Genomic DNA, 144,179 nt, shown 5'->3' with positions numbered 1-144,179 from the left:
AGAAGCATCAAACTCAAGCAGAAGCCTCATTTAATCTCATGACAGGCTACAACTAGCATTATAGATATTAAAGAGATATCAATCACAATTCTTCTTTCCTACAAGGCTGTTCTATTCCAGATATTCTCTAAATCGAAGCGCTGAGAGATTATCTGACAAGGCCATTGCTCCAGACTCACAAAAGAATACTCCAACTTAACATTGAGTGAAAGGCAACACAAAGCAAACAAACCACTGCCCGGCAGGCCTCCACTGCTATTCAAGGGAAATGTGTATTTCCCACACTGGAGCTGTCCAGCAGGGTCTGCCCGGCAGGGGTTTTGCCTCGGGGTGAACGGGGAGACAAGCTAGAGGTTACATCAACACACACACACACCGCTGTGGCATGTCACATCCTCACCGCCGGTTGCCTTGGCACTGTTAGCCTGCAGCTCGGGGCCAGGAGAGCAAAAAGAAAAACCCAGCCGTTCTCCTTCTGCACATCATGAACATCAGGGTCTTTCGTTTTTTTCTCACCAAGTCATTCATTACACATGGGTTTTTAAAAGCCTCTTTATCCCATTTACTTGGAATTATGATTATTATAATGAATAATGATCATTCCATGGTGCTGTTAACCTGTAATTATGGTGACGTTGATGAAGGACAAAGACGCTCATGGCGAACATCTGCGTTTAATAAATACTGACCTGATGAACGGCACCCTTTATTCACTCACTGTCTGTTTTATATGCTACTGATGCGTTTGACAGACAAAACGCTCCCATCCAGACAGAAAAATCAACTTAAGTAATTAAGATGGAAAGAAAACAAAGAAACACTGAATGAAAGAGAAATAAAGATTCATAAATACTGCAACAAATGTAATGCATTAACTAATGCTAACTTATTATGCAAATAATGAACGACGACAGAAGCATCATGTGAATGAAAGTGTGACAGAGCATCAGAAAGATGAGTAAGGAAAAGACTGCAAACGAATGAAAAAGAATGAAAGAGCAATAGCAAGCGAACAATTTAAGAAAGAACGAACAAAGAGAACCAACAAATAAAAATGAGACAAGAATGACTGTGCAACAATAAAAAGAATTTTAAACAAAATGAGAGAACCGAAGAATAAAAAGGACAGTGAAACTGAAAGAAAGAGCAGAGAACATAAGGAAAGAAAGAGCATAAGAAAGAAAGACAGAAAGCAAAAGAAATTGAGAACGAGCAAAAGAAAAAGAAAAAATGCAAGAGTAAAAAAAAAGAAAGAGCAAAAGAAAGTGAAAGCAAGCAAGCAAGAAAGAATGAACAACAGTTACAGAACAAGACAAAAAGCAAAAGAAATAGCAAACTTAGAAAGAAAAAAAGTACCAAAAAGAAAGAAACCAATGAAGAAAAAAAAAGAAATTAAAAATAAATAAAGGTGACAGAGCACAAAATAGGAAATGAAAAAAAGGAGGGCAAAAAAAAAAAGATAGCCAAAGAAAGTACTTGGAAACTTCTGTAATTTTCAGTGCATCACCACAAACTCAACAACTCTGCCATCAAATTTGGAGCACAAGACTCAAAAAGCAGAACAACTTTCATAAACCACCCCAAACCCGCATCACAATTCTGTCCACAACACACGTGCACAACCAGCGCTGACCGTCCCGTCCCGTCGCGTCCCGCAGTGATGAACAGGTGCAGGTCATTAGGCCCGACGCTGCCACCTTCCCCTGTAAGATGTGCACAAATCCTTGTTGTGGAAAAGGAAAGCATGAAAGTAGTTCTAATTACAAAATGTAAATATTGAGTTTTCCCACAATGGGAAACAGACCACCCAAGATGCAAAACAACCCCCGACCCCTTCCGTCCTGCTCTCCTTCTCTGTCTCTTTCTCTCGGCCGTCCTGTCAGCGAAACAGGAAAAGGAAACCTTTTGAGCATCACCAAACGTAAATGCACACATACCAGATGTACACAAGTGACCGCTGACATCACTACATTATTCATACGTAACAACCCACTAGACGTGACCTCCAAATGAAACCAAACGTAACATCTACTCCTCCCAATCTCATGCAAAAGCTTGCTAAATACCCAGAGGTTCAGTGAACGCTTTCAGAGTCACAGGTGAATGTCAAATACTTCGCTTTACAGTACTAAATACCTTTAAATGACCTCCATGAGACTGGTTTCCAGCTCTCTGTCATATGGAGCTGAGCAACATGTGGTCAGCATGGACCGAACCCTGAGAGTTGCCATTTTTTGACGTTTGTTTGTATGGAGAGTATGTCAGTGAGTGATGGGGAATGGAGGTGAATGAAGGCTCAGCTGGGAGCTCGATATGTCTTCATTCTGAAGACCCCGAAGACACTAAAGACACTTTGTTTCAGGGCATGCCTTCAGCCTCTTCCACCCAATAGATGCTGGGCTTGGTTCTACACTCTCAAAAATAAAGGGAGTTTGCAAAGCGATGCCATAGAAGAACCATTTTGCTTAAAAGTATTTTTTTAATATATTATTTTTCCATTAAATTAACCTATAGTGCAATGGAAGGATTCCATCGCTTTAAACAATAAAATTTCCAATAGGGTTTGTACAGCGATGCCATAGAATTCTCCTAAAAATAAAGGTTCTTTATTGGCGTTGAGGGTTCCGTGAAGAAGCTTTATCATCCATGGAAGCTTTCCATTCCACAACAGCTTCTTTATAGTTCTTTTCATAACTGTTCATTGAAAGGTTCTTTGGGGAACCAAAAATGGTTCTTCTATGGCATCACTTTAAAAGCCCCTTTTGGAACCTTTATGAAGAACCATTTTTGGTTCCCAAAAGAACCTTTCAATGAACAGTTATGAAAAAAACCATCTTAAAAATAAAGTTTGTTCTTTGGCATCTATGGTTCCATAAAGTCAAGTCAAGTCACCTTTATTTATACAGCGCTTTAAACAAAAAAGTTTGCGACAAAGCAACTGAACAACATTCATTAGGAAAACAGTGTCAATAATGCAAAATGAGAGTTAAAGGCAGTTAATCATTGAATTCAGTTATGTCATCTCTGTTCAGTTAAATAGTGTCTGTGCATTTATTTGCAATCAAGTCAACGATATCGCTGTAGATGAAGTGACCCCAACTAAGCAAGCCAGAGGAGACAGCGGCAAGGAACCGAAACTCCATCTGTGACAGAATGGAGAAAAATACAAGCTCAGTCGGGGTCAGTTCTCATCTGACCAGACAAAACTATAAAGAACCAATAACATCCATGAAATGCACAAAAGGTTATTTTTAGTAGAAAAAGGTTCTTTAAATTATCAAAATGTTCTTCTTGCTTAAAAAATTGTTCTTTTGTTCACTAAAGGTTCTTTGAAGAACCAAAAATGGTTATTGTATGGCATCACGATTTTGGAACATATATATATATATATATATTAATCTTAAGAACCCTTTTCCAATAGGAAAATTCAATGGATGTTAAAGATTCTACACGGAACTGATGTCATCTAAAATAAATAAATAAATATTTTTTTAAGGATGTATTCAGTTCTGTCAGCCAGTTGTTGATGTGACTGACTACTTTACTTTATTAACCTGCCCCAAAACAAGCATATCACATTGCTGTCTGTTTTTTGAAAACACATTTAATACACAGTAATGTAATTCCTATGTAAGTTACAATTAAGTAAATCTATATAAAACTATTTATTTATTTTTAGATGGGCAGGGGACAGTGCCTGGAATTTGAGTTGTAGGAGTTTTGGAACAAATTTGGACATCCTAAGTAATTTGGTTCAGCATTTTATGCCATCATGAAATGATTTCAATGCAACAGTCAGAAATTATGTAATGTAATAATTCCAGAGATGCATCAGTTGGATACTAGATCACACCAGTGGTGCACGACCCTGCGAACTCTAAACATCTTTATTCTACAGGTGCTTGAGAGGGATCTGCAGACGATTCCTACAAACCCCTCAGGTTAAGAAAACCCTTAGTGGTCATTTGTTTATAATTATAACTAAGAGTTATCTTAGATTTAGAAGGTTGTTGCAGCCATGCCCTGCCCTCTTGACTCAAGAATAATCTATTCTACACACATTTATTAAAAATAATTATCCTTTACTGGCATCTGTGATTCCATAAAGAACCTTTAACATCCATGGAACCTTTACATTGCACAAAATGTTCTTAACAATGGAAATAGATTCTTTGGAATATTAAAACGTTCTTAATACTAAGAAAAAAAAGGTTTTATAAGAACTGTTCATTAAAAGTTTTTTTGGGAACAAAAAAATGGTTCTAATACGGCATTTCAGTCGAATTTGGTCCCAAAATGAGACTGAACTCTAAATCATTTCATTTTAGAGCCACTTATTTGCATGCTAAACATCTGCATTCTTCCCCTCAAACATTTGACACCATGCATGTGCAATAAGCAAAAACGTACTGCCTTTAATGTAACAGAAAGACTGTGTAACGTTAACTGGGCTGGTTTCGTCAACATCTACCAAAAGTAGTGCGGTATATTTTACAGTTTGGTGCATTTTTATTGCAGTCAATGCGAAAATAAACCCATCACGAAATTCTCTAAACTTTATGATAAACATCTGCACAGTATAAACAGTTCAAAGATGCTAAAAAATCCTGTTTAAGTCTACTTCAGCGCAGTTTGGGGAAACTGCATAGCCTACCTTAAGTTTTTCTTACTGAGCACGAATCATCAAATACTTATTTTTTTCCCCCAAATCATTCCTCAGCCAAAAGGCATCATGGTTAAAGGGAAACTTACCTTGCGGGTTTCTGCTGGCAGATGCGCTGATGGCTGACTGCTGGACAAAGAGCATCAGAGCGACGCTGAATAATCCAAAACCAGACATGAACATCATATTACACACCTTGAACCTTCACAGAGAGGGGCAAACAAATCAAAGCAAGACAAAAGAGTCCAAACGTGTATGAAGCTTTATTCCTGGAGCTGGAAACGGAGCGTCTGTTGAATGAGAAAGGGAGAGAGAGAGAGAAAGAGAGAGTGCGTGTGTTTTATTTCTAGGTTTAGCGGAGATCAGGAGGAGAAACACGCTCGAGCTCATGGTCTTCAGTCCTGCTGGAGACTCACAGAGAGAGAGAGAGAGAGAGGGAGGAAGGGGGAGGAGAGACCTTGGTCAATTAATCTTTATTGGTAAATTTATAATTGATAAAGTTCTACAAATAATCAACGCAAATACATTAATTACGCGCGGTTATTGCTTTTGCTAATTATTTAAATGGAAGAACACTAGAAAGTATAAAACTAAACTTCTTATACTAAAAACGGCTAAAAGGCTTTTGGCTGCATTGTTAAATGTGTTAATAAACGCATATTACACTATAAACTGTCTAAAGTTGTTACTGTACAAGCACAGTAAACTATTTCTATAAAAAATATCATTGCACTACTGTTATTTTGAATAGAATATTTTTGCACACTCATCCAATTGTATTTATTACCACTGTTCTCACGTTCCTGCTGTTCATAATGTATACTCCTTCATTGCTCTGTTCATAATGTACATACAATCTCTACATTGCATTCATATTTATATTCTGTATATACTCTGCTCAATATTGTATATAGCAACTCCACTGTACATTCTTTATATCATAGCTTTACTTTCTCTGCACTTTTATGTATATAAAACACTATATTCTTGCACTTCTGGTTAGATGCTAACTGCATTTCATTAGCTCTGTACTTGTACTCTGTATAATGACAATAAAGTTGAATCTAATCTAAATCTAATATGTTTATTTCTAAAGAGCTGTTATTCATCCAGTGGTAATCATGCTGAGAGTCTGCTCAATCAATTTATTCAGTTTTAATGGTTCAATAACCAATTGAGAAGAAATTTAATTTTAATGGAATAGTTTTAAAGTTGCTGATAGTTTACTCATCCTTGTGCCATCCAAACTGTAGATGAGTTCATATCTTCATCAGTTTGGATAAATGTAGCATTACATCACTTGTTCACTAATTAATCATCTGCAGTGAATGGGTGCCGTCAGAATGAGAGTCCAAACATCTGATAAAAACATCCCAATATACCACACCACTCCAGTCCATCAGTTCACATCGAAGCAAGTTACATGAAAATATGATTCCATGATATATAATAACGCTTCCTCCAGTGAAAAAGTCTTATTTATTCAGTAAATGGCGTTTAATCTGTGCATACATTTCTCTCCTGATTCAGACGAGAGGTAATGGTTTGAAAATAAATATGTCTTAATGATGGATTTGTTTCTTATAAACACTGATGGACTGATGGAGTGGCTGTGGATTATTGTGATGTTTTTATCAGCTGTTTGGACTCTCATTCTGACGGCACCCATTCACTGCAGAGCATCCATTGATGAGACACTGATGCAATGCTATATTTCTCCAAATCTGAAGAAGCAAACTCATCTACATCTTAGATGGCCTGAGGGGGAGTAAACTATTCGTTTAAATCACTGCACAAAACAGCAGTTTCTCACAAGAATAGCAACACATTTTGCTTCACCAAGTGCACAGACGAGTCTCTCTCTTTCTGACCTTGCAGGAATTCACAATCAGCAGCGGGACGGGCGGCGGGAGAGCGGGGGGTTGCCATGGAAACAGCTTCCGTCGGGCACCAGAGGTCAGACGCTCCGGGAGCCACGTGCAATTCACCGATTCCCTCTCATTCAACTCCTGAAAGTATGTGCAGCCGAGACACGTTGAGCAACTCATAATTGATCCTCGGTTACATATTTGGGCTGCATCTCGCAGATTCGCATCCCGAAGGCATTTGCTTTCCAGCTCCTCGTGCACAGCATCCCACGTACTGAAAGATCGTGTCAGAACAGGCCTGTTCAAGCACAACATAATGATTCAGGGTTTCCTACAGACGACAATTAACCCCTGGAACAATTAAAACAACAACAAAAAATGCCAGAAGTGTGATATCATGCATGCTTTAACCTCCAAGAAAAACCCTGGAAAATTACACTTCTGGATGTAATTTTCTTGGAAACTTTAGTCACCCTTGTCTGTAGGCTCCTTCACGACTTCAGACACCTGGTGCGATTTCCGCTCGCGTTTACCTCTGGCCTTTCCTCCGCTTTCATAACAGGGAACCACAGCTTTTGTCCTGGAGAAAGTCAGTCTCATTACTCACACATCCAAAGAAAGAGAAATCAAATCACAATAGATTTTCCCCCCTTTCGTCTTCTCTGGTGTGTGTTCAATATTGCCAGATAATTGTTTGGGACATTCCTCTGGATCTCATGTTTTAGCTCGAGGTCAGTCCTCCGAATAACAGAATCCATGCTGTCATTAAACATACAGTTTTTCTCCAGACTTAAACACCAGTACAGTTCAACAAAGGCAGGCGGAGGCAAGCTTCATCCTGTCCCTGCTCCATCATTACTGCGCTCGACGAACTTACTCTTTAAGTTTTTTTTGTTTTTGTTTTATGAACTGCTTGGTACTTCATTGATTCGCATGACTTCACCTTTCTGCACTGTAATATTCTCGACATTGTGAACCTGGATGCGAGAACTAGGTCACGGCTTTCAAACACATTTCTTTCAATGCCGAATCAAATTCTGGTCCTCACAGACACATTATTTAGAAAATGGATGAAAGCATGCTTCATTTAGCTACTATGCATGCTACCGTGGAAAACTGACGATATGCTAATTTGAGACTAGAGTAAGGTTAGATGCATCTGGGTATGTGTAGCTGATAAGTACATTTCTTGTTCTGCGCATAAATAAGTCTATTTGAGTAAAACAATAAAACAGTATACAAGTCTAAAGAATATATGTCTAAAAGTCTAAGTCCTCATGCATATAAAGCTGTTTTTTCAGCATCATTACTCCAGTCAGTGATTTTTTTCCCCAGGATACTTTGATGAACAGAAAGTTTAAAAGAACCGCATTTATTTGAAATAAATATTTTGCATCATTACAAATGTCTTTACTGTCACTTTTGATCAATTTAATGCATCCTTGCTGAAAAGTATATATATAAAAAAAACTTTTACATTTTAGTAGACGGTCTTTTTTTTTTTTTTTTGCTCACAGATGCTTTTTATAACATCTTAAATCTTTCTATTCAAATTTATATCGTTTCCCTGATCATATAAACTGTAACTAAACATTTTACAATAAAAAACACTGGGCATTTCAGACTTTTTGACCCTGTTCACGTATTTTCACGTATTTTCCCATTCGTCACACAAGTCGACTGGACCACCCAGTGGACAGATGTTTTGTAACATCAGGCTGGAATAATCTGGATATTTTGATTGTCTTGAAAGCTTCATCAACCTGGATATGCCCACACAGTTCTTGCAAGTGTGAGTCATGCAATTAGACTAAACCAAGCTCAGTCTCACTGCATCTCAGAAAGAGACACAATTCCCTCTTGATCTGCTCGATGGGCTTCTGAAGGGCGTGACTCAGCTGACTTTAATCTTTCAGAAGAGAAACAGATTTACAAGATCACGGATTGATGTAACCTGATGAAACTCCAGGTGCGCTCTGGGGACATCTAGAGGTCAAGATGAGCAGCACAACATACAACTGATGACGAAGATGATGATGATGATGAGTGTGAGATGAAAGTAACACTCTGTCTTTGTTTTAAAGCCTTTTGCAGTCTTCGGCATGGTTTCAATACTAGTACTTCATAGTGACCATATCTGTTCAGCTCTTCAAAGAAACTCCATTAAAACACCATCAAATAAATCTTATATAGATGTACGAATATTCAGGATTAAAACAACATTAAAGAAGCTATAGATCTGAGTTTGGTGGATATTTATTATATATACTGTCATTCAAAAGTTTGGGATCAGTATGATTTTTTATGTTTTTGAAAGAAGTCTCTTCTGTTCATTAAGGCTGCATTTTCTTTGACTAAAAAAAAAAAGATAAAAACAGTAATATTGTGAAATATTATTACAATTTAACATACTGAATTGTATGTTATGTTAATAACATATGTTAATATAATGTATATAATATCATTTAAAATATGATGCAAGGCATGTTCTAACATTTATAGATTACCTTCTTTTGGCCAAATTCACAAATTCAGCATCACATATATTATTTACAGAGAAGACAATGCCAGCATCCAACGTGCAACTTCTGTAAATAATAATAATAATAATAATAATAATAATAATAATAATAATAAATGTTCATATTTGTCATTTAAATAAATAAGCTTAGTTCAATTAACAATTGACTACTTTAGCAAATTTTTTGCATGATGATTTTATTATTACTGAAATATTACATTAACATAAAATATTATATATGGAACATACTAATGGCAAATTCAAGTCAAATGTGATTATTGTTGTTAACTAACAATAAAACTAAACCCATAAACAAAATATTTGTTACTTGAAATAAAAAAATAAAAAAACAAACTAAAATACAATAAAAACACCAACTGAAATAAGTTAACAAGGCAACCTTTCTCATTTTTGTTAAAAGTATTAAAATAGCTGAAAGTAAACAAGATAAACCTAAAAAAAATGAACAAATACTATGTAGACACATAAAACTGACAAAAACACAAAACTTTAAAGTAAACAAATATATAAAAATAAAATCTAATTTGAAATATTACATTTCAATGAGATGCACCCTTAGAGGGCAGCTTTTTTTATGAAGGCAAACCAAAATAGCTTCTAAGAGACAGATTTGTCTCTAAAGGCTCTCAAATGAGCCAATGAACCAAAGAACGCATCTAAAAACAACCTCCTGGTCACTGTGTTGCACTCTGGGGCTTGTTTTGTGATGACTGTGTTTAATCTGCGTTCATATGGAGGGGAATAACTGAAGATATGAGCTCAGGAGGTTATTGTGGTGACTGCCCTGGTGATCAGCTCGTGTTTTAAGTAGGTTCTCATGAAGTCTTGGCCTACCTGCAGCATGAGACACTTGAGCCTGCACAGATCATATGGGAGTGATATGAAAATCATCCCATGACAGACAGCATTCCCGGTCTACGAGCTAACACATCTCTCCACAGGCCTTGAACTATTAGATAATAAATAAAAGCTGCTATAGGGTTAAAACAACCCCCAATTACTTCAAACACACAACTTTTCTCCAAAGGCACGCCCTCCAAGGATATGACAACCAATCAGATATCAGCAAACCCTAAGGCAGTTAACTTTGGCGTAGCGCCCCTGCTGGTAGATGACAAAACTACACCATTTTCCATTTATTTCATCATTCAAAATAATGCGATGTAGAAAAAATATAGAAAAAATAATTTTTTTTTTCTGTTGTGGCCAATAATATATAATATTAGATTATTTATTTAACCCAGAATTACATACATACACAAACAATTTTTTGATAGTTTTGGTCAATATTTTGAATTTGTTTTTATTTTTTTAAATTCCAATAAAAAAATAATTTCATGGTTAACATTTTTATTCGTTTTTGTAAATGTGTCAGTACACTTTTTTATTACTTTTTAAATTATTTTATTACTGTACATCACATTAAACTAAATGAAAATGATATTCCACTAAATTAAAAAAAAAAGTTAGATTTCTAAATATTGCTTTAATTCATATTTTGAATGTTTTCTTTTTCTCAATTTTTTAAATACTTTATTTTATTTTTTTACTTTAGTGTGTCAGTGTAGTTTTTACTTCCATTTTAGTTTTAGTTATTTTAGCACATGTAAAACTTAATTAAAAGGCTAAATGTTGATTATGGAGGAGGGCGGGGGGAAGAATACATTTTTGCATTTTATATCGAAATGTTCTTCCTTTTATTTAAAACAAACATAAAATGAAATTATTTGCATGATTTCACTGCTATTAAAATGAGATGAGTAGATAATGCACCTTCTCACATGAAAAGTATTTGGTTGGAATTTGGTTGATGCAGACTATCATTGGCTCTGAATAAAATATGCTGTCTATTATTCCCCCAGGACATAGTTTCCTTTTCCATATCAACAAACAAACAGTAAAGAGCAAATAAATCAGCTTGGATTGGGACTCAACTTCAGGGAAAAAGATGTGATGAAGACATGCTGTTTCGATGTGTAAAAAAAAAAAACCAACAAAAAAAAAATATGGATGTTTATATTCAGGTTACTGTCAAAAGAGTTATTCTGTATTATAGAAAATGGATTATAAACTCTTTGTTATTGTCCTTTTGCATTATTGGTTAACTATACTTTCCTGTTCGACACTGTTAAGCTGCTTTTACACTATCAGTATTGTATAAAGTGCTATACAAATAAAGGTAACTTAGTCCCAAATATACTTTATAATCATAGCAGTGTCATCATGCATCAACATGACCCCGGTGAATTGCAGAGCTGGTGCAAACACTTTCATATTATTCTATGTTCTTGCTTTCTTAACCCTTGCTTTCTCACTGCTCTCATATTTCTGTTGTGTTTCTGAATTCTACACACAGCCCCTTTAGGATGAATGGAATTGCTAACTGGTAGATTAAAGTAGCTTCTGCTGTTTAATTACTGAACACCAGCGACCTAAAAAAACTACTTGTCTTCATCCATCATTAAAAGAAGAGGTCTCAGACAGCTCTGACCTCTAGAAACCGACCATCTGGACCTCTTGTGATGGTTTAATCACTGGTTTTATATGAAGTGACTTACAGCTCACTTTGCAAGGACGATCCCCCTGGAGTTACCTGAGGTGGACCGCTCAAGGGCACAATGGTGAAATATCACAAACCAATCTTTGGGGGTTTGAACCTGCAAACTATGGTTGCATTCTCTGCAGGGTCTGTGGTCGTCTGGTGCATGTTAATGCCAGTGTCAGACAATATTTTTTAAAATTTTCAAAATGATTATGTTTTGGAATATCATATAAGCATACTACTCTTTACTATATACTCTCTTATTATTGCAGCAGTGTCTATAGTTTGTACATTATACGAAGCATGCAAAATTTCCATTCATGGGCTAAATTTGGAATGGAGTAGTATGAGATTTTTTTTTTCATGTCAGAAATGGTATTCTAAATAAAATATTAACATTAGATGAAAAGTTTAATATTTAAAAGAACATTAGAAATGTTGCCTTGGAAAATAAGTTCATGCATTAAAATTACTAAAAAATAAAAATCTTAGTAAAAGTGACAAAATAAAAATTACGAAACAAAGATGTGTGTGGTGGGGGGGGGGGGGGGTGGACTAATAAAAATAGAAGAATTAAAAAATAAATAAATAAAATGAAAACTAAAAATATAAAAAGTTTACTTTATGGAATACTGTATCCTACACGGTGTGTATTGGATTAAAAACGTAAAATTTTTTGAAATGTTGCTTTGGCAAACTGAAATATGTTTAGGTACTAAAATGACTAATACTGGACAAAAGCACGTAAAATAACTAAAACTTTACAATTAAAACCAAAAATATAAAAAGCTTACGGCATGGAATACTGTATCACAGTGTGGGTATCATTCACTAAAACTATTAAAATAGTTATTTGAAATATAGCTGAAATAAAAGAAATAAATCTAATAAAAAAATTAATCAAATCAATTATCTTATATATATATATATATATATATATATATACATATATATATATATATATATATATGTGTGTGTGTGTGTGTGTGTGTGTGTGTGTGTGTGTGTGTGTGTGTGTGTGTGTGTATTCCTGTAATTTACTGGCAATGGCCCATTTTAGCAAGCTACACAATTTCCTTTTGGTATGTGACATATAATGCATTGACTTTACCACAGATATTATTCATTGATTAAAGCTCCAAATGTTGGTATTTCATGAAGCCCCGATAACCACAAACACACCAACATAAAGTCTTTTAAACCTGCAACATGACTGAATGTTAAACAATAAGTCTTTCCTTTACTCAAAACCTTTAATTAACGCTTAATTCAGACATTTACGCTGACAATCATGAACCATGCAAAGCATGCTGCAAACTAAAAATACATAGTTCTTCAAATACTAAAAATTCAATAACTGTTTCTTCTGTTCTTTTAAGTAGATTGAAGAAGTAGGCATCATTTGTGCAGATGAATAAACATTTCCACTAGAGGGCGTCACGGGATTAAAAAACTGCAGTCTTGCATAGGGCCCTCATAGAAACATCTCGGGTATGTTTTATCAGTTCTCATGTCAATTGGGATTCAAAATCTGCTGACTTGAGTCACTTCTGACTCATCTTTCGCTCTCTGGAGGCACGTTCAGTCATTCCAGAGAGTCTGACATAACTTTTGAAAACTCCGTCATCTTGTCCATTTCCCTATACCTCATTGTCTAGTGCTCATATGAATGATTTTATGACGACTGTGAAATTATTTACTGTGGGCTGAATGAAATAGCATAGACTTCTTCATGGCTTGTACTGGTGTTTTTTATAGCATTGCTAACATTTCTGACAGATAATATCATTACGTTTGCCTTTACAAATCCTATCTGTGGGATATTTTTGATTACTGTCAGTTTAAGAGCCGACGATGCAGTATTGCCAGATATTGCTATGAAAATTAAACACCAGAATAATAATAAGAATAACCAGAATTTTTTTCTAATATTTTGTAAATAAGATATCGCTAACCCTAAAATGCAACTTCAAACTTTAATACTTTGTAAAGTGTCGAATTAAGTGGAAAAGATAAGTCCACAGATGCTTATAAAAGCTGGATCTGGCGCCCGCAGCGATCGTTTTCATCCCACGGTCGTGAAACAATCTTGCAAACTGTTTTAACGCTTAATTAAAGGCCTGCATGCAGACACTCATACGATGTGTTTTGAACAGACAGCAAATTAGTCATTCAGTGAACACCTTTTATTTTGAACATGGAAAATATGAGATGACATCATGGCCTAACGTTACTTGTCATGAGAGGATTAGTGAGCAGCGCTGCACAAGAACTCCGGCGTTTTGAGCGATGAGTGGAGTCCAACTCGAACACTTCTGATTGGCCGTTGCGTTCCAGAAATCAACAGATCTGTCTGTGATTGGCTACATTGCTCAACGCCGCAAACACTTGTTATAAATAGAAACTCTGCGCCTGTTAATCTTATATATATATATATATTAGTTGATATAGTTGCTTTTGTGCTATAAATGGATATTTTATTTGTTTTTAGATATTATGTTTATATTTCTAAATCACTTTCTGTTTCGTCAACTCTTAAATTTGCGTGCAAACTAAAGAGCAGTTGTCTTTGAACTATTATAATTTTTTCTTTAGTGTTTTAAATCTTTTGTATTGTCCTGAGCATTGTGCTATTGTAGTTATATTTTCTAAGCCGAACGGCATACAAACTCCTGCACCTGTTCAAATGCTAAATGATGCTTGCCGAAGCCAGATTCACTTCAGGCTCAAAGACAAAGAACAGCAGGTCACAAACCCCTGCTGCACCGGATCAGGTCGGACGAGTTCCTGCCTCGTCTGAAACAAGCAGCTGATGTTATGAAAGGAACTCTCAGAATGTTACCTCAGCGAGACTCTGTTGACAAGAAAAACATGGATCTCTATTCGTGCCTCAGAGACGAGGGCAACAAACTACTACTACGAAGCGTTTCAAGGATCTGCACGATCCTGTTTTAATATGAATCATATTTACAGAACTCCTCCAAATTCTAGATGCATTAACTCCTCAGTGTAGTTCAAATATTTTTTAATTGTGGAGCATATATAAATATATGCATTTAATCACTGGCATATGTTAATATTTTTTTTTGCAGAGCAGGCTATTATTTTACTAGAATAACTTTATTTTATTTAAAAGTTTCTAAAACGGTGTGATTGGCATTTTTTAACAAAGAGATATGTACACCAGAAATTAGATTATTTAAACAAATAATTATAATATATATAGAAAAATCTTGTGGTAATCTGATGTTTCTATTTTTATTTTTCAGAGGAAAATACTGCAACTATATTTACATTTTACATTACACAAAAAGTGAAAGTGATCTGGAAACCATCATTATCTTAATGCTACGGCAATATAATATCCAATAACATGTTCTTGTCTTAGGCTACGTCCACTTTATTGGGATCAATCTGAAAACACGTTTTGAGGCCTTCCACTAACATTGAAATTGTTATCCATAAAGCAAAAATTATATATTCATTTTTCCTGGCCAAAATATATGCTAAATGTGTGTTTTATACAGTGAAACTTAATGAAATACATTTTTTTAAATTGAAAATATATTTCTACATTAACCAGAATATATTACACCAAAATATGTATTTTAGGGGCAAGAAAATGCATTTCCCATCTTCCAGTATTTTTCATTAATATATACTTATATTCTAAAAATAATACTCCCAATTTCTCTCACCACAGAGACAAGAGAGGATTTCAGTGAATAAATGGGAAAACAAATTAACATTGCTTATTTGAAAAAGTAACTTGTTACTTTCCTAGCTACTTGAAAAAGTAATCTGATTACGTAAATTGCCTCTGTGAATTTTATGATGTTTTCAAATTGACAAGCAACTTTTGGAAAACAACAGAAGAGCAGAAAATGCTGTTTTAAGGTTAATCTGAATTCATGTAGACGCAGCCTTCACAAAACAATTTAGAAGAAATTGCAAATATTACGTTGTGTCACTTACTAAGCAGGTAGCTAAAGATGCAATTTGACCACAAGCATCACAAACGATGTCAAAGTCTGTTTCATCAGCACTTGCCATTTCTATGCTAATGTTCCTATTACCCAGAATAAATTGTGAATTGAGTAACCATAGAAAGTCAGTAGCACCATAGATTAGTCCCTCAGTAATCCCAGTTTCTTTAAGGCTTCCCTTCGGTTCTCTCCATTTTTATTGTGCGGAGAGATCATCACGCTTATTCCAGAGCGGGGCAACTTTTGGCCATCGTTCCCTTGCTGAACCGCAGCTGCGTTGAGTGATTTGGTTGAATCGTCAGCATGATGGCCAATACCAAAGTCCTTTGCGCTCCCTACAGAAGGAGGCCGAACTCTGCTCTTTCGTAACTGACCTGGCGACAACTCAACTTGGGTTCTGTCTGGGTTTGTCGTCTGTGACGCAGGGTCAGCGACCGTTCGAGACATTGTGCGCTCCAGTGATGCAGTTTTGATCTCATAGGACCTTGTCGGTTGATTCTTCAATGAACCTTCCCTGCTTTTTGCATCTTGGTGCTTTAGATGATCTGCTAGTAGTTGCACATCCCCTGCAACAGGGATTTCGGAAAGTCTGGACAGTTCCTGAACAGGTTCTGTTGTGTTACAAAGCGGCTGAGGCTTTTTAGCTCTGAATGTTGGCGAATGAGAAAGAGACATCCCATGGCCCGTTTCAACCTCTTCGTTCTTCAGCAGGCCTAATTTTTTCAAAGCCTCCATTCGGGTCTTCTGCGGATCCATTGGAGCACGCTCGGTTTGAGGAAGTAACGAATGCATGGTCCCCGGATCCTTGTGGCTTTTGATGATTATATTCGATGGCAGCTTCTTGGGTTTGGGCGCCACAGCCGGTGGGCTTTTGGGATCGCTGTACTCTTTCGGCACATGTTCTGAAGATGGCGAAGGCGTCATCGGTTTGTCCGCTGCAGAATGGTGTGCAACTTTTAACGGAGTCAAGTGAGGTGTTTTCTTCATGGAGTCCTTGTGCAGGTTTTTGATCTCATTGTGGGATAATGGATTAGTTGACATATCTGGGTCTGCACTCACTGATTTGGCCACCACAGTTGGCTTGACAGATCCAGCAGCAACTTGAGGCTCTGTTTTGGGGAGCTCGGGAACCCATTCTGGTGGCTCGTCGTAAACCTGTGGAGGTGGTGGCGAATAAGAGAGGCTTATCTTCTCCGCTGGTTCATCCATGAAGTCTGAAGGTGGAGGAATGAATTCCAGAGACACCTCTGAGGACTGTTTCTCCTGCTTTGTCTGAATCTTGACATCCAAACTCTTTGGTGCACCATCTTTGGCTTTCGATTCACTAGGCAAACTTGTTCTAACTGGAGGTTCAGGTATGAAGGAAGGTGGCAAGTCCATCACATCACTTAATAGTCCAATGCTTGGTTTGGCCGGTGCTACTTTTGAAGCAGCTTCTTTGGGAACTGTCCTTTCAGGTTGTTGAATGTCAGGGCTTGATCTAAACCCATCAGGTGCGTCAATAAATACCACAGGTGCTTCTTTGGGAGGTGATTCCATTGGCTTGCTGACTATCTTATTCCTACTGGCAAGGAGTAAAGGAGTTGGCACAAGGTACTTCTGGGATGGTTTACGATCTCTTCCAGTCACTTTGCTTGGGTCCACGTGAGCTGATAGCTCTGAAGGAGAACATTTATGAGCCATTATTCAAATAGACCATTTAAAAGGTACTTTAATTTATTCTGCTATTGCTTACCATCAGATTTGTTCTGGTAGATGGACTTCCGCTGAGCAGTTTTATCTTTAATGCCATTAGTTGGGCGATCAGGCTCATCGTTAGACAAACCGCTGTCGTCTTCGACCTCCAGCGACTCAATGGTTTCCTCCAGGAACATGAGACAGGCTCTCTCTTCAGCAGAAAGGTGCTCTAGACTATCATCACTCTATCACACAAAGAACACTTTTTTTAATTTATTTATGATAACTGATTTTAAACTTGATTTTATTCAGCAAGGATGCATTTAATTGGTCAAAAATGACTAAAAACAATCTCATAAAAGATTTCAGTTTCAAATAAATGCTGTCATTTGAAACTTTCTATTCATTAAAGAATTGTTAAAATTTAAATGCACCACAGTTTAAACAAAAATAACAGTTTTCAACCCTAATAATAAGAAATGTTTCTCGAGTAGCAAATCAGCTTATTAGAATGATTTCTGAAGGATCATGTGACGAGACTCAAATAATGATGCTGAAAATTCAGCTTTGATCACGGGATTAAATTGCATTTTACAACATATCCAAATAGAAAAGTTAATTTAATTTGTAATAATATTTTATTTTAATCAAATACATGAAGCCTGTGTGAGCAGAAGAGACTTCTTTCAAAAACATAAAAAAATAATCTTAGTGACCCTAATCTTTGAACAATTAAACATGCTTTTATGGTTCTTCTATGCATTTTTGAAGGTTGAAAACACCTCATATGTATATAGAGTATTTGCATTCTGTATCTGTATTCAAAGTGTTGTAGGAACATGATAATGAGTAAAAAATGACGGTAAAATGTGTTTCAGTAACTTTAGTCCAAATAAGATAAAAATCACACCACTCTTCCTTATTCCTCTTTTGTGCATTATTGCCCAAGAGCAAATTTTCAACCCCCAGCATTCATAAGGAGCAGCAGAGACCGCTCCTTGTGTTAAAAAAAATCGATTGTCGTAATAGTTATAACCCCAAAATGGAAATTTCACTTAATCTTTTATGACGCCCAAACACAAAGGAATTATTTTATGATACTTTTCATGTGTTTTTAGAGCTTAACAGATATTATCACTATAAACTGTCTTTGCATGGAAAAGATCCATGCAAAGATTCCCTTATGTTTCAGGGAAAACATAACTGCAATAACAGGCTTGGAATTGCATGATGGTGAATCAGTGTTTGTTTTGAGTGGACTGTTCTAGGATGTTGTTCTATGAAGAAATCACAGATGATTCAAGGAAATGAATGAATGGCGTCATACTCACAAATCCCGAGTTGCTGCTGAGCACACTATCACAGCTTCCTGCACTGTCCATTCCAGACACAGAGTCAATGGAAACGCCCCCAGGCCAGGTGTCACTTTTTGGCATCGCACATTGGAGGAGTTCAGAAACTGGCACGGGTCTTTAAGGAGTTTGATTGATTATGGAAAAAAGAGGACCAATCTTAAAAAAAAAAAAAGGAAAAAAAAAGTTATAAACCATCAGATTAAGCTATATATATATAATATATATATATATATATATAAATAAATAAATGATTATGATTAGATGATGTTCTCTGTGCATGTTATTTTGGACACTGCCATGATTTTTACCATGATCGTGCTTTTAGAGTATCATGTCAATAACAACGTAAATAAATGCGCTAATCATAAAGTTCCCTAATGTATTTTAAAGTACAATGGTATTCCCCATCTGATAACGTCGCTTTACCTTAACAGCACTTTTCTGTCATAAAATGTCTCTATCACGATCATCTTTGTAAAAATGACTGAAGTCACACCATTGATGACACACTGTACAGATATGTACGAGATATGAGTTTAGAACAGACTCAAAAACTAACTAGAGTAGTTGAATATGATTTCATCTTGCATAGTTTTATTCATGATTTTTTTTTTCCTAAGCATGTTTGCATCAGTGTCTTTAATATAGTATTAAAGTTTTATTTTGAATGTCTTTATTTTTAGATTTTACATTTTTATTTTAGTTAAAGTTTTAGTAATTTTGTTTGTGCTTTTTTATATACAGTACAGGTGCTGGTCATAATTAGAATATCATCAAAAAGTTGATTTATTTTACTAATTCCATTCAAAAAGTTAAACTTGTATATTATATTCATTCATTACACACAGACTGATATATTTCAAAAGTTTATTTCTTTTAATTTTGATGTTTATAACCGTGGACTAAGGAAAATCCCAAAGTTAGTATCTCAGAAAATTAGAATATTGTGAAAAGGTTCATTATTGAAGACACATGGGGCCACACTCTAATCAGCTAATTAACTCAAAACACCGGAAAAGGCCTTTAAATGGTCTCTCAGTCTAGTTATGTAGGCTACACAATCATGGGGAAGACTGCTGGCTTGACAGTTGTCCAAAAGAAGACCGCTGACACCTTGCACAAGGAGGGCAAGACACAAAAGGTAATTGCAAAAGAGACTGGCTGTTCACAGAGCTCTATGTCCAAGCACATTAATAGAGAGGTGAAGGGAAGGAAAAGATGTGGTAGAAAAAAAAGTGTACAAGAAATAGGGATAACTGCACCCTGGAGAGGATTGTGAAACAAAACCCATTCAAAAATGTGGGGGAGATTCACAAAGAGTGGACTGCAGCTGGAGTCAGTGCTTCAAGAACCACTACACACAGACGTATGCAAGACATGGGTTCCAGCTGTCGCATTCCTTGTGTCAAGCCACTCTTGAACAACAGACAGCGTCCGAAGCGTCTCACTTCAAAAAGGACTGGACTGCAGCTGAGTGGTCCACAGTTATGTTCTCTGATGAAAGTACATTTTGCATTTCCTTTGGAAATCAGGGTCCCAGAGTCTGGAGGAAGAGAGGAGAGGCACACAATCCACGTTGCTTGAGGTCCAGTGTAAATCCACAGTCAGTGATGGTTTGGGGTGCCATGTCATCTGCTGATGTTGGTCCACTGTGTTTTCTGAGGTCCAAGGTCAACGCAGCTGTATACCAAGAAGTTTTAGAGCACTTCATGCTTCCTGCTGCTGACCAACTTTATGGAGATGCAGATTTCATTTTCCAACAGGACTTTGCACCTGCACACAGTTCCAAAGCTACCAGTACCTGGTTAGAAAATCTATGGAGTATTGTGAAGAGGAAGATGTGATATGCCAGACCCAACAATGCAGAAGAGCTGAAGGCCACTATCAGAGCAACCTGGGCTCTCATAACACCTGAGCAGTGCCACAGACTGATCGACTCCATGCCACGCCGCATTGCTGCAGTAATTCAGACAAAAGGAGCCCCAACTAAGTATTGAGTGCTGTACATGCTCATACTTTTCAGTTGGCCAAGATTTCTAAAAATCCTTTCTTTGTATTGGTCTTAAGTTATATTTGATACATTTGAAATATATCAGTCTGGGTGTAATGAATTAATATAATATAAAGTTTCACTTTTTGAATGGAATTAGTGAAATAAATCAACTTTTTGATAACATTCTAATTATAATAACCAGCACCTGTATATATATATATATATATATATATATATATATATATATATATATATATTATTACAATGTGTTTATTGAAAAATGTTCATAGTATTTTAATTTCAGTATTTATTAAAATAATCTAATTTTAGTAAATTAACAAATATGAAAATCAGAAGTGCTGCCTTGGCAACTAACTGAAAAAACACGGACACAAAAAAAATATTCTTCTTCAATAAATGTTTTTTTAAGTTTTATAATATCCCTGGTTTGTATCTATGCATTTTGAACAGATTCTACTTAATGACAGATTAATTTATCCCAAAATACAGTAGCATTTAACTGGACACACAGCCTTTGGGATCAAGTCATTTCTCTCCTAACAATGTATGATTATATGCTTAGTTGCATTTGCGTTTATTTGCATTGCATTGTTTGTCCCTGCTGTCCATGACCCATCAGGAGACACCCGTCACAATGATTTGCAGTTTTTGCATGCAGATCTTTAGTTTGCACAGGCTGCAAATTGATTAGTTCATCAATGAATGTCTAAGCACAGATGGCTAGATGTTCAGTAAATAGCTGCATCCGCCCTGTACACAAGCTCAGCGTGACATGAAAGAATATATGCATGACACACCTGATGAGAGGAGCAAAACAAATCTAAATAAAAGCACTCTAAATGAAAGAGCTCAAAGCCTATGCCCAGAGAACACAATGTGCCCAGATTACTAATATAATAAATGAAGAAAGTTTGATTTCAGAATGAAACTGCTAAAGGGGCAATAAGATCTCTGGGCAAAATAAACACATTCACAGGTGTACACCTGAAGTCAACACTTTTCTGAAAGATAGTCAGCAAGACTATGTTGCATTATAAGATGTCTTTCCTTGGATGAATTCTAAAGCAGCACTGCTTAGTTATTTTGTGGAGAAGGCAATCCCAGAATGCATTGTGATGATCTTGGTGAAAAAAAAATGGATATACTAAATTTTGCAATTTCAATCAATCACATTTTAAGAAATACAATTAAATCGTTTAAAATAATTATATAACATAAAAATACAAAATACATACTTTTTAATTAATTATGAATTATTTTATTATAATATTTCTGTTTGAATGTTTTTTTGTGTGTGTTTAATGAATATACTTTTTTTATTTTTTTAAAGCATAATGTATTACAACATTCAAGTACATAAAAAAGTATCTCCTGCTCACCAAGGCTGCTTTGATCAGAAATACAGTGAAAACAGTAATATTGTAAAAAAATTCACTGTTTTCTATCGGAATATATTGTTAAATGTAATTTATTTCTGTGATGCGCAGCTGTATATTCAGCATCATTCCTCCAGTCTTCAGTGTCACATGATCTTCAGAAATCATGAAAATATGATGATTTACTGCTCAAGAAACAAAAAGGAAGGCAGATCACTTGGTTTTGAAACAAAGCCTGCATCTTAAAACAAAGTAAACATCTCGAGAGAGAAATTTCAGAGCCAGAAAAACAGAGATGACAGCATCACCTGGAGATATGTGAACAAGTGTAAGTGCCAGCCATTATTAGTGCGAAAGTTTTCGAGTCATTCAGCATATTTCAGGTGCTGTGCCTCGCTGAGGTGAGGTGAGGTAATTATAAACACACCTTTCTGTGACTCCGTGAGAGAAACAAAGCAATGAAGAGGGCGATGGCTTCGGACAACACCTAGAAAAGCCCAGGAATGTCACCGCACCTGATGAATCTGCTGCAAATTCCTGATGCTCGCTGAATTTATTCAAGTATTAACAAAATCACCTTTCCTTATGGGCTGAGGGTGGTTTGTCTTTGACTATGACTAGAATGCAAACAAGTGAAATCGGATCGGTATGATGTGCCAACTGAGCTCAATGAAGCTTTAAAACAGCAAGAAGTTATCATCGCTCTTGCCCTTGAGCCCACATACACTATTGTTTTCATAAAGTGTATGCCTTTATGTTTTCTCTGTTTATTTGAGGGAGTGGTGGCTTAAAATAGACCTGGAACAGGAACCAGGACATCAATGTTACAGTAGAGCCACCAAATATCAGCTTTCGTTTAATTCAATTGAAAGTTTGACAATTTAGAGACATAAAAACAAGCAACGGTAATTTCAGCATCAGATTGTAATGTAAATGAGATACGCCAAAGAATATGAAACAGATTGAAGTCATTTTATGGTAACCTAAATTAATATAAGCATACATAATGCATCTTGTAAAGATTGATTTTAGTTCAGTATATTTTATATAATATTTGTTATGTCTTTTTTGTTTTCGGTGATTCATTTTTAATTAAGTTTATTTTTCAGTGTAATAATTTTACATTTAATGAAATAATTAAAATTTAAAATACCATTTTTAAATTAGAATTATTGTAGTATCAATATACTATTATGGTTTTTAATAGTATTTTAAATTAGTTCTTATTTTTATATTTCCTATATATTTATTTTTTCCTTGTATTTAAAGTTTTTTTTTTTCAGTTTTATTTATTTTAGTATGTCTAAATGAAAATGATTTGTTGAAAATGAAACGTTTCTTTGGCAGCTAGCAGCAATAAAGTTTAGGAATTGTTTTATGGTTTTAGCTTTAGTTAACTATAATTCTAATTTCAGTTACATAATATTTGTGTTTTATGTACTATGTATAGTAGAACAACAAAATATCAGCATTAGTTTACATTTATGCAAATAAAAATTAAAAGTTTAAAAAACAATATTCAAGATTTAAGGAAAATATTGTATCACTTTTTATTACGCAGCTCTGGAATACTCTATTCTGATTGGCCAGTCACAGAATTCTATACATGCAAATTTGAGTTTAATGATGTTCAACTGTATGATTAACTTGTTGCAGACAACTATTTTTCTACACCATTGCACTGGTTATACAAAGTTTTACAAAAAATGTGACATATTTGGCCTGTGACATGAAGGCCAGCCATCTGCAGGTCCTGGCCAATCATTTACAGAGAATAAACACACATAGTCCACCTGCAAAGTACACATGAACACAGCAGACCTCTGTTTGCATAATTCAATATACTCTCTCCATCATTTATACACACCACCCATATAAGCACAATACATCACAGAAAGATTTACGACCAGCCCTCAGCTGTCGAGGTGTGCTTTGAAAACTAAATAAAACCACAATAAACATGCTCTCGGTTTCATTAGATGAATTACACTTGTGAGCTTTTGCAAGATAAAATCAAGGAAGAACCACACAATATGCAACTGTTCTCCAAATGTTTCATTCAAATGTTTCATTCATTATGGCAGATTTGCAACATAGCAGTATTATATGAAAAGTCATATCCTAATAACTTATATATAAGCAATGTAAAAATCCTTTGTTGTTGAGCCCTGAAAAAGTAAATATGGATGTACAGTAATATGTCATTTTTTTTTACTAACGAACACACAATAATATAGTAAAGACTATCATGGCATCTCCAACTGCCATGGTAGTTAATATAAAGCTACTATAGACACACAGGTGACCTATTGCCTGCCATTTACGCTTAAATAGTTTGTTTACTTGAAGATTTGGGCCGTTTTATATTATTATTAACGCTTATGAAACACCCTGTCCTTATAAGAGTTTGAAAATCACGTCAAAACCCCATCGAAAGGTAGATAAAGGCTTACCTTGTTCGTCAGGTATTGCAGGGGTTCACCTGTGAGTCTGTCAGCTGTTCTAATCTGAATCACAGGGCGCGTGAGTGTCTTCACTAGCGTAGGGCTCTCAGCCAATCAGAGCATGCGTTACACTCAGAGCCGCGGCTGATTGGCTGAACGCCTGAGACAGTCTGTAATGAACACGTTACAGTAAACGCTGCTGTTCAGAATGAAATCTAAGCGTAAACATTGTCTTAAATAGTCTGTAAAACAACATACAGTGGTAAACATACATTATTGTCACATAACCTCATCATGTTACCAACGCCAGTGTTTAAAGCGGCAGCAGATAAAATCGCGATTATAGCCTAATAAACGAAACGTTCCCTTTCCATACTTCATCGAACAAGAACGGGCCTTTAGTTGTACTTGTTGTTATACTACAACTGAACCTTATTAGTGCACTTCAGTAACACAGTCGTGTAAACAGAATCCTACTCTAACACCTAACCTTTGTTTTTGTATAGGAAAAAAATGCATTTAATTTAATTTCACCGAGCAAATGTTGGCTAGGGATGGACGTTTACACTTATTTTGATACCGATACTTTCAAAGGCCAGTATCGTCGATATGGATACCCCCAAACTGAACTTTTAAATTATTCAATTTATTCAATTATTTAATAATCAAGACTAAAATAGGTAATGATAGCCATTTAACATTATTTTTGAAAGGCATTTGTACATTCAGTATGCCTTATTTACAACTTATTAGATAACAATTTTGTTTACACGTGGTTAAAATATGTTTGTTAAGGCAAGGCAAGTTTATTTATATAGCAAATTTCGTACACAATGGTAATTCAAAGTGCTTTACATAAAAGAAAGTAAAATAATGAAGAAAAATAATCACAAAAATAAAACAAGCAATTTAAAATGATTTTTTTTAAATTACTTATTTAAAATGAATTTAAAACATTTAAAAATATTAAATGATTTGACATTAAATACAGTGAATACGTAAAATACAGTGCAATCGGGCATCGCACAGTGCTCATTCAATAAATGCACAGCTAAACAGATGAGTTTTAAGTCTAGATTTAAATGTGATGTGACTAGTGTTTTAGCACATCTGATCTCTTCTGGAAGCTGATTCCAACAGCGGGTGGCATAGTAACTAAAGGCGGACTTCCCTTGTTTTGTGTGAGCCCTTGGTATTTATTACTGACGCGATCCTAATGATCTGAGTGGTCTGTTAGGTTTATATTCAGTGAACATATCTGCAATATATTTCGGTCCTAGGTCATTTAGTGACTTATATACGAGTAAAAGTACTTTAAAATCAATCCTAAATGTAACTGGAAGCCAGTGTAAGGACCTGAGGACTGGTGTGATATGCTCAGATTTTCTGGTTCTAGTCAGAATCCTGGCAGCAGCGTTCTGGATGAGCTGCAGCTGTCTAATGGTCTTTTTGGGCTGCACGTTGCATCCATAAAATTCAACCTTTTTATTCTGACAGTGTATTATTTATATTAACATTAGTTACTTAATAGAACATGACCAATATGAACTTCTAACGTTCAATTTATCCTCTGGTAAGAAATGTTTTGGAGTGCGTTTCACAAAGCATGAGGAAAAGCAGCCCTGTGATATGCTCATCCCTATAGGCCTACTTTCCTTTAAGGGCCTATGTACATATGTCTGATATTTTGCAATTTCCCTATAAGCAAAAGCAAACAAAAGTAAAGCTCTGAGAAATAAGCTGTGACGAGAAAGTCCTGCTCCTTTAGTCCATGAGCTTAATAGGGACATCTAGAGGAGAAGAAATGAAAGAACAAAATTGAAAGCAGCTAGCATGAAGAATATCTCAGCAAATCATTCTTTAAAAATATTCTATTAGAAATATCTATTGAAGATCATCGGCCTAATACTATGTTGATTGATTGATTAATTTTTGATTGATTGATTTGTTGATATATTTTTTTGTTACCTTTGTTTACCTTGTTTTACCTAAACGTAAAAAAATATTCAAAGTATAGGCTTATAATTCAAAAATATTAATCATTAAAAAATATTAATTATACAAATTACACCTGGAATATAATTATAAATATTTTATAACTATTTCATTTATTTTATTATTTTAATCATATTTCAAATGATATTAAGCAATGATTTACTAAAAAAAAATGTATATTGAATATGATGTTTTTTTTATCACTGGTTTTTACCTTTTTTCTTTTTTTACCTGCAGTTTTAGATAAGAAATAGGGCTAAATACACCTGAATTAATGTCTTAATATATATTGAAGGATTGTTTCTCAACTAAATGCATTTTTGTGTTAAACAAATGTAAGCTATTGAAAACTGGAAATGTAGACCAAAATCCTCATTAAGTTTTTGTGGTGCACTAACATTTTTTTTAACAATTTAACAGGACTATAATTTAAAATATAAATATTGAATATTTGAAATATTACACTTTTAAATATTATAATATTATTTAAAAGGCTTCTAGAAATTCTAGAAACAGTATTTTATATAATTTTAAATAAAACACTGGACTATTTTGGACAAAGGATATTGCACTTTTTGCTTTCCTATATGATTAGGAAAAAAAATTAAATTAATTTTAGGTATGTGAATAGATTGTATCTTTATTTTAAAATCAAAATGAATGAATGAATAAATCTATTTATTTAATGTTTATATAAACTATTAGTATTATGTATTTATTATCAAAAATTATATATATATATATATATATATATATATATATATATATATATATATATATATATATAATTAATTAATTAATTAATTAATTAATTTACAATAATAACATTATACACACACACAAACACACACACACACACACACACACACACACACACATATATATATATAAATACTGAATATTAAATGTAAATTAAAACATAATATATAATTTAAAATTATTAATCAAAAGACACTACTATGAGACTACTTTGAACATGAAATCCATTCAACACATGACAGAGTATATCTTATTAAGTTAAAATAAAGATCCACTTGAGACTGGGAAACCTAAATGGATAAGCAATCACAGGAAAAGTTATATACATTGGGGAACACTGCAGAGATGGGGTTTTCCTTAGATGAACTGTAATTGTTTTCTCATCTCTAAGCATCTTTGTCCATTGAAAGAATCACCCATCATTGAATATGCCATAATATGAGTACATAATATATTTGATGTGTACATGAGCATATATCAAATGTATATATAGATATAGATATAGATATATGTATATATATGAGAATGTGTTGTCACCAGACTGAAAACATAGGCAAACTCAGAAAACTCAGATCTTCAACCACAAATCCACATCACATCATTCTTATTTCTACATAACCCATCATTTGTCATTTAGAATGAACAAAAAACAAAAGCATAATGACGAGTTAAATTATTTTAAAATACAAAACAGGTTCGGAACTCAAACAAATGAAAAAAAAGGTATTTTGTGCACTTTTTTAACAATGTTGGAACACGTCATTGGACGTGGGCCGCACACATGTGCAGTGTTTTGGTGTTTGGACTCTGATGTTGCTATGCCTGTACATCTGGCTGCCGTAAATCACAGTCTTAAGAACGAAAGTCCACGCCTAGAACAACAGCCTACAGCAGAGAGACACTAAACCAGTTTAACAACAAGATGATCAAACCTTCACTTTCAAAACCAGCTTTATAGTACAACTCACATGAATGGATCACTGGAGAGCCACATGCAAATGAATTACAACCAACATTACTAACTGATAAAGACACAGTCAATCAGCTCATTAACATAGAACTCGTTATTTAATCACACTGACAGGAATGTGAAAATTAGTTCCCTGACATGTAGATGCCAGTCACTCAAAGAACAATAAAAGATCCCTATAATTGTAAGGATATTATCACCAAAGGTTTTCTTAATTTGCAGGGTTTGTTGTTGACACTTAAGTGCCACCTAGTGACAACATAGGAACTGCCAGAAAACCACCCTAGCATCACCTCAGCAATCACTTCAAACTCCCTAGCAAGAGTGCTGTGACTCAGGTGTGGAGAATTGATTGATTAACCATGCTGCTTATAAGATGCTGGCTTTCTCACCCTTGGGAAGGAAGAGATGGGGCCTCTCGCTGTTTGGTGGTCATGGCATAGCAATCCCAGAGAACACATTATCAACCAACCCCATAGAAACTCCCTGGCAACCACCCAGAACACCATAGCAACACCCTAAAAACCACCTAAAATGCCCTGGCAAACACCTAGCAACTGCCCACAGGACTCAATACCACAGGACATAGCAGAAGTCTAATAGTAACCACCCAGATCATCCTAGCAACCCTCTACTGTAGCAACACACCAGAACACAGTAACGGCCCCCTAGCAATCATCCAGAACACCCTAGTAACCACATAGCAACTCCATAGCAACCACCCACAACACTCCAGCAAACACCTACTGTATCAACACCTGAGCAACAACATATCAACTCCCTAGCAACCACCCACAACACTCCAGCAACCACCTACTGTATCAACACCTGAGCAACAACATAGCAACTCCCTAGCAACCACCCACAACACTCCAGCAACCACCTACTGTATCAGCACCTGAGCAACAACATAGCAACTCCCTAGCAACCACCCACAAACACTCCAGCAACCACCTACTGTATCAACACCTGAGCAACAACATAGCAACTCCCTAGCAACCACCCACAACACTCCAGCAACCACCTACTGTATCAGCACCTGAGCAACAACATAGCAACTCCCTAGCAACCACCCACAAACACTCCAGCAACCACCTACTGTATCAACACCTGAGCAACAACATAGCAACTCCCTAGCAACCACCCACAACTCTCCAGCAAACACCTACTGTAGCAACACCTGAGCAACAACATAGCAACTTCCTGGCAACCACCCAATACACCATGGTAACACCCTTGCTACTCCCCAGCAACCAGCCAGTAGGACTCTAGCACTGATACAATGATTTTTGCACATGAAAAGTAACAGGCTATTTTTTTTTTCAGGAAAAGTTGTAGGGCAATGAGAACAGCTAATAACTTTTCATAATTTTTTAATGAATCAGACCTAATAATCCTCTCTGTTAGCATCTCAGTTATAAAGGTGGCAAAGAATTCCACTGGCGTCACTTACAGTAAACGAGAGCTGGTTTTGTGTAAGCCGTGGCAGGGAGGGACCCTCTGTAGGGCGCAGGGGCTGAATATAAGGGTGAATCCATGCTGGAGAGAGCCCAGCCTGGTACTGAGGAAATGAAATCAGGATCTGGAAAATGTGGGCAGGCCAAATCAAAATCAAATTTCTGCTATCTCAGGCATTCCTCAAACAAAACGGTTTCGACATGTTGTGTGACTAAAACATTCATATCTCAAATCTTTGGAGTTTTACAGCACTCCTTGTAGGACTTTATGGTGGTTGGAAATGAGTCATGTGAAGCTTTCTGATGAGGTAAGGGAGCCGAGCAGTGTGAGTAAGGTTATGTGTGCATGTGTAATATGACCATGGGCGGCTCAAATCTGGGATCGAAAAGGGAGGGAGTGCTGAGAGGGTCCCATAATAACTTTCTCTCCCTCTTCCACACACTAACAGCCCAGAGAGAGACACTTTTACCTGCTCTGAAGACATTAAGGACAGCAACAGACCTAACAGACCCGAGAGCAGCCAGAGAAGAGGTTTTATCTGACCGTCGACGGCTTGTTTAGGCTCCTCAGGGAGGAGAGGCAGCATGTACTGGAACGTGGCCCTCCAGAGCACAGGGCTCTGGGTCATTCTGAGTTTAGCAGCCGGTCACCTGACCGAGCAGGAGAAATCAACTATCGTGGACATGCACAATGAGTTTCGCTCTAAGGTTCAGCCCAGTGCCGCCTTCATGCAGAAAGTGGTAAGAGATGCACCTGATGCTACACAATCAGCTTTGGTATACAAGCTACTGATTAAGACGTAAAATACGTACAAAAATGCAAATGTTGTCATTATTCAAGGACACTCATGTCAGTCCAAACCAGTAAAATTTTCTTCTGGAACTTAAAAAGAAATGAACCTTGCTGAATCTTTGAGCTTTTGTGTCTATTATGGAGCTTGACAGCACTGGATGTTCTTCCAAATTCAAACATTTTTCTTTAAGGTGAAACCTCACCGATTTAAAAAGCATTTAGATCTAGAAATTATATGATTTTTTCATTTTTAAATGTTTATTTTTTATACAGTACTATTGGAATTTCACTGTAATTACATCCTTCACTGTCTCATTACTGCTGTAAACAATAATTAGCACATTAATATCTATGATAATTGAGTCAACATGCATGTTCATGGGCACAATTACCTAAAAAAAAAAAACAAGATTATCTAATACTGTTATCATGATTATAGTTTACTAAATAAAAACTAATGTCAAATGAAATATGTAATAAATCGCTCACCATCTAGTTCACCCAAAAAGGACAATTTTACCATCACTTACTTACTCTTAATTTGTACCACGCCTTCTTTCTTCTGCTGAGTTTGAAGAATGTTGGTAACCAAACACTTGCTGTAAGCCATTGACTTCAATAGTATGAAGAAAAAGAAAAAAAAAGCTGGAAGTCAATCAGGACCAGAAACTAGTTACATTCTTCAAAACATCTTTAAAGACATTTATACAGGTTTAAAGAAACCTGAGAGTGAGTACATGATAATAGTTTTCATTTTTGGGTGAACTGTCCCTTTAAGCATTGTTGCCGTGTGAAACAGACCTCAACTTATCATGTGAATGCAATAATCACAGCAACACAAGGCTGGTATTATAATGCATGAGAAACAATCATGAGATCAGATTCTTTTTCTGATAAAGAGGGACTTTTCAAACAGAAACCAAGAAGTGGTTTGATTTTGACTGGATGGTGTGTGTGGGGGTGTGTGTTGCGCAATGTGTGTGTGTGAGACATGCTGTGGAATGTGTATGTTACATGAAACCGCAGGAACGCTGTGTGTGAGTGTTTTAATAAAGCCCCATGTGGTCATCCTGTCTTACGGTCTGATATTTGTATTGTGGGTGAAATTCAGAGCACAACTAAGGGAAGATTCATGTTATGTTTACTTGCATTTATACTCTACAATGGGGTGGATTACACAAACCACATGTCTGGATCATATTTCAATGCACACTAAGAAGAAAAAAAAATATTTTGCATAAAGAAAACAAAGCTTGCTCGCTTGCTTACATATTTATTTTGTTTGTTTGTTTGTTTGTTTATGCCATCATAAATAAAAGGTAGTACAACAAACAGTACTTTATAAATACTTTACTATTAAAAGTATTATTTACAACATTATGATACTGAGAACATTACAGTTTGCATTACATTTTAATGCAAATTTAAATATGAATAGAAAAACTAAACTCAATGCTTGTTATTTATATTGATAAATTGATTGAATGATTGATTTTTTGTGCATTATGGTAAAAAGAGCATATCTTTTTGTTTGAATTACATCTTAATGCTCTAAAAGTTGTATGCATTTTTTATGTAAAATAGTGTATATTGATGTAAACTGTTATTTATGTCAATTATAATTTGACATTTATAACAATTACAATTATAATAATTCAGAATTGAAAAATAAAACTTGGTTTTAAAACAATTGTCTCTCAAAAATAGTCAGTAAACTTCAAAATTAATTTATATAAATTTATTAGAAATTAGAAAATCTTTGTTTGTTTGTTTGTAAAACATAGTCCAATAATCATTTATTTGTTTATTTGGGTGCATGCAAGGTTCAACTCAGCAATGACTGACCTACACAAAATATGTTTTAAACAATTTATTTCAAAGTCGAATAAATACAGTATATTGTTCAGCTGTCCAATAAATAAATAGATAAACCTTGAGGTCAAATAGCAACAAACTGTTTCTGTCGTTTTAGGTGTGGGACGAGACACTGCGTCTGGTGGCAGAAAATCATACGGCAAATTGTATCGTGGATCACAACCCTCTACTAAAGGAACTCAGAATGGGTGAAAATATCTTTTCAGGCTCTGAACCATTTAATGCAATCAAAGCAATGATGGAATGGTACGACAAATATCCTAACGACACATAAATAAGAATGAATGAACAATGACTAAAATAACAAATACTGATGATCTGTGACATGTAGAAATATTATCTATAAACAGATTTGCAACTCGTTTCTTTGCACATACAGGTTTGGAGAGCATGAGGATTATAACTTTGAAACCAAAAACTGTGATGAAGAGAGGATTTGTGCCAATTACATTCAGGTGAACACTGTTTCTGTCCATTGTGTGTTTGATTGGATTTTCACACTCTCGATATGCAGATATGATGATGCATTTCTCTGTTGTTGTTGTTCCAGATGGTCTGGGCAAACAGCAGTAGAATTGGCTGTGCTGCACAATCCTGTGACACAACTGAGCATCTGGGTCATGAGAAAGTCACCCTTTTCGTGTGTAATTATTACCCTTCGTAAGTGTGTTTGAATAATCCAGACTGAACATGACCTTAGTGTTCTAGAATGCACTCTTAAACACTTTATAACATGACCTGAACAAGGTCTGTTCACACCAAGAACAATAACTGTAAAGATTACTATATTAGCGTCTACATCAGCGGATGATATCATGTGTTTATTCCAAGCACATGCTCGTCTGCTGCTTTTAATTCTCGGGGTTGTTATAGCATGATTGATACTGACTGATTGTTTCAAAGTAAATCCATTTATAAAAACCATCTCTCAAATCCACCCTTTGTTTTTCCTTCATTATAGAGGAAATATTAAGACACAAAACCCCTACGAGTCTGGAGTGCCATGCTCAAGGTGTACAGATACTCTACCAGTGTGTGAGGGCAACATGTGCGGTAATGTGAAGACTTTATTAACCAAATCAATTTTTAAAGTCAACATGAAATAAAAGGGTCACATAAAACTAAACTATTGTTGCACACACTCTCAAAACTCTCTCTCCTTGCAGTGGCAGATGACACCAAAGATCCTACTGTCTCACCTGAGCATCCACAAATGACGACGGATCCCGCTGTGGTTCCTGAAGAACCCACACACAACCAGGGTAAAATTGTGACAGGCATGGAAAGTAAACCAAACCATGGATCCAAGATGGACAGCATCTCAGCGCCTCTGCTGACGCTTGTCTGGCTGCTTGTTTTGTGAGGGAAATCTGATCAAAATCTAATGAGACACAACGAAAAAATATTTCTTTAAAGTTGTCAATGGATGCCCATTTTACACAAGTTGATATGATACTTTTAGGTCTTAATTAAAGACCTTCTGTAATATAGAAGGTCTGTAATATAGTTTCGTTAAAATTTCTCAATGGTAGTGTAAAATAACAGCCTTTTTTCCCTACCCTTTCAAAAACAGCTATTTTCAGAGCATGACCATTTGTGGCATTTTCCTTTAAATGTTAATGAGCTCTGCTGACTCCGCCCATTTCTTCCGAACCTTTCTCTGAGGGACTGTTTACTTTAGCCGCATTCATCGTGAAACTTGCTAATTAGCACATTATTAGGAAAGGCAATTTGCAAAGATTAATTAAAAAACCTTATACTCACTTCTTCTGTAAGTGAAGCTGGTTAACAAATGATTTGCGCAAACACAGACACATTAGATCTAGAACAGTTTACCCCAAAATTAAAATTTGCTGAAATGTATTCAAGTCTATCCAAAATGTAGATGAGTTAGTTTCTTCATCAGAGAATTGTAGCATTGCATCCCTTGCAGTGATGCTCTGCAGTGAATGGGTGCCGTCAGAATGAGAGTCAGCTGATAAATACATCACAACAATCCACAGCACTCCAGTCCATCAGTAAATGTCTTGTGAAGTGAAAAGCTGTGTGGAAGAAACAAACATTTTTAACTTCAAACCAGTGTTTCCATCTAAAATATGAGTCCATAATCTATAACACTGATTTCTCCAGTCATCTTGTCTCAATCAGGATAGAAATATGTACAGATCAAGCACCATTTACAAACAAAAACAGTTCTAAACGAATATGAAGATTAAGGATTATAGACTCATAGTTTGGCCAGAAGTGAGTTAAAAACGTCTTGATGGATTTGTTTCTTACAAATACATGTTTCACTTCGATAAAAGATAAAAACAATTCTAATACATATCTGGGGCATTTCTGACACCTTCAGAAGCGCTTTTACCCATGAGCCCTAATTTCTGACATTTCTTTGACGTCTGAATGGAGATAAATGAACAGGTTTTTTGTGGATTAGGCCTAATGAGTGTAAAAAACCTCTTATATCTTGAGTGATATTGCTCCTGGCTGACATCGATAGGATTTGTGTGTCTTCTAGTGATGTACTGTATGACAGACTCTGCAATGCAATGCATGTCTTTTATAAAACTTTTGTCTCTTTATGACCGAAGACTTGAATCAGAGCTGCAGTGGCATTATTATCCATTACAAAACATGGAAGAAAACACACACAAAAAAAGTTTTTTGATTTACAGTTTTTGCCCCTTGCTTGAACACTATAGACCCATGCTTAGACTAAAGTAACACAACTTGAAGCTTTTGTTACCATACCTCAAACACATGTACCCATACCTTAAACAAAAGTGCTGCTTTGCACTCTAGTTGCAATTCTGCAACACACTTACTCCTTTATGCAACAAACTTGGTCCTGCATACTACACTCTATTTCATACATAAGACACTTCGTTCAAAAATGAAATCTCAGAGTGCCTTTTAGGAAAACACATGTATCCAAAATACCATACTCATCGGGTAATTGCTACCACTCAAATACACAACTGAAAGCACTTACTTGCAAAACTGAACACCAATCAGCCAGCTACAAAAAGCCCTCAGTTTAGCCATTTCAAGAACTTTGCAAGCATGGATGGAGGGAGAGCAAGAGGAAGAGGAAGAGGAGGAAGGGGAAGAGGAGGAAGGGGAAGAGGAGGAGGAGGAGGACGAAGAGGCCATGCACGGATCCCTATTTCTGATGATATAAGAGCAACTTTGGTGGACCATGTCATCAACCATGGCCTGACTGTGAGGGAAGCTGGGCAGAGAGTCCACCCACACGCCCGCATGTCTCTTCTGCAGGCAATGGAACAGACCTGTGACGACATTCAGGTGACAACAATCCATGGATGGTTTCGACATGCAAGGGGATATTTTCCCCTGTGCTAGCGGGAGAAGACATTGCTTGCGATGTCGATGAGGCCAACAGACGACGGGATCCATGAGCCCACGAATGCACAATTGCCATGATTTTCTGTGTTTACAGTATAGTGTTTTTTATATTATATTATTTTTTTTGCTTTATCTGAATTCATGTTACTGCAATGTACAGTGCTACAATGTACAATATTGAGTAGGCCTATTTGCTTTTTTGGTTGTTTGAAAAAGTGCCTCCTGAAAATATGCCTTCTGAATGAACAGTGAAAATCAAAGACTGCAGTGTTTTATATAAAGTAGACTAGTGTGTACCCCCTGATCTGAAAGTGTATGCATATGATGCAAGTATGTGTCATTTTGTCATCAGAGTTACATTTTGACAAAGGAATGTTAGGTTTTAATATTAGAGTTTCAATTTGATACAGATGTGAATGGTATATTTCCCAGTGTCGTGTCATGTTTACTTTTGTGCAGAGTTTTGGCACAATGAGCGAAGTTTTGCAAAATGTGTTCAAGCAACGGGCAAAAACTGTAAGTTTTAATTTTCTGAATTGCGTATAGAATGTTGATTGTATTAAATTTGCATTTGGATTAGTTTTAACTTAAACTACATTTCATTACACAATAACCAGGTTTATATATTTATGCTCAATAAATTCAATTTGTTTTATTCTTATTTTAAGTAACTGAATATTGCTTGTTCCACAGCTATAGCCAACCCTTAACCATGTTCATACTTTTTAACTGAAAAATTAAATATTTAAAACGTATAATTGTTTTCACAAGAAACAGATTTATGCAGATTTTAGGCAATTTGAATAAATGCATTGAAAAAAAAATAGTTGCAAACCGTTAATTATGAACTATGTCATGATTTTCCAGTGCAAAAGTCTTATATTTTTCTTACGTTTCATGTGTGACTGACAAATATGCATCACATATAGTCTATTAGATTGTTAAAACTGTAATCCAAATGGATGGAAATTATATATGCTATTCAACAAGTCATACTGAAGTGAAAACCTGGATGGTTTTCATTGAATTAATCTTTTCCCCTATTACAGCTTTATACATACAGTACATACATACATATATACACATATATTTCTCAAAAAATTAGCATATTGTGATAAAGTTCATTATTTTCCATAATGTAATGATAAAAATTAAACTTTCATATATTTTAGATTCATTGCACACCAACTGAAATTTTTCAGGTCTTTTATTGTTTTAATACTGATGATTTTGGCATACAGCTCATGAAAACCCAAAATGCCTGTCTCAAAAAATTAGCATATTTCATCCGACCAATAAAAGAAAACGAAATCTTCATCTCCATAAAGCTTTTCAGCAGATGGAAGCATGAAGTGCTCCAAAATCTCCTGATAGCTAGCTGCATTGACCCTGCCCTTGATAAAACACAGTGGACCAACACCAGCAGCTGGCACCCCAGACCATCACTGACTGTGGGTACTTGACACTGGACTTCAGGTATTTTGGCATTTCCTTCTCCCCAGTCTTCCTCCAGACTCTGGCACCTTGATTTCCGAATGACATGCAAAATTTGTCCAAAAGTCCAGTGCTGCTTCTCTGTAGCCCAGGTCAGGCGCTTCTGCCGCTGTTTCTGGTTCAAAAGTGGCTTGACCTGGGGAATGCGGCACCTGTAGCCCATTTCCTGCACACGCCTGTGCACGGTGGCTCTGGATGTTTCTACTCCTGACTCAGTCCACTGCTTCCGCAGGTCCCCCAAGGTCTGGAATCGGTCCTTCTCCACAATCTTCCTCAGGGTCCGGTCACCTCTTCTCGTTGTGCAGCGTTTTTTGCCACACTTTTTCCTTCCCACAGACTTCCCACTGAGGTGCCTTGATACAGCACTCTGGGAACAGCCTGTTCGTTCAGAAATTTCTTTCTGTGTCTTACCCTCTCGCTTGAGGGTGTCAATGATGGCCTTCTGGACAGCAGTCAGGTCGGCAGTCTTAACCATGATTGCGGTTTTGAGTAATGAACCAGGCTGGGAGTTTTTAAAAGCCTCAAGAATCTTTTGCAGGTGTTTAGAGTTAATTAGTTGATTCAGATGATTAGGTTAATAGCTCGTTTAGAGAACCTTTTCATGATATGCAAATTTTTTGAGATAGGAATTTTGGGTTTCCATGAGCTGTATGCCAAAATCATCAGTATTAAAACAATAAAAGACCTGAAATATTTCAGTTGGTGTGCAATGAATCTAAAATATATGAAAGTTTAATTTTTATCATTACATTATGGAAAATAATGAACTTTATCACAATATGCTAATTTTTTGAGAAGGACCTGTAATTCTTTTGCATGACAATCATGCCTTTTATACATTTACAGTATAGAGTTTGTTGTTATTAACAATTTTAAGTATTATGTATTGTAGGTTTGTATGCAGGCTAAATGTTATTTATATTGTGTTAAAATCCAAAATCTTCATAGAAACGTGATGGTACAAATTGGAATGGAAACACCTGGATGAACTGGAACCAGATTTTTTTTTTTTTTTTTTTGATTCATGCATTAGGATAATAAAAATTTTCTTGAACATATGGTTAAATGTGAACTGTTGTCCTTATTTTTGCTGTGAGAACTTCTATGTACATAGTACTTAGGATGGAAGATTGCTAATATATGTCACTGGAGCACAAAAGCAGTCTTAAGTCTCTCTGGGGTATATTTGTAGCAATAACCAAAAATACATGGTATGGGTCAAATTATTGATTTTTCTTTTATGCCAAAAAATCATTAGGATATTAAGTAAAGATCATGTTCCATGAAGATATTTTGTACATTTCCTACCATAAATATATCAAAACCTAATTTTGGATTAGTAATATGCATTGCTAAAAACTTCATTTGAACAACTTTAAAGGCAATTTTCTCAGTATTTACATTTTTTTGCAACTTCAGATTCTAGATTTTCAAATATTGTATCTCAACCGAATATTGTCTGATCCTACCAAAAAAAAAACTACACTTAAGATTGGTTTTGTGATCCATGGTCACATATTATTGATCATCTCCATCAATAATTCACAGATTAGCTGTTTAAAACACACATAACTAGATGGCAGTGTAACTTAATAAAACAGTTTTTAATGAACTCAATATAAGTGACTTTTGTTTGTTCAGAGCACAATGACAATTAAATGGTGGTAAAGTAGTTTTTAGTACATGTCTATTCACTTCGAGGTCCTATTTTTCAACTTTTAGTAAATAAACATAATTAAAAAGTGTCAAAAACAGACGAAAATATCATTGTATTTTAGATTCTTTAGACATTGTACATACAGCTTCTGTTCGATAAACGGATCAAATCAAGGGCCTCAAAAGAGATTAATTTCTATTCATTCAAGCGTGATAGGATTAAAACACTTCAGAATCTCCAATCTTCAGCAGGGCTGATTAACATTTACATAAAGAACAAAATAAATGTCAACATCTCTCAGTTCATCTGTGCATCGAGATCAGATCCATCAGATTCACCAAACCAAACAACACTTGAACTTTCTGCTCGTCGTGTTTCGTGTTAATTAGTTCTGATGCTGTCGACGTTCACTCAGGTGAATCAAAGCACCTCGGCTTTCTGACGCATGACATAACTAACACACTTATTATATTGTGCCTTCTGCTTTCTAGAGGCTCTTAAGGAAAAAGTGTCAGTCGTGATACTTAGTGCTTTGTAAATAGCAGACAGCACAGGAAAGTAATAGCCTACAAAAATATTTATATAACTATGTATATAACTCTGAATTTGTTTTCTTATATGACCAATAATAATTAATCATTACTATAACAATAACCATAATCATCGTTATTATTATATAATAAATAAAAATGTTAGCATTTGTATTTATTTTGTTATATTTTATAATTATATAAGGTTATTTAAGAATGCTTATTTAACTATTTATAAATATTTAAGATTATTTACTTGTGTATCATTTTAAAATTAAAAACATTTATGTATTCACTTATTTACAATGATATACATAAAATTATTTGTATATTTTAAAAAATATATATATATATATATTCGTTTTTGTGTTTGTTTTAATTTATTCATTTATTTTTATTTTCTAAGGATTATTAAAGATGGTTTCATTATTTATTATTTAAATGCAAATCTTTATTTTAATTATTCACTTATTTTCATTTTGTATTCATTCATGTGTTTATTTTAAATATTTTAAGATGATTAATTTAAGATGATTTGTTTATTATTTGTATTTTGTTTTGTTTATTTATTTACTTATTTTAAATTTTGGTAACACTTTAGTATAGGGTCCAGTTCAAACTGATAACTAGTTGCTTATTAGCATGTCTATTCTTAACATATTGGCTGTTTATTAGTGCTTATAAAGTACATATAATGCATGACATCCATAATCCTACCCAATTCCCTAAACTTAACAACTACCTTATAAACTATTAATAAGCAACAAGTTAATTGAGGCAAAAGTTATAGTTAATGCTTAGTTAATAGTGTGAATTGGACCCTAAAATAAAGTGTGACCTAAATTTCCTAAACGTTTGGTTTCGAATCAGAGTTTGTGAGTTTATCTCAGGGCTGGCTGGTTTGTTTGCTGGCTTAACTCTTTATTGGCAGGTGGGACGGTTTGATCCAGTGGCATCTCTTCGGGTCTCTATAGGCCTGATGTTCAGATTGATGGACCTCATCATGATGAAGCCTCGGCGTAAAACTGCTGGATTATTGAGTTCCACCGGGCCGGAGAGCCTTACCACGTCATGCAACCCAACACATCTGTCATGGCTGCTGTAAGCCTGCTTGACAAACACCCACACATCTGAGGAGCATCCCATCGCTCTGACGCAAAAAAAGAAAGAGAAAGAAAAATATCCAGTTCAGTGAGCTCCAGATGATCGCTGGACATTCAAAGATAAGATAATAATCAAGTGATAAAAGGTCACTCTGTTTTCGTATAACTGAAATCTGTTCCACATAGGACTGGGACAACGCGTCGAGGTCATCGATGACGTCGACGCAAAAAATACGTCGAAGCAAAATATGCGCATCGATTCGTTGACCTGTTTTTTTTTCTCTAAAAAACTTTTGCAAAACGTTTACCTTATGTGCGCTGAATATACGCGATGGCCGGATCAACATTCTGTCCAACGTTATATAACCAATCCAGGGGTTTTTCTGCATTGATCTGTTTTTTGGCGGCTGTCAAAGCCTTATTTGATCGGTGAGTGATGTAGAATAGAATGACTGTGCTGCGCCTGACAGGGCGCGTACGAGAGAGAGCCCCGGCTGCGCGCGCACTCACAGTCTTCAAACAACAGGAGCGCTTCTTGCTCTCTCTCTCCGTCGTGCATATTAATCAAAATCATTAAACACGATAGAAAAAGGGCGAAACACCCAAGTTTCACGCGCGCTCGCGCACTCACAGTCTTCAAACTACACGAGGGCTGTCTTGCTCTCTCTCTCTCTCTCTCTCTCTCTCTCTCTCTCCCTTTCTCTCCCTCCCTCGTGCATATTAACCAAAATCATTAGACACGATAGAAAAAGGGCGGAACGCCAAAGTTTCACGTGGAGCATTCGGTGATTTTTTTTTCTACATGACAGGCTGCTGGCTCCCACTGTTAATTTTTATTTTTTGGAAAAGCACTCTCTGTATTAGCGTAAAGCCCTAAAGTTTACATTGGTTACTGTATTCTTTCAATTGCTCTAAACAAGTATTTTGGGTGACCTTTTTTATTGAATGCTAGACATCAAGTTGTTGAAATTTTCATCTGAAAGAAGAACTTTTTTTCAGTAAGCTAGGCCCTATGTGTTCAGTAAGCTTGTTTCAGTAAGCTATGTGTTTTCAAGGCTTCAAGGTTTTATTGAATGCTATCTCTATACAATTGCAAAGTAATGCATTCTTAGTCAGTCTTTTATTTTGTAATTTTAAGAGCAATAAACATATATTGCAATGTTAAGGAATTCATGTTTTTTTCATTCAGATATGTAAATCAACATGTATAAATTGTTATTAGTCAATTAATGGGGAGATAATCGAAATCGAATCGGTCTGGAAAAATTAATCGTTAGATTAATCGATGTATCGAAAAAATAATCGCTAGATTAATCGTTTTAAAAAATAATCGTTTATCCCAGCCCTAGTTCCACACATGACAAGAATAATGTATCCTTTTGAGGCTGACTTTTTGAACTATTATATTATATGGAGTCACAAAACAGTGTCATTTGAGGGCTATATGCACTGCAATTTCTTATTATTGTAATAATTAACATAATAATGAATGTTTTAGATAGATATAACTATATTTAGTGTATAATGCAAAAGAAAAAAAAAACTTTTATTGTTTTATTATACATTTTATAATATATATATATAAAAACATTTCAAATTTTAATTCTTTAGCATTTTAAAACGCTATTTAAATTTAAAATTATGCATATGTTTTATACTTTTTCATCTAGTTATAAATTAATCCATAAATCTATAAATATAAACCAAAATAGTAAATAATATGTTTGTTTAATAAATAAATATTATTTGTTTATATAAATTTTATATGATTTATTTCTATAAAAATACAAAATTAAATAAATTAAATGACCATTATTTTCATCCATATATATTATCCATATATAATTTAGATATACTATATAAATTTATATATTATGTTTAATTGAATACAATGTTATTAATAAAAATAATATTTTTTAAAATTTGTATAGATATATAGTTCAGCAGTAACTTTTGAAAGCAAAAACTCATACGACCGCATAGGTCGTTTTATCACTATCCTCAAATACGACCCATAAGAGCATTCTCTAAATTAGCGCCCCTATTGGCAATGGGAGATATGATACATAAACTAAATGCATTGTGGGTTTATTTTAATATGTTTGCTATTTGCGTTTTGAACTGTTTTTGTTTTAAACTCTCCCAGATGTTCGAAATGTTTTGCTAAAAAGATATGGATTTTAGATGACTTCGAGACATGTTCAGGTAGGGTCTCCATCCGTCTCATAAAGTAGTCGATCGTTTATGAATAATATGAGTTTTTTTTTTTTCAAATCGATACTGGACGCTGTTTGTCCCATTCAACCTGTTTGACGTTCAGATCATTCAATCGGACTCCGCCAGCATTATAAAGTTAGTTTTCATTGAGATATTCGTTTAAAAATTCGCCTGAGGTCATGTAAAATCACGCATTTACCATGTTTTTACCATAGTACCATGTCGCTCAACCATGTCACGTGTAATAAAACCTCTGTAACCACAACACAAATCATGTATCTCCCGTCGTAACTGTAGTTTTACTTTTGTATTTGTAGTATAAACACGGTGTCGTGCTTTTAACCACAGTAATTGTGTTTATTGTGTACTCTTTAGTTAAGTAACACTGTAAACACATAATTTGCCATGCCTTTAATACCTTTTTGTAATGTAATTGTAATTCAGTGTTTCTTTCTTTTCTGTTTTCTGAGATCTGAGGTCTTATATCACAGTATTAATTGATTGAGAAGCATTACTCGTCATTGGGGAATCCTGGAGTGTGACGTGACAGCACAGCAACGCACAAGCCATGACACAAAGTTAAGGAAACTAAACAACCGAAAGCAATATATGTCTTCCTTAGATGTAATGTTAGTTCTGTAATTCAGCGTTGGGTAAAACACCATTATAATGGTTATATTTTAACCACTGAATTTGTGGAAGCGAATTTGGAAAGTGAAATAAAATGGACCGAAATTTGCCTGTCGAATATTATACATCGTATTTTTAACCGATTTAATATTTTGGAAGTGAATTCTGGAAGGTGAATATGAATTATTGATTTTTTAATTATGAAAAGGTTTGTGAAAAATTTTGAAATGAAATATTAACAGCTTAAATGAACAACTATATAAAATTTCAGGACCTAACAATGCAAGCCCTGGAAATTCAAGGCATTAAAATGCAAGTACTGTTAATGCAATGCATTATTTTTCAGTTAGTGCTATTCAGCATGTTTTTTTGTTTCAAAGACATAAGTCATTATTTTACTTCCATAGAGCACCTCGGCAGAACTTTACTACAGTTACATTTTGCACAGAATTTGATGTTTTCTTTTTCTTTTTTTACATACCCCACGACCCCATCAGTACAAGCCCTGTGCTACGTCAAAGTATTAATAATTCAAACAATTTCAGCAAATTGATATGATATTGTACTAGCGTACTCTCCAGCTTTTCCTCCTGCTCTCATTGACCATCGCCTAAGCTCTCACGCAGACGTGTCTGTAAGTAATCAGAGCATTTATATCCTAAAGTTTTGAGTCCACTGTATTCTTTATTAGCGCCTTCTTAACCCGTTCTAACAGTACATGATATCTGTCCACACCTCACAGTCTGCCTTTATTTCCATGTTGATTTTAATTGAACACATCTGTCTAAAAGCAAGTCTGGAAATGCTGTTTAACTTGTCATGTGACACATCAGATCTTCAGTTAATTTGGCCAAATTAGATCATTTAAGGCTGTTCACATCCAGAATAGTAACTACAATAACTATTTTAGCATCCACACCAAGAGAAGATAAAGTTATGTTTATTATTATACACGCTGCAGTGATGTTGTTGTCTGTCACTTTAAATGCTCAAGCTTGTTAAACTCAGGTGCATTCTGATTGGCTGTTTTTATTGTTCATCAGCTGGAAAATATATTCCAATGATGCTGTTCCTCTGTGTCATTAAATGTTAAATAGTTGCAGTATGGACTCATCCTTGGTGTGAAGAGGTCTTTAAACTGCTTACAACAATCCTGCTAGAATGTTACCATGTAGAAAATAATTGAGAATAATATAGCATGAAGTTAAACACGAGATTCTGCCTCACAGGAAACTGTGTGCATTTTGACTTTCTCAAAAAAAACTAATTCTGTATGATTTATAAGCGTTTTGAAAAATGGGGACATGGGTTATGTCCTCATAAGTCACCCTCTCCTTGTAATACCTGTGTCATACCCATGTCATTATACAGAGTTGTGTCCTGATATGTCACAAAAACAAGAGCACACACACACACACACACACACACACACACACACACACCAGCAGCCTCATATGCACTACACTCTATCAGGTATATCTACATTATACAGTGATTGTTGTTTATTATTGTTTTCATTTTGTGCTCTCTGTGCAGTATAATATTGCACTATATATTATTTTCTACCTGTGTTGATCCCTTATGTATACTGTGTATATTTTTAATACTGTATATATATTTTGCAAATATATTCAGGACTTGTCATACTGTCATGCTGCAGAGTTTGCACAAAAGCATTTCACCACCTGTATACTTTCATGCATTCATGGCATTGTGATAATAAAGTGATTTGATTTGAACTGGTCTCATGACTTGTTCATCAGTTGTACTGTTGTGCTAGATATCAATTGCAAATTGTTTATGACATTGAAGAAAATTATGGTAGGGACATGGATTTGAAGAAAACCAGAAGAGCTCTGATGATGAGAAGGAAACTGGATGTGATTCTTTGGTGCCTTCATCTGATTAAAATAATATGTTTTTAACATAACCCAGTTTTATTTCACTTGAATATCATTTGTCTTAATATGCTACTTTATCTGTCTTTATGCTGCATCCTAGTTAAATTTTGCATATGGTGTTGGATAATAAAGTATGGTAAATATTCTGTTTTAGGGAAGGTTTTTGGTAAATTCAACATTTAATTTTGTAAACAACACATATAATCACCATGGTTGTTTTAATTAAGAGATGAACATTGGTCATACTAATGAAATTCAGTTAGATGAAGAGCAGGCAGAAAGCTGCATTAGAAGAGACTGCATGGACTTCACGCACAACTGAAGGAGATGAATCAAGGAAAGATCAACATGAGTCCTGTTCTGTATTATAATGAAGATGATCATGCACATTACTGATGTCTAGCACCTGAGCAGGACAAAGATGAGACATTCTTTACAGAGAATTATGAATTAGGTCTTTTATATTATGATTCTTTGCATTGCATGAATTGTATGGCACCATAAACTGCACACTGTCACACATTGTCTTACTGAATGACACACTGGACTTGTGTGAAAGTACAATGAAGTGTCACAATATGTACTTGTTGTCTTTGTTTACTGTCAGTACTGTATTATTGCTCTTAATCTAATGAAATAAATTGAGCCCTTTCCAAATGGGCACTTATATAGATTTTCTGGTGTCTTAATTCTAGGATAATTATGACGTCCAACTTACATAATGGTATGTTTTTGAAAAGACAGTCTAAAAAATATGTCTCAACAGTTTGTTGCCAATGATGAGAATAGATTTGTACATTTTTTCCCCTGCCCTTCCATCCCCGGGGGCCCAGTAGAGTCCCCTGGAAGAGCCAAAAAATTTACATTTCAAATGGCTGTGAATCAAAATCTTAATATAGTTTCAAAAAGAAAATTGGCAGGACAACTACTTATGCTATGTTTACTAAATAATGTTGGGCACAGCTTTCAAACATTCATAGAAAAGTGCTATAAATGTGTTTAAAAAAGTACTCTTAGTAAAATACAAAATTTCAGCCTGCTTCTCACATATGTCATAGATGTTCGCACAATCAACATGCTTAGATATCCCTTTGTTAAAAAAGATAGTATTTTTCACAATTTCATTTTTAAACATTTTAAACTACATTGCCCATAAGCTTTAGCCATTCTATCGATGGAAAGTGAAAATCATGGCGCTGTTTTTTTGTTCAATTAAGTTATGTTCAGGATTAGGGTTAGGATCTCTGTAAAGAGGGAATTTCCCACAATATAGCAATACATCATTGTTAACTAAAGGTATTACTGAAGTAATAATAACAGCAAAAATTACTTTGCAACATTAAACGTTTTTTAATTTGGGTTAAAAGAAAGTCCAATCACAGCGAGTGCCAAGTGTCCAACATTTTTGCATATACTGTATACATTTAATCACTTCTGTGTTTCTGAGAGATGTATGTCCAATCTTGCCATTCTTAACTCTACCAGTTGAACTACAGTTTGTCAATATGAAGAAATAAAAACAAAAAAGCAGTTATTATAAAAATAATATATTATAGTGAAATATAACACCTTTTAAAAATTACTGATTGATAAAGTAACTAATAGGTACAGACAGAATTACGTAACAGAAAACCCCTTTAAAACTAAATTGGCTAATAATAAAAAAATATATATAAAATGAATAAAAATAAATAAATAAATAAATGAAAATTTTGTCAATTTGTTTGCAGAGAATGTTATAAGATGCCAAATCATTTTTACAAACCAGGAGTTGCAAGGTACCAGCTGAAATCTTATTATTTTCTTCCATTTAAAAGTGATTAACTAATTAGAAAAATATTGTTAAGACTAATATTTCACATTATTACTTCTAAATCTACTGTAATCACTGATAGCTTCGGTTGTGAATAAATGCAAGACAAACTAAAACTGTTAAGAACAATTATAATTTTATAAATCGTTTTCAGCCGGAAAATGCATCTCTATAATTAAATTACCTTAAAAGTTTCAAACACACACACATATATTATATATATATTCAATAACATTAAGTTAATGAAACATTGTTAAAAAGAAATAAAAAAATGATAATTTTTACATTACCATTTTGAATTAGTTGGCATGTAGAATACAGTAGGTGGGATGGTGATAGTGACAGGAGTGTTCACAGTAGAGATGGGAGTGTTGACTAGAGGAGAAATAATACATGCTAAGGACTGAGAGCAGATGTGCCACAAAAGAGAGAGCGATGTGGATGCTTTTGAAAGGGCTGCTGTTGTGGAGAGCTGATGGAGAAGGACTAAGTTATCTGTGAGAAATCCTGCAAGACAGGAAAAAATGTAATTCATCACATGATGAACGATTAAAACATTGACAACAAATGAAAGTGACATGACATACAGACAAGTATGGTGACCCATACTCTGAATTCATGCTCTGCATTTAACACATCCAAAGTGGACATGGACACACACACACACACACACACAAACCATTTATGCTGTGGCACCCGAGGAGTAGCAGGAGGTTCGGTGGCTTGCTCAAGGGCTCAGTACCCTCAAGTACCTTCATTCATGGTACCGCCGGCCCGAGACTCGAACCCACAACCCTAGGGTTAGGAGTCAAACTCTCTAACCACTAGGCCACAACTTCCCCCTGGCAGAAGTTTAGAACATTACTGCAGCGTGTATAACAATAAACAGAACTTTATAATTTGTTGGTAGCAATGCTAAAATAGTCATTATAGTTATTGTTCTTGTTGCAAACACCTAAGTGATCTAATTTGGTCATATTATTAAAGACCTGGGGCCGATTGCATAAACTGCTTAGACTAGTCTTAAAAAAAGTTAGCTATAATTTGTTTTCCTCTAGACTGGTCATAACTGTTTAAAGTCATTTACAAAAACATAGATTGGCACAATTTTAATAAGAAATATGAGACTGATTATCTTTTGGCTAACTGCTAGTTGGTCACAGTTTTAACATAATGGCTATGTTTACGCAACAGGCCCCTGATGTGTCACATGACAAGTTAAACAGCATTTCCAAACTTGCTTTTAGACAGATGTGTTCAATTAAAATCAACATGGAAATAAAGGCAGACTGTGAGGTGTGGACAGATATCATGTACTGTTAGAACGGGTTAAGAAGGCGCTAATAAAGAATACAGTGGACTCAATATAAACTTTAGGATATAAATGTTTGCCTTTGCAGCTTTTGGTCTTCTCCGTAAACACACAAGATGGTCAAATTCATCCCTCTCCACAAACAAGACGGCTTTGACAAGAGTTTGACAGGCTCTTTGGTCTTCCTTTTCAGCTGAAATAAAGAAAAAAGAAAACGTTGTTGTTTTAATACATACATGTTGAGACAGTGTGTTAGAAATGAACTGTGAACAAAATATTTGAAAGGAAGGACTATAAGGAAGGTTATTAACATATAAAGTAAGGATACATTAATTAAAGTAAATCAGTTATAACTAAATGTCTTCAACATTAGCTGTCAAGTGTTGAACCTTTCGAAGGACTTCAGTTTCCCTAACATCTTCTTCAAGTTCACTTGAACTGCATTTACTTTGACATCAATTGCAGACAATCAAAACAGTACCTTAAAAAACAAACCATATAATAAAATAGTTTACACACCTGGACAACGATGCTCGGTGAAATGTTGGGTCACTCCTCCTTTTTGTGAGTGGTAACGATGGTAACGACAGTCAAAGTTCATTTGATGACAACACACCCGACAAACGAGACGTCGCAATAAGGCCGCTAAAAGGTGCTTGATTTAAAAATGTAATAGATCGTAAGGTCGTAATACTCTGCTTGCACAAACGACCTATGTGTTGTGTTGTTTTTTTTTTTTGTTTTTTTTCATTTTTACGCACGTAAATTTCTCTGAAAATGACCAATAAAGTGATCAAATAAAAAAGGCCCTAAAATCTCAAGAATGTCTGAAGACTAAATGACATATTGATCTGAGACAAATACCTTGAGTTTTGGGCTTTGAAATCTTCAATTCCCTTTCATAGGTCACTTCGATGCTGCGGTGACGTCACTGTATGGGAGCACCTCTTAGTGTGACGAATGTCTGAAGCCCTATACCATCCCACCAATCCTATTGGCCAAATAGCGCTTGGCACCGCCCCACGCATGCATACGCATTGTATACCTGGGTGCCACGCGCTATTTCGCTCAGATTTCATTTCCTTCAGGAAAGTGAATCATCTGTGCCATAGGAATCATCTCGCGTTCTCAGCGGTTTTCTCTGAGCAGTGTTAACTCCTCTTCGCGGACGCGATGAATTTTTGGAAATGTAAGGAACCGTGTACCAGGTTCATCACTAAGGGAGACTCTCATGAAAGGTGCGTAGTGTGCTTGGGCTTACATCACACACAGGCAGCACTTAGCGGCCTTTCTTCTTGCCCTCACTGTGATGGCCTGCGGCTTAGAGTACTGCGCTCGAGGGTAGAAGTGTTTTCTAAGGTTGCCCCCGGGTCTAACCCCCGCCGTGTCACTTCTGTGGTTGCCGAGGCAACGCACGAGGCGATGGCTTGGGGAGACATGTGCGACATTGATTGTGAGGACAGCGCTGCACTGGAGTTTTCTCCACGTCGCTCACTCTCCACTACCTTAGTGCAGGAAGCAAGCTTTGTTGAACCAGTCGTGTTCTCAAACGAGGATTTACAGCCCACCCCGGAGGCATATGATGCTATCTCCTTCGGTTGTGGACGATATGACGACGACATCTTATCCACCGCGACCTCGGGGTCTGAGGACTTCGCGGCCGACGCTAGCCCTCTCCCTCCTAGTGGACAGGAGAAGCGTGTTTCCCCCTCGAGCTGTTGCGAGCTGTTGGATGTGGTTTCTAGCGCGGTGGGTAAACTGGGACTGGATTGGGTGGTTGAGAAGGCCGAGGCCCAACCTTCATCGAAGCTGGACGACCGTTTTCTGACTAGTCGTACACCTGCACAGCCCCGAAAGCCCTTGCCTTTTTTCCCGGACCTCCACCAAGAGGTTTCGAGGTCCTGGAAACAGCCGTACTTGGCGCGCATTACTAACGCTGCGGCTGCAGATTTCGCCACCATTTCTGACATGGCGAACCATGGCTATGCAGGGATGCCTCCAGTGGAAGAGACTCTTGCCGAAAATCTCGTGCCTAATTCGCCCTCTTCTTCCTTCCAAGGCACGTCGAGTCACGTCCAGCCTCGTCGGGAAATCCTACATGGCCGCAGGCCAGGCGGCCGCTTCGCTCCACTCTATGGTGGTCCTTCAGGCCTACCAAGAGGAGCTATTAAATGAACTCGATAAGGGGGAGGGTATCACACCGAGGCCCTGAAAGAGCTGCGGCGAGCAACGGATTTGGACGCTCCTGGATGCCCCTGTTTCTAAGGACGGTTTGTTTGGAGAGGCGGTCACTTCGGTGGTGAATAAATTTAGGGCAGCGAAACAGCAATCAGCCGCCTTCCGCCAGCTGATTCCTCGCAGGCCCAGGGAGATTGAATGCCGGCAGGCGCCCGCGCATTGACTGTCTCGCCGCAAAGGGCGCTTCGAGCAGCATTGGATCGAGTTATCATGCCGAGCGTTCCCTCAGATACTCTGCGCAATTCAGCTTTCAGAATCCGAGGGACGGTTCAAGGGTCTGGCAAAGACGGCTCTTTTATGTCGGCTCACACAGCCTCCGCTTTTTCGCTAGCGGCAGAGCCTGATGTTCATCTTGTTGGATTAATTCCTGCCGTGGACATGCTTCAGGATTATACACAACGAGATGCAACGACTTTGACGCATTCGCTTCCCCTGCTTACGAACGCCGCGAGCTTTTCGTGCCCGGACATTTTAACACGTATGAAAACGTCGCAGAAGGCGGAAATCTTGAAACCGCTAATGTTGTTTCAGGCCGCGTGGGAACGCTTGCCCGGCATTTCACAAAGGGTGTTATGCACAATTCATCACGGATACACCATTCCGTTTCGAAAAGGCCCGCCTCCTTTCCGCGGAATTCTTCCCACAGTTGTGAAGCCAAAGGAAATAGCGGTGCTGCGACAGGAGATGTCAGCTCTGCTGAGCAAAGGGGCCATAGAGGAAGTACACCCCTCTCAGATGGAGTCAGGTTTTTACAGCCGCTATTTTGTTGTGCCAAAAAAAGACGGCGGGTTGCGACCCATTTTGGATTTACGCCGTTTGAATCTTGCACTCAGGACGAGCAAATTCAAGATGTTAACGGTAAAGTCTATTTTGTCTCAGATTCAACCAAACAACTGGTTTGTCACGATCAATCTGAAGGATGCATATTTTCTTATTCAGATCATCAAGAGACACAGGAAGTTCCTCAGATTCGCTTTAGAGGGCAAAGTGTATCAATACCACGTTCTTCCCTTTGGCTTAGGTCTGGCTCCCCGAACTTTTTCAAAATGCATGGACGCAGCTCCTCGTTGAGGCTCCAGGGCGTTCGCGTGTTGAACTACTTAGACGATTGGCTGGTGTTAGCACAATCACAGACTCAAGCACACTCTCACCGGGAGTGTCTTCTAGCCGGAGTTCGGCTGGGGATTTGTGCTTCCCGAGAGACTGTCACGACGGACGCGTCTTTGACCGGTTGGGGAGCTGTTTGTCAAGGGCGCCCAGCTCACGGAGTGTGGATGGCGACACAACGCAGTTGGCATATAAACAGGTTGAAATTACTGGCAGTTATTCTAGCTCTCCAGTACTTCTCGAATCTGCTGATCGGCCGTCATGTACTGCTCAGGTCAGACAACATAGCGGTTGAGTCATATCTGAATCATCAAGGAGGATTATGCTATAAATAAAAGAAAATATTCTTTGTTGGTCTCAGAACAGATTTCTGTCGATCCGAGCGGTTCATGTCCCCGGACATTTGAACTTCGGAGCGGATTTGCTATCCAGACAGACTCTGGAGCAGGGGGAATGGAGGTTGCACCCCCAAACCGTGAGCCTCTTATGGCAGATTTTTGGAGAAGCAAGATTGGACTTATTTGCATCGAGCATGACTACGCATTGCCTGCTGTGGTTCTCCCTATGCCCTCCATCGCCCCTGGGCTTAGATGCGTTAGCTCACAATTGGCCCAGAACCACAAGCAAGAGAGTTTCAACCTTTTTAAAGTTTCAGCTTAAAATACCCCACATATCAATTATTATATCATTTTAAAAAATACCTATTTTGAGTGGAAGCAGAAACAACACTCTGTTTTCGTGCCTATCTCTTGATATGCAAATGAGCTGCTGCTCCCTGTCATCTTTTCCAGAATAGAGCTGAATTATTATAGCTTGGACCTGCTAAAACATCTGTTTTGGTTCTGATTATCATGTTTATCATGCTGAAATCATGCATTTAAACCATTTTAGTTCAAGCTATTGATATAGGGTTAATATACACATTATAAATTATATATATATATATATATATATTTGTATTTATGTGTGTGTGCATGCATTCATCTGCAGCAAGTACTTAATTTGCTGCGTCTGTATGTGTTTTGGTTTTAATACATGATCTTTTCAGCCATAAAATGATCAAGATCTCTGGGTCCCACATCTTATTTGAGAAATAAACAACTTGATCCCCAGTGGAGAGAATCTTGCTCAGACTGAATGCTGAAGCTCTTCGGGGCTGAAAGTCCACACAGACATTAAATCAAGAGCTCTGGCGCTCCTCAAGACAAATGTTAACAGCACTTTAGTGCAAAGCTATTACACTGTACAGCGACAACAGATGCAAACAATTTATGCTGTCATAAAAGTTACCTGCTATTTTATCCTCCGGTCATTTCTGCACAGAATTAACTTTAATCCAACATCATAAATATGCCTTCAGACTCCATTAATGTGCTTGTTTCTTAACAGAGATTGCATTGGTTGAGACGAGTCTGTGTGAATGAAATATATTGTCAAACATATTGATATTTATACATAAAGCATGGACGTGCACAGGTAATGCACAAGTATTATATTTTATATTATACACACATATCAATTTAGAAGTTAGATATTTTTTACAGTAAAGCATGATTTTAATTAAATAGCAATATATAGATATGAATGGAAATAATCCATCCGTGGAACATAACTGTGTTAAGGAATCATTCTGAATTCAAGTCACAAAATGATTCATTGTTCAGATCGCGAATCATTTGATTCAGACTGGGATTCGGAGCGCGAATCATGAATCTTTTTCTGATTTCTTTCTTTTTTTTAAATGAAACATTACAAAACATCAAACCATTATGTCAGTTATAAAACCCAAAAAAAAAAAATATATATATATACACAGATATATGTTTTAATTACACAGTAATGCATTTAACCTATGGTTTGTGTAGAATCATTGTTAATTTGTTGTTACCATGTTTTATTTATTATTATTATTATTATTATTATTTTCAGTAAAAACCATTGTTAGGTTTTGTAAGGGTTGTTTTGTCATGTTAAATACAATTAAATAAAAAATTAGTACATTTACTCCTTTTAAAGGACATATGATGAATGTACAGGTGCAGTTTTGACTGGTCTAGTATTAACATAACTTTAGTAGGCTTTTAGATAGTTTCCATATACTTATATAGATCGACTTTGAATAAAGAAAAGAGGTTTAGAGCCAGATTTACGGCTGTTGTGCAGCTCATGTCGGTCCTCTTCAGCGGGTTCACCGCTGGGCGGCGCGCGCGGCCGTTCCTCTCGCGTTCAGGATCGAATCTTGCACGTGTTCTTTGACCGTCAGGCAAAGATGAGAAAACAACCACACTTTTCTTGTAAGTCATTTTTGTTTTTAACCTTCTTCTTCTTCTTTCAAGGTGTTGACAAGTTGCGAGTTTTTGATCCAGAAGCCTTAATAATATAATATTTGTACAATATTTAATATTAATATATTAAACATTTATTTTACATTTTTCATATTTTTTCCCAAGTTATTGACAAGTTGAGAGTTTATGATCCAAAAATATGAATGTTTTAGTATAATTTATAATTTTATAAAGTAATATAAATATATACAGTTACACATATAATATTAATAATTATATTATTTTGTTTAAATGCAATAATTTCTATATAAATTTGTAAAAGTATATACAATATAATATATATATATATATATATATATATATATATATATATATATATATATATATATATATATATATATATATATATATATATATATATATATATATATATATATATATATATATATATATATAAATTAAGGTAACACTTTAGATAATGGTCCATTAGTTAATGTTAGTTAACTATTTTAGTTAACCTGATCTAAGCAAGAACAATCCTTCTACAGCATTTATTAATCTTAGTTTATGTTAATTTCAACATTTACTAAAGCATTATTCAAATCAAAACATTAGTTAATGCATTGTGAATAACATTAACTTACAATAAATAACTATATTTTCATTAACTAACATTAACAAAGATGAATAAATACAGTGATAACGTATTGTTTGTTCATGTTAATTAATGAATTAACTAACATTAACTAATGGACCATTATTGTCACCAAAATTTCTTAAACTTACATTTTACTAACACACACACACACACACACACACACACACACACACACACACACACACACACACACACACACACACACACACACACACACACACACACACACACACACACACACACACACACACACACACACACACACACACTTGATTATTTTATTTGGAATGACAAATACTAATTAGAACAACAGCATCCAAATATTCACAAAGAGCCTATTATGTTTCACCTGACAATAAAGACAATGCAAGTTGCAACCACATTCAAAGAGTAGGCTATGGATAAAGGTGACATCGTCTTCTCCAAACATGCAGACTGCCTATGATTGCTGACACAGAACAATATCTGGCTGTTTGCTTAGAGGTCTTTTTACTCAGTCCAGCAATCTGCAAGCCTCTGACACATAATCTGTGCACATGTCCCAAGCTACCAAAAATAAGAATAATCAGTTTGATCCTGTAACCACACACTGCCAAAGCATTTGTTAATGTCTGATACTTTAACATTTTCTCAGAAAAGCACAAATCCATGTAAAGATCAAAACAACAGCCCACTTCCAGAATCAGAATGTTCTTAGAAAGTTCATTGATGACTACGATGTCTGGAGTGTTTGGGTATTCCCTGAGAATACTTCTAAGAGAGCTTATATTATTATCATTCAAGTTTAAAAACCAGCTAATTTTAACAGTTTTGTTTGTATGTATTGCACTTTGTCCAGATACTTTGCGCAGTTCTTGAGCTGTTATGTTTAGGCCTACGATGCGATCATGACGCGCAATGTAAAGTCCTTTAAACGGGGGCATCCGTTCAGTATATGCGCTGTGGATTCCATTATCTTATTGCTGTGTAGTAAACAGAATGGTTCGTGGTGTTTTGGGAACCACAAAGAGAGGTTGTATTTGGTCGGGAGAGTTTGCAGCCGAGCTTTAATAACACACACACACACATATATATATATAGTACAAATCCATAGAAATTAAAATAATTTAATTTAATATTTTATGCAATATAATACAACAATAAATAGTTTTATCATTCGGTGTGACAGAAAAACACAAGCTGTCCTCCTTAACATATACACAGGGACCTGAAACCAACAGTCCATGTCATAAAACACTCTCAGAGGAATAAACAGAAATAAACACATTCCCACTACGTAGTGCCCAACAAGGCACTGCTGGGTGTCCGAGGGTTCTAACAACAGTCACCCCTGCTTTACCTCGTTCACTCCTCCTCCAGTGTTTGTAACCTGCTCATGTCCCTCGCAGCACTGAGCACAGAGCGATGGAGATCTGGCCTCTGCCATGACTCTTAGTGGGGAGCTGTGTGTTCGTGCCACCGGCGCAGAGTGGGAACGACTCCCACATCGCACCACAACACCTTGCAGGCGCTTTGTCATCGTGCAGCAGTGATATGTTACTGTGTGCCACCTTTTATTTACCCACATCAGACTCCTCTGGGTCGAAATGCTCTATATACAGTAACTAGGAACTACATACATTTCTGGATGACAAAGCACATCAATCCAGGCGAAAAACAAAAATTAGTCAGCATGCAAAGGGCCTCTGAAGGATATCTGTGACCTTTCACTACAACAGTTTTCAGTGTCTGTGAAGTTCGTCAAACTTTCTTCCACATGATGTGAAATACAGCTGTGTTAAGCTCATACACCTCCATCTGTTGTTTTCGATTATAAGCACGTTAAATCAAAAAATTGGGCCAAAACCTTTTGGAGCCATACTTAACCACTTCAGCTGTTATTTTGATTTTTTGAGAATTAGGCATATGCAATATTGGACCCACCGGTGGGTCCCCAGAGTTGATGTGGTTAAAAATGTATTTATATCAAAGCAATAGATCAAGGATTTCCTTCCAGTGTTTCTACATCTGAGCAATTACATTTATGCATTTTATCCAAATATACTTTAAGTAATATAAATGTACACATGTATGTAAGTATATACAGTATATGTACAGTATATATATATATATATATATATATACATATATATTGTTTTTTTACACACACACACATATATATATGAATACAATGCATAAACTACTATTAAATTATAAAATGTTTTTAAACAATCAAAATAAGCAACTCTTTTTCTAAATTCCTTAAAGATCTCCTTTGTCTGTGCAATGATTCACTTCCACAAACATGATTAGACTTTGATAGATCACTTTTCTCTAAATAAAACCGGGCGGGCAATAGAGTCATGCCACTGATTGAAAACACCTGTAAACAGATGGACTCTAATTACCTTCAAATTAACAGCTAATCCTAGAGATACTTTTGCCACCCACAGATATGTAATATTGGATAATTTTCCTTAATAAATATTTATTATTTAATAAAAAAGTACATGTTTTTGTCTCATTTGTTTGATTTTGTTTGACTACTTTCAGGCCTTGCGTGAAAATCTCAATGCCAAAAGTCAAAGTCTGCTTTATTTTCAATGCTTCCACATGTACAGAAATTGCGTTACTCTCATACCCTTGGTGCACACAGAAAACACTAATAGTAGAGCATAAAATACAGATTAAATATAAAATACGATAACATATTTGAAAATCATTTATATATGAAAGTCTAAAGTTTATGCAAAAATATTGGTTTAATGTCCTACAGTCATGACTTAAACGAGTCTGGTGTGAGAATATATCAAGTGTGTTTCTGAGAAGCTGCTTCAGTCACGTGGGTGTCTGGCGGTCAGGCGGCGCTGTGGCACGTGTCAGCTGAGACAGATGAGTTGGGATTGAAGAAGTGGGTCAGATCTGTCAGCCGACACTGTTCTGGGACATTGTGTCCCGCTCGTCTCTGTTCTGTCTGTATCTGCAAATGACCATTACTGTCTCACTTCTGTCTGAATCTCTCTCTTCTTATCTTCATCTCTCATATCCTGCGTCCTTCTCATGCTCTTCTCTGCTCGTTTACGGTCTTGTTAATGCAGCAGATGTGTTTGCAGCAGTCAGTTGGTTCAGCCCAGGTCTATGTACCGTGATCTTGTACATCAGGGTTACTAGCTACTAATCAAATAGTTATTAAATACAGCTTTCTTTAACATTCTCCTGTAGGGATTCACACTGTTCTCACTAGTCTTAATTTTGAGTTTATTTCATATTTTATTTCTGTACACAACTGATATGACTTCTGCAACATGTTTTGAAGTTAAAAAGCATCATGTTGCATCAGCTGACGCTTGAAACCCGGAGTATATATGCTTTTATGTCATTCAGGTGTAAATGTATAGTATAATTTACATCATTATACTAAACTATTTTAATCAGTTTATATACAGTACAGACCAAAGGTTTGGACACACCTTCTCATTCAAAGAGTTTTCTTTATTTTCATGACTATGAAAATTGTAGATTCACACTGAAGGCATCAAGACTATGAATTAACACATGTGGAATTATATATGGAATTACATACATAACAAAAAAAAGTGTGAAACAACTGAAAATATGTCATATTGTAGGTTCTTCAAATAGCCACCTTTTGCTTTGATTACTGCTTTGCACACTCTTGGCATTCTCTTGATGAGCTTCAAGAGGTAGTCACCTGAAATGGTCTTCCAACAGTCTTGAAGGAGTTCCCCGAGAGATGCTTAGCACTTGTTGGCCCTTTTGCCTTCTGTCTGCGGTCCAGCTCACCCCTAAACCATCTCGATTGGGTTCAGGTCCGGTGACTGTGGAGGCCAGGTCATCTGGCGCAGCACCCCATCACTCTCCTTCTTGGTCAAATAGCCCTTACACAGCCTGGAGGTGTGTTTGGGGTCATTGTCCTGTTGAAAAATAAATGATGGTCCAACTAAACGCAAACCGGATGGAAAAGCATGCCGCTGCAAGATGCTGTGGTAGCCATGCTGCTTCAGTATGCCTTCAATTTTGAATAAATCCCCAACAGTGTCACCAGCAAAGCACCCCCACACCATCACACCTCCTCCTCCATGCTTCATGGTGGGAACCAGGCATGTAGAGTCTATCCGTTCACCTTTTCTGCGTCGCACAAAGACACGGTGGTTGGAACCAAAGATCTCAAATTTGGACTCATCAGACCAAAGCACAGATTTCCACTGGTCTAATGTCCATTCCTTGTGTTCTTTAGCCCAAACAAGTCTCTTCTGCTTGTTGCCTTTCTTTAGCAGTGGTTTCCTAGCAGATATTCTACCATGAAGGCCTGATTCACACAGTCTCCTCTTAACAGTTGTTCTAGAGATGTGTCTGCTGCTAGAACTCTGTGCCATTGACCTGGTCTCTAATCTGAGCTGCTGTTAACCTGCGATTTCTGAGGCTGGTGACTCGGATGAACTTATCCTCCGCAGCAGAGGTGACTCTTGGTCTTCCTTTCCTGGGGCGGTCCGCATGTGAGCCAGTTTCTTTGGAGCGCTTGATGGTTTTTGTGACTGCACTTGGGGAAACTTTCAAAGTTCTCCTAATTTTTCGGACTGACTGACCTTCATTTCTTAAAGTAATGATGGCCACTCGTTTTCCTGTACTTAGCTGCTTTTTTCTTGCCATAATACAAATTCTAACAGTCTATCAGCTGTGTATCCACCTGACTTCTGCACAACACAACAGATGGTCCCAACCCCATTTATAAGGCAAGAAATCACACTTATTAAACCTGACAGGGCACACCTGTGAAGTGAAAACCATTTCAGGTGACTACCTCTTGAAGCTCATCAAGAGAATGCCAAGAGTGTGCAAAGCAGTAATAAAAGCAAAAGGTGGCTACTTTGAAGAACCTAGAATATGACATATTTTCAGTTGTTTCATACTTTTTTGTTATGTATATAATTCCATATATAATTCCACATGTGTTAATTCATAGTTTTGATGCCTTCAGTGTGAATCTACAATTTGCATAGTCATGAAAATAAAGAAAACTCTTTGAATGAGAAGGTGTGTCCAAACCTTTGGTCTGTACTGTATGTGTACATATAAATTAAATGTACATTTAATTAACATTTTAGGTATATAATACAATGAGACGTGCGGATCCATATGCAAGCTTTTACTGGACAGAGATGTGGTCATAAAAGGCATGGGTCAAACACTGGCAAACAGGTATATAAGGCAAGACACGAGAGTAATCCTAGGACATGCGTGGGTCTTCGATGAGCATAGATGTACAAATGAAATTTCAACTTTTTAATGGATCCCCAAGTCTGTCTCCTTTATAAGTGACTCACAGCATCTCTCAGTGTGAAAAGGCTGCAGACAATAAAGTGTCGTCCATTAGTTTTTTACCTTTCAGCTCTCCATACTTCTCACTCCTCTCAGTGCTTCGGCTCTTTTGTGATCGTCCCGGTGACTCAAGACGAGATGTCTGTCCTGCGCTAAAAGATCATTAACAGGGAAGGTGGTCTGATGTTTGTTTACTCGGCTGTTTTTGTGCAGTTCAAGCCACGTCCATCTATAATCGAGATCAATGCTGGAGCTTTTAATCACAGAGAAGCACAAAACTGTATGTTCTCAATGTGCAGATGGAGTCTTTTGTGACTGTGACATGAGAAGAAAGTCTCTCTCGCTCCCAAATCATCAACCTATCCTATCTCTTTCTTCCTGGAGTTCTTAACTCACAATGAAAAGACTGAATAAAAAGGGTCTCCCGAGGTATGTATTAAACTCAATGAGCTTAATTACATTCACGTTCTGATTCTTCCACTTTATGATGCAGGTAAAAAGTGTGCTAGCTGATAATGATTCACATGAACCTTCTCCATCTTCAAAGAGCACCAATTAATTGACATTTGGCCGGACAATGAAGAGCGTGGAGGATCTCAGTAATGAATAACACAACAAAAGAGTCACACTCATCAACAAGATGGATGTTATCTGATGAAACACATTTATCCTTTAATATGTTCATTTCATCTTCTGTTTTACCGACTTTTTGCTCCAGATCAAGTCCTGCTTTATCAAAATCAAACCATCGAGCATCAAGTCAGTTTCTGCCTTCAAGCAAACAGTAATTGTGAAAAATGAATATAACTTTGAAGTGAATTAATACTTTAATTCAGCAAGGATGCACTAAATTGATCAGTAAAGACTTATTTAATGTTAATGTTAGAAAAGATTTACATTTCAAATAATGCTTCAATGTTATTTCCTGTAAAGGATCAATAAAGTATGTAATCTAAATCTAATATCTGTTCTGTTGAATTTTCTATTCATCAAAGAATCCTTCTAAAAGATCATGTGACACTGAAGACTGGAGTAATGATGCTGAAAATACAGCTTTGATCACAGAAATAAATTACATTTTACAAAATATTCACATAGATAATAGTTATTTTGAATCGTAATAATATTTCACAATTTTATTGAATTTACTGTATTTTTGAATACAGTAAAAAAAAATTGTCCTTGGTGAGCAGAAGACTAAACTTAAAAACATTACCAACTATGAAAATATCAAAAATTCCTGAACATTAGAAACATCAAATCCTGAAGAGCATAAAAAACACTTCAGGGCACTTCAGTTTCAGGGCTGCATCACAAGAGTGAACAGCATTTCATTCACATTCTCTCTAAATATTCATCATCTGTCCAGATGTGCTTCAGTCGTCATGGTAATAATAGCATCCAATCGCAGCAGCTCTCAGAGGAAAAACTCTGACACTTCCTGTTCTTGCTGACTGGAGCATGTGACATGTAAAAACAGCACTTCCTCTTTAGTGTGCACAAGAGTTTTGTGTTTACCTGCTCAGTGTCTACAGATCCTCTGCCATTTAAACATTTCACGACATTTTAATAGTGTCCAGCTAGGAACAGACACTATTAGAAATAAAACTGATAAGTTTGTGTCCAGTGTCCAATCTTGATTATCTAAACAGAAATGATTTGATGAAATTGTGTGTGTGTGAAATATGACCAAACAGAGAATAGAAACATTATAATTAACAAAAGAGAAAAATAATTTTAATATATGCATAAAAATATATTTTCTATTTTTTTATTATAAAATATAAATAAAATATATTTACTATAAAACATTTGCATTCTTTATCGTAAAATATGATTTAAATAGAAGCATTTATTTATCATATAGTAAATGGAGTAGAATAAATTTAGTATCTGTGTGAAAATTGTTTGCAAAAAAATGCATGCATAAAGAGCTGGGTTTCCATGTGCTTGAGCCGTCACTGCAAAACTGATTACAACAGATTATGATCCATCGTGTACTACTGTCCTCTTTAACAGACCCTTTAGCACCTCAACAGTGACCTTTCACTCAGCTCACATTCTGTGATCATTGCGTGAGGATGCTGTCACTGCACACTCATGCATTCAACAGAAGCTCACCGCAGTCACGCATGCTGTGCCAGTATTTGTGTAGCTAATTAGATGTGTTTATACAGGCCAATGGTGAAAAACAAAGGGTGGAAGTTTGACATGCATCTCATTTGACATGTTTACGAGAAGTCAAGCGAGCTTTAGATGCAACAGAAATTTAGAAATCTATTATATTTTTGAAAATGTTCAAAATGTGGACAAGTTGGTAATGATAGTAATGGCTAAAATATTATTATAACATACATGTTAATTTCTATTTCAGAAGTTAAAAATAATAGTTTTGACATTATAAAGTCAAAATTATGAGATACTAAATAACTAAGACATAAAAATGTAAACAATGTTGAAGTCATAATTATGACAAAAAGCAAATATTAGGAGATAAAAAAAAGTTGAAATAAGGACATGAATTTATAATTATATAAAAAGAATTATATAAGAATTATGACAAAAATAAATATGAGATTTAAAAACTAGAAATTATTATAGAAGTTATATTATAAATTAAGTAGAAACTAGGAGATAAAATACACAATTATGGCATAAAAAATCAGAAACTACATACTAAGTAAATTAAATAAAAAGTCAAAGTTATGTCCTTATGACATATAAAAATAGAAAATATGAAATAAACAGAAATTAGTAGATAAAAAGTCATATTTATGGTAAATTATGATATAAAAATTATGCAATAGAAAGTAAAATTAAATTAAAGTAAAAAGTCAAATTATTATAGTCATTATGAGCTAAGGCACAACTATGCCAAAGCATAAAATAATAATACATAACAATCAAGAAATATTTATTTCTATCTCTTTATTTCATCAAAACAACATTGTTACATACATTTAAGAAAGACCGCTTTGCAAAAACATCAAATTGCTCATAGCATCATAAACCAAACCCAGTTCGATATTAACAATAAAACGTCATTTGTACAATAAAATATCTGTAATCTCAAAATAATCTGTGAAACTCCGATAGAAAGAAAACAAATCAGTAGAAAGATAACAGTTTGGTTTTATCTGTGTGTGTAGTGATTGGTCAATGTGCGCATCTCTGTTAGAACGGAGAGAAAATGGACTGTTAAATATTCGTCGTGTTTGTTTGACCTGCAAACATTTTTCAGTGAGCACCTGAGGGACAACAAACATGACCTTACTGCGAGTCTAGGAGTCGTTTTTTTTTGCGTATTTCAAGGTGAGTTGCATTAAAAGTACGATCCTAACCGCTTTAGACCTCAAATTAACTTCTTGTGGATTTTGTTTTGCTAAAAGAAGTTCCTTAAGTGAAGAAACCTGAAGAACATCTCTGAAACACTGGTAGAGGAGGTATATCAGGAACTATATCCATCTGTAAACAGATCATGTGGAAAAATGCAAAGAACTTAAGAAATGATTAAAGATTCATCTTGTTCTAAAACTCCCAACATAACGAACAGTGAAATGCAAAGTCTGTCTGAGACGTTTAAAACGTTACGAATAAAAGTACTGCCACTGAAAAGATGCAAAGAGCAAAAGACTGAACTAAAACTGAGGTAGAAACGTGGAGTGTGTAAACCAACAACATAGAAATTAGCTGAGAATATGCTCATCCTCAGGCCATCCAAGATGTAGATGAGTTTGGATTATTGTGATGTTTTTATCAGCTGTTTGGACTCTTATTCTGATGGCACCCATTCACTGCTGAGCAACCATTACAGAGCCAGTGATGTAATGCTACATTTCTCCAAACATGATGAAGAAACAAACTCGTCTACATCTACGATGTCCTGTGAGTGAGTAGATTATCAGCAAATAAATATTTTGAGGTGACCTGTTCCTTTAACCTTGAATGTGTTCAGAATTCCAATTAACAGGCGTCTTTATAATGAAACCAAATACTGAACACATTTTTTCGGATATCTGGCACATCTCTAAAGTATCTGGTAGTGTGTTTAGGTGAAGAGAATTCAAGCTACAGTGACTCACAGAAACAGCATCATGCAACATTCCGTACGGAACACGAGGCGCTACATTTCCTTACAATTCAAACTGTTCCATTCCAACGGAACAAACACATTCCAGACAACGTGAAAATAACGTCCATTTTTTTTTTTTTTTTTTTTTTTTTTTATGTGAAGAGCAAAAAGGAAATAAGACATTTTGCTACAACAATGTGAAGACTGTCAGATGAAAACCAAGGCTAACAACAACAAGTTATTTGATCCCTCACCAAATAAGATACACATCTACAGTCGAGTCTGCATAGAATTCAAATAATCTCCTGTTCAATGCTATTAGTACGAAAAATAGTCTGCGTTTTGCTTATACCTGACCTGTATCTTGACAAAGAATATATATTTTGGATTAAAGAAAATGTAATTATTTGACAAAACTTGCAACTGAATTTAACGGATCCTGTCAAACAAATAAGACAATAAAACAATCAAAAGAAAATTCAAAAATAATTTAAATAACAACACTTTCTAAAACTCAAAAATAAGGCACAGAGGTGATTCTGTTGTTTGACCTACAGGAGAGACAGGTGCCTATGTACCCGGTCATTCACATTATACCATTCACAGAATGTCTTCATGGTCGTAAGCTTTATAATAACTTCCTTCTCAGTTGTCCTGTGAATATTCTAGAGATTTCAACAACTTTCAATGGATCCTAGTGCTGCATTGTCTATATCTATCTATTTACATCTTTACTGTACGGTACTGCGCACCTACTGTATACTGCGTTAGGGCTGTCAAAATTGCTCAAAAATGACGTTCGAATATTCCCTCTAAAAAATACACGAATATTCGAACTATTCGAACATCTGGTTGCGCATGTTGTCAATGACGCGCATTACGTCAATAACAGGCAAAAATAATACAAAGAGACATAACTACTTGTATAGATAGTCTATTTAAGTTTAAACATATATGACAACGTATTACCTACACAAAAACAAGGAAATCAACTAATGGCCAAGACTGCAGACCTCACGCTCTCTCACCCTCACGTTCTCTGCGCATAATGGTTTAAATGAACAAACACATTTTTGTGCAAGCAATTTAAGGTCGCGAATGTGTTCCCAAATATAGCAGGCTTCATTCAGTGATTGAAACAAATATTATTAATATTAATTGAAGTTTTACAGCATATAGAACTGACATTGAATGCTCCGAGCGAGCTGTGCTGTGGTAAACATGGAACTTTTCCTTGGCATGAAACGATAAATAATCAAACCTCGGATCCATTGCTTGACAGAACTCCCCGAAGCGTGCCCCATCCACGATACTGATCGGTCTCATGTCCTTAAAAATGAACGAAATTAATTTATCCGTTATGGCCTCTTGTCATGTTGCAGACAAAGTGCTTGTGGCGGGCGATGCAAAGTAACGTTAAGTGTCAAGACGTGACTGTTTAGCTGGAGTTCCACACATTATGCCATGCTTATTTGGGTGCACATTTTTGAGATGTGACCTCATGTTGCTAGTTGTTGAATGGTATGCTAACTGTATCTTAAATAGCTTGCATACAACAATCTCGCGGGTCAACAATTTTACCTCATTTTCTCTGCTGCGGTTGAGTTGGGCTCTGCACTTGCTGGCATTAGTGTTGTCAAAAGAACCGGTACTTCGGTACCAAGTCGGTACTAAAAAAAAATTTATGTGACGGTACCAGGTTTCTTTAAGTACCGGTAGTACCGAGGTCCCGTTCAAACCCGGTTCAGCGCTATGATTTCCGCGCTATGTGTTCTGCGCGTCTCTGTGTGAATTAATGAATGGCAGGGACATGCGGGTTTGTTTACTACATAGACCGAAGCGCATGACGCTTGCATTAATTTTAGCATCTGAGCTTCAGAGTTCTCTCTCCATCAAGCGATCTGAACTTTTCAGTTCATCTCAAAGGACGCACAGCGCACCTGTATTTGATGCTCTGTAAACTCTTTGTGAAGACGCACGACTCACCGTCGCTTTACTGATAGCGCTGTTTCTCACACATGCAAAGAGAGAGAGAGCGAGAGTCTTACCACGCTGAATCGACACGCTATATGTAAACTATTCTTTGTCGTCTTCTCCTGTCAAAATAATTGAGTTCATTTAGAATTATTCATATTCATTTTCGAACAAGCAGAAGACATACCGGTTTCTCCGGTAGTGGGCGGAGCTAATGCGCAAATGGCAATTTAATTGGCTGGCGCTGTTTTTTTACCTTCCCTGTTTTGATTTCAGCAAATCAGTTTGACCGAACGCAGACAACGTGATTAATATTCATGAACCCAGCAGCTCATCAATTCATAGTGCATTGTATATACATTGGTATGATAGTAGAATTAATAGTAGTATTGTCTTTTAATAATAATTAATATGATCTATTACTATTTTTTTACAGAAACCCTCAATGACCAAAAATATCTTAAGCATCACCACCAGTCTTAAGTTCAGTTAAAATGACAAATATGCATTCATTAGGCCTAAAAGTTAATTTTTAAATAAAGGCATTGTGCTAGAAATATTACTATTATTTAGTAAAATGTATGTGATACTGCTACTACTGTTGAAAAAAAGTATAATACTTTATTTTTAAAGAAATAAATCACAATATTTCTTCTATGTTTTAATTTTATAGCAAATCCCCTTTATTTACCAAAAATAAAATTTTAAATTTCATAAATTAAAAGACAAATTAAATTTGGGTGAAACTTGTTTACTTTTTTTTCACAATTATATAACTTGTAGAAAAACTTTAAACACAGTTGTAAATAAGTATAAAGAATGACATTGGTTTTATTTTTAGTGCTAAAAAGTTATTTTTATTTTTAATTGGCATATTTTTGTTCATAGTTTTGCTTTGGTACCGAAATTGGTACCGAGAACCGTGGATTTTCACTGGTATCGGTACCGAATACTGAAATTTTGGTACCGTGACAACACTAGCTGGCATCTTCCATGAAGACGCGTCAACTTTCAGCAGTGATGCTGTGCCAGACAGTGCGACTCCTGTGAGGCTGTGACCTGTCCCTGAACCCTCAGGCGCTAGCGCACCCACTCGCAAAGCAGACAACCATGCCTCTACTACCGCGGGCCTTTTTTCCACATTTTTTTTTTATTCGAATATTAATTTTCACCTTTCGAAATTCGTTTTTTTAAAACTATTCGAATACATTTTCGAATTTATAATATTCATTGACAGCCCTATACTGCGTTATGTAGTTTTCACAGAGATTCAGAACGGATATGTTTGTTTGAGGACATGTGTCTAAATCTGGTCCACGTGAAATCATTCTGGTGAGATCTGAGCAGGAAAAAAGCATGGTCAGTTTGGAAGACTTGCAAGAGGAATCCGACGCACCGGAGTAGAAAAAGCGTGTTAATAATAATAATAACAACAATAAAAAAAACCCTGCATAGCATTTCCTTGTGAGGGGTTTTAAATGTAGATGTCAAGTCATTTGATTTCACTTCTGTTTTTTGAAAGCAGTCACGAAATGAAATTCACAGTTCCAGGATCCGCTGTCCCTTTTTCATTTCCATCAGTTTACAGTCCTGCTCTGCAAACCTGTAGAGAGAGCAACACGAGAGAAACAGTTACTCAACCATACACAGCCATTCCCAACAGATGATCTTTTACAACACTTCAATCAAGAAATAAAACTAAATTCATGCTTTGGCAAATCAGAATCCTGAAAATGAAGTTCTAATTAGACAAAAAGTCGAAATCATTACGTTTAAAGTAGAAACTCTTTAATTGAAATAATTATTTGACATTATAATTATTACGTAGAATCTTATAATTTTATCTTTTAGTCATGCTTATGACAAAAAGTCCATCTTATAATATTTTTCTTTTAAGCACGTAATTATTACTTAACATCTCATAATTGCTGCTCGTCTTAATAATGACATTTAATATTTTTTTATTTTTGTCATAATTTACATTACTTAGTATCTCATAATTCAAATTTATTCCATAATTTGGACTTTATCTCCTAATTTTACCTTTTAAGTCATTTTTAAGGTTGTAATCACTTAAAATCTCATTAACTTGATTTTTTATGTCAGAATTATGACTTTTTGTCTCATAATTGTAACTTTTTATGCCATAATTCTTGTTTTAATCTCATACTTAACTTGTGTCAAAATCGACTTTTATATCACATAATTGCTACTTATCTGAATTATGACTTTATATCTCATAATTTCTATGAATTCGTTCTGTCATCATTATGATTTTTTTTAGGCTGCAATAATAAATTAGCATCTCATTGTTTAGATTTATGTAATAATTTAGTCTTTTTCTAATCTCATAATTTTACCTTTAAAGTCACAATGTTCAAAAAGGTCACACATCTCTCTTAATATTTCATTTTGGACTTTTATGCAATAGTTACAACTTTTCTGTCTCATAATTTCAACTTGATATGAGAGCCACGCTCAGGCATACTTTGAAAGGCTTGCATGCTCAACTGCGTGTGAGACAGACCAGAACACTGAAAGTGCAATAGTTATATTTAGAAAGCATCATGAATAACTTATCTGGAAACACAATAATTCAGTGAGTCGGTGCGTGACAGGAATAGAGAAAAATCAACACACTAGAGAGAGCCACACTCATCGTTTGCACATCAGATCTCTTTAAAAACACGTCAGCTGGTTATTGATCACAGAGTGTTTCTATGATATATTCTAGATATTCTACTCAAGCACACTCTAATCACAGGCTACACATGCCTTGTTCTGTTGGTAATTCTTATCTGAGGTCCATGTGTCGGACAGCTGGCCAGTAAATGATTTACTGATGCAACATTGTGTCATCAGATCCGATTTCATCCTCGGCCAGCTATGGCTGTAAGCAATAATGCTGTCTGTCCAATTGGTTTTCTGAGTTTGCCCTGATCAAATATACTTTACAGTGATGTTTCTCACAGAAAGACTACATACACTAAATAGGATAAATAGACACCTTTAAAAAAAAAAAAAAAAAAAAAGAAAAAAAAAATTGTCAGATTTCCCTTGAAACAACTTTCACACAAAAATTACTACAATGAAAGAAAAAAATATATATACTTTAGAAAAATCCTTTTACTCTACCTAATTTCATGTTTAATTTAATTTAATGTTTAAAGTGAAAATTTTTATATTAAAATAAAATATATATAACTGAACTAATAAATAAAGTATTAATAAGTATAATTTACTATTAAAAATAAACACTTTAATAAATAAATTAAATGTATAAAATTATGAAATATCATTATGACTGAATATAATTTCTATAATGTTACACATTACATGTCCATTACATTGAGGTGTGGATTACAGAAAGTGTGTATTTTAAATAGTATTAAAAATAATACAACTGGCTGTAAATAAATGATCAATAGTAATAATAATAATAATAATAATAATGGTAAATACATGCAAGATATTTGTAAAAATAAACAGTATTAAAAATAATAAAATTAAATAAATCAATATATTTATGCAAAAAATATTAAGACATTTTATATATATATATATATTATATATAGTAAAATGTTCATTGTTTTAATTACAACTTCGAAAAAATAGCTTTAACTTATAATCTACCATTCTGCAAAGGGTTTTTTCTTTAACACAAAACTTTATACACAAACTTCATCTGATTAAAAATAACTCTTCTCAACAGTTTAAGATTTAGAATAAAAAAAAAGCATCCTCTGATTGGAAACATGTGCTGGAAAAACAGCATGTTTTAGCCCAATTATCAGCTAAATGTTATTCCTGCTTACATAACAGTCTATAAAACACTTGCTCCGGCAAAACCTTCCCAACAACCCTGGAAAACATGCCAAAACCAGCCCCAGCCTCCACAAAGGAGCCTGATTCTCCACAGCGCACATAAACAAAGGTAGTTTTGTGCAAGCTATGTGATCCGAAAAGAGACAAATGCTTTGATAACTTACAAATGATGTGAAAATCAGACTAATATTGGTGCATTCTAATGCATTTCTTACATTTATTGTAGTGTATGTTAGCACAGAAGCTGTAGTGTTATTATATAAGATTATCACGACGTGAACAGAGATGAGGAACACACTGTACATATTCCAGCTGCTCTGAGCTCAATGACCCACTTATCACAGAAACAACACAGACACCATTAGATGAGCAGCTCGAGACGGTTCTGTGTGTGTTGTGCTAGGAATCACTGTAAAATAATTATAACAAGTAACAAAGATCATTTATAAAACCACTTTGTCTATTCAGTGATTTGTGTGCCAATAATGTATTTGAATTACCTTCAATTGAAGCTTTTCTTAGCAATTATTGATATATAGACAATTGATTTGGATTACACAGATTATTCAGCATATTATTTAAATGATTAAAGTGTTTAATTGATTGAAAGCCCTACATTTTAATAAATTAAAGGGAAAGGGGAAAACGTGATCGCTATGATTCAAATATAACTGATTCAGCTAAACTGTTATCTTACAATACAAATAACAAACCCAACAAATAAATGCAGTATTAAAAATTATAAAAATTAATGTAAACAAATTGTATTTACAAGATGAAATTAAAAAACAACAACAATAAAAATAAATTAAATACAATAAATAAATAAAAACATTAAACAGGACTACACAAATTAAATATTAAATAAGTAAATTAAAATTTATGAAATATTATTGCATAAAAACAATGAAGAAATAAAATAATAAATATAAAAAATTACAAAATATTTTTAAACAACTACACATTTACATGCACATTACATTATTGAAGTGTGAATTATAAAAGCTATTAAATATTATGTACGAATATTTAAAATAAAATTATTAAAAATAACACCAAAAATAAATACATATTTAAAAAATATTAAATATTAAAATTTTAAGTTTAAAATGAATAAAACAAAATAAATAAAATTCTAAAACATTATTATTGATAAGAAAGAATATAATTTACACACATTAAATTATATTAAATAACACATTACACATTAAATAACATGTAAAATACAAAAATAAAAGTATAAAAAAATAAATAACAAATATAAAAATATTAAATATTACACAATTAAAGTTAAGAATTAATAAAATAAAATTCTAAAACATTATTATTATTATTAAGAAAGAATATAACTGACAAAGTCTTTCTTACAAACTGTACTTTTCATTCTTGTGGTGTGTGAATTACTGAAAACCTGCATTTTATTTTATTTTTATAAAAAAAGGAGAAGCAATATCATTAAAGCTCTATTTTCATTTCATTTTAATTCAGCACATTTGAGATCCTCCGTAGCCAGTAATACACACAGTATATGCACTATATACACCGCAGCAACTGAGACGCATGCAGGCTGGCAGGCAAAGAACAAAATGTTCTGAGCATAAGACCAAAGACACCTCCGTGTGTCACAGGCTGTCAAACAGGGGTGTATGGGGTTAGGGAGAGCGCAGCTGAAATAAGCTCTGTGTCCCAGTCTAAAAGTCTAAGGAACGGAAAGCGCTCGGGGTGTCAATAAGCAAATATACCCCTTTTACCCCCCTAAAACACCAGCCAGACTCGCAGCTCACTCCCAGCATGCTTGTTTTGACGAATGGCTCTTCCATTCAGGTCGACTGGGAGAGGAAGGAGGGTTTAGGCCCTGGTGTGTTACTGTACATAACTTCTCTATATGCTTGCTGAAAGATGTACACGTACCTAACAACTGCACACGACCCTCAACCAAATCATCATTGCATTTCACTGGAGATGCGTGCTAGACTGAGAGAGTTATTGGTTTTGAATGTTCTCGCCTCAGGACACCAATCCAGCGAGTTTTGATTAAAACTGTGCTTTAAAACGGCTTCTAAAACTCATTTAATTTCCTCTGGCCTTTTCAATTGAATCTCATCCAATGCAAAATCCATAAAAGAATGCAATATAGTCTGTGCGAACACTGACTTTGTATAACAATTGGTTCTTACCCAAAACATGAAGCATCTGTTTGCGCATATGAGACTTTGATGTAATTAAGACTTTTTCAAGTGTGCATTTTAAGCTAATAATGGCATTAGGAGACTTTAATGTCCTTTAATGCCATTCAGTGATTTATATGCCACAATATATTTTGGCGAGTAAATCTTATTTATTTTATTTTTTAATATAAATATTAAATATATACGCATGTAATATGTTTTTAGAACATATTCATATTAAGAATATTTTGATTAATCAGCATATTATTTAATTTGATTAAAAAAAATATATAAAAAGACCCTTAAGTTTCATAAAAAGAAAGGTAGAGTAAAACTATAATGACTATAATTATTAATAAAATATATTTATTACTGATTTTGTAAATTTTACTAATATGGATAGCAAATATATAAACAGCATAAAACAAAGAAATAAATAAATCAATTTTATTCATCAAAATAAAATAATATAAATATTGATATTACATTATTAATATATATATATATATATATAATTTACATAATATTACACACATTGCATTTACATTATTGTGGGATAAAAAGTGTGAATATTTTTACTAAAAAAAAAGGAGTATCATTAAACCTGAATAAACTGTGTTAAGTATAATTTAAATATAAATGCTAAAGTGGCTTCTAAAATACATTTAATTTAATTTTCCTGTGGCCTTTTGAGTTGAATTTCATCCGATGAAAAATCCGTAAAAGAATGCAATAATGTGATGTAACATGAAGCAGCTGTTTGGGAGCACGTCGTGCATTGAACGGAGACGTTATTGCCTCTGGCTGAGTGCATTCTGCTGCTAAACAGGTGTCAGATCTTGTTAATCAGATCACTCATGGAGCTCAGGGTGGGGCGGCAGAAAACCAAACAGGCCTGAGAGTTGTGTGATGGGTAGGGCACGGTAGTCTCGCAGGGTACATGTAAACCCTGAGGCCAAATACATGGCTTTGACGAAAGATGAGAAATTCATGAATAGACGAAGAACTCTGAAAAGCTCAAGATTTGCTTCTAGCTTGGATAAAAGTCAATTTGGCACCTACTTTAACACATAAGTAAATTTACCTTACTATCACTTCTATACTGTAAAGTCTGCTGGTGGTGTGCTGAAGAGATGACGTACTATTGTAGACCTATTTTTCTACGCAATTGTTTTGATAGAGAGAACCGGCTATACACTTTCTAGTTTCAATGAAGAAATTCTTCTTTAAATTCAAAATATCAGTATCAGATGTGTGCAAAGTGAGCCAGGTTTGGTTTTTGGCCACTGAAAATGTGTAAAATGAGATCTCAATATCTCTGGAATTGAACCATGTAGGGCTGTTAATACGTAAATAGCGCATTAAAAACCAAAAATAATGATTTTTCTCCAATATAATTTGGCTCCACATCTAAAAAATTGTTGACGCCCCTCTACAAAACAGTGGATTACTCTAGTAAACATACATCTATGACACTGAACATTATGGCTTTCGTCACAATCCATACTTGTCTTTCTTCAGAAAAAAAATATATTTATTTTTATTTATATTAATAAACAAAATAAAATAAAAAAAACTATGAGCCATGGGAGTTTCTGAAATTTGGTTGATTTGACACGGAATAACCCTGTTGGGTTTTGGTCGAGGGAATCGAGGTGATGCTAACCTATGGGTCGGGCAACAAAAATAAAATTAAAACCTCTTTGACAACCCAAGAGTGGTCTTGTTTTTGTGCATTGTGGGATTTAAACTGCATTTGCTCTTGAATATTTTGATCTGAGGTTTACAAAAATGGTGAATACAACATCTGAAAGGACAACAAGAAACTGCAACCCACCTGAAAAAGTTGCATGCTTGTTTCGGCCAATCGGGTTGGCTTACGCCGCACATGTGACTTGATCCATTCTAACCTCCAACTGAAATGCGTCGGGTCGGTCTTGTGGATTGACCGCCAACATGTCCAGCAGAAGCCGCTTGACGCCTTCAGACATGATGCTCCGGGTCTTCTGTGGGATGTTCAGGACCATCTTTGGGTTCTCTAGCAGGGCCTCGCCCACCGGGATGATCTCGGTTCCCTGGCGAACATATGTGCCGAGGAGCTCTCGCTTGGACTCGGCGTCGATAAACGTGATCCGTTCGATCATGGCCCAAATGATGATCCCGAGCGCAAAAATGTCCGCCTTGGCAGTGTAGTGGCCCTCCCACACTTCCGGAGCCATGTAGAAGTCAGAGCCGCATGCTGACGACAACCAGAATTTGTTAATGTTCACCATGTTTTTGTTAACCTGATTGTTGCCTTCGTTCTCCATGCAGCTGAGTCCCGCGCAAACCTTGCTGAGGCCGAAGTCGGAGACCTTGACCACCGGACTGCCGGATTTCTGCGAGATGAGAATGTTGTCTGGTTTGAGGTCCCGGTGGACGATGTTGTTCTTATGGAGGAAGGCCACAGCGCTGGTCATCTGCTTCATGAAGATATGGTTAGTCCGTGGGTTGGGCCGCCGGGAGAGGATGTACTGGTTCAGGTCCCCGCCGTCGCAGAACTCCATAACAAACCAAATATAACACGGTTCCTCTGGGTAGCCCAAGATACGCTCACCTGGAAAGATAGTAGAATACGGTTAGCATGCTTTATTGAGAGAAGGCTCTGCTGCTCACCAAGACTGCATTTAAAAATACAGTAAAATCAGTAATATTGTGAAATATTATTCAAATTTAAAATCGCTGTTTTCTATTTGAATATATTATAAAGTGTAATTTATTTCTGTGATGCAAAGATGAATTTTTTAACATCATTACTCCTGTCTTCAGCTGGAGTAGAGACACTTCTGCTCAAAAAAAAAAAAAAAACATTAATTCATTCATTTCTTATTATTATCAGTAAAATTCAGTCAATCAGAATGAAAAGCGGTTACATTACGTAGACCGATTAATCATTTAAAAGAAGATCAGAAATGGTCATTCACAAAGTCAATGATAGCATCTAACATATAGCATCTAATCTTTTAATTTTTTGGTACTTTTAAAAATATTTTTAAAACATATCGGAGAACAACAATGCCATTACAGTATCACTGAGATAATGTTATGATTTTAGTAACTATATTTTCTGTTTATTATTTATATCTTTGTATATATTTTGAATTATATATATATATATATATATATATATATATATATATATATATATATATATATAAATGAATGAAAAAAATATATATATGAAGTTTTAGTAATTTTGTTGCACATTTGTAACATTATTATTTAACACTTTTATATATGTACATATGTAATTTTATTAGTTTTTATTTCTGTTTCAGTTTTAGTTATCAAGTTAAACTACATTTTTTTTATGTTAATAAAATAGATTTTTTTATTTTAATGCAGATTATTTCAAGTAATGTTTTTTTTTATTGCTTTAGTTTTAATTAACTCTTATAACCCTGGTTAGAACTAGCATTTGAGGTAACTGTAAACCACTGTTGGCAAATCAAAGCCGCTCCATAATCTCCTTGTGTGCTTCAGTGAGTTATTTGTGCGGAGTCAGGAGAAACGGCTCTTTATTGAATGTCACTGGTCTCGAACTGATAAGCCGCACTCTTTCGGTCTCATTAACAAACAGACAATGTTGTGTTTGATTAAACCCAGTTCTGTTCAAACCACTGTGGCTTTACTCTTTATATCCCAAGCCTTAGAACTACAGTGTTGGTTTAGCGTACTCAGACAGGCTAGCAAACCACCAATCAGACTTCAGCTGAGCAGCACGTTTGGAGGACTTCTCACACACACTGTATGAGAGTAAACACTGATAATCTGCCAGCATTCTGTGATAAATAACACAGCTTAACTTCAAGAAACAAGGGGTTGGCAAATGCATGGAGAACGGGTGGACTGTGACCCATACAAATACTGTAAGAACTTCAACACTTGGGAATGAGAATGAATGACTAATAAATCAATACATTCAAATTAAAAACAAGCTATTAAAATAAAAAAAATTAAGAACGATTAACTACTTGGACCTGTTTGCTCTTTAATAAATAAAATCTTAAAAAAAAAAATACATTTAACACTTAATGTCAAAACTATATTCAGGGTTCCCAGGACCATGGGAATATTGCGGGGAACTTTAACTGTCAAAATTTCCAGGACTCGAAAAATCATGGAGAAATTTTTTTTTTTTTTTTTTCTAAAGTTATGCACCACTCTAAAACATTTAATGAGCTAAAAATAGTTTTTTTGTGATCCCTACGACTTAATTTATTTCCTTATTTCTTACAACAAAAATAAAAAATAAATCTGTGTCCGGTAACGTGAACATCTGAATGTGTTGTAAAATTATTGAAATATTAACTTAAAAATTCAGGAGTTACTTTAAGTAAATATTTAAGGTCAAAGATCCCTGTTATAAAGCAAGGCACGAGCGGTAAATATGTAAATGTCCTGTAATAAATATAAAATCTTAAAAATTCATGGAAAAAAATTGGGGAAGTTGATGCACCATCCTTAAACATTTAATGTGGCAGAAATGGTTCCTTTCCTAAATGAATCTTTATCTTGTAAATGTGTGCAAAAGTACATCGACTCCGACAGTACATCTATTAGAAAAATAATGGAAAAGTGACTCAAATTTTTTAAATTGCACACAATGATCAAGAAGAAATATTTTAGGTCAAAGGGGTCTGGCTGAAGAAAAAGAAAAAGGGAATTCTTGTTATAAATTAAACTCTGTAAGTGTGTTTATTGGCCAAACTGACCTACTGATGATCACAGGTCACAAACACAAAAATCTGGCATGACATATATCAATAATTCACAAACACAAAAAAGTTGTGTAATATAAATAATAGTAGTAATACACATTTGTAGAACAACATTAGATGACTCAAAATGCATCAGGGAAATCATTTATACTGAAATAATTTCTAAACAGGGCTGTCATGTGAGGATTATTTCCATTGTGAACGAGGCCACTAAATGGTGACACTTACATAACCGCAGTCAGCACAAAATAGATCCTGCTACAGCTGAGCACAACCACAAACATGCAACACACCAAACGCCGAAATGCCATTTAAAAAATGATAAACTTCTTAAAAAATCCCGTTCAAAAGCATGTTGATCGAGTACAGCATGTCAGAGTGCAGATGCAATTAATGTTAAAACTATTTTCAGGGTTCACATGTGCATGCAAATATCAGGAACAATTAGGATTTCCAGGCCTTTAAAAGTAATACAACTAATAAAAATGTCTAAAACACAGATTGAGCTAAAACCGTAAATGCTTGCAAAAGTACTTGTATTCTGCTCAATGACAGTAGACTTTAATCTAATATGATTTTGACAACAGGCCTACAAATGACATGAAAATTACCACATTATTAAATCTACTAGAAAACCATTGGAAAAAGTGAAATTGCCCACAATCATCAAAGTAGAGGTGAACATCCAAACTGGCCTGAATGGGAGTGAAGGGGTTAATGCGTGATGGGTACTGGAACATGATGTTCCCTCACACACAGTGTGCCTTCTCTTCCTACTTGGTGCACGTTTAATAACATGCATTTAAGAAGCACAATAACACATATTATGCAGTGTGGGGCTTCACATGGTTACAAAGTTGCATTGCTTTTATGCATCTCAGCATGCATACAACCACTTAGAAAAATAAATCAGATATTAAACAATATCAGCCACATTATGAATGATGCATTCAGTGCAAATGCTTTCAAACTTGTGCTGTCAGCCATGTGGTTGTTCAACTTAACTTACCTTTCAGTGAGGTTTCCACTAATCTCAAATACTGCTTGTTTCGTTTGTTCCCGTGGCTCATTTTCTGTGCCATCCCGTTTCTCTGCAGCACGCACTCTTCCAGTTGCACCACGTTCTCGTGCTTCTTCTCCAGGCTCGCCAGGGCCCAGAACTCGGCCAGCGCCAGCTCAACTTTCTCGGGCGCGTCGCAGCGGAGCTTCTTCACGGCCACGCGGGCTCCGGACCTGCAGGCGACGGCCTCGTACACCACACCGTAGCTCCCGCGACCCACCTCCCGGATCAAGCTATACCTGGGTGTCTTGAAGAACATTGCGGGATGGAGAATGTCATGCTTGAGGAAGCCCGTGGAGAAACAGTTGCCTTCCTCCATGAGCTCCTCCTCATCCTCGTTGGTCTCCACGGGCAGCGGCCGCAGAGCCTTACCTTCATCCCGCCTTATGTGAGCGCTGGGCGGCTTGGCTCGCTTGCAGCCCCGCCGGAGGCTCGTTATTCTTCTCTCCTGTGTACCGTTACGAAGCTCCATGAGTTTAGCACCCCCCGTGTTAACATATGTGTCGGGGCAATACTCCTATATCTCATTACGTCCCTGAAAAGCTGCGGGCTGAGAGTTGTCGCTTTCGTGGAAACTCGACAGGTTCGTTTTCGTGTTTTTCGTCACTTCTTCTATCAAGAGTCTGATATAAACAATAACAACTTCAACAGGAGAGCGCGGAGGGGGCGTGGCATCAGCGGCCTGTTCCATTTCATTCATAACACGGGGGAGGCGTGTCACAAAGTTTAAACCAATATACCTATAAAAATTGAATAACATTCAAGGTTAAATGTTTTCTTTTAATGAATGCATTTCGTAAATAAGCTAATCGTTCCATCATGCACAAGAAGTGTTTTCTGACAAAATCAAAACAAAATCTGACAATAATTTGTTTTTATTTATATAAGTTTAATAAGGGGAGCGGGTATAATTGTAAACAGGATGACATCTGGATAAAATAAAATATGATGCACAATAAAATCCATTAATATATTTATAAAAAATGGGGCATAAATACCCTGTTTTAATTTATAAAAGAAGAAGAAAAATAAATAAATAAAAGTCATGTTTTGTTTGTGTGTTAACAACAATAGCTGTAAAGCTAAGTGGTAAAGGTTTTTTAAAGGGATAATTGGGGTAGTGCCAATTATTTTATGTTTAATTTTATGTTTGTGTTGTTAATGTGTGATGTGTTTTAAGTATTAATGTGGATGTATTGATGTCACCAGTGTCAAAGACAAAAAAAAGGCCAATAAAGTTAATTAATTATCTAATTTATACTATATGTTGTTTATGTGTTTATTATTGATCCAGGAAAAAATAGAAACTAGGAAGTACAATAGAATAAACAAAATACATTATATAATAATAATTATGATTATTATGTAAATAAAATTATATAAAGTTAAATAAAAATGATGATTGCAATTAGTAAAATATTTTACAAGTATCTTATTTTTCAATATATATATACACACACACACACACACACACACACACACACACACACACACACACACACACACACACATTGCTGTACACTAAATGTATCTGACAGAAATAGTAGATTAATTACATAATAAAAGCCCTCACCCAGCGTCATTCTAATATTTTAAGCAGGGGGAACCCATGGGGGAATGAAGTGGCATATTTGCGCTTCAGCAAACATGAAGTGTTAATAATAATGATTAAAAAGAAACGTTTATGATATGTTCGGTGTGAGTTGGTGCGGGAGCTACAGCGTGTTCCCGCAGCCACGCACGCACGGACCGTGACGTCATTCATGTGCGTCTACGTTTCTTTGTGCCAGCTTTGTTTTCTTTGTTTTTGTTATATTCGTTCTATCACAGTACGTGTTTATTCATATACTAATTTATATTTTATAATATATACTAATTAACTGCTTACATGTAATCTGGATTAAACCTAATCAGTTTCCGAAAATTAAATTATTGTAATTAGATCAAATTACATTTTTAAATACTTGTAATCAGACAGATATTTTTGTACTTTTTTAATCGATTACATGATTATATATTATTCACACAATTCATAATTTTTAAGTAAGTGTTTTATTTTGATTGTTGTTATTTTAAAGTGATTTTATGATTTTAATTATAAGCTTTTCATTAAACTAACAATGCCCCTGCAGATCTTACACAAGCACCAGTTTTGGAAACCTTGATGTAATGCAATGTTTAGTGTTAACAACAAGAGATTTAATATATTTTCTCTTTCTTTGCAGTTTATATCAATATGGTACAATATTATACTATTTAAATTAATGTCATAAGTGAGTTAAGTCAAGAGTAATAAAAGTAGTATGATTATATTACCTGAAATGTGTAATGCAATGGTTTATTTTTTGTTTATTTATTTATTTACTTATTTATGTCATGTAAGTTGGAATCAGTAACAAATAATTTTTATGTACTCTACCCATATATATATATATATATATTTATATACATATATATATATATATTAGGGGTGTAACGGTACGTGTATTTGTACCAGACCGTTTCGGTACAGGGCTTTCAGTACGGTGCACGTGTGTACCGAATGACCGAATGCAATATTTTGTGTGCAGAACATAGGTACATTTTCGTGTTTCCAAACGAACATATTAAGTGGCGGAAGTCTCCGCGTTCAGCGCAAATCCCGCCCTGCAGCTCTAAGGCCGGTGACACACTGGCTGCGTGTCGTGAGCGTGGCGTTTCTGCTGCGTGTCAGTTGCGTGATGGCTGCTTGGAAAAAACTAGGAAACTAGGAAAAAATTAGCATAATTCAAACGCAGCTCCCGTCGGCATTTAAACAGACCTTTGCTCTTAATTCTGATCGCTCCAACCCTATAACGAAATCTGAGCAGGTCTACAAACTGAAACTGTTGATGCTGCACTTTACACTTTGGAAAAGTTATATATATATTTTTAAATATGAGCAGGCCTAAAAGCTGGTGATTGGTAATGCTGCACTGTAATCATAGTTATTTATTTATATTTTTCATTATATTTTATTATATGATATTGATTTGAGACTGAGAGTATTTTATTTAGTGGAGAACTTTGCAGCAGTATTATATTTCTTATTCTATTCTATTTTTTATTTTATATATATTTTATTAAAAAGTATTAAAAAAAAGTGTAAACTAATTGTTAAAAAAAGTTTATAGTAATAAACAACCTGCAGTTTAATGTTTGCATTTCTTTCCCTTACTGTATCGAAAATGAACCGAACCGTGACTTTAAAACCGTAGTACGTACCGAACCAGGATTTTTGCATACTGTTACACCCCTAATATATATATATATATATATATATATATATATATATATATATATATATATATATATATATATATATATATATATATATATTGTCACAACAGGCCATTTCTTTAATGTTCTTTTAATGTTCTTGTAAATGAAATGTTTATTAATTTCATTTTAAAAATTAATTTCTTAATATTTAATCATGTTCGTAGATATAGATGTTGACTGTGCATATCAGTTTAATAATTTTTCTTCTTTTTTTTGGGAAAGTCATCATGATTCTAAATATGATGTGATTTAAGTTATTTTTGTTGTAATTATTTATAAAAAAGTATTTTCCTTAGATTTGCTTTTAATTTATTTTACTCTCTAATTTTATTTTAAATGTTTTTTTTATTATTATTTTTATTGTTTTACTTCCAAACCACTAATAACAATCTTTATACAATTGCAGTTTTCATCAACGGATTTTTTTTTTAATATAATTATTTAGTCTCAAATGTAAATGACAGAACATTTTAATAAAGTTTGGTTTCTGATGCAAGAGTTTTTACAAATTTGAACAAATTTGAACAAATATATTGATTAGGTTTAGATTTAAGTTCATTTATCCAGACATCAATAGTGTATACAAAGAAAAGAGGCTCTTTTTAGACTGAAAGTCAAATAGCACCATTTTTTTTTTTTAATTTTTGGTAAAATTGTAACACTTTAGTGAGACAAAAGAATAAATCAATTGCAATGATTTCACCATCTCTCCAAAGCTGGAGAATGGACTCAAAGCCTTCAGAAAGAATATAATGTCTTTCAATAAACAGCTACATGTGATTGAACTGAAACACCACAGGGCTGAGCTCAAGAGTTTACAGCGTTACTTGCTGCCCACTCAACGCCAGAGTTTCAGGTTAAAACCCCTCGTGACAATAACAAGACGGCTGAAAATCAAATCATATATGTACTGATTTCACATCATTCAATTCTGCCTCTCCTCCTCACATTTAGAAATTATACTGAAACACTTCAGGCATTTCAGCAATTTGATTAGACTTCTCTGTGACTCAGCAGCTAGTTGACTGAACACGATCAATGGCCACCGTCTGTATTTTAGCTCATTTTGACTACAACTTTCTCTTGACCTCCACAGCCTCGGTTCTTTCTTACTGTAGGCAGATATTTTTTTTTGCTCAAGTTTCAGGGTCAGTGTAATTTATGACTCACATGCCTCTCTTTCTCCGTTATTCTCTTACTTTTACACACTGCACAATGCATCTTGTGTCTCGTGTTGCCACAGCAACATGAAGGCCAGCATGAAAAGCATGCAAGCAGCTTCACAATAACATGCTTGTGTTCATTTTTGAAAAGGTAAAAAGCTTATCTGATATATTAATTATCCACTGATATAATAAAATTATCGACTGATTTATTAATAATTAAATGTATTAATAATTTACATACCAGATTTATATGTGTGTGTATAAAAATACATTTACCTTATATGTCTCTTTATATATATGTATTTGTGATAAAGATATTTAATATTTAAAAATGCACTGGAAAGACTATAAATTTGGTGCAGAAATTAATTATAAATTAATTTTATTATATGAAAATTAAAATATAATATTACATTTTGAAGTTCAAATGTTAAATGTCTGACATTTTTGAACTGAAATATTGTCTTTTGAAATATACTCCAGCAATCTTTGTTTAATGCACAACTTTGAAAAATCATAATGTAAATATTTGTTTATAAAGGCTCCATAATTGAATGATGATTTTAGGAATTGTTTATTTTAAGCTGTACAGTTTGATCAGCTAAACATTTGTATTGAACAATCTTTTTATAATGTATTTGACGAAATGAGGGTGGGAGGCAAGTTATTATACATTGGTTACTTTTACAGCCCACTCAGCAACAGCTGGACAGACTCATGAATGTATGACGTTATATACATGATGTTTAGGTATTGAAACCAATAAATATAGCAGCTGAGCTTCGTGCATTTCATAAGATGGCATGAGAACAACCAAAGAGCATAGCTTTTCATATGAACACTGATAAAGAAGCAGCTCTTCTCTGAACTCGAGCTGATTCAAAAGAGAGAATTAAAAAAAATATATATATATATTTGACACTTTATGGTAAATAAGAATCCCTCTCTTAGTTACCATACACATCTGTCAGTGGATTGAGATAATTATAAACACAGGCTAAAATTGACTTCATAAGTCGTTTCTCATTAACCCCTGACACCTAATTAGCCCAAATCATATTTATTATTGGGTTGCATGTCCCTATAAATAAATAAATGTGTGCTGTTGCAAGAAATGCATTTATACTGTTGTTTTAGACAAACTTTTCTTATTAAATAAAGGTTATTAAATATAAAATGAGTTTGTTTATTATTATTATACAGTCCTCCTTGTTGTAAACAGCACTAGAAATGGATAAAAAGAGAAAGAGAAGGAGGAAAGTGTCCTAAAATACAAATATATATATATATATATATATATATATATATATATATATATATATATATATATATATATATATATATATATATATTAGTCAGGAATGTGACACATTCAAACAATGACTGTGTGTATTAATAGATCAATTTAACAGGCTAGACTTCACAATAACTCGATTACTAAAAGGTCAGATTAAATTCCAAGCTAATTTGCATATTAATATGATTATCTGAGTGTGGGTGGGACTTCTCGGTCTCGTCTTGGGTATTGTTTGTTGCCCTCCGGTGTCTGAACAGAGAACTGCACTTTAAGAGTCTGACAGGAACATGAGCTTCCACAGAGAGATGTGATGTGCAATCTATTGAAAAGGTCTATGCCACTGCTGACCATTTCACCCAACAAAAGACACATGACGTCAGTATTTTTTCCACATCACAGGAGTGTCCAGTGCTTTGCTTTCTGGTTGAAAAAAGCAATAATGGATGTGCAACTTTTTTTTGCAGACACAAAAAGCATTTTTTTTCACTGTAAATCATGTGATATGTCTACTTAGATGCTCTAGTTCTGAATTAAAAGACAGATTTGCACAGGATTCTTCAATATTATACATAGAGTGTCTCTAATGCCTTACAGACATCAGTGAAAAAACATTTTGAGAGCTCATAGCTGTTTCTGTGACAGCCTTAGGCTCCTGTAAACAACAAAAACAAAAGATTCAGAGAAGCGGCGTTATTAGCCAATGAGAAATGCAGTTTGTGTTTTGGACATGATTGTGTGACATGACTTTAGAGGGCCAGGTTTTGGAGAGGCGGTCAGAATTTGTAATATCCATATCTAAAAACCTTTAAAAGTGCAGAAAGCGATTTCTGAGAAACCTCAGCAAGCACTGAAACACACTTAGCCAATCAGCAGGAAGGGGCGTGTCTACTCATGATGGGGGCGGTGCATGTTGCAGTGTGGTTTAGGTAAGTTTAGGATGCATTTGTTTTGTTCATTTTAAATATAAACATTATTTGTCAAAAATGGCACCTTTAAAGGATAAATGATAAGCACATTATTTACCAACGAGGGTTTGAGATATGAACAACAAATGCAGGTAAATTACACATTTATATATAGGCTATATATAATTTTCTCCTTTAAAGTGGTCATATGATGTGTTTAAAAAGAACATTATTTTGTGTATTTGGTGTAATGAAATGCGTTTATGCAGTTTAACGTAAAAAAAAAAAACCACACATTATTTTCACATACTGTACGTTATTGTTTCTCCTTCATACCCTGCCTTTCTGATTTTTACAAAGCTCATTGTTCTGAAAAACAAGGTGTGCTCTGATTGGCCAGCTATCCAGTGCATTGTGATTGGTCGAATACCTCAAGCATGTGACGGAAATGTTACAGCCCTTAACATTCTGTGATCCAGGTGCGATGAGACAAAACCAATAAAACCCATTACAAACGAGGCATTTGCTGCACACATCTGAATTTCATAAAACACCTTTAACATCTGAAGAACCTTTCTGTGTTTTACAAAAGGTTTTGTGTGGTGAAAGAAGGTTCTTCAGATTATAAAAAGGTAAGAAAGAGATGCTTCTTTAAAAAACCTTTGACTGAATGGTTCTTTGTGGAACCAAAAATGGTTCTTATGGCATCGCTTGAAGAACCTTTTGGAGCACCTTTATTTTTAAGAGTGTAGTCATCACATTTATGAAAGCCAGGACACAGACATTCAAGAAAATGTGTGTAATCAGTGATACAGTCAGACGCAAACAGTGTGTTAAAATGCCTTATGATTGGCTTTACACCTGACTAATTTTCTGGGAACCAAAAGATGTGTGTATGTCATTGTCCCACGTCATGTTCTCCTTTCTACCGCAGAAGCCCAGTCCTGCTGCGTAAGAGCGGAACGCTTTTGTCCTCCTTCCGGAAACGCCAGAAAGCTCTCAGCCTCCACGCTCACAAAACGGCTACATGCTGCTAAGGAGATACACAGAGCTCTTGCCATTATAAACGCTGATCTGAGATCAGAACTATGTCTAGCATGTCAACGACATGGTCTCAGTATCTGATTTGAGATCAGTCTTGTGGAAGGAGAGGCGGTGCACTCTGATGTAAATGATTTCTGAGCAGTCAAACAAACTGAAAGAAAAGACCTGCTGTTTATGTTGAAATAAATATGAAGAGAGGCAACACAATTATGCTGCTTACAGCCAAATAAAACATGCAGCCATTATTACAGCTCATTGCAATACTTTAGTTAGAAGGGCTTTTTGCTAACGTTCATTACATTTGAAAAATTTTCTCTGAACGTTCATTAAGTAATGAAAATATTATTTCAGAATGTAACAGTATGAAACATTATGTAATGTTACTTAAGTATCATTTTAGACTTAAGCACCCTATTTACTTTGAGATCGCTTTGAGAAATGTTTTACTATTGTAAACATTTGTTCATAACTTGAGAGAAGTTTGCCAGAATATTGTCCGATGGCCCAGATAGCACACACACTGTACATCTGCAAGATATCTGTTCACTTCATCTACAAACATCTGACAGACGTCTCTAAGATTTCAGTTTTACATTCTGAATCATAAACATTTTCTAAACGTCTATTTGACATCTGATAGGAAACGTATTGCAGATGAGCAAACACTCATGTAAATGCAGACGTCAAATAGACATCTTTGTGATGTACGTGTGCTATCAGGGCGAGAATGTTGCATGTTAACTGGGAAGAAAGTAAAAGAAGCAAAGCCAGCCCACTCTTTATCCTGTCATGTGGCGTCTTTGACGTGCTGACAGCTTTATTGGCCTGTCCTTTCGTCCTTAAACTTATCCTTCAGTGAGCTTGTCCATACAGTAGACTAACACTGGAAGAAAAAAAAAAACACAAATATAAAGATGTATGACGTGTTTCTGTGTGTGAATAGCTCTTATTTTCACTCTAGAATTAGTACAGTAGAAAGTGACCTTGGTCTCCAAAGCAGAAGAAATGAAGCGTTGTGACAGATTGACTTCCGAGTCATCTAATCAGAACTTAATACAGAGACTCAAAGCCTCCGCTTCTGACTAATCTTCAGTTGATCTCACTAAATATCATTCAGTGCTGGAGAAAACACTTTAAAACTAGCTGATGATTTATTTATTTTTTAAACTAGCTGATTATTTAATGTAGCCTACTTAATTAAAACGAGCTAAAGGGACACAGTTATTGAACATTTTATCACAGCTTTATGTCAAATTTAAGTTTAGTTCACTTGTTTTAAGACCACATGAATCATTCTTGTTGTATTCACTGAAACGGCAAGGATGAATGATTTGCACAGGACTGAATTGAGAGAGTAGGATGAACTGAAATTGAATCAGAAAGGATACCTAAAGTTTTAATAATTATCATAATTCTGTGAGAATGAAGGAAGTGCACGCCACAGCTATAGCGATAATGACACACTCTCAGAAAAAAATGTACAAAAGCTGTCACAGTGCCGGTACATTTTCAAAAGGTACACCTTGGTACCTTAAAGGAACATATTACCTAAAAGGTCCAAAAGTGTACCTTTTGAAAAGGTACTGCACAGTGACAGCTTTTGTACCTTTTTTTCGGAGAGTGCGTAAAAGAACGATATCTCTGAAATAACTTTGAGATTTTTTTTTCCCAGCTGAAGATAAAAACATTGACAACAATCAGAATTTAACCTGCTTTAAAGAGCGTGAGCATGTAAAGCGCAGATGACTGAACTGCAGCACACGCATAATATCAAAACATTACTGTCCATGTATTAAAGTTAAATTTAGTAGCCTACTTCGTTTGTTGTGAACAGACATTTAATAATTTTTACTGACAGAAAGGAACTTTTATGGTTTAATGTTGATTAATGTTGGACATAAGTGAGATAACATGTGAATAGTAAGCTAAAGGTTGTGGTTAGGTTGTGGGATGGTTATATGATGACTATGATTTGTTGCTTCATTTTATGATCGAGATATACTATTGTCAGTGAAGTGACTGGCCAACATGTGTATTTAATTAAGACAAATTAATTTTGTGTAAATATTTGCCTTTGTAAATGTAAAATCAAAAAGTAGGTTTTAAAGTGGATTTTACCAAATTCCATGTGTAAAAATTTACTTGAAAAATTCTAGTGCAAAAACATATAAAAGAAAAACTACTTTTATTTTATTACATGTTTTATTAATGTATGTACTTCTATTTTAAAGAAGAAATACATTTACAAATACATTCATCTTTAAAGTGAATCACCTTTTGGATAATACAATTTATATGTTATTAAAAATTAAATATAATTTATTACTTGATATTTTGCTATACTGTGAATAAGAAAAGGTAAAACTGGGAAGAATCTGTGAATATTTTTCCTGCAGTTTTTTTTTATATCAGCCCAATAAGCACATTTTATGAACACTATTTTTCTTTTCACAAACTGTCCTTGATAAAGAATGCATTAATTATTTTCAGGATGCTTATGAAATCTGAGTTATTTGTCAAAATCCTTTTTTTTCAGTCATGCAAATAGTTGCCATTAACAGGTCTTCTCACATTGGACCTTCATCTTGTTTAAAAAAATCTTTGTCACAGGTACACAGGTACACAGGTGTTAAACATCCTTCCTGCATAAATGTTTTGGACAGTCATGCAATATTAACTTATTATATTCCTGTTGTATTTGTGTAAATGAACATGAGTGTACAGAAATAAAGCATAGTAAGCACATTAGAACATGCAGTATAAAACAAAGGACTAAAATAGCTCAATTTATCAGCTAATTCAAAAGCAGAATGTCATTAGGTCTTTACAACATGTTTCATATGTTTCAAGTCCTTTCCTGAGATGTATTTTTATCAAAATGAATCACTTCAAACTTTGTCATCACATCTCTCTGAGCGCTTGAAAAACATTGAACTTGTCTAATGCAGTACATCACATGATTTTGTCAATCTATCAAGCTGTGAAATAAATAAGCTTGTGTCTTCTCATTTCACCTGTTAATGCTACTTCAGGCCTGTCAGTTCTTGAGGGTGAGTCTGGGGTTATGGGATGTAATGAGAAGTTAAAAGTTGCAACTCCCACAGTAATTATTTATGGAAATAACACAATTGTTTCAGCTGCCATGGTTACGAACACACCACATGCAGGAGAAAGTTCAGGTGCAATTCAATCTAAATGAGATAAATGTTTCTACCTCATTGTTTTTACATCATGGATTCACTGCTTTCCAAACTCATTACAGACTCACTATCTAATTAGATGAGAAGGACAGTAGGAACACTTTGCACCTAATCACAGTAAATAGAGAGTATGCCCACCTGCTTTTAACTTGTTTTATTAGTTTTTTGTGCGTGTGCAAATGTTTGTTTTAAAAGTTCAGTGCTGTTACCCTAATTGTTTTGTGACAAATAAATTATATCATCTAATAGTTATATTTCAAAAAATATTTAAATACTTTAAGAAGATACTTAAAAGAAGAGGTAAGTAGAAAGTAGAAATAGTACTTAAAAGCATTGACTTCAAATGAATCTGTGATTCTGATTATTTTGAATCAGATTTGTTTGAATTCCGTTGAGAATGATTCAACTGAATTCAGTGGAATCAGATGCTTTTGTATCAAATTCAGTTGGATCTGATTCAGCTTAATACAAATGAATCATGTTCATTTGAATTGTATTGAATCAGATTCTTTTGAATTCAGTGAACCATCACAATATAATTTTTTTTGTAATATTATACATTCAAAGATATTGCCCTCCTAATATATTAAATAAACTTACCTTCGTTTATTCATTTGCAGCTATTTGAGGCAGCTTTTGTTTGTAATTTTGTAGCAAACTGTGTTCATCCTAATGGAGATCCAAATTTTTTTGTGATATGATTCAACTCAACTCAACTCAACTCAACTCAACTCAACTTTATTTCTAAAGCACTTTGAAAAACCACAATGGGCACTAAAGTGCTGTACATGAAAAAAGACCCAGTTGATCCTTGGAGCGAAGAGATCTCAAAGGTTGATGAAGACTATTCAAATCAGAAACAAACTCTGGTGTCAAGCCAATAGAGATATTTAAAAACATATAACGGCACTTTATACTGGATTCTGTATCGAATCAGTGACCAATGGAATGAAACCAATACAGGGGTAATGTGGTCTCTTTTTTTTGTACCAGTTAAAAGCCTACCAGCTGAGTTCTAAATATATATATAATATAATTTGAGCATACTGATGGTAATTTATACCGTGCTTATCAAATATATTTTCTAATGAAAGCAAATAAAGGGAAAACAAAACAGGTCCCAAAATCGAGCCCTGAGGAACCTCGCACGTTAATGTGTTCTTGTGGCTCAATGGTAGAGCATTGCGTTAGCAGCGCAAAGATTGTGGGTTCAATTCCCGGGGGAACACACATACTGATTAAAAAAAAAAATGTATAGCCTCCAATGCACTGTAAGTCACTTTGCTTCTGCTAAATGCATAAATATAAATGTAATGTTACAACAGAAGAAGAACAGTTTGTGTCCAGTGTCCAAACTGACTGAAATGGTTCTAGGATGGAATGGAATGGTTCTATGAGGAAAACCAGTCCAAGGCTATACCCACTTGGTCTTTGAGATGATCAATGAGGATATCATGATCAAATGTGTCGAAGGCAGCACTGAGATCCAACAGTATAGTAATAGATATTGCCCTCTACTAAGCGGTCTTACTTAGGTAAATGCAATGACTTCAAAAGTGTCACTTCCCTGTAACTGAACTGCTTTCAGTGACCATATGCATCTGCCAAATTAATAATTATAAGTGCAATATTATGGCTCTACTCCAAGATATAGTGAGCTGCCTTATTGTCTGCTTTCAGCACAGGAAGCTACCTGAACATTGCAAGGGATTGATTAATCTATGACATTAGGATTTGGAAGAGGGCCATGAACACACTGTTTTTATAATGTATTTTATATTGATGCTAATTTGTAGCACTGTTCATGTCTCATATGCACAACATTTAAAGCATTTTCATAAGTCAATTTTAGATATAAAACAGGATGTTTACATTTGTAATGACTCAGAATTGACATGCTTTCGTTTCCAGGTTACTGGAAAGGATACACATTGAGAGTAGAAAGGTAGACTATATAAAAAAAGTGTTCACTGATGTGCGCACTTAGATAATTGAGTATTGTGTTTGAACAGGACCCAGCATTAGATTAATGATTTATTCAGGACTTACAACAGAGCTGGTACATGACACACTTCTGTCCGAACCGCCTTCAGGATTGTGTAGAAAAATGTTCCAGCTTGTAATCTCAGGCATTACCTCTTAAAGTCCACATGAAATCAACATTTACACTATTTACTTTGTTACCGCACATTGCTAGTGTTAAGGTGAACAATTAAGGCATACAAGTTAATCTACTGAACATAAACATTTTCTTGGTAAACTTTAATAAAGCTCTGAACATTTGCTCTGGAATGGTATTCCTTCTCTGATGATGTCAGTTTGACGGTTTGTTTAGAATATCCTTAACCACGCCCCTCCAAACGTTAGTTTGTCGAGAGTGAGAGCAGAATGCATACTGTCTGTATAGGTACTACATTTATATTTGAATTTAATTCACAACTGTTAAAAAAGTACTTCTATATAATATATATAGTATGAGTAGTATGAATGAAATTTGGACACTGTCACATGACCTAAGAGCATCAGGTATGTCACTTGACTGCCATTAATAAATCCTTTTTCCGTGGCCTCATGGGATAGTAGGGTGTCCATCTAACTGATTGAATGCACACTTTAGAATCCAGGCAAAATACTATGCATTTTATAAATTCTTGCCTCACATAATAATGTTTTATTTAGCTGTAGCTTCTGGAAACGCAGCCCAGTATTGTATAAAGAGCTAAACAAATAAAGGTGACTGGCAGCAACTTCCGGTTCATGCGGACAGCATTTCCTGTGTGACTTACCTCATTGCCTATGTGCCAACTGTAGAAGAATGCTGTCTTAATAGGCCAACGTTTCTTTGTAAACAGTGTATTTTCTTCTGTGTTTGCTTCACGGGAAAAAGGCCCAAGAACGATAACTAGTCTAAACGGATAACTATAACTATATAATTATATAGTGTCTATACCAACTCACAATAACGTTCTGTTTTATTCTTTTATTCTTAATATTTCTTTTTTTTTAAATTGTTTATCAGCTGGTAATCATTCTGAAGTGATTCTACTGACATCCTCTGTGTCATTAATATTAGTTGCTGTGTGGGTTTACTCATTTTTTTTTCCAGATAATTATAATATCTTATAGTCATCCTTTTATTACTGTGAAAACCTCACGTGTATGGAGTTTGTGAAGACACATATAGATCCAACATTTCATTTTTTGGCTCATCCACGTAAGTGAACTTCTCCTGGGAGTAGAGTCTGTGCGTCCTCCGTGACAACCTAAATTAATAGATTTTTTTTCTTTGGTTCTTTGGCAACAAGCAGGAAGATCAACACGTCCAAGTGAGCTCAGGAAACTAACACACATTATACTGTTAGGTGAGGTTGCTTATATACTACCATTTATTTATTGAAGATCACTGACAGCGTGTCTCTCACTGTACTATGAGACAAAGCACATCACATCACATCCCAGTACATCACATCACATCACATCCCAGTACATCACATCACATCACATCACATCCCAGTACATCACATCACATCACATCACATCCCAGTACATCACATCACAGCACATTGCATCGCATCACAGCACATCACATCACATCACATCACATCACATCAAATTCCAGCACATCACAGCACATCACATCACAGCACATCGCAGCACAGCACCGCACAGCACAGCACAGCACAGCACAGCACAGCATATCACATCGCTGCACAGTACATCACATCACATCACATCAAATCCCAGCACATCACAGCACATCACATTGCATCGCATCACAGCACAGCACATCACATCCCAGCTCATCACAGCACAGCACAGCACATCACATCACATCACAGTAAATCAAATCCCAGCACATCACATCACAGCACGTCACATCCCAGCACATCACATGACATCAAACCCCAGCACATCACAGCACATCACATCACATTGCAGCACATCACATCACATTGCATCACATCAAATCCCAGCACATCACAGCACATCGCAGCACAGCACAGCACATCACATCCCAGCACAGTACATCACATCACATTACATCAAATCCCAGCACATCACAGCACATCACATCACATTGCATCGCATCGGATCACAGCACAGCACAGCACATCACATCCCAGCACATCACATCACAGCACAGCACAGCACTGCACAGCACATCACATCAAATCCCAGCACATCACATCACATCAAATCCCAGCACATCACATCCCAGCACATCACATCACATCACATCAAATCCCAGCAAATCACAGCACATCACAGCACAATACATCACATTGCATCACAGCACATCACAGCACAGCACATCACATCACATTACATTACATCACAATACATCACATCACATCGCATCGCATCACATCGCATCACAATACATCACATCGCATCACATCACAGCACATCACAGCACAATACATCGCATCGCATCGCGTCACATCACAGCACATCACATAGCTCCAGTTCCAGCTGAGGTGTCCAAAGAGGTGTAAAGATCTGAGCTGGTAACTAAAACTTAGTATGATCACACAATATTCAAATTATTTTAGTTTAAACTAGCTAGAATATACCTTTTTAGATGAAATTAAAGTAAAAGATGAAAGTAAACTCTCCGGCTTACACTTTTAGCGTGACTTTCATTACGAAATTTTCGAGTAGGCCTATTGATTTTTTTCTAAATACAGAACAAATACCTAAATCCTACACCTACCTAACACGTTTGCAAATAACACTTTAGCAACAATAAAGGTTATGCTACAGCAGAATGCATTAAATAGACGGAAAAATTAAATAAACGGAAGGATGTAAACATGGCAACAGTTGATCGCGCGGTTTCCGATTAGACTGGTAAAATTCTGACATGACTTATAACCGTTGTCACATTTTTACTGTGTTAAACATTACAAGAATAACCAGTTTTGTGTTTTTGGTTTTAGTATGCTATTTTTACATACAATAATTTGTTATTTGCGCTAGCTAGTGAATTGCGTCCAGTTTTTTTTTTTAAAAACACTTCAGTGTTCACTTCTGTTTAAGACCGTTTGAGTAAAAAATCTATTAATTAGAAATGGGTCATAATAGGATATTTCCACTGCAGCTGTCTTTCCTTGAATCGCCCTAATTTTGGAGTTCCGGAAGCTGAGCGTTACGCGCTTGATGAACAGAACGCTATGTCGACCGGAACATCCATTATAAGCACGGGAGGTTAACGGAGGACAAAGACTCCATTCGTGGAAATGAGGGCCTTACTCTCGCATGTATATATATATTTTTCAAGAACTGTGGTTTCTTTCTCCGAAAACGAACCGTACATGCTGAATAGGAGTGAAATTAAAAAGAGGAGCTGTGGTCGTTGAAAAGAGGAGATAAACCTGCAGCCTTGAGCTGCTGCAACTCAGTAGTAATACAAGTTACCCGTGCACATCCTTCTCTTCAAAGTGGGTGTGTTTTTAATTTTATCAAAGACTATTCTACCCCATGTGAAGTAAATAATTAGAACTGTTTCGTATAGCTTAGCTGTTAAACATACTAATGTTTAAAAAAAAATTGCGTCAATATTAACGAATTTCGTTATTGTTTTTTATTATTATTCCCGAGACGCTGCATCATCGCGTGGGTGGCACCAGTCAATCAGCTGCTCGTCGTTCTCATTGGTTCATTCAGGTGGCTGTGTGAATAAAAGTATGTAGACTGACTCCAAGTGAGAGCAAACCGTAGATGTATAAGGAGTGACTCCGTCAAAGGACACGAGAACAAAGAAGTTTCAGTCAGCTTCCGCCAAGTGATCGCCTTGACGCTTGGAGAACAAGAAGCTCTGTAGGTAGGCTACTCAAGGTAACAACTGTGTAATCTTGTGTTGGCACACGTACCTTAATGTATTCTAAATCTTAAGAACAAACAACATAGCCTACCTAGACTAACAAAGACTTTAAACATAATTGATGAATTGTTGAAAAACCCCAAACACCTCCCAGCTGAGAAGATTATCTGAGATAGTGCACTTAAAGCTCGTTTTCTTCTCTTGTACCACAGGAATCGCTGTAGATGATGGAGTGGTATGTTTTGGTGTTGATGCTGAGCTTGCCAAGCTTGGGTCAGGCAGATTGTTCAGAGCAATGCATGAGATGCGCGCAACAGATCTCCGACCTGGACTCTGCAGTGAACCGCTTGGTAAGATTACTCTCAGTCCTCCTTATTTTGAAACAGTGTTTACATGCACTTAGCGTTTGTCATAAATGTAATGAATGAGAAGGAGATGAAAACGGCAAAAACGACAACTTTATTGGTTTTGTACTATGCACAGTGAAATAAAGTTGGCGTGTATTCAGAAGTGCAAATAGTATATAGTATTAACTAAATTGAACAAATGAAGCATGAATGCTATAGTAGGCTATAATGTAAATGATCGAATGAAAGGTAATATATAGCCTATGAAAAAGGTGAGACAAACTTTAAACTAAATCGAATACAAATCAAACATTATAGATGAAAAACAGAAAGGTGCCTCTGTAATTGAAGCATTGAGAAATGTTCGCATCCTTTTTCATTTAGAAATAAACTGGGCGCATCTCTTTTGAGGCGCGCGCATTCAGCACCATGGAGAGCGCGACGATAGCGCGCTCGGTAGATTAACATAGAAAACAAAATATTCATGGGCTATCGCTATTAGATATGGCTTTCCGCTGTATAATTACAAATCACAGTTTCGGCATACAACGTTTACTAGAAAAATACATAATAATAATAATTAGATGTTTTTATAGTTAAAATGCTGTTTCGTAGAACTTTATAACTGTATGGCATCAGACAATAAAACCCTGAATTTATTCTATTCTTAATGTTTATTTAGAGCAAACTTACAAAATTCAAACAACCATCCTCTATTTTTTTTAATTAAAATGCATGTGATGTTTAGATTCTGCAGGACGTGAACTAGCTTCTTTCTTTAGCCTATGTGATGGCTTTATTAAAGAACTAACTAATAAAACGCGTCATTAGTCAGATATGCACAATCCTGAAACTTTTATTTCCAAGTGCACAGAGTCAATCCAAACCTACTTTTCTTTCTGCAGACTTGCACTTTAGAATGTGAAGGAGCCGTGCCATCTACAAGTACATCAGACAGATGTGAGAAGGCTTTACGGGAGCTTTCAGACGAATTCGCGGAGCTCAACGGAGAGCGAAACGCGTTAAACGCGGAGGATCTCCAAGAGAAGGCGTCCAACCTGGTCAAACGATACGGGGGCTTCATCAAGAGGATCGATAAGAATAAAAATACGTTTTTCGCCTCACCATGGAAGGAGAACGCAATACTAAAAGGACTGTTTGCGAAGAAACACGGAGAGTCGCTGTCGAAACTTGGCGAGCGAGGCGTCCCGTCGATCACGGAAGACGACGAGGGCGAAGACGTAAAGGGAGTTTATGATACCGACGTTCCTTTAAACGAAGCCAAACGCTACGGCGGGTTTCTCCGCAAATTCGGGCCCAAGATAAGCAACTTTGTGGATAACACCAGCCCGCAGGTGTTGCAGAAGAGATACGGCGGGTTTATGCGAAGAATCCGCCCGAAGTTGAGGTGGGACAAACAAAAGCGATACGGTGGGTTTTTACGGCGTCACTTTAAAATCGCCGTGCGCTCTGACGAAGAGCCTCTATCGTACGAGGACTATGCTTTATAAGCTATTGTATCATAGATAACCCAATCAGAACTCATTAAGCCAACTCATTTCAGTCCCTCCCTAAATGTGATGATCTTACACGTGTTGAGGCTGTTTTACCTTCCCAAATGGCTGCTGACCTCTGGACACCATCAACCTGTCAATCAGGACGTTTCAGTGACTGACCACTTGTTGTTTAACTTTACCCCCATGTAAGCAATCAGTACCTCCTGCAGATGCTTGTTTAAGATGACCAATAAAGGGCAAGAACTTTACCTGTTAAAATTGTTCGGAAAATGCTTTGTGACTCATCCATCCAAACATCCATGTTTTTCCGCGTTATTGTGATTTCTAATCAATTGAAGACTTTCTGCTATTTAACTTAACGATTTACAAAGCATTTTTAGTCTGTTCCAAAAAGATGTTCCTTTCAGAATTTTCCATTTCAAAGTTGAAGCTCAAAGTGCAGAATAATGTTTAGCTAAATAGCGCCACCTGTTGGTCTAATAAAAACGAATTAAATTCAACACTTGAAAAAAACATTTTTCCTGGAGTGCTGTGATGAACACAGACTTGGCTTTATACAAAAAGCACATTACATCTCTTCTTTGAAACAGCTGAAACACCTTGTTTTACTACGGTAAGTGTGTTATGAAAATGCAAAACTGCCCACTGTTGAGTATATTTAGAATCAGTTTTTTTCAATGACCGCCTATTCGTAAAATTTGACATTTGGTCTTGGATATCACATTTTTCATCAAGAGTGTCTAATTCATATTTATTTTGAAAGGCAAGACAAGTTATGGTCCAAGTGAATGTATTTTAAATAATCAATTATGTCAAGTACAGATTTCATATTTTTTGTAAAACGTATTTTCAGAAATACTACAATGAAAGACATCAATATGGGGAAAAAAAACTAATAGAGAAAATGTGTTATGTTGATAGTATAAATAATGGAATGAGCATTATATATATATAAAAAACATTATAACTACAAATTACACACAAACTGGTCAACCATGAAAATTTAAGGACAAAATATGCCTTCTGTTTCTTAAAAAACAAGAAAAAAAAAACACCTTAAAGGGACAGTTCAGCCAAAATGAAAATGAAAAATCTCACCCTCAAGTTGTTCCAAATGAATAAATTTCTTGCAGGTAAACAAAGAATATATATTTTTAAATGTTGGTAAACCAAACTGTTAACAGTAGCCACTGACTTCCACAATATGAAGAATTTTTTTTTAAATACTATGGAAGTAAATGGCTACCTAAAAAAACTCACTGGTTACTAATATTCTTCAAAATATCTTCTTTGATGCACAACAGAAGAAAGAAACACAAAGGTTCGGAACAACTTGAGGGTGAGGAGATGATGATGATTAACTTTTGGGTGAATTATTGCTTTAAACATATCAGCCTATATTTCACTAAAATTGTAGTTAGATTACAATAAATCAAATGCGATGCAACAACTGACACTCATTACAACACCATGGCTGTTTTAGCAAAAACCTTTCAAATGAATCATAAAAATGCAAAAAGAGTTCATCATCTACAAACAAATTATACGACACACTGACATCAATTTCACTCTTTCTTGTCATCTCTCTGTTCTGTAGCTGCTTCCGTCTGTGGCTCAACAGTCTCCTCAGTGGCAGTGTTTATAATACTGACACCGCTGACTGTTCTTACGAGACGGCAAGGGGTCAGACAGGGGCGTTTGAGAGTGGGAGGCGAGGTCACGGGGGTCAAGGTCATCAGGACGGTGTTGAGGTGCTGTGATTTGCTTCTTCAGCTCTTTGGCACGTTTGCGATGCTCATCACACGGTTGCTCTAGGGCTACACATGCAAAAAGTTAATGTTCACTTTCTTTTCCATTTAAAAGCACAGAATAAAAAAAAAATATGTGGCTGGATTGGGAGATATACCCAAAAACAAGTTCTGACTCACTATGCTGCGTGTGTACTGCTCCCTACAGCGGTGCATCTTACTTATGTGACAGGCAAGAACTTTCTTCACCAGGTCCAACATCCCGAAGGTCTGGAATATACTGTTGAGTAGAGCAGCATCTGCTGACAGATTCAAGTAATGAACAATATTAAATCAGTTTTTGTTTACATCTGCAGAAAAAATGTATTCAGAAATAAAAAACATATAATAAAATCTAATAATCGTATATATATATATATATATATATATATATATATATATAGATAGATAGATAGACATACAGACAGACAGATAGATAGATAGATAAAATGTATGTTTGCGCTTTTGCCCAAAACTCTACCGCGCATGCGCTCTCGTGACGTCACTCGAAAAAATAACTTTAACTCTAACTTTATTTAAAAAATAACTATTTTATGAGTCTTTATTATCACTCTTTATCAATTTAACAATCCTTGCTGAATAAAAACATACATTTCTTAAAAAAAAAAAAAAAAAACTGACCCCAAACTTTGAATATTAATAATATTTCACAATACTACCGTTTTTTTCTGTATTTCTTATAAAATAAATATATACTCGATGAGCAAAAGAGACTTCTTTCGTAAACATCACAGATCTTTCTGATCCCGAACTTTTGAACAGCAGTGTGCATTAAAAATAAATTTGGACTAAATTATAATTTGCATATTATTCTTACTGCTTTACTGCATTCAGCTTTGATTTATCACATTTTTCACTTCTTTCATTAAAATTTATGCAGTTCACAGATGCTTTTATCCAAAGTGACTTTCATTGCATTTAAGGTATATAAGTTTATCAGTATAATGTTTTTATATACATACATACATACATACATTACTGAGATTACTGAGAGGCAACATGGGCCCAAAATGTATCCCATCCCAAGACATATCATTTATTTGTGTAGTGTTGCCAGTTTGAGGATTTCTCACAGTGTTGGGGATCTTGATAAAGTGAGCAGATGCTGCTTTCAGTAACTGTGTGTACTTGCAGGTTTGGTCGTTTCTCAAAAGTCAGTCGGCATAAAGAGACAGAAATGCATTAATGAGCTCGTGTGAAATAATATATTTAGAATATCGTTTGAATGGAAACTCAAATATGATCATGTTTACTATAACTATAAAGTCAAAATCAAATCTACACCCAAGATTCACGAAATTGTAGCACAGAAAAACAACAATCGTTTAAAATCGTTTAAAACTAGTTAACCAATCTAACCAGCAGATGGCAGCATAGGATCATAATGTGCTATTAAATCTATGACTAAATAATAATAGACATTATATAATCTCTTTTAGTTTTTTTTTTTTATCAGTGTCCTTTTCTAAATTCTAAGTAAATTTATTATACATTCCTTTTATAAAAGAGATAAAACATTGGCAATTATCATAAAAATATATATTTCTGTATACGTTTTAGGCTAATCATGCAGTTGAACTTGTTCTTAATTTCGTTGTTTTGCATTTTAAATGGTTTTTTCATAAGAAAAAAAAATCGTAATTCAATAAGCTAACAATAATAGCATATTTATATTTTTTCTCGCATTTTTATATTTCTCAAACGAGGTGCTAATTGTTCTGTCTTTTGTGCACGGTTGATTATTGTTCTGGGAGTTTCAGTAGTGTGGCAAAAGTGTGGTGCATTGGAAGAAACAGAATTCGCCTGAACCTCACACTTGTTCAGCTTCTCGATCAGTGTTTGATTATTCAGGTCTGCCTCGATAACCTGGAAGTAGTGTTCAGACACAGATACACTGTAACTGAGTTGTTCTTCTGATCATCTGTCTGCAGCTCATCTTCAGCAACAATGCGAGCCCCACAGGTGTCGAGGTGAGGATGATGATGATGATGATCAGACATGAGTTTACAGCCGTTATGTGCTTATAATCACAAAGTGTGTGTTTAATGCTTCTGGAGAGCTGAGAGTATGACAGCAGCTCATGCACATGTGTGTGTGCCATTTATTACAGGATTTCTTCTTTTGATTCTCTAATATGAAATATTCAGAGTGTTTTGATTGTTGACAATGAATTGGACTTATTGTTGATGGGCGTTTCTGGCTTACTGGAGCTGAAATTTCAGGAATAAGACCAATTCAGCATCCGAAATACAATGTAATTTCATAATATACTATTTGATTATATACTTTGGTATTACTATACGTTAACAATAATGTCTAGCTATCTATATCTATAAAAAAAAACTATATATATGTACAAATATATAACCTAACATAATAAATATAAATGCTATCTATAATATATTATTATTGGTAGTGATAGTATTTATTTTTTTCAGCTAAGTGTTCATTTAATACTATAAATGTATTTGTTCATGAGAAAATATCCAAGGTCGTGCAATGGTTCTTGATATATATATATATATATATATATATATATATATATATATATATATATATATATATATATATATATATATATATATATATATAAAATATTGTGTAGATTGTTGAAGAGCAAACTGTTTTCATCTTGCTGTCTCAGCATGTAATGTTGACTAGATTCACATTACTTTTATTTTCTGGTTTTATTAAATTTTAGTGATCAAAAAGCATGTCTAATTAATGAATCTCAATGATTTTATTAGATGTTTTACACTATGAGGGCACTATGCAATTTCTTATTTTTCCTGAAATTCTCTCTTGTGTGTTTTAATATTTTTCTGTATTTCTGATTTAATATAAATTTGTTATCAAAAACGTGGTTAATCAAATGAAGGCATATAACATTAAAACTTTAAGTAAGATTTTAAAAGGTAAACAAAGTCCAGGTTTACAGTTCAAATTTAAACAAGGCGGGAAATATGTGTAATTATTCCTTTAAAAAATTATGTTTTAAAAATTAATATTAATAATTGAATTGTTGTTGTACAATAGGAATGTATTTCTGTCACAATTTCTTTAAGTTAAACCAGACTTTTATTTTGAAGGGTTGCCGCAAGGTGTCTGTGTGTGTTTATCATATGATGGTCGTTTTTGTCAAATGTACTGGTAAAATGCTAATGAAGTCACTCTCAGAGCAGCTCTTGAGATGAAGTGCATGTTTTCATGTCCTCGTATCATGATTTAATGAATTATACAGTACTTTGTTTGAGTTATTCATCAAAATTCGCCAAATTCTGTGATATTCCATGTTACACGACGGCTAGATTCTGCAATTATTTTCATATTGTCCTGTACTTACTATCTTCCATCGATCACATAAATAACTATTAGGTGAATTATTCCTCGAACCATGTTTTCTGAGTATGTATATATCTTTCATTCCCAGCTCTCCACGGATCCAGGCGGTGTTGACCAGCTCATCCTTGGGTCTAGAGGGCTTCAAAGCTCACTCCGTCTTCCAGGAGATCAGTAGAAAGCTGCATGAGGTATGAGAAGGCCAATTCAGTTCAGTTCATTCATCTGAGTTCAGTGTTAAAGCCTCTTAACACCTCAACATCCCTACTCAAGGCTACAGCAAGATCGATGTGAATCTGTGTTATTGCCCAGCTTTAATCATGTCAGCAGTGATCCTCTGTCAGATTTCAGGCTGCTGTGAAGGGGTTTTATTCAGACTACAAAGTTGCTGGGTGCTGAAAGAAGGTCTTTTCATTAAACACAATCCCTCTGTTTTATCCAGATGATCCTTTTCATGCCATTTCACGTGCATCACATACTCTTTTAAGGTGTTTGGTGACATGTGTCAATCCCCTTCCCCAAACTGCTCTTTCATAACCTGGGAAATATTATAAATCGAGCCATGACATGAGTCTTTACCCCCTTGGGCTTGTCATTTGGGTTTACAGAATAGTTATTCACCTCATATTGCACCAAACCCATATGGTTAACTTTCTTCCTTGTAACATAAAAGGGAAAATTTTTGCAGAATGTCTCATTATGTGCTTTAGAATGCAAAAATCTGAACTGTTTTTAACATTGATAATAATCAGAAATGTTTCTTGAGCAGTAAATCATCATATTAGAATGATTTCTGAAGATCATGTGACACTGAAGACTGGAGGAATGATGCTGAAAATACAGCTGCGCATCACAGGAATAAATGACATTTTACAATATATTCAAATAGAAAACCGCTATTTTAAATTGTAATAATTGTAATAAAGTGTACGTTAACTTTGGCAGCCATAAATGCATTCTGTAAAAATATATTTTGTTCTTCTCATAAATGTTTGTGTATGACTTCAGAAGACTTCAGGATATGAGTCATTTTGTCTACTTTCATGTTTTTTTGGTGTTTTCTGGAGCCTGATAGTAAAATGGCCATCCACTTACATTGATTGAAAAGTGTCCGCTCCATTAATATCTTTGGAAGATGTATTCTTTTGTGTTGCATCTTTTCTGACGGGTTTGGAACAACGTGGGTGAATAAACAACATTTATTCATCCGTGCCTCTGATTATCTGGCCATATATTTGAGTTCAGTCTTGGTTACATTCGATGATGTGGCTAAATGATGCATGTTTGTTATTGTTCAGTCATGACACTCGCACCCTCTTGAGATTCGCCCTGTTTAACTCCCACACAGCCGAGACGCTGAAAATCTCCCACCATCAGCCACATTTCAAATTCTGCCCAAAAATGACTCAAATAATGGCCTGTTACACAACCAGAAGGACTCTGGGAAACACATGTGAACACTCAGATAAGTTTTGCTCCATTACGCTCTGAAATGCAGTGTGTAATTTTATGGGGAAGTCTAATGCTGGAAGGCTGAGCGAGGTGCTTTATGTTAATAGCGCGGCATTTCAATGCTGTTTTGCTGCTGTTTATTGAATAAAAAGCAAGTAAGTGTAACAAATAGGATGGAAATTATGTTTGAATCCACTGCAGCTATTTGGTTGTTATATTATAAATATATAATGTATATTTATATTATAAGTGTATATAGATGTATAATATATGTATAATAATAGGGTGAATTTAGGTTGATTGGGTCACTTTAAGTCATAATCAATATCCTAATGATTTTTGGGATAAAAGAAAACTCTAAAATTTTCACCTATACAATGTTTTTTTTTAGCTATTGCTACAAATATACCCCAGAGACTTAAGACTGCTTTTGTGCTCCAGGGTCACATATTTTTTCTGTTTCAGGATAGCAAAACTTATCTTTTCACCATAATTTAAGTTTAGCTGCAGTTCACACAGTTCAAGGTGGGTGCTCAACTGATGTTTTCTGTAACATTTGTGTGTGTGTGTGTGTGTGTGTGTGTGTAGGACGGAGACCAGTTTGTAAAGAAGATCGGAGGTGTGTTCGCCTTCAAGGTGAAGGATGGGCCGGGAGGAAAGGAGGCCGTGTGGATCGTTGATGTTAAGAACGGAAAAGGCTCCATTCACAATGATGCTGGTGAGTCTGTTCTAAATGCAGACAGTATTGATCGGTGAACTGCAGACATTTTCCTGCTCATCAGTGCATCAGGCTGCACACATTTGGATCAGGTCTAGGTATTTTACTTGAAAAAAGGCTGTACAACTTGTTTTTTGGGGTCATGGGTGGAAGGAGAGGTTAGTTGTTGTTATTGTCAATTTTTCTGTGCGTTTCTGAAAACTGCAAATGGTTTTCAGAAAAACTCCTGCTCTGAACACACACACATACACACACACACACATACACACACACACACACATACTCTTCCTACCAACAACATCAAAACTAACTTAAAGTTTATTAAACTGAAATCAATTACCAAACAAATACATAAATGTGATTTTTAATAAATTATTTATTTTCATGAACTTAATATTTTAGTTAAAATGTATTGTGTTGATACAAATTATACATAACATTTTTAAAACTTTTAATTAAAATGTAATAAATAAATACAAATCATACGTTTAACAATAATTAAACCATTTTAATGAAAATTATGCATAATTAGCAATATTGTCACAAATCCTTTCCATGCACTTCTATTCGCTCACCACTAGAGATCACCCGCTTACTGCTGTGGACTCTTGCACCACACTAACTGTTGCACTTTACCCTGCACTATAGTTCCCATCATCCATTGCACTAATTACACACACACAGCCAAATGCACTGATTACACACACAGCTGAATCCAATCAGACATGCGTCATAAGCCATGGTCTTCCTCAAAAAGTAATGTGACTTTGCGCTATGGACGGTAAATCCTGACTAACCAGTGGACCGATCTCATTCCACAGTATCTGAAATGTTGCTATATATCAGAAATGCCAGAGCAAAGTCTATCATTAAAGTATTTCTGTATAATTGCCTCCCAGAACTGTTAAACGACTGCCTTCCCAAACAGCAGCATCCACCTCCGAAAGCAATAAGCGCATTCATTGTGTTCCGTCTGCTTGTTCTGAGGTGCAAGTAACTTATTATATTTGAAAATTCAGTAGCTTCTCCTACTTTTCTTAGTGATATTTAGTGCCAGTTTTCCAGAAAGTGATGAATTTGTTCTCTTTGACTCGTTGGATGGAAACGCTGCTTGTTCGCAAATGTTTTGTGCAATATTCTAATTTGGCTCATAAGTTAAATTCGCAACTTTGGATGGAAACCTGGCTACTGATAGTACTTTACAGATCCATTCTAAATTCCTGAATCTAGTTTAGCCTTGTTCTTAGTCGGTTTACCTGTCTTGATCCTTGCCTGTTATCTCGTTTTGTCTGACCCCTGCCTGCCCTGAATTTTATAGCCTGTTTCGGAATTACCCTTTGCCTTGCTGTTTCGGACTGTGTCTGCACCTCGCCTGGACTATTTCTCATGTTGTCGGATTACCCCTCTTGTCAAGCCCTCTGGATACTGTTAGCTGCCAATCGACCACGTCCTCTTTGGATTACTCTTGTCTTGCCCCTTGATATACCTGTGTGCTGTTGTCTGACCCTTGCCTGTTTTGACCATGTTTAAGAATAAAGCTTTGCAAATGGATCCGCACGCCTCTTGCCTCAGTCTCTTTGTAACAAAATAACAGCTTTTAAATATTTTAATTAAAATGAAATGAATGCAAATTATTCATAGTTATTAAAAATGCTTTTAAACTCTTAATTAAAATGTATTTAGTACAAATTATACACAATTAACAATTATTTAAAACCCCTTGAAACTTTTAATCAACATTTATTAAATGTATACCAATTAGACATAATTTATAAAAATTACAGCTTCTGAAATATTGCAATTAAAATGGATGTATTAAATGAATATAGATACATGATTAACTACTGTTAAAAACTACTTTTACAATGTTAACTAAAATCTATTAAAAACAAATTATACATAAGTTACAATACTATGAAAATAGCAGCTTTTGAACTATTTTCTTTCAAGAATTAAACAAGGAAAAGCAGACTGACATTTTTAATGATATAGAGTCTTAGCATGTTTTCAAGTGGGCCAGATAAAGATACTGAAGCTTTTGAATTCGAACAGTTTGACCAAAATTCTGCTCTGTTGGATCAGACTTAGAAAAATGATTTAGAAAATAGCAGTTTACCTCTCATCAATAAGCCACATGATTTAATCCCTCAACCATCTCTGTTATATGAAGTGAAACCTCATTTGAGAATGTGTCTCGAGGCATTTGGCGCAGTTTCTCCAGGAGTGCAATCGCTTGTGTCCTTCCTCACCTGTTTAAATGATGTTTGAGTGTGTGAAATCTGGCACTTCAGAGTGCGGATATTCACAGGTGTGTGTTGTGAGAGTCTCTGTGATTTGTGTCGAGGATGAGAGGAAATGAAAGCAAGCGAGAATGTGTGTATGGCCTAATGAGCAGAATCAAAGCTGCTCACGCAGGCCGGATTCTCATCCGTTGTGGAACAAGAGCTAAATGCACCAAACCAACAAGTGTTGAGCTGCTGTGTCGGTCAGTTTCCCAGTCCTTAATAACGTTCTGCCTTTTTCTTTCTCAGACGAGAAATCAGACTGCACCATTGCCATGGCTGACTCGGACCTGCTGGACCTCATGACTGGAAAGATGAATCCACAGACCGTAAGTCCTGATGAAGCAGACAGACAAATCACCAAAACAACCCTCCATCCATCCGTGAAATAAAATGAACCTCTATACTACATTTCAGTTACTAAGCTAAGACTGCTAGACTGCTAAGCTATACTGCTAGACTTTTACCCCATTAAAAATACAAAGACATTCAAACAAGCTATTTTTAAACAAGAAAAGAAAACTATTTGCTAGTGGGTCATGTAAAATATACTTTATTCAAGACATGTGCTCTGAAAACTACTTTTAATATCTCGTGCAGTTTTAGGGATGTTTAGAGTGATTTAATGATTTTTTAAAGTTATTTTTTACTCATTGAATGTTTCATTTGAAAGTACACTAGCATGCAAAAGTTTGGAGCCAGTAAAAGTAAAAAACAAGAAAAGTATATATATTATTATTATTATAAAGAGTATTATTCATCAGGCATGCATTACATTGATGACTGTAAAGACTTTTATATTTTAAAAAAGAAAATTTCTATTTCAAACAAATGGTGTTCTTTCCGAAAGTCAGGCAAAAATAAAACATAACAGGTTCAACAAAAACATTAAATATAAGAATAATAATTATTGTTTCTTGAACAGCAAATCATCATATCCGAATGATTTCTGAAGATCATGTGACACTGAAAGCTGTAGTAATGATGGTGGAAATTCAGTTTTGATCACAGGAATAAATTATATTTTAGTATATATTCAAATAGAAAACTTTTCTGTTAAATTGCAGTAATATTTCACAATATTACTGTTTTTAACCGTATTTTTTCTGTCATCTTAGTGACCCCAAACTTTTGAACTGCAGTTTGTTTCAAATTATACAATTAAAAAAGGTTGCAAATGTCATGCTGACTTTTAAACACAGGTTGCATATGATATCCCGGAAAATAATATCTTGAAAAAAAAAAGGGGGAACCCTAGAATGGCTGCAAATCAGATCTCCGATATTTCCAAGTGGTTTGTATGGTTATAATTATGATTTTGGCTGATTAGTCTCAGTTTTTCTGTTTGGATGTACCACAGAGACTCATCCCACGTGAACCCAGATGTTTTTCTTTCCTTTACACTCTCCTACGTAGTTAAAAAAACCTGCATCTGTGTATGTGACAGTGAATTCAAAGTGGTATTATTTTTTAGCTACGAGAGTGCCGTTTTATTTCAATCTGAGATACACAATCGAATAAAGGAAATGTAAAGACATTGTCTATTGCAAGTTCTCTCTTTTGAGGAATGTCAAGGTTGGGCCCTTAAAAGCAAAGTTTGTGTAGCTCCCATCCTCCTTTTGTACATTGTCTCAACCCCCCCCCCCCCTGTTTTCCATGAACAGTATCTTCACATATGATCAAAAACACTCTCTCCCCACTCACTTTTCTTTTCTAATGCTAATGGCCTGCATTGAGAAAGAGAGATTATTGTGCGGCCTCCCGTCTGAATCACAGAGAGTTTGCATTCCATTAAGTTTCCAAGCTTCACACTTCACAGAAAAACCACAGATGAAACGAAAGACGTTTTTAACCCATGCCAGATCAACAGGTTCCAGTGAGACCAATTAACCTGGCCATACTCAACCTGAACTGGTTCAGTAGCCAAGTGCAAAAAAAGAAAAAAAATCACTTTTTTAGCATGAGACATTTTATATGTATGGAAGCCAATTTCCGACACTAAATAAAAAATAAAACAAGGTCATTGCGACTTTTTATCTCACAATAACTTTCTTGGATTAAAATAGTTAAACAATCTGAAATGAAACAAAAACCATATTTTAAAAAAATCCAAACATTGCGAACACATTTATATGGAAGCTCGTCTCCGCCACTGAATAAAAAAAATAAAGGTAGTTGCGACTTTTTATCTCACAATTCTGACCCTTTTTTCTAAGAACTGTGATCTTGCAATTCTGACTTTATAACACACAGTTCTAATAATTTCTGAAAATTTTTCTCGAAATTACGAGTTCATATCTCGCAATTCTGAAAAGTCAAAATTGCAAGTTATAAAGTCAGAATCAAAATTAATTATTATAAAGTCACACATAATTAAACTACTATAAAGTCACACATAATTAACTAATTCTGACTTTATATCTCTGTCATAACTTTATAAATTTGACTTGCGAGATATGAACTCGTAGTTGTGAGAAAAAAATTCAGAACTGACTTTAAATTTTTGAATTTGCATGTTATAAAGTCAGATAATTGCAAGATAAGAACAATGGGTCAGAATTGTGAGTTAAAAATAATTTTTATTCAGTGGCAGAAACGGGCTTTCAATATAAATGTGTTTGGATTTTTTTATTTTATTATTATAATTTTTTTACATTTTCAGATTTTTTTATTTTAAAGGGGAAAAAAATGATTATCGGGAAATACAGGGTTGTCAACAATAATTCCATCCATCCATCCATCTTCTACCGCTTATCCGGGGCCGGGTCGCGGGGGCAGCAGTCTAAGCAGAGAACCCCAGACTTCCCTCTCCCTAGACACTTCCTCCAGCTCTTCTGGGGGGACACCGAGGCGTTCCCAGGCCAGCCGGGAGACATAGTCTCTCCAGCGTGTCCTAGGTCTCCCCCGGGGTCTCCTCCCAGTGGGATGTGCCCGGAACACCTTCCCGGGAAGGCGTCCAGGAGGCATCCGGAACAGATGCCCGAGCCACCTCAGCTGACCCCTCTCGATGTGGAGGAGCAGCGGCTCTACTCTGAGCTCCTCCCGGGTGACTGAGCTTCTCACCCTATCTCTAAGGGATCGCCCAGCCACCCTGCGGAGAAAGCACATTTCGGCCGCCTGTATCCGGGATCTTGTCCTTTCGGTCATGACCCAAAGCTCATGACCATAGGTGAGAGTAGGAACGTAGATTGACCGGTAAATCGAGAGCTTCGCCTTGCGGCTCAGCTCTTTCTTCACCACGACAGACCGGTACATCGACCGCATTACTGCAGAAGCTGCACCGATCCGTCTGTCAATCTCCCGTTCCATCCTTCCCTCACTCGTGAACAAGACCCCAAGATACTTAAACTCCTCCACTTGAGGCAGGAACTCTCCACCAACCTGAAGTGGGCAAGCCACCCTTTTCCGACTGAGGACCATGGCCTCGGATTTGGAGGTGCTGATTCTCATCCCATTATTGTCAACAATAAAAAAAAAAAAAATTAAAGTGCTATTATTTTCCAGCTTAAATCTCAGCCTTTTTCAGTTTTCCCTCAGAATTCCATTAATAGAATGTTCAGCATTAGAATCTAACAGACAGCAATGACATCATAGTAATCTGTAAAGAATTGTGATTGGTTTGCTCGCTGAAAAGGGACTGGCCTTTTTTCTTTCAAGGATTTCTTAGATTCGACTTGTTTTGCTTCCTAGCATCTAACCACCTATTGCCACATTTGTATCCCTTATTATTTTAGTTATTAGATCTAGTGTTAAATCGTGATGTTATGCCACCACAAAGACAAATTTGATACAAATTCTTGCCTCTATCTTTAAGGAATACTTTATCCAAACATTGAAAATGTCCACACCCTCAGGCCATCCAAGATGTGGATGAGTTTGATTCTCCATAGGAACAAATTTGGAAAAATGGATCCTCTGCAGTGAATGGGTGCCGTCAGAACGAAAGTCCAAACAGCTGATGAAAACATCACAATAATCCACACATAATACACACCACTTCAGTCCATCAGTTAACATCTATTAAGCAAAAACCTGTGTGTTTGAAATTAAACAATTCATCATTTAGATGTTTCTGACTTTAAACCGTCACTTCTAGATAAAATATGAGCACATAACCATTAACATTACTATTTGCAGTGAAAAAGTTGTCCCGTCTGAATCAGGAGAGAAATATACAGTATGCACAGATCAAACACCATTTACAAGCCAAAACAGCCCTAAACAAACAAATATCTGGGGTGATTTTGATGTGAGTGTACAACAGGAGATGGACTTTTTCACTTGAGGAAGTGTTATTATTATTATGAACTCATATTTGCATTAAAACATCTTAATGATGGATTTGTTCATTACAAACACACAGCTTTTCGCTTGATGGACTGGAGTGGTGAGGATTACTTGTGGATTATTGTAATATTTGAATCAGCTGTTTGGACTCTCATTCTGACGGCACCCATTCACTGCAGAGCATTCATTGCTGAGCAAGTAATGCAATACTACATTTCTCCAAATCTGTTCCGATAAAGAAACAAACTCATCTTGGCTGGATGAAAATTTTTGTTTTTAGGTTTTGTTTTTGTGTTTAATACATTCTTGTAGTGTTAATTAAATCAAGGTTCATTCTAATTGGTTGATCACAACTTCGATTGAGTGAGTTTGGCTCACTTAACATTTTTGCTGAGCTCGTTCCCCTCACCTCTCTCAATCATGTCTTGTCCTATCTACGCAATGCTCATAAAACTGAGTGGGAAAAGTGAGTTTCAGAAGCTGTAGTTGAGTTTAAGGTGGTGTTAAAGTCTATCAGCATGAAATCTGGTATTTTTATCTGAACTTAATTCGTTTTTATAATCTGTAATTGCTTCCACGCAGCTGGTAACTGATGTTCGGGAACAGGCTGAAACGAGCGTTCACTTGCGACTGTTTTAGTGCTCTCTGAGTGTTTCCTGTTAGCAGGGATGGAGGCGTACGGTTGTGCAGCACTTACAAACACAGCTTTAATGAGTCACTCTCTGAAGTGGCTTCAGGTTCATTCCTTCTGCGAGGAATATTTCTGTCCTTCAAAAAAGGACTCATTAAATCCTGTCATTAGGACCGCAGTTGCTCTTGCACTTTCATAATCATATCACTGCACTTTCTATGTGAGAGAATTTACCTGACCTTGAGAACTGACAGTTAAAGAAGGTTAATCAAATAGTTAAGTTTCGTTGTATCTTGAGTTTTTTGTGAATTGTAGTTCCAGAAACAATTTTCTGAAAGGTATTACAAAATCATGTTTATATCATATTTACTTTGACTTATTATTTGATAAAAATAATACAATTTGATAAAAATTGTAAACACACACACACACACACACACACACGTTTGTTTTTGTGAAAAGTGTGTTCATCCCATAGGCGTAATGGTTTTTATACTGTACAACTGTATACTGTGTCCTGATATGTCACAAAAACAAGAACACACACACACACACACACACACACACACACACACACACACATATATATACTGTATAGTCTAATAATTTTATATTCATATAACTTTTTAATATTGTATGAAGTATTGCTTTATTTGCTATTTATATATATATATATATATATATATATTTATATAATTTTTATCTGTTTTTCTGCATTTTGCTATAAATGTTAAAACTATTTAAAAACTATTTAAAGAAAGAAATTACTAAATATTTTTAGTAAAATGTTCAATTCCTGACTTATTACACGAACTACACAAAAAATGCATGTTGTCTATTTTTTTATATGAATGTAAATATTTAATATTATATTAATATTGCATTTATTTATATATTTATTCACTTTATTTATTTTTGTTCATTCATTAATTCACTTATTTATTATTATATATTTTTTTAAGTTGAAAAACAAAATCAATGTATTTATTAAAAGAAAATCATGTTCTGCTTTATAAACTATAATTTTTCTGAGAGGCTTTTACAAGAATCCATTTGAATATCAATCAGACACAAAAATTAAATGCAAAATTACTTTTTCTGTTTATTTGTTTAAAAGGCTGTTTTCATGGCCAAACCCCCATTTAGTATCATCTCTGAATTGCCTCGTTGCTTTTGAGACACTGAAGTGTGGCTTTTAAGGTCACAGAAAAATAATTCACAAGAACAAATGTCCTCTACTGGGACACAAATGAATTTCTTGGATGAATAGTTTTTCCTCTCAGGAGGTTAAGATTTAAAAAAAAAAAAAAAATCTGTTAATCTCTCTTTTATGTCTTCTCATTAACACAGGCGTTCTTTCAGGGCAAACTGAAGATCACTGGAAACATGGGCATGGCCATGAAGCTTCAAAACCTGCAGCTGCAGCCGGGCAAAGCCAAGCTGTGAGAGGCGGAGCCTCAAAGAGGGCGGAGTCTCAAGTAGCTCCTCCCACTGAGTTCACTCTATTATAGTAGCTGCAGGTATCAGACACTGAAAGTGTTTCTCCGCTAGTTTCAGCCTGTTTCTAACAAGGTTAAGCGATAGTTCACACAAAAACAAACTTTTTTTCCTTTTTTCTTCATTTTCTAATTCCTTTCTGTAAACATATGACTATTCTTAGTCTTTTGCAAGGAAAAGGCTAACATATAAGAATTTGCAGATGTTATACAGTCATATAAGTTTGAAATAACATTAAGGTGAGTGAATGATGCCAGAAATCTCATTTTTGGGTGAATTATTTAAATGAATCACAGGAGTCTGATAGAAGGATACGAAAATACTATATTAATACCATTATTATTGATTTTTTTCCCTTTGATTGGCACCCATAACAGTTTAAATTATATTTGTGTGTGGATTAATTGTTTGCTTTGAAGGGCTTTTTTGGAAGTGAAGCCCTGTAAAGTGCCTGTGAACTATAAACTCAAACACTGGGTTTTGATGGACAGATGTGTTGTTAAAATGTACAACAGCATTCATTTCATTTTCTCTTGTCTTTATAGTTATCCAAGGCCATGAGGAGCAGGTTTACAGTGCTGCTTGCAAACAACAGTTATAGAAAATATATAAATATAAATCAGATCAGTGCATGGATATCTTTGACAGTATCTTGCAGGTATAATTGTAGTATCACATCAATGCTTTTTGAGTGTTTCCCAATCAGATGCTAAAATACTTTTGTACTAAATAAACCTAATCTTTCTCATTAAAATGGGAAGTGTGTGTTCCATTTATCAATTTCACTTGATTGTCACAAACAAAGCATCTAAGAATCATGAACTTTTGTTGGTCACAGACCTTATTTTCCTCAATAATAATAATACAATTGTGTTTTGTCCATATCTAGAGGATTTTCCATTATATATGGGAAGTTCGATTCTTTTCCGCGAACCGGTTCTTTCGGACGGTTCGATTCAATAAACCGGTTGAAAAAACCGGTTCACCGGTTCTTTTATGCTCGACGTAATGACGTCATTGGCGTCACGTCTATAAAACATTCAAATATATAAAGTCAGTAATCATAACTTTAGTCAGTTAAAAAACTCATAATCATGAAAAGTTTACAATTAAGTTTTGCAACAACGCACCCAAACACAGTAACAGCAATAATGTGCATATGAGGATTTAAGTCTTGAAGATATAAAGTAAATTAATTAGGTGTCATCAGTGCAGAAACCACTATACATAAACCATTGCGATGTATTTGTTATTAAATGAACTTATGTTTCGCCAGAATGCCCCTTCATTCAAGCCCTCGGTTTACCCACGCTCATGACATTAGCACAGAATCAGTTCAGAATCAAATACCAAAAGAATCAGTTCGGTTCAGACGCGCTGTGAGTCAGTCGGCTTCACGCTGAATCACGCATGCGCAGTATCATCAGCTCCTCTGTTCTCAAAACGGACACGTCCGAAAGAAACGGTTTTGGTTCAGTGTACTGATGATCCGAAAACCGATGCAACCGGTTCTTGACTCAAGAACGAGAATCACTCTAACCAGCACGTGCTGCAGTTCAGTATAATCAGCTGCTCTACTCGTGTTCATGTTCTGTTTACTACAAACTCAATTTGTGAATGTGTCATCATTAACTATAAATACAGTACACATATTTCATAAATCATCCCTTATTCCTATTAAACATAGAGTCTTTAGAGTTCTTAATTATTGTCCAACTTCCCTGAAACCCCCTCTGGCCTATTCATAATCTACAATATACAGATTAGAAACATTCATCTTAAAAAAAATAAAAATAAATAATAATAATAAAAATGTATATAGATCTTTTATCACTCTTTCCGAAATACTTTACACGCATGCGCAGTAGCATCAGTTCATCGGTTCTCAAATCGGACGCGTCCAAAAGAAATGCGCTGAGTCCCAATTCGCATACTATCTGTCCTAAATAGTATGCGAAACTAGGATTAGTACGTCCCAAATCGTAGTATGTTGAAAAGAGTATTCCAAAGATACCCGGATGGTCTACTATTTCCGGTTAGAATTCGAAGTGCAGATCAATGCACACTCTAAGTGCTAATATTGCCCATAACCCATTGCGTGCGGGAGGGAGGAGCTTTGCGATGGCTTTGTTACACACATTGCACATGAACATCAGAACCAGCCGCCTCACAAACGACCTGTGTTTGGTTCTACGACGACGACGCCCTGCTTCTTAACCCCTCAACTTGGTAGAAGAACACATTGTAAAATGTATTGTGAAAAAAAACGATGAGAAAAATGATGGGAATAGTAAATAAAATTTTATTGGACATACAAGAATGAATGAAACGTTAACAGTTGTGGTGTGCGTAACTAGGCAACCACGTTGTCGTTCACGTTGCATGACGTCATCGAAGTATGTCCCAGAACGTGCATACTCTTTTGCTACACACTCAAAAGTATGTACTTTTTCCTCACAAAAAAAGTACATACTTTTAGGTCGTAGTATAAGTAGGCGAATTGGGACTCAGCAACGGTTTTCGTTCAGTGTACTGGTGATCCGAAAACAGATCCAACCGGTTCTTGACTCGAGAACGAGAATCAGCTCATCGGTTCTCAAATCGGACGCGTCCGACAGAAACGATTCTCAGTTCAGTGTACTGGTGATCCAAACACCGATGCAACCGGCTCTTGACTCGAGAACGAGAACTGCTCCAGCAGAGGGCGTGTTCGTTCGTCATCTGGCTCGGCTCGGTGTTCATCTTGATCTTCAGTTCGGTCTACACAGCAGTTCAGTCAGTGTACTGTTTGAGTAAATGAATTACTCCGGGATATTGGTTTGTTTGAACTCAGAGGGAGTGTCAGTCACGTTAAAAAAGTTAACATCTTAAGTAATTTGTGGATTAATGCTTATTGGAGACGTGAACCGTTTCAAACGATTCAGTTCGATTTGGTGAACTGGTTCAACCGGTTCACTAAGAAGAGCGGGTTAAATTGAACGATTCGTTCACGAATCGGACATCACTATTTTCCATGTAATAAGAGTAATGTAAGTCCCTTTGCCTACAGGTCTGTCAAACAACTAGTTATTAACGTGGAGGCCTGTGCTTTAGCATGAAAACTGCTCATAATAAACCACCGTTCTTTTTCTTTCTGCCAAGTGCTCAGATTATGTTGAAGGTCATTTGCCTGCATATCATTTCTCTCTCTTCTCGTGAGATGATCCGGTCAATGTCAATGTCAATGTCACCTTTATTTATATAGCGCTTTAAACAAAATACATTGCGTCAAAGCAACTGAACAACATTCATTAGGAAACCAGTGTCAATAATCCGGTGTAAGTGTGTGTTCCAGCACTAGTGGAAAGCTCATACGTTTCCACCCAAAGCGACTGGCTGATGTCCAGCCTGCCACGCTTTTGTTTTTCCTTTGAAAACTTCAGCTGAAACACTAAATCCCTGAAATTGTTAATGAGCTCGGACCTACATTCCACAGCTCAGACTTTCTCTCTCTGTTTGTGTCCTTCATTTGAACATGCATCACTAGTTAGAGTTTTGATATTGTATTATTAGGTCAACGCTGAACTGTGTAGTCTCTGTGTCCCAAGCAAATTTGCAAGAATGATGTTTTCAAACAGGTTTCTTGAACATCCCCCTGTCTGCTACAGGTCAGACAAAATGGGACAAATCAAAGACGATTTCAGCTACTCCTCCCTAATTTTAGCATATATATATATGATATAATATAAATTGATTGAATATTTTACTCTGCCTCACTCATTAACATTATATTATTACATTTTTACTTTGATTTTAATATTTAGTTTGCAGTTTTCATTTGTTTTTTTAAGTTATGTATAGTATTTATAAATATAGTGTTAATTTAGTTTTAGTTACTTTAGTACTTCAACTTGAGCTAAAATAAAATGATAAATGTAAACATTTTTTTTTTGTATAATTTAAAAATATTGGATATTATGATAACATTAATTTCTGCCATTACATAAATTATATTAAGTATAGATAAAAGATTTTTTAACCTCATAAGGGTTTTTAGTTGTCAAAATTGTGCTGCACATCCTCTATGCTTCAGTATTTCTTGACTCTAAAATCTAATTGGATGAGCCGATAAAAATAGGCAGTACATGCACACCTTATTTCACATCAGATGAGCCCCAGATGAAGATGCCATGTTGCATATTAGCCATTATTATTTTGGTTAATTTGAGAAAACCTGTATCTTTCACTTGTTCCTGTTGCATTTTATTAAAGCAATAATCAACTTGAGTCTTTTCTTTACAGTGGTTTTACAGTGGTAAAGAGTGTTTTGCTTTCCATCATAACACATCTTAGCATGGTAAAATCAGTTGAAACAGTTCAGAGTTGTGCTGTGTGATAAAACTGCACATTTCAGAGTAGCCTTTTATTAAGGCACACCTGTGCAATAATCATGCTGTCTAATCAGCATCTTGATATGCCACACCTGTGAGGTGGATGGATTATCTCGGCAAAGTAGAAGTGCTCACTAACACAGATTTAGACAGATTTGTCAACAATATTTGAGAGAAATAGGCATTTTGTGTACATAGAAAAAGTCTTAGATCTTAGAAAAATTGTGGCAAAAACAAGTGTTGCATTGATAATTTTTGTTCAGTGTACAGTATATACAGTTGCTTTGCAACTTAATTTTTTAAACATAAACATTGAGCAGTAGAGTAAAATGAGTCGAATGAACATCTTAATTGATTCTTATACTTATGTTTACAGATGCTGTTTTTTACTGGTTTCAAAGAAAGACTGAGATAGTAAGGCATATGGTATTCATACTGGATGATTCATTAAAAAGCAGCTGTTGATTTTTGTGCGCACAAAAGGATCCTAAAGTTTTCATGGTAAAGTGACTGTTAAAAGCCCTGTGTTTCTCAGTAGGCCTTTTAAATAGTTTTCTAGTTGCTTTTTCTCCTGAGAGCTGATCTCAAAGAATCAAATGCACCTTTCATGAACTCATATTGGTATTTAAATCGTGTCCTGTTTTTTAAAGTTGAGAGAACAGATGAGCTAATAGTAAGGCAAATCAAGTTTCAGACTGGGTGCCAGCGTGTGTTGTAGGTCTCATCTGTTGTCTGACCTGAGGGAGTGTTTGCCGGTCAGACTGACGGAGTATTGCGCTTCTCCAGGATGAGTTTTGAGGCAATAAATTTCTAGGCCATCAATTTTATTGTCTGTTTCCTCATGTCCAATATAACAGCCACCAGACACAGAGGAATAAAAAGGAAAATGAATTTTATTAAACCGTGTTTGGCCACCTGGAACAGCTGAAAAGTGTTGTTTTCTTTCTGTGATGAAAAACTCTATATTTTAGCCTAGTTTAAAGGTAAAGTTCACTCAGAAATGAAAATATGCTGAGCATTTACTCATTCACAGTTCAACCATACAGTAGATGAGTTTCTTCATCAGTTTTGGAGAAATGTAGCATTGGATCACTTGTTCAGCAATGGATGCACTGCAGTGAATGGGTGCCGTCAGACGATGATGAAACATCACAATAATCCAAAAGTAATCCACAGCACTCCAGTCCATCAATTAATAGCTTGTGAAGCCAAAAGCGGCATGTTTTTAAGCAACATATCCATCATTCAGACATTTTTAACAAACCGTTTCTTCCTAAATATACGCTAAAATACGAGTCCATAATACAAAATAACGACGTTTTCACCAAATAAAGCAATATTATAGAAAGAGGACTCTCATTTTAGCCAAAAGTAACGTCTAAATGATGGACTTGTTTCTTACAAACACACAGCCTTTCTCTTCACAAGACATTAACTGATGGACTGGAGAAGTGTGGTTTACTTGTGGATTATTGTGATGGTTTTATCATTTGTTTGGACTCTCATTCTGACGGCACCCATTCAATGCAGAGCATCCATTGCTGAGCAAAAGATAAATCTTTTAAACTGGGGCCGTGTGCAGACGTTTGCTGAGCTCTGTGGTCATGTTTCATGTTTATATTGTAAATTCATCTTTACTGTGTGAGAGTTACAGATTATCTGCAGGACAAATGCAGCTGTTTTCTGTCCAGTTTATAGGGCTGAAAGAAAAATGTGTCTAGACTGGACGGAGGCAGTTAGGTGAGTATGCTTGCCGATTTCATCAGTTTTCCTTAGATGTTTGAAGTGTTGAGGGTGCTGAAGATGAGTCTGACTCACTGTAACATGCACTTAAATATGTATAAAAAAAATTCTTACAATCAAAGGTATTTTAAAGAAATGCAGTATGTTTAATTAGTGATGCCTGGATTGCAAGACCTGTGTAACATGGGAGGAATCTTCATCCACAATTAATGATGTTTTGCCCTTGAAGAGACCGGAAATCATAACGAGGTGATCATGTTTCTATCAATGTCAGTATTTCAGTTAAGAAACAGTGATTTTATGTATGTTGGTGTGTGTTAGAATAAGGTTATTTGCTTCAGGTATATTCATTACTGACTCCTTTTTCTCATAAACGAAATCATTTTTTAATTTTATTTTATTTTTTTGTTTGCTCTTGATGAACAATCAAAGCAAATGATGCAAGCTGACTCAAAAGTGACATGAAGGCTGTTTGGTAAAGAATAAAATCTTATTTTCTGTGCTTTTTTTTGTGCTTTTTTTTGGAGTCACATGTTTTGAAAAATATAATGAATGATAACTTATATAAAGCACAACTTGTAAATAAGTAAAGTAGCATCTAGTGTATATGATTATTAAAAACTATAACACAGTTTTCAATTCAAATGACTACTAAGCTAGCAGAGTTTCTTCAAAATAATTTTGTTGAATAGGAACAACAATTCAAGGTGGCTGCTGTCATTAAATACAATGCTAAGTTTATCCAAAATTAAGATTAGGAAATGCATAAACAAATATATATTTGTGTGTGTGTGTGTGCACCTACATATTTTGGGGACAAATTTGTACCCAAAAGTGAGCTTTTCTTGTTTTCTGTGAGGTGAGTTAAGATTATTTTATAATTAATCTATAACTATCTACATAAAACAATAGAAGTCTATGTAATGTCCCCATTTAGATAGATAAGTAAGTCTGTGTGTGTGTGTGTGTGTAAGTGCCTTCATTTTTCAGGTTATGGCTGTTCACCCCAAACAGATCAGAACATCAGACTGAAGGTGAACTGCAGTGACTCTCGTCTTGCCCATTTTCTAATTTTATAGCCATTAAACAGACATTTCAGTGCACTGAAAAAGTCTGGAAGTGCAACAGTCCGAGATAATGACTGTGAAATGTGTTTACATGAGACGCTCCCCATTTTTAACATTAGAGTATGTCCTTCGTTCTGAGTTTCAGAGTTCTAATGGTTGTCTCTGCATGTGACGTAGTTTAGTACATTAATACATAAAATACATCAATATGAAATCAGAATGAATTCTATTTGCTTTCTAAAAGCACAATCTGGTGCTATTATGCATGCTACTTCAAAGACAATCGTTTCTGAATTCTTCAAAAATATTATAATACTTTGTTTTCTTTAATCATCCTCCTAATTTACAATGTTTGATCTGTGCATATTTCTCTCCTGATTCAGACAAGCTTACTTTTTAACTGGAGGAAGTTTTATTATGGTTTATGGACTTAAAGCAATTAAAAACACCTTAATGTAGAATTTGTTTTTTATAAACACACAGTTTTTCTCTTCGCAGGACAATTGATGGACTGGAGTTGTGTGAACTTTCTCATTCACACAAGCATTTGATTGGACAATAAACTGTGTGGTGCAACTCAAGTCATCAACATTTCTATTCTGTTTCTAGAAAAAAAAAAAATCCATATAGCTGTTGAAAATGAATGTTCATAGATGAACTTTTAGACATATGCTAGCATTTAGATGGCATATCATATCTATATAATAATGTCCCTAATGTTCAACTTTGACGCACATTTTACAAATGACAGTGAATTATCATTTGGCAGTGAATTAAAACAATGTGCAACTGGATTTACCAAGATCTGCAGATTCATGCACATGATAAGTGATGCAGTTCAAACCAAGAGACAGATAAAAACCACATGTTCCTCTGGGCTGACCTATTTGTTTCCTAAAGGCTTGGGAACTTCTGTGAATGTCAAACTAATATTGTTTATAGAGTAAAGTGAGAACATTTCTCAAGCAGCTACTTATAGTATGTACAAAATAATGTTACCCAGAATAAGATCAAATCCACACCAGCCTTACATTTCAACTACAATCTTGGAAAAGTCTGTTTGCGTGAGGAACAGAAGAAAGACGTTAATTTTTTGGCGAAACCTCTTTCCTCTTCTGCGTTCTCTTCCTCTCTGGCTCTTCACACATCTGGAAGATAATCCGGCTGACCGTGTTTGTCCAGTGCTGCTGATCTTATGATGTGTTTGGGCTGTTTTAGGAAGATTTCATACACTTGACTAAGGCTTTAACTCTGTTGGATATTTTCAGAAGAAGCGGAGGTATGAATTTATACATTTATATTGATTCCAGCTGTGTTTGATGTTAAACAGGTGTGTCAGAGGTTATCTGGAGTCATGTGTTTTAGTATCTGATCTGAGAATGATGTTCTTGAGTTGCAGTTAGTAATATATAACGGTGAACTTTAGGGGAAGCACAAACATATTGTCTGTCTTTATTCTAGAAATGAAATTTTCTGCATTAAAATTACGCTTTTATTGTTTGGCAAAGAAGTTTGCTATTAAATATGTATAGTTTGGTCTTATATTTTTTTAAAAATATTTTTCTCTTCTAATTAGATTATCAGGACAACAATTTGAGTGAGTTTGAGAATGTGTTTTGTATAAATCTAGTGTCTCTTTTGCTTTCATAACTGGAGCTGTGCTGAGAAAAACTTTATGATCAATTTTCTCCATTATGATTTAAGATAATCAGAAAACTTCAATGGAAGCAAAGAAACCACGTGATTATTGTTCTCATGGTCAATTAAGTGTTTGTTATTCACACTTCACAAATAAAAGTTGGGGTTGACGGTTCCCCAACCTTTTAGTGACCCATTGAAAATAACCATTTGTTGTTTGTTTGTGTTAAGATCATTTAAATAAACTAAATAACTATTTTCCACTATAAAGAAAGTTTTGTGAAATGTAAAGATTCCATGGGATTTTAAGCTTTTTTATGGAACTATCAAAAACAGAAGAACCTTAATTTTTAAAAGTACCTGTTTACATCATAATACTTATTTGTTTTAGATAAATGTGGTCTCTTTTGGCCCTCACTGCATATTAACTGCTATGCAAGTGATAAGTCACTGAAATCGATATTTCAGTATGCTAATTATTATTTCACAAGTAGAACATGTTCCTGGAGCAGTGTCCTTGTTGTTCCCGGAATAATATTCATCTCAGATTTGAAGCTGGTCGCAGTTGGGAATGTTACAAGTATGCTTGTTTGACTCAGATGTTGTAAGCAAATGATGTTGGAACATGTCCTACTTGGCAAAATTACAGTTTATGAGAGGTTTGGAGCAGTGCTGTGGTTGTTAACTAAAACTGACAAATTGAAATAATTTTTACCATTCAAAATGAAGCTGAAATAAAATGTTGCCTTGGAAACTAACCAAAATAAGTTTAAATTGGAGTGCTAAAATTACCTAAACTAAAACTGAAGTAAATTGAAGCTAAATAGGAATATATAAAAAACGATTATACTTGTACTATATTAAAATATATAATTATTATTATTATTATTATTATTATTAAAATGACAGCGTTTCTAAAACTTAAAATGAATTAAAGATAGAAACTGAAAATGTAAAAAATAAAAGATAATTCAAAATATTAGTCAACGCTATGATATATAAACTAGAGATTTTGAAGTAGATAGAGATAGATAGATAGATAGACAGAGAGACAGAGACAGATAGATGGACAGACAGACAGATAGACTGACGGACAGACAGACAGACGGATAGACTAACGGATAGACAGACAGACGGACAGACAGATAGACTGACAGACGGACAGACAGAGAGACAGACAGATGGATAGACATACAGACAGACAGACAAAGAGACAGAGAGACTGACAGACGAATAGACAGACAGACAGAGAGACAGAGACAGATAGACGGACAGACAGACAGACAGACAGACAGATGGATAGACAGACAGACGGACAGACAGATAGACAGAGACAGATAGACAGACAGACAGACAGCCAGACAGAGAGACAGACGGATAGACAGACAAAGAGACAGAGAGACTGACAGATGGACAGACAGACAGATAGACAGACAGACAGATGGACAGACAGACAGACAGATGGATAGACAGACAGAGAGACTGACAGCGGGATAGACTGACGGACAGACAGACAGACAGACAGACAGACAGACGGATAGACTGACGGACAGACAGACAGATAGACAGAGACAGATAGACAGACAGACAGACGGATAGACTGACGAACAGACAGTCAGACGAACAGACAGTCAGACAGACAGAGAGACAGACAGACAGATAGACAGACAGACGGACAGAGAGACGGACAGACAGACAGAGAGACAGAAAGACTGACAGACAGATAGACGGACAGACAGACAGACAGATGGACAGACAGACAGAGAGACAGAGAGACAGATAGACAGATAGATGGACAGACAGACGGAGGGACAGACGGACCGACGGACAGACAGACAGACAGAGAAACAGACAAACGGACAGACAGACAGACAGACAGAGAGACTGACAGACGGATAGACGGACAGACAGACAGACGGACGGACGGACGGACGGACGGACAGACAGACAGACAGACAGATAGACGGACAGACAGAGAGACTGACAGACGGATAGACAGATAGACAGAGACAGATAGATGGACAGACAGAGAGATAGAGAGACACAGTGACTGACAGACGGACAGACAGACAGGCAGACAGACAGACAGACAGAGACAGATAGATGGACGGACAGACGGATCGACAGATAGATAGTCATTTTTTGTTTGATCAGTTAGAAAAGATTATATACTAATGTAACACTGGAGCTGCTGTAAGAATATTCTGTCCTTACTGGTTATTAGAGTGATATCCCCTCCAGCTATTGCAGCGATGTTAACTGTGTTTATCTTAGAAACACCTGTTTGTGATTGTTGGAACTCATTCCAGAATTTTTTTCCCTTGTTCATTTTCCTTCCAATTCCTTAGCAGGACTTTGGGAACTGGGCTTCAGACGTGGAATGTCTGTTTATATGAACACGTTGGAGAAAACTACTCTCCGATCAGGGGTTGGGTGGTGCTTTCATGTAGGCCTGTCACAATAATTAATATATTGACTTGTCGCACAATATATATACTTGACCTCAATGACAAATTGAAATAATTTTTACCATTCAAAATGAAGCTGAAATAAAATGTTGCCTTGGAAACTAACCAAAATAAGTTTAAATTGGAGTGCTAAAATTACCTAAACTAAAACTGAAGTAAATTGAAGCTAAATAGGAATATATAAAAAACGATTATACTTGTACTATATTAAAATATATAATTATTATTATTATTATTATTATTATTATTAAAATGACAGCGTTTCTAAAACTTAAAATGAATTAAAGATAGAAACTGAAAATGTAAAAAATAAAAGATAATTCAAAATATTAGTCAACGCTATGATATATAAACTAGAGATTTTGAAGTAGATAGAGATAGATAGATAGATAGACAGATAGACAGAGAGACAGAGACAGATAGATGGACAGACAGACAGATAGACTGACGGACAGACAGACAGACGGATAGACAGACAGACGGACAGACAGACAGACGGATAGACAGACAGACGGACAGACAGAGAGACAGACAGATGGATAGACATACAGACAGACAGACAAAGAGACAGAGAGACTGACAGACGAATAGACAGACAGACAGAGAGTCAGAGACAGATAGACGGACAGACAGACAGATGGATAGACAGACAGACGGACAGACAGATAGACAGAGACAGATAGACAGACAGACAGACAGACAGCCAGACGGATAGACAGACAAAGAGACAGACAAAGAGACAGAGAGACTGACAGATGGACAGACAGACAGATAGACAGACAGACAGCTGGACAGACAGACAGACAGATGGATAGACAGACAGAGAGACTGACAGCGGGATAGACTGACGGACAGACAGACAGACAGACAGACAGACAGACGGATAGACTGACGGACAGACAGACAGATAGACAGAGACAGATAGACAGACAGACGGATAGACTGACGAACAGACAGTCAGACGAACAGACAGTCAGACAGACAGACAGTCAGACAGACAGAGAGACAGACAGACAGATGGACAGAGAGACGGACAGACAGACAGAGAGACAGAAAGACTGACAGACAGATAGACGGACAGACAGACAGACAGATGGACAGACAGACAGAGAGACAGATAGATGGACAGACAGACGGAGGGACAGACGGACCGACGGACAGACAGACAGACAGAGAAACAGACAAACGGACAGACAGACAGACAGACTGACAGACGGATAGACGGACAGACAGACAGACGGACAGACGGACGGACGGACAGACAGACAGATAGACAGACAGGCAGACAGACAGATAGATGGACAGACAGAGAGATAGAGAGACACAGTGACTGACAGACGGACAGACAGACAGGCAGACAGACAGACAGACAGAGACAGATAGATGGACGGACAGACGGATCGACAGATAGATAGTCATTTTTTGTCTGATCAGTTAGAAAAGATTATATACTAATGTAACACTGGAGCTGCTGTAAGAATATTCTGTCCTTACTGGTTATTAGAGTGATATCCCCTCCAGCTATTGCAGCGATGTTAACTGTGTTTATCTTAGAAACACCTGTTTGTGATTGTTGGAACTCATTCCAGAATTTTTTTCCCTTGTTCATTTTCCTTCCAATTCCTTAGCAGGACTTTGGGAACTGGGCTTCAGACGTGGAATGTCTGTTTATATGAACACGTTGGAGAAAACTACTCTCAGATCAGGGGTTTGGTGGTGCTTTCATGTAGGCCTGTCACAATAATTAATATATTGACTTGTCGCACAATATATATACTTGACCTCAATAAATTTTGATGACACAATATATTGTCCATTATATTTACTTCAAGTTTAATTCAAGTTTTGAATTGAATGAATTGAATATTTACTTAAAAATTAATGTCACCATATTTTTTGGCATTCCACTTGTGTCTGTGTCTCTTGACCCAGTTCTGTGAGAAATAAAAGGAATAGTTCACCCAGAAATGAAAATGTGCTGATAATTTACTTAGACCATCCAAGATGCAGTTTCTTCATGGGAACAGATTTGGAGAAATGTAGCAATACATCACTTGCTCAGCTATGGATCCTCTGCAGTGAATGGGTGCTATCAGAATGAGAGCCCAAATAGCTGATAAAAACATCACAATAATTCATAAGTAATCCATAGTCCATCAACTAACATCTGGTGAAGCCAAAAGCTGTATGTTTAAGAAACAAATTCTTTATTAAAATGTCACTTCTTGCCAAGATACGACAAAGAAACCTGGAAAATTATATTGCTCTGAAGCTGCAGAGAGTACATTTGTGTACTCTTTTAATCACAGATCACAAGTTTCTAACTGGATCGGTAAGCACAGGTCTCGTTTTGCCCGATTGAAAGCATTAAGGCCCGGAAGCCATGGGTCAGCGGTGCGGCCTGCTGGAGCTGCTGTGTTTGGTTCTGCTGGGCTGGACTCTGGTTCGAGGTCAGGCGGAAACAGACCTACAGCTGGATGAGGAGGATGGAGAAGCAGAGGACCCACCCGGAACAGTGAAAAATGTGGAGCTACAGATATCTTGTCCGGAGAAATGTAGCTGCAGCGAGGAGGGAGCAGTGGACTGTAATGGAGTTAGTCTCACTGAATTCCCACAGGATTTATCTGAACAGACCCGTCAGCTGTCCCTGCAGGTGCGTGAGGGGGTTCGTTTACAGACTCTTTTCCTGAATATTTTGCTTCTTGTTTATGTTATGATAAAATCAGACAGAAATAATCAACAGTGAGCATCTGAAATGTTTGGGATGTAAGAGTTTGGGAGGTCTGGTGATTAATGTATTCATAAATCAAAATGTCACTCGTTTATAAACAAATTCTATATGTAAGATGTTTTTTAAAAATCTCTTCTATTCACAAAGGCTGCATTTATTTGAATTTTTTCTTTTTTTAGTAAAAACAGCATTGTGAAATATTAATACAATTTAACCAAACTGTTTTCTATTTGAATATATTGTAAAATGTAATTTATTTCTGTGATGCGCTGCAGTATTTTCAGCATCATTACTCCAGTCTTGAGTCTCACACGATCTTCAGAAATCATTCTAATATGATTTGCTGCTCAAGAAAAATTTCTGATTATTATCAGTGTTGAAAACACTGCTTCATATTTTTGTTGAAACCGTGTTTTTTTTTTTTCCAGAGTTTTTTGATGAATAGAAAGTTTGATGGAGCAGCATTTATTTGAATTAAAATAGAATAGAAACCTTTTGTAACATTATAAATGTCTATACAATATATTTTTATCATTTAATGCATCCTTGCTAAGTAAATAATTAAATAGCCTACATTTTAAAATATATTGAAATGGAAAACAGCTAATACATTTTTTTTATTTTTAAATATATATTTTTTAATTTTTTAAATCAAATAATTGCAGCCTTGGTTAGCAGAAGAGACAGCTTTCAAAAACAAAAACAAAAACTCTAAATGATTTAAAACCTTTGACTGGTAGTATATATATATATATATATATATATATATATATATTCTTAGCCAAAAAATAGCCATAAACCCCAAATATTATTTGGGTCAAAATTATCGATTTTTATTTTATGCCAAAAATCATTAGGATATTAAGTAAAGATCATGTTCCATGAAGATATTTAGTAAATTCCATATGATAGCTTTTTGTGATGAACAGATGAAAATCATATCACTGTTCTCTGAGAATATGATGGGCGCTTGTATTCTTTTGAATGGCTTAATGGTTTAATTTAGCGTGATTAATAATAATCAAACTAATAATTATCATACATATGTGCATGTTCCTAATTTATAAGTCGCTTTGTATAAAAAAAGCCTGCTTTATTTAAAAAATATAAATGTAATTAAGAACAAACTTGATGCAATTGATCCTTATACTGTTTGAGCTATTGAGACTTCAACTCAACTCATTTATAATTCTTTACATAAATAATTCTTTAAAAAAAATGACAGTCTGATAAGGGATAATTATGCACTAGTTTGAATATGGAAATGCAAGTAAGATTTGAAAGCAGGCAAAATAATGGCTTCAGAAGACTTAAAATTTAGTGTGTGAACAACTTTAATGGTGCTTTTTTATGTGAAATAATATTCAGAAAAAAACATTTCTTGAAATGGAGAAGTTTATTGAACCTTTAAAGTAAAAAAAAGTTTGGAAGATTTATTTCTTTTTGAGTGTCATTTGATACATCGGGGTTTTATGGCTCAAATATGATATAGTGAGAATAAGGAGGAAAAAACACCTCAATTTTATAAATACTCAAACTGAGCAAAAATATGCAATCTGATGCAGATACTGATATTTTTAAGGCCAAAAATGAATATGAAATTCTGATGGAAATCAATGAGATCTTTATAACAGTATATAGCAGATACTTACATAAAATTATATAAATATCAGTTGTCACTCTATATCTTCAATAATAGGTCTATAAATATTTAAATTATTATTTTTCTGAAAAATTGTGTCTGGATAATCACGTAAACTTACTTTAAGTCCAGTAAGTATTTGTCTTGAAATATTACCAACAATATAAAAGCTATTCTTGTGTCTCCCTTATGAACATCAGTAAACATTTCACAGCTAAAAGACACGTGAAGCACAAGCTGAAGATAAACGTTTGTACAATTACACTAAAAGACCTTTAACTTGCAAAAAACAAACAAACTGTCAATCAAATGACAGAAGGCATGCAGTAGATTGTGTGCAACAGGTTTTCCAGCAACTTACTGATCATGTTGATCATTTAGAGGCCTTAGAAATCTGCATATTTAATGCGATGCAGTATGCTGTAACAATTTAAATGATTTAGTTTTCTGTTCTGTCCCAGAATAACCAAATCACTGAGGTCACACTGGAGCATCTGTCAGTTCTTCAGCAGCTGGAGACCCTAAATCTACAGAACAACCGGCTCACCACACAAGGTACGGCTGATGAGAGGGTCAACAGAGGACAGCGGCTAAAAACAGCACAGAATAATCTGTTACAGAGGGTCAGGATGAGAGAAAGAGAGAGCAGGATGGAGGGATGCAGAAGGAAAGGGTTTGGATCGCACTCTTTCCTGCATGTGTGGTCAACATGACTGTTTGACGTGGAAATGTTTTTGGCAGATTACTTTTTTTTAAAGCAATAATTTGGCCAAAAATGAAACTCCTGATATTATTTACATCCTCTCAAGTCATTCAAACACACATGCTGTTCCATACATGAATACTTGTATTCAGTAAGGATCCATTAAATTTATCAAAAGTGACAGTAAAGACATTTATAATGGTGCAAAAGATTTCCGTTTCAAATACTGTTCTTTTGAACTTTCTATTCATCAAAGGTTCCTGAAAAAGAAAGTGTAATACAGATTACACAAAAATATAAAGCAGTGCAACTGATTTCAACACTGATAATAATCAGAAATGTTTCTTGAGCAGTCCATCCATCCATCCATCCATGAATGATTTCTGACGATCATATGCAGATCACTGTTTTTACTTGATCAAATAAATGCAGCCTTAGTTAGCATAAGAGACATTATTAATATTTTAGAGAAATATTAACATTTAAAAAAAACTACAAACTTTTGAATGGTAGAGAATGTGTTTGTGTATGTATAGTTTAAATGAACATCAATAATTCTTGAAATGAAACATGAAATTAAGGTATTTGCTGCATATCAAGCAATAATGTGTGTCTGTGTTTGTGTGTGTGTGCAGGCATTGATGATGAAGGGTTTCATATTCTGGAAAGGCTGAGTTATTTATACTTGGCAAATAATAAGGTGAGTCATTGTTTATTCTCAAACTCCGATCTCTCTCTCTCTCTCTGTGTGTGTCTAACCTAATGCAGATCACAGGCTAATAAGTTTTCATGATTTGTGTTTAATGAGACATTTTCTCCCTTAAGTTCATACATAATTTTAAGAAAGGGTTTTGCACCATAGTTTTATTTTATGATTACCATGATGCTAGAGTAGTCGTCATGACATTGCTTTGTGGTTGCTAATGCTAATGCAGCATAATACTACCCAGCTAAAAGGGAACATTTGCAAAACTTTGGTTAAAGGTTCTGTCAAAGTTATGTCAAACGTTTTTCCAGTAACGCAAATAGAATGTTCATTCAAAGGTAAAATCATATTCATACATCATTCATCGAACTTTCTTTCAGAAATGTTTTAGTTGGACATTCTACTAACATTTTCTGAAATGTTACTCGTTTCAGAATGTTCAAAGAACATTCAAAAGTAGCATCGTCACGTAGTTCAACACGGCCCCTGAGAGTGTCTCACTAACATTAGTTTTCCAAGACTGAAGCCTTTCCCAGCTCCGATTACCCTGATTGGAGGAACCTGCTGTTTTTGTTGGTCATGAGACAGTCAGTCGTGTTCTGTTATTGGCAGCCTGGCACTGTTGAGCTCTCCTCAATCCCTTGTTCCGTCAGTGGACTCTTCTTATGCCAGCTGGTAACAGCGATGGCAAGGCTTTAACATGCACATGCCAGCTTTCCTCGTTAATCACCCAGCAGTGCGCTCCAGGCCATGGGCGCTAAAGCGGTCCCGGCGACATCCAGAGTGTGCGCAGATTTGTCCCTGATGGACTTAAAAAAGGATGATGACACGAGAAAGAGATCCTACTGAGATTTTATCTGACACTGATTTTGTAATCTTGTCGTCCTGCTGGTAAAGCAAGACAAAAATGCACCAATGAAAGCCAAAGCAAATGGCAGAAACTCATGCGCTGATGTCAATGTTTGCTGTCGAACATGCATTCTTGCCGTACTGAATCAGTGAATTTGGCCATGTTTGCTAACTTCGTGGCTTAAAATACATGCAAGATATTCCAGCTTGTTTTGAGGCATTTAAAAGCATATTCGTCAATGGAACTGTGTTCGTTATCTATGAAATATTCTGTACTTTTTACTTCTGTACATGGGTTCTGACCATGATGTCTACATATCCTCAATTGCCACCAGTTTATGTTGTTGATTTCTGTACAGCTGTTCAGGAACACTATCACCCATCTATTAAAGGAAAAGTTCACCCAAAATGAAAATGTGCTTAAAATTGACTCTTCCTCAGGCCATCCAAGATGTAGAGGAGATTGTTTCTTCAGACTAGATTTAGATAAACATAGCATTAAATCACTTGCTCGCCAATGGATGCTCTGCAGTGAATGGGTGCCATCAGAATGAGAGTCCAAACAGCATAATGATGCTGACGGCATTTCGGCACCCATTCACTGCAGAGGAATGGGTCATCTTTTCATTCACTCTGTTATGAAGAAACTAATTTATCTACATCTTGGATGGCCTGAGCGTGAGTACGTTCAGTAAAAAATCCAGCTACATTTTGAACGCACTTGGCATGATTCTCATAAAATGGTTACTCCTCCATGACACTAATTGACCTGAGAGACAAAACGTCTCAGGTTACGAATGTAACCATGGTTCCCTGAGAGGGAACGAGACACTGCGTCCTCTGAGGGGACACCTCGTCGTGACCAGTGTCTGAAGCATACTTTGAAAAACGCCAACGTGTTGGCCGGCGACAGCCTCTGACATCACTACCAGCGTGACTATAAATACGCGCCTGTAGGACCCGTCACTTATCTTCTTCGTGAAGCTTGCGTCCGAAGCATGGCAGGGAGCTAGAGGACGCAGTGTCTCGTTTCCTCTCAGGGAACCATGTTTACATTCGTAACCTGAGACGTTCCCTGTCAAGGGAACTTCGAACTGCGTCCTCTGAGGGGACACTTTGGGGAACAGTATACCCACGCCGCCATGCTGAGGGGAGTGCAGACCAGAATCATGGCAAACACTAAGTACCAACTCTATCACTTCACCGGGAGTCGCCCCTGGGACGGATCGACGGCTGTCTATGACATTATCCCTTACGGCCAAAGGCCTAAGCTACATACCCAACTTACTTGTAGGGCCCTGGCCCGGGGTAGAGCTGAAGGCTTGGAATCACAAAAGATGCCTTTAAAGGGATACGGCTAAGAGCCTGGCACTTTCCTCTACCAAGTCTTTGCCTGTCACACAGGGGCTACTGCTAGCTTTCGCAAAAACTTGCCGAAAGAGCTGTCCCAACAGTACTCTAGTAGAGGCGCCCTGTTCTAGATGGGTATCAGAGGATACCTAGGTGGAGTGGTGCCCAAGATGAACGGGGCTTTAACAGACTCAAAGGGCACGAAGCAGCCGCGCGAAGCCCTTACCATATAGGATTTTAGAAAGAACGCAGATTACTAGTGTGCGAACTTACCACAGTGTGGATTTCAGAAAGTGTGCAAAGACTTCACGTGCACACTTACCATAACATGGATTTACAAATACTGTTCTAAGGAGGGGCTCTCGTGGAACTCTGATAGAGCAGCTCGTAGATGGAATGGCCCGGGAGCAGAGCAATTGGAGGACGGAATGTACAGATGAAGCCTCGGCCACGCCTGTACCATGGCGTCCAGCCCCCAATGGAGCTGGATGAGTCAGAGGAAGCCAGAGGGGATAGTGCGATGCTCTCTCGAGCCGCAAAACCGATCCACCCAAGTCTGGCCAACCTCTCCAACTCTGCTTCAACACCTTGGTGCGAAGGCACCATTCCCCCAGCCTCAGCCCCTGCCTCAGCAGGATGTCTGCTCTCACAGTGCGTCTCAAAACAGTATGTAGTACTGGAGCGCTCTGAAAGAACCGAGAATCAGCCTCCCAAGAGAGGAGGACTCCAAGCTTCGAGCGGCATGCTCATAGGTGACCCTTTAAGAAAAGGGGAGCGCTGCTAAACTACCGCGAGAATTGCCCACACAGCCCCCTATGTTGAGGGGGCTTGAGGTGTACAATAAGTACACACTGGTTGGATGAAGCCCAAGGAACACCGGGGCTAATCATCTCAAGAAAGGGAACAAAGCGGAGCGCGTAACCCTTACCGTATAGGATTTTAGAAAGTGCGCAGAATCTTGCGTGCACACTTACCACTTTACGTGGATTTCAGAAAGTGCGCAGAGTCTTGCGTGCACACTTACCACTTTACGTGGATTTCAGCAAAGCGTTAACGTGCACACTGACCAACATGTGGTTTTGAGAAAGTACACAGGCTTAGCGTGTGTACTGAAAGGTTACCTGACAACCACAGTATGTGGGAGCTCACATTCAGAGAGACCTGTGAAGCCTGCTACCTGATAACCACAATATGTGGGAGTTCACCTACAGAGAGGCCTAGAGAGGCCTACTACCTGTTACCAGATAACCACCTCAAGTGGAAACTGAAAGTAATATGGAACTCGACTCGGCCTGGTGAACATAATTTATATGTATATCCCACTGCATATCACTCTACCAGAGTTGCAATACAATGCTGTTTTTATTATTTTTAGGTTTTGTAAAAATAATTTTAACTTCTTCATTGGGTTAAATTCCTAATTTGCTTGTCAGTAATGAACCTTTTTAAACGCAACATTTTTTTTTTAAATAAAAATCGAGTGTTTAATAATGTCTAAATGTACATTAAACAGCAAAACCTAAAAAATAAGCACTTATGACCAGAAATACTGTTTTGAGCAACTAGTAGAGCTAAATACATGTATTTATTAAACATCAACAAGGCCATCTAGTGTTTAAGCAATGGAATTGCATATGAATATTATCTTTCTGGCCACCAAATGCCTCTAATTTAAAGCGTGCCTCTTTGCACTGGAATTTAAACCTAAATACTACAGTTATTGTAGTATAAATAATAACCATATTAGAAAATGTTATATTTCACATGGTCATTCATGGATCATAATTATTGTGCATATTATTTAGTACCATGATCTCTTCAAATTAACTAAACAGGACTGAGTTAACATGTAGTACAGTTATTTTATTGGTTAAAAGTTACACTTAATTGTTTAGTCACATTTTAACTGCCAAGGAGGAGTATGAGAACATAATGCTGTTCCATTTTCCAGTATAAAATGCTATTGTAACGCATAGTCATTAGTCAACGTAGTTATCCATGCATAGTCAATGCACTTTGTGTGTTACAAATTACTAGAAATCACTGCAAATATAATGAAACTGCTATCCGTCCCAATTAACACATTTCAAGCATATTGACAAAACGATTAGTTTAGTACTATTGATAGCTCCATGAACCACGTGACCGCGTGGCGGTGAGATCAAAGCATGCTCTGATACAGCGAGTTTACTCTGCAATATGCAGTGGGATATACATATAAAATATGTTGCATTATTTGTCTACTAGATAATACCTGAATGGCAAAATGAATGCAGTGTCTTAAAATCCTGTCAAAGCTAAGGATATTCAGTAAAAAAACAATTGGCGTTGTTCATTGGTCGGGCATCGACCAATAAAATGTCTTCATTCGCGCCAAAGCCCCGCCCCCAGCTCTGCTCTCTCTCACATCTGCATATACAAGTGCACAAGTGAGTTTTGCAACAGAATACCGCAAAAAGAGTAGCAAAAGTCAGAGCGCTAGGATTTGAACTTGTACTTCCAGATCTGAGAGTATGTAAGTGCCGACTTAACGGTGTGCAGCGAAACTGAAGTAAAGTGCAAAAGTAAATAGGTCTTAAACATGTGTGTATGTCATTTTCTTTGTGTGAATGTCATTTTACACATTTGGGACTATTAATCTACAACTTCCAATTCAAAACACGGGTGTTTTGATCATTGTCTGTGTGTGCAAATTGAAAGATTCAGCTTTTCACATCAGAGCTGTGAGTGTAAATTTTAACTTACAAATATTAATATGACAAGTTCTCACATTCATATCTTCAACCTCTCGAGTTTAGCTACTGATTTACCTCCATAAAGAGTGTGTGTGTCATCGGGTGTCAGATAACGCTGACACGGATGCACACACTGTCTAAACGCCTTGCTAGTGGAAGCCATGATGATGATGATAATAATAATAATAGATCGCTCTTACCATTTTGGTCGTTCTCAGATGCACGCTTCAAACAAAACAGTCAATGAAGACGAAGAAGATAAGGGACGGGTCCTACAGGCGCGTATTTATAGTCGCGCTGGTAGTGACGTCAGAGGCTGTCGCCGGCCAACACGTTGGCGTTTTTCAAAGTATGCTTCAGACACGGGTCACGACGAGGTGTTCCCCATAGTGTCCCCTCAGAGGACGCAATTCGAAGTTCCCTTGACAGGGAACTGACTGTAGAAGTACTTCATGTATGCTATAGCGACTCGATACTTGCATTGCATAAGTTGCCAAGCTAGAGCTGTCAGCATTACATACTTTTGTGAAGTTTTGGCCCTCAAACATTTCAGACTCCTGGATAAGAATCATATAATTAAAGCTCATTACTTAAAATGGTTTATTGGCCACACATGACCGATCCACCTATAAAGCAGCATGTTGCACATCTTCTTTCAGCTCTCTGTTCATATCATGTCTCTTTTCAATCTGTTCACTTCACACTGTTCTGCTCAGAAGGATCTCTGGAAGGCCTCTTCATTCTTGCTGGAGGCCATTTATAACATTTCAAAATATTTCAAACCAATGCTTTTCTTTCTAAATATTGTATCATGGTTTCTACAAAAAAAATAAAACTTTTCAACATTGATAATAATGAAATGTCTCTTGAGCAGCGCATATTAGAATGATTTCTGAAGGATCACTGAAGACTGGAGTAATGATGCTGAACATTCAGCTTTGATCACAGAAATAAATTATACTTTATATTATATTTAAATATAAAACAGCTACTTTAAACTGCAAAAATATTTCACAATATAATCTGTTTTTACTGTATTTTTAATAAAAAAGTGAGCTTTGGTGAGCAGAAAATATATTAAAAAATACATAAAAAATTGACCAACTCTAAACTTTATCTTTGCTAGTTCAGCTCCCTTTTTTTCTCTGACATAAATAATTTCAGCTTGAATCAATCCTTCATATCCATTCATTTATTTATTCAGTGACAGTCCATGTAAATAGTTCATTCCACTACATTGTGTTTGTTTTGCCATAATGACCGACTTGTTTCAACATTGTCCTTTAAACTTGTTCACAGCTCACAGCAGCTCCCAAACACCTCCCTCCCTCTTTAGTCAGTGCTGATTTCGCTGCTAACCAGCTCACTAAAATCTACCCCAACACGTTCGGCCAGAAGCCTGCTCTGAAGTAAGCCCAAAGCGTTCTTTCGACATGTTTATGTGTTGCTTCGTGACTCCATGTTAATGGACTGTGTGCTGTGCTTCAGGTCAGTGTATCTCCATAACAACAAGCTAACAGATGCCGGTTTGCCAGAGAACATGTTTAATGGATCAAACAACCTTGAGATCCTCATTATGTCAAGTAATTTCCTCCATTATGTCCCTAAGGGTCTGCCCACCGCCCTCTACCGCCTACATCTGAAGGTAAGACCACTGCGAGGCTAATAAAATGATGAAAAAAAAAATTCAGTCATCACATACTCATGTCTCATGTCATTTTAAACCATTTGCATTCTTCTGTCCAACACAAATATGCATTTAAACAGTCTAAAGTGGAATTTTTTCACAAAAAAACACCATAAAAGTAGTACATATGTAACCCCTCTCTCCCGTGTCCTCACTGCCACACCTCGTCCTCGCTCCGAGTGGGCCTCCGGTATGGGAGATGGACGCACTAAAAAGGAGTCTAAATGACTGCAGCAACTACTGTCTGTCGCTAGTGCGTCTCTTGACAGCGGGGAGTGAGGTTTACCTGCACAGCATCTACTCGCTGGCCTCCGTAACAATCACCCCCCTAAACCTCACTCCCATCCGGGTCACGGCACCAATGTAACCCCTCTCTCCCGGGTCCTCACCGCCACACCTCGTTGGGTTGAGCACACGTTGGGTTGAGCACTTTTTGTGCACTAATATGAAACTTTTTTAATACAAATGAAGTCTTTATCCATTTTTCAAACTATAAAAATAATGATGATAATGATTATGATAGGGATTACTAATTTTTTTTAAATTTATGTATGTATGTGTTTGTTTGTTTGGTTGTAGTACAATACTGTAAGATTAAAATATCATCCATGACATCAAAATAATAATCTATTGAAAATTTCCTTTTTTTCAATGCAAATTCTTCTTTTTTTCTTTTAAATTGTATAGATAGTCTTAAAAAGTCAATATCAATGCATTACTAGTCTTGATGCACCATATTTAAAATTAAATGACATTTGATGTCAATAATGGCAAATATCATTGGTTCATTGACGTCGAACCTGGTGTGCTACGTTTTAATGTGATTTGTTCATTTGTGTGAACAAACCATTTAAAATCTCCTTTTGACATCAAAGAATAGCAGAAGGTCATCATAACAAATACAAAATATATGTTAAATAATGGCATCATTGCCTCAATGCACCCCAAAAACAATTGGAAATGTGATTATTATTATTTTATGTTATTTTTGTCTCATTTTATGTAGAACAACAAGTTGGAGAAGATTCCCGCAGGTGTGTTTGATAGTTTGTTTCATCTTCGGGAACTTTATCTGCAAAACAACTTCCTGAGTAATGATGGCATGGATAACGAGACCTTCAGGTCAGCAGACTGAATACACCAAATAAAACATAATTTACCTTGCACTCTTTCTTCTGCATGGCTCTCTCCTTCTAGTAAAAATGCTACCTGAGCTGTAACTGATGGACACTCTCCTGCCTTCTCTCATCAGTCACTTGAACAGTCTGGAATACTTGGATTTGTCCAATAACAACCTGAGCAGTGTTCCTCTCGGGCTTCCTCGAAATCTCATCCTGCTTCACTTGGAGAAGAACTCCATCCAGAGCATCTCAGCCAATGCATTGAAGCCAATCCGAAATTTGGAGTACCTGCTCCTCCACAACAACCACCTCCGCTCTGACTCCATCCATCAGGCCGCCTTCCAGGGTCTCAAACGCCTCCACACTGTCCACATGTACAGCAACCTTCTGGAGCGTGTTCCCCGCGGACTTCCTCGCCGCGCCAAGACCCTCATGCTGCTCCACAACCTCATCAGCAAGATTGAACGCAACGATCTGAACACGCTCTACACCTTGACGGAGCTCAACCTCAGCTACAACCGCCTCACCAGCCCCAAGCTCCACAGAGAGGCCTTCAGGAAGCTCCGCATCCTGGAGACCCTGGATCTGTCAGGAAACAAGCTCCAGACGCTGCCGTTGGGTCTTCCCAAGAGCCTCCAGGTTTTGAAGGTGAAGGACAATCAGATGGATGAGGTACCTGAAGGAGCTCTGATGGGAATGAGTTCGCTGAGGGAGCTTTACCTGACCAACAATCATCTGAAGCTGAACTCCATCTACCAGGGAGCTTGGCAGGAGATCAGCGCGCTCACGGTGAGAGATCATCAGTCAGTCAAGAAGTTTTATGATTGAACTTGATTAGAACAAAATGTGGCATCCATGTATTAATGAAAATGAATAAATGCATTTTACAGAGCTTAGAGAATTTTGGGGCTTATGGAGGTGCTTGAGACATTATTGGTGACTGAGTTTTTCTGTTAAAAATACTACTAGTAATATAAAACATGATAGTTTCTGACATACTGATGAGCTCATGAATATTAAATATATAGAAAAATAGGGTTAACTTTGTAAAATGATTAACTGGAATGTTAATTTTTTTTGTTTGTTTATTTTTCAATTCATATTATTTGTCATTATTTGTTCATCACATTGTTTTATATTTTTAATTTATATTTTTATATTTTATCTCAATTCACTTCATTGTTATATATATATATATATAAATTTTTTGCCTGTTTGGTCTAAAGTAGTTTTTCTGTTATCAGCTGGATAAGAAAAGCAGACCCTACACTCTAAATAAATAATAAATACTGTATAGAAAAATGTGGTAAAGTTTGTCAAGTGATCAACAAGAATATAGCTGTTTTTGTGCAAGTATCATTGACTAATGTTATAAGTGGACATCATGAAAATATACTGTATATATATCTATATTATATTGTATCTATCTATCTATATATATATATATATATATATATATATATATATATATATATATATATATATATATATATATATATATATATAATTTTTATTTCAGATTTGTATAGTTTATTTCATTTTATTTATTTATTTATTTGCCTGTGGAGTAAGCTTGTTTTTCTGTTATCAGCGGGATTAGAAAAGCAGACTCTATGCTCTTAATAAATAATAAAAATATAGAAAATGGGGTAAAGTTAGTTAAGTGATAAACTAGATGACCATTAATGTGCAAATAACCTTGACTAATTTTATAAGTGGAAATTATTATTTCTATTTTTTATTATTTAGCCTGAGGAGTAAGTAATTACAGGGAGAGCTTGTTTTCTTTTATCAGCTGACAAAGTAGACCCAATGAAAAAGAAGCATTTCTTTCACTGCATGATTTCGTAAGTGAAAGTGAAAGGAAAGATTCTACTGGACTGTAAAGTCCAATTTCCCATTTCAAAGGCTTGGCCATATTTCCCTATGATATATAAAGAAGGAAGATGCTTGAATGTGTTTTATGTGTGTTTCAGATGCTGGATCTCTCCGGTAACATGTTGTCACACATTCCTTCTGACCTGCCCGAGTCTCTTGAGTTCCTTCACCTGCAGAACAACAGAATCAGCTCTGTTTCAGCCACAGCCTTCCTCAACACACCCAACATCAAAGGCATCTTCCTCAGGTGAGTCACAGATCCTTTACTTTTGTCTGTTTCACTCACTTTTCTGTGTATTTGGCATCCTTTCACTAGGAATAAAGCTGGCGTCCCACTCCACTTGCTGATTGTTCAAACGATTTTCAGTTAAAACCTTAAAAAGAAATAGAAAGACGTCTCCTTATGCTCTTTTTGTATCATTATAAATGTCTTTACTGTCATTTTTGATCAGTTGAATGCATCCTTGCTGAATAAAAGTATTTCTTTCTTTTTTCTTACTGACCTCAAACATTTGAACAGTAGTGCATATGCATTGTATATAAATGTGTGTTTGCTCCACATTTAAATCATTATGGTAAATATTCATGTAAATGAGCAGTAAATGATTGCACTATGATGCAAATGATCATGTAAATAATTTTGCATGTAAACACATTATACAGCTGTTCTGACGGCTTAGACAAGCACCAACACAAGCAGACACTGAATCTTTATTTTTGGTGTCAAAACTGGATAAAAACCAGACAAGATCAAAATCTCAAAATGTAAACTTTCTGTAATCTGTAAACGTGGTGAGTTCATTTTTGAATAGCTATCAGCATTTTGTTGTACATATGAACAGATTCACACAACTCTGATTCTTTGTGTGCACAGATCAGCGATTTATTGTGTGTTTGATTTTCTGAAACAATTCAATTTTGAAGCTCTCACAGCTGCACTTATTCCCACATAACATGAGGTGAGAACATTTCAATAAAATCATACAGTAAGAGCATTCAGACTGTAAACTGAGAGCATGTGGAGCGAGTGAAAGAACGACAGATTTCAGTTTTCTCAGTTTACGCAGAAACATCTGAAACACAGATTTGGACTAGTTTAGGTGCTGGTTGTGTGTTTTAAATATATATTTTAAAATTATAAACAATATTTATATTTCAGACACCTGTATATGGTGCAATAAAAACCATAATGTAAAGAATATTTAAAAACTGTACTAGAAACAGTCTCTAAATATTTATTATTAAGAAAATATTTGTTTTCATTAAAATAATACTGAAAAGTGTTTTATTGAAAAAAGTGATAAAATAGCAATTATTTTCAATAGACTATAAAATGGAACGAATTTTATGTCACTAGACTGTGAAATAAATCTGCAGAAATAGTGTACATTATATTAACATAAAGGATTTATATAGTTTTACCTATAGTTTTTAATTTTGCACTCCATTCATTGTGTTTTACAGTGAATGGAAATGTCTGTAAAATTAATGGACAATGTCCTGGCAGAGAATTAACAGTACAATTAACTCCCCTTTTTTAACAAGCGTAGACATTGTTCTTTATTCTATAAACTTTCAGGTTTTTTATAATATTCAAGAACAAAATAATAATAAAGCAATACAACTTTGGTGGAGCAGTATGAAAGTATGAAACAGTGGTTTGTCCAAAAATGAAAATGCTCATTCACTTTGGCAGAAGAACAGCAGTGAAAAAACAAAAACAAAAAAAATGTTCAATTGCGATATTTAGTTGATTACAGACCGAATACTCATGTGGGAAATGCAGATTCCTCTTGCACATAATGTCCTGTCTGATCTGTCTCTGTCATCAAAAAAACAAAACAAAAAAAAAAACAAATGGAAGGAAATGAAAAAGATCGATTTATGTGCATCAATAAAACACTCCGTGCTCAGTCTCAGGTGGACAGGCCATATCATGGACTCGATGGATGTTTCTTAATGGACATGCATGAGCCATTACAACCCATGTCAGAATAACTTTTTTAGCAATTTAGCTACTCTATTTATAACAGTATGGGCTGGAGCACTGCTCATCCTCGCTGAACTCCCGCTTTGATTTGAGAACATAATACATTTCAGGATGAAGCCACTCATCTTTGCTAAGAATTTGCTCCTCTCGCTGTTCAAACCGGAATGAAATTGGGCCGGCCTGATAATGTCTTCCAAATTGAATTTGAAGCGTAGGTTTCACTTGTGTTGTATCTGAAATTAGACTTTACAATCAGCCTTTATGTGATGCCTCCTTTGCATTAACTCTTTCTCCACCTGTCGTTCTGTTTCCCCCTCAGATTTAATCGCCTCTCAGTTCATTCTGTATCCGAAGAGTCTTTTTCTCACCTGTCCAGGCTTCAGGTGTTGGACATCGGCCATGGTAACATCTCTCCCAACCGAGGCCACGCAGGAGAGCAGGAGGAGGAGGTAGAGGAGGAGTTACCACACGAAGAAGAGGAGGAGGAAAAAAATTCATGAGTCACAGATGAAAAAAACAATCAAAATTCCTTTCCTCCACTCAAAAAGCGAATGAAAAAGACAACCAGGTTGAAATTATAAATGCATTGTGGCTGCTGACAAGATGTGATTGTTTCCAGAAGCATTGACTAATTACGTCTGAATGCTTTAATATGATGTAAGACGTGAGAATGAAAAATACTTGTGCTACTACTTATTTCTCTCCTTCTTCATTAAAAAAACGGCTTTATTACTTTATACAGCAAGAAAACAAAAGTCATATACTTTAATATCTGGTGCAGGATGCTGGAAAATTTTATTGGTTGTCTTGTATTTTTTTTGTTTTTGTGGTGTTTGCTCTTTGACGGTTTACGGCTCATTGTGTTTACATGCATAATACCGTTTTGTACTATGAAATTATAATTTCTTTCTCCAGAGAAAAGGCTTGGGGTATTTATTATTATTTTCTGTAAAGGAAAACTTTTTGTTGAAGAAAAAAAAATGCTGTCTTCTGAAGCCATAGGATAGTTTTGTTTGAGGAAGAGGCATGTAATTGATAGTTGTAATTTTTTTTATTGGGGGGGGGGGGGGGGGGGGTAAATAACAGCTTAAATGTCAGTCTGTTCTTTAACAATATGACTTGACTGGCTTGATTGCTGGATTGTGCATCATTCAGAATCTAATTGAGGCTCTGTTTACACTTCAACAGTGTGCTTGAAATGGAAACGTTTTTCCTTGCGTTTTTTCACGTACAGATGACAGTGTTGTCAAATTGATCCCTGTATACACAGATCTGTGAAAAGTGACTTAATGCTGTATGATGCATGCCAAGCCAGTAGCTTCTAATGTCACTGTGTAGACAAACACTGTGTGAACATATACTATGCATGTGCATGTAATCACCATTTCACAGATTTTGTTTTTCTAATTTACTATGATTATATCATTTTCAAAACTTCAAAACACATTTCAAAAAGTTGCGTTTAAGGCCCCAAAGTGCCAGTATTGAACAGCCAAAACACATTTCAAAACAAAACAAAACAAAGTTCTCAGTTTTCAGTTGAAAATGATGTCATGTAAACGCTCTCTTAGAATGAATTTAAATTTGACCTCATAACCTCATTTAAGATAATAATAATAATAAATTATTAAATAAGTAAATAAGTTTTTAAAAATCTTGAAATTTGAATATTTACTTTATGGACCAGGGTTGAAGAATCCTTCATTTGCCAGAATGCAACCCATAAAAAAAAATCAAATTTTTTTTATTTACAATTACATGTAAATTCCACTTCCTATCATTTCAATTCAAAGTCCAGCTTCTAGTCAGGTTACACCAATTTCATTCAAATCGAAAACTTTTTTGCACAACCCTCCTTGACAGATGTGACCGTTGTGTAAAAAAAAACTGCATGAAGATTCTTAAAAATTAGCCTTTTGGGTTCAACAGAAAACAGCTTTGCAACCTTATAAGGGGGAGTAAAAAAAAAAAAAAGAGCAAATTTTTATTTTTAGGTGAAGCGACGCTCAGTTTGACAGCCTTTCGGGTCTTATAATTGATCTTTTTTCTCATCATCATGTAAAGGATGATTTGAGCACAAATTTTCTTGAGACACATTTAGGCTGTTCCTCAGCTTTATTCATCAGGTGATTTTCTCAGAAAACTGTTTTCAGAACTTTATGAATGGAAATGTCGTGTGTAGCAGACGAGGTGTATGAACTGGCAGAAAGATTTTCTCTCTAAACTAATGAACGTAAAGCAGCAGGGTAACTGCACATGACATGCAAAATAAATATGTAGACAAATGCATATTATACAAATGCATATTATTTTGCAAATGCAAGATCTTGCGCAGTTATACAGTAGTTTGCCCACATTCTTCAAAGTATTTTATTTTGTGTTCAACAGAAGAAAGAACTTGACATAATGACATAATTTTCGTTCTTGGGTGATTTTTTTTTTGGTGCCAAAGGTGAGGTAACCTAACCGGTTTACTGCTAATAGTGAAACACTTTGAAGCTACACCTCAGAATCAATGCTGGATGAAAACATAGTGCATCAAATTCTCAATTCACTATATTTTAAATAGTTTGACCTGCAATTCAGTTTTCTGACAGTCCATTAGGAAATCAGCTGAAAGCATCCAGTCTCATAAAACTGAAGTGAATGTTAAATTTCTCAGTATATATTGCAATATTTGAGAAATTATTTTTGTATCTGATTCTATTAGTCTATGTAGAGTGATAAATAATGTTAGGAGAAACAGATGAGCACAGGCAGATATTATGGCTTTCTCTTCAACAGCTCACACTTTGCAGTCTTAATTGTAATGAAATCACTTAAGAAATAACAACTGAGAGAAATTACATGAATATAGCCTATATTAAAACAAATGAGAAACCTTTTATAGTTGATAAGCAAGAATGTTTTCAATGATCTATTATTAGTTTACAGTAGTGTCTAATTTCACAATTGACAGATAAATACTTGTCAAGATGTCGTGTTTGTTTGGACAAAAACTTTGACACCACCAACAAAAGGTAAGTAAAGTTTTTTTCTTTAATCCTCCCTTTATATTTGTTTTGCAAATCTCAGTTAAGCA

At 35.7% G+C, this 144,179-nt stretch overlaps 7 protein-coding genes and 3 long non-coding RNA genes across 14 annotated transcripts in view; 5 read left to right on the top strand and 5 right to left on the bottom strand.

Annotated features, from left to right (window-relative positions):
- The window catches only part of LOC132129493 (signal peptide, CUB and EGF-like domain-containing protein 3), a 113,674-nt gene extending 108,655 nt beyond the window's left edge, over positions 1-5,019 (bottom strand). For both annotated transcript variants that reach the window (XM_059541117.1, XM_059541118.1), the window contains exon 1: positions 4,753-5,019. In XM_059541117.1, the coding sequence (XP_059397100.1) occupies positions 4,753-4,849 (97 nt within the window). In that variant the 5' untranslated portion in view covers positions 4,850-5,019. The remainder of the gene's footprint in view (positions 1-4,752) is intronic.
- A 10,338-nt stretch (positions 5,020-15,357) lies between these two features.
- Positions 15,358-24,547, bottom strand: LOC132129403 (specifically androgen-regulated gene protein-like). Its single transcript, XM_059540982.1, has 4 exons — positions 24,477-24,547; positions 18,610-18,789; positions 17,337-17,523; positions 15,358-17,259 (listed from the first exon to the last, which is right to left on the bottom strand). The coding sequence occupies exons 2-4, from the start codon at positions 18,712-18,714 to the stop codon at positions 15,743-15,745; spliced, it is 1,809 nt and encodes a 602-aa protein (XP_059396965.1). The 5' UTR covers positions 18,715-18,789; positions 24,477-24,547; the 3' UTR covers positions 15,358-15,742.
- A 5,272-nt stretch (positions 24,548-29,819) lies between these two features.
- LOC132128889 (peptidase inhibitor 16-like) lies at positions 29,820-34,504 on the top strand. Of its 2 annotated transcripts, XM_059540277.1 has the most exons (7): positions 29,820-29,956; positions 30,098-30,389; positions 32,414-32,562; positions 32,696-32,771; positions 32,867-32,976; positions 33,278-33,369; positions 33,483-34,504. In XM_059540277.1, exons 2-7 carry the CDS (start codon positions 30,234-30,236, stop codon positions 33,677-33,679), a joined length of 780 nt encoding a protein of 259 aa, XP_059396260.1. In that variant the 5' UTR covers positions 29,820-29,956; positions 30,098-30,233; the 3' UTR covers positions 33,680-34,504. The 2 variants fall into 2 exon arrangements, with proteins under 2 accessions (XP_059396260.1, XP_059396259.1); XM_059540276.1 differs by lacking the exon at positions 29,820-29,956 and having other exon boundaries at positions 30,041-30,389.
- Positions 34,505-62,857: 28,353 nt separating this feature from the next.
- LOC132128891 (uncharacterized) lies at positions 62,858-64,465 on the bottom strand. The gene is made up of 2 exons (XR_009428406.1): positions 62,963-64,465; positions 62,858-62,919 (listed from the first exon to the last, which is right to left on the bottom strand). It is a non-coding gene; the product is annotated as an uncharacterized LOC132128891 (long non-coding RNA).
- Positions 64,466-64,667: 202 nt separating this feature from the next.
- Positions 64,668-67,419, top strand: LOC132128890 (uncharacterized). The gene is made up of 2 exons (XR_009428405.1): positions 64,668-64,793; positions 67,250-67,419. It is a non-coding gene; the product is annotated as an uncharacterized LOC132128890 (long non-coding RNA).
- On the bottom strand, positions 67,252-78,462 carry LOC132128888 (serine/threonine-protein kinase 35-like). Its single transcript, XM_059540275.1, has 3 exons — positions 77,755-78,462; positions 73,823-74,581; positions 67,252-67,595 (listed from the first exon to the last, which is right to left on the bottom strand). The coding sequence occupies exons 1-2, from the start codon at positions 78,275-78,277 to the stop codon at positions 73,863-73,865; spliced, it is 1,242 nt and encodes a 413-aa protein (XP_059396258.1). The 5' UTR covers positions 78,278-78,462; the 3' UTR covers positions 67,252-67,595; positions 73,823-73,862.
- Positions 78,463-94,262: 15,800 nt separating this feature from the next.
- LOC132129283 (proenkephalin-B-like) lies at positions 94,263-96,663 on the top strand. Of its 3 annotated transcripts, none has more exons than XM_059540812.1 (3): positions 94,263-94,537; positions 94,754-94,891; positions 95,794-96,663. In XM_059540812.1, exons 2-3 carry the CDS (start codon positions 94,766-94,768, stop codon positions 96,397-96,399), a joined length of 732 nt encoding a protein of 243 aa, XP_059396795.1. In that variant the 5' UTR covers positions 94,263-94,537; positions 94,754-94,765; the 3' UTR covers positions 96,400-96,663. The 3 variants fall into 3 exon arrangements, with proteins under 3 accessions (XP_059396795.1, XP_059396794.1, XP_059396793.1); XM_059540811.1 differs by having other exon boundaries at positions 94,264-94,541; XM_059540810.1 differs by having other exon boundaries at positions 94,266-94,555.
- Positions 96,664-97,535: 872 nt separating this feature from the next.
- LOC132129491 (uncharacterized) lies at positions 97,536-98,561 on the bottom strand. Its single transcript, XR_009428525.1, has 2 exons — positions 98,334-98,561; positions 97,536-98,222 (listed from the first exon to the last, which is right to left on the bottom strand). It is a non-coding gene; the product is annotated as an uncharacterized LOC132129491 (long non-coding RNA).
- A 1,599-nt stretch (positions 98,562-100,160) lies between these two features.
- On the top strand, positions 100,161-112,487 carry LOC132129577 (sterol carrier protein 2-like). Its single transcript, XM_059541211.1, has 5 exons — positions 100,161-100,183; positions 101,644-101,743; positions 103,593-103,722; positions 106,254-106,333; positions 112,273-112,487. Exons 1-5 carry the CDS (start codon positions 100,161-100,163, stop codon positions 112,366-112,368), a joined length of 429 nt encoding a protein of 142 aa, XP_059397194.1. The 3' UTR covers positions 112,369-112,487.
- An 8,001-nt stretch (positions 112,488-120,488) lies between these two features.
- LOC132129628 (podocan-like) lies at positions 120,489-142,008 on the top strand. Its single transcript, XM_059541267.1, has 10 exons — positions 120,489-120,878; positions 126,015-126,358; positions 128,540-128,633; positions 129,417-129,481; positions 135,721-135,830; positions 135,910-136,066; positions 137,115-137,230; positions 137,361-138,018; positions 139,206-139,354; positions 141,417-142,008. The coding sequence occupies exons 2-10, from the start codon at positions 126,089-126,091 to the stop codon at positions 141,595-141,597; spliced, it is 1,800 nt and encodes a 599-aa protein (XP_059397250.1). The 5' UTR covers positions 120,489-120,878; positions 126,015-126,088; the 3' UTR covers positions 141,598-142,008.
- Positions 142,009-144,179: the final 2,171 nt, after the last annotated feature.

Source organism: Carassius carassius, chromosome 46 (genome assembly GCF_963082965.1).
Source record: "Carassius carassius chromosome 46, fCarCar2.1, whole genome shotgun sequence".
NCBI lineage: Eukaryota > Metazoa > Chordata > Actinopteri > Cypriniformes > Cyprinidae > Carassius > Carassius carassius.
This window is presented reverse-complemented; position numbering and strand designations above follow the sequence as displayed.

What these genes read in the sequence shown, in the direction of transcription:
- LOC132129403 (XM_059540982.1), bottom strand. Translation starts at nt 18,714, where the DNA reads ATGCCAAAAAGTGACACCTGGCCTGGGGGCGTTTCCATTGACTCTGTG. An exon ending in TCAGCAGCAACTCGGGATTT is followed by an intron (nt 17,524 to 18,609) that starts GTGAGTATGACG and finishes TTTGTGTGATAG; the next exon opens with AGTGATGATAGTCTAGAGCA. An exon ending in CTACCAGAACAAATCTGATG is followed by an intron (nt 17,260 to 17,336) that starts GTAAGCAATAGC and finishes GTTCTCCTTCAG; the next exon opens with AGCTATCAGCTCACGTGGAC.
- LOC132128889 (XM_059540277.1), top strand. Translation starts at nt 30,234, where the DNA reads ATGTACTGGAACGTGGCCCTCCAGAGCACAGGGCTCTGGGTCATTCTG. An exon ending in CCGCCTTCATGCAGAAAGTG is followed by an intron (nt 30,390 to 32,413) that starts GTAAGAGATGCA and finishes CTGTCGTTTTAG; the next exon opens with GTGTGGGACGAGACACTGCG. An exon ending in ATCAAAGCAATGATGGAATG is followed by an intron (nt 32,563 to 32,695) that starts GTACGACAAATA and finishes TTGCACATACAG; the next exon opens with GTTTGGAGAGCATGAGGATT.
- LOC132128888 (XM_059540275.1), bottom strand. Translation starts at nt 78,277, where the DNA reads ATGGAGCTTCGTAACGGTACACAGGAGAGAAGAATAACGAGCCTCCGG. An exon ending in AGTGGAAACCTCACTGAAAG is followed by an intron (nt 74,582 to 77,754) that starts GTAAGTTAAGTT and finishes CTATCTTTCCAG; the next exon opens with GTGAGCGTATCTTGGGCTAC.
- LOC132129283 (XM_059540812.1), top strand. Translation starts at nt 94,766, where the DNA reads ATGATGGAGTGGTATGTTTTGGTGTTGATGCTGAGCTTGCCAAGCTTG. An exon ending in ACTCTGCAGTGAACCGCTTG is followed by an intron (nt 94,892 to 95,793) that starts GTAAGATTACTC and finishes TTCTTTCTGCAG; the next exon opens with ACTTGCACTTTAGAATGTGA.
- LOC132129577 (XM_059541211.1), top strand. Translation starts at nt 100,161, where the DNA reads ATGCGAGCCCCACAGGTGTCGAG. An exon ending in CGAGCCCCACAGGTGTCGAG is followed by an intron (nt 100,184 to 101,643) that starts GTGAGGATGATG and finishes TTTCATTCCCAG; the next exon opens with CTCTCCACGGATCCAGGCGG. An exon ending in GAAAGATGAATCCACAGACC is followed by an intron (nt 106,334 to 112,272) that starts GTAAGTCCTGAT and finishes TCATTAACACAG; the next exon opens with GCGTTCTTTCAGGGCAAACT.
- LOC132129628 (XM_059541267.1), top strand. Translation starts at nt 126,089, where the DNA reads ATGGGTCAGCGGTGCGGCCTGCTGGAGCTGCTGTGTTTGGTTCTGCTG. An exon ending in CCCGTCAGCTGTCCCTGCAG is followed by an intron (nt 126,359 to 128,539) that starts GTGCGTGAGGGG and finishes GTTCTGTCCCAG; the next exon opens with AATAACCAAATCACTGAGGT. An exon ending in TATACTTGGCAAATAATAAG is followed by an intron (nt 129,482 to 135,720) that starts GTGAGTCATTGT and finishes ACTTGTTCACAG; the next exon opens with CTCACAGCAGCTCCCAAACA.